This window comes from Xenopus tropicalis, chromosome 8 (assembly GCF_000004195.4).
Source record: "Xenopus tropicalis strain Nigerian chromosome 8, UCB_Xtro_10.0, whole genome shotgun sequence".
Classification (NCBI taxonomy): domain Eukaryota; kingdom Metazoa; phylum Chordata; class Amphibia; order Anura; family Pipidae; genus Xenopus; species Xenopus tropicalis.
Genome location: NC_030684.2, coordinates 133,977,325 through 134,101,578, shown reverse-complemented (window position 1 = coordinate 134,101,578; position 124,254 = coordinate 133,977,325). Strand labels below are relative to the sequence as shown.

The window sequence follows — 124,254 nt, the reverse complement described above, 5'->3', positions numbered from 1 at the left end:
GGGAATTTTTGCGGGCGTTTCGGGCAAAAAATATCCACCAATGGCAAAATGCAGAATTTTGCCGCCATCCATGCCTAACGAAAAATTTTGCTGATTATTATTTTATAGATACTGTAATAATACACTTGCTCAGCTGATAGCACCAAGCAACTCACAGGCATAGTTCTTGTGCACAAACTGCCATTTATCAGGCAGGAATTAGGGCTAAGCAGAAGAGGCAACTGCCTATGGTGCTTTCTTGCCGTTGTCATTGAGTGGCAATCCCCCCATGATATTACTTTTAAAGTTTTAAACTTTACCCAACTGTGCATAGGTGAGCCTGTCTGGTGTGCTATACCTGGGAGAGGTAAGTATGATGGTGGTGGGACACTGCGCTGGCCCAACTAATTGGCACCCCCAGTGAATTTGGCTTTCCTTGTTCTTAAATTTCTTAGGTTTCTTAGTTTTCACAGTGTGATGTTATTAATGCCCTAATAGGCATCATATTGCGGCATGTAAGTGAGCAATAATTTCTAAATATTTTATGTAACATCTATAATGACATCATCAGGTATGTAAGGGCTCAGGAGACTTTATAGGCGACTTCAACAAAATCCATGGGGCAGAAACAGTTGAAGGAGAAGAAAAGGCATTTTGGCATTTTGCTGGCAATAGATTTGCCACATTAATACAAGCTAGAACAAGATATTTATTATACAGAAAGCTTTACCATACCTGAGTAAAGAGCCCTAGAAGCTCTCTCTGTTTGTTTAAGATAGCAGCTGCCATTTTAGCTTGGTCTGAGTAGCCTTCCCTGCTGCAGCTCTGGCTGCTGGTAGCTCAGATTACACAGCACAGTTGGGAGGGGGAGCAAGAGATGATGGGAGGGGGAGCAGGAGAGGGAGAGAGGAGCAAACTGAGCAGACTCATGCCCCAAACCTGAAGGATGTTTCTGAGTGGAAGTCTGATACAGAAGAACATGTGTACACAAAAGAAGAAAAGAAATCCTGTGTTTCTTCAGCGTTTCTTTGAGTGCTTATGGCAGTATTTACCAGTAGTGATGGGCAAAAAGTTTCGACAGGCATGGATTCGCGGCGAATTTCTGCGTTTCGCCATTGGCGGATTGTTTCGCAAAACGGATGAAAAATTTCGCAGCAGAAAAATTCGCTGCACGTCCAAAAATTGTCACCGGCATCATAAAAGAATAGTCGGGGGCGACAAAATAATAGCCGCGTGACGAAATAATAGCCGCGTGTGACGAAACAATAGCCGCGGGAGACGAAACAATAGCCGTGTGACAAAACAATAGCCGCGGGCGACGAAACAATAGCCGTGCGACGAAACAATAGCCGCGTGCGACGAAACAATAGCCGTGTGACAAAACAATAGCTGCGGGCGACGAAACAATAGCCGTGCGACAAAATAATAGCCGCGTGCGACGAAACAATAGCCGTGCGCGACAATTTTTTTTTTTGTCGCACGACATTTTCTCCGTTTCGCGGATCTTTTGAAAGATTCGCAAATTTTTCGGCGAAACGAAACGGAACAGATTTGCTCATCACTATTTACCAGACTTAACAGCCCATTTTCTAGTTTTATACAGTACCCTAAGGGGCAGATTTATGATAGCTTGAGCCTTTTTGCAGGTTTTAGGTGCCAACCTTTTTTTCTTTTTTAAAAAGCTCACTGAGGGGAAATATCCCCACTTGGCAACAAGTGTACGGAAACCACTCAAGTTCAGGAACTCATGCAATCATAAATCTGCCCCTATGTGTGCTTTAAAGGGATTTTTTTCAAAGAAATGTCATAACATATATTGTTTTGTAGGTTGTTACCCATAGAAACACCCAAATAACTATTTTGTCACACTGTGCCTTCAAAGAGAAGACGAAGTGAAACCTTTTTAATCGCATTATGATACAAAATGAACGTGATATTGTTTATTACCAGTACTTATTGTTTCAGTTCTATCCACGACAAAAAGCACGGATCTTGTGAACCATAGGAACTGAAGTGAGCCCTTGTGCCGGGGTTAATTTGAGGTCCTGTCCAGGAGATGATTGGAATGTGAAGTTCTGCAGAAGTTTTGTGAAGAACAAGAAGAGTTCCATCTTAGCCAAATTCTCTCCGACACAACTTCTTTTACCCAAAAATCACAAGGCAACCATCAAGGATGATCCTCTATTCATCAATTCAAAAATCATTGACAGATTTGCTCATTACTATACAAAGGCTGAAACTGTCATTGGAACAGGAGACAATGTACCTGCTGAGAAGGGAAGGAAGGCCTCATTCTTTACAAAGTTTCCCTCGGAGTCAAGGAAATGTTGAGCGTAAAACTCATCTGGTTTTTCAAAGTAAGGCTTATCCCAAAGTTTGCAATGGGATCACTTGGGTGCCCTAAAAGATATATAATAATAAAATAAGTTTGATTAAAGTGTTTTGTAGGGAACAGATGACAAAAAATACATTTCATCTCAAGGCTTATCCACGTTAATGACCAACAAATTCTCCTACACACAATTCAATGGTATAAACCTAAATAACCTGTAACATATTATTGCGGCTGCTCCCAGGCAGACACCATTACATTGCCACCCTCTTTCTCAGCTGGGCCCTGGGCAGCGGTTTAAAGGCATTAGGGAGCTGACCTGTAACTCTACTTTAGTATGTTTTAAAATCACTGCAGTTAACAGTGGTAGCAGTTATTTTTAACTAAATAAAAGATTTATCAAATGGTGCAGAAGTACTTCCTAAACAAAGCAATGGATATGAGTGGTGTAGCAAAGGTCAAGTAGTTCACAGTGGCCCAGACACCCATATACCCCATGTTGCCCACACAGAACTTGTAAAGGATTAGTCTCACCGCTCAAAAAGATCTCTGTGTAACAATCCCCTCCAGGGACAACACTAGCCTGAATTCATTTCCAATTGGTAGTTCCTTTAGAGAGCTAATTCCACACTACTCTCCTTGGTGGAGCCCAATACTGCATTTTCTAAGCAGGCCTGTCTAACTCACAACTCCTATCATTTAACCTGCTATTTATACTTTACTTCTGTTATGGGTTTGCTGTGCTTTGACTTCTGTAAGGATGCAGATTTCCTTAGGGTCCCAAGTACAATACTGGGACCTTATGCTCCAGGTTCCCTGTACATCCACCCCTGGTACAAGGCGGAGACTAAAGAAGAAGAGCCATGTGTTCTCATACATTATATAAACTGTGGACAGGAATTAATCACAACATTCCTGGGCAATTAGGAAACCTCCCTTCCACAGGGCATAGGTAATAGAACCAGAACTTACTGACCGAAAGTGGAAGTTAACCCCCTGGGTCCCCTACAACTGCATATAATATTTTTTCAAGAATTTTGTAAATAATTGTTTTTTCTTTTTGTTTTTTTTTAAATAAGCCTATTTTATGAACTAAAGAGGGGAGGTTTAAGAAAAAGAATAAAGTGCAAAATATGGGATCTCTAAATGAGTGCAGGGATTTTGGAAGAACAACTAAAACAGAACCACAAAGCAATATTTAGTAATTGTAGAGGGAGCTTCCATGGTGATTACTCTGCCAAGGTAAAGAACCCTTCAGATCTCAGTTCTGCATCTTTATTTCTTATTCTTTCTTTATATTCTGCATTCTTTATTATATCAAATAAACCCAATAGGGCTGTTCTGCCCCAATAAGGGGTAATTATATCTTAGTTGGGATCAAGTACAGGTACTGTTTTATTATTACAGAGAAAGGGGAATCATTTAACCATTAAATAAACCCAATAGGGCTGTTCTGCCCCCAATAAGGGGTAATTATATCTTAGTTGGGATCAAGTACAGGTACTGTTTTATTATTACAGAGAAAGGGGAATCATTTAACCATTAAATAAACCCAATAGGGCTGTTCTGCCCCCAATAAGGGGTAATTATATCTTAGTTGGGATCAAGTACAGGTACTGTTTTATTATTACAGAGAAAAGGGAATCATTTAACCATTAAATAAACCCAATAGGGCTGTTCTTTGCTCTCTACCTTTTATAGAAGGTAAAATCCAGGTGTAGAGCATGGTGGGTGACATCAGGAACGGGGTTGGGGACATCAGGGGCAGATGACAGTTTGCGGGCATATGATGTCAGGGGCAGAGCTATGACAGTACAGTCAGCAATGCGCTAAGCAGTACACCAATCACTTTACATTCCTGTCTTGATTTCCTAATTTCGAAATCCAGAAAGGACAGACAGTTTTCACCCAGACAGGCCTTTCATGCCAGTGTATAAGGGGACAGAGTAAGTAAAAAAACATGCTGCTTGTACACCACCCCCCTTCCAAATTAACCCTTGTAAACTATTAATGAATCACATAAAATGCAAGCGCAAATATTTGCATTTTTAGACGGCTTTTTGCTCAAATAAAAGTCAGCAACTGTAGGGTTAACTAATACAGGAAGTGCATAGACAGCAGATCTGTCAACTCCCCCTATTTTCAGGCCCGGATTTGTGGAGAGGCCACAAAGGCCCGGGCCTAGGGCGGCAGAAGTTTAGGGGCGGCATGCCGCCCCGCCGCAAAAAAAAATTTAAATTTGGCTCCCATACGGAGCAGTCGGGACCTCTCCCCACTGCTCCGTATGGGCATTTTAAGGAACGCATGCGCACTGATGGGATCGCTTTCGCGCATGCGCACTGGGGGCGCTTTAGCGCATGCGCATGGGTGGGGAGGGGGTGACCGACAGGGGCGGCCTCGGGGTGCCCAAAACAGAAATCCGGCCCTGCCTATTTTCCCAGGGGTTATGCGATTTTTGACCCCCTCCCCTGGTCTCCCAGCACTTTACATCATTCCCATGGGTTTTAAGGATTACTGACATGGGAAAACATGTTTTTTTTTCAAAACCCATCAGTGAATAGAGCTTCTCCAGCAGAATCCTGCATGGTAATCTGTTTTTCCCATGGGGCTAGCCATATTCTTCATTTCCCAGGGTGCCACAGCCATGTGACCTGTGCTCTGATAAACTTCACTCACACTTTACTGCTGCGCTGCAAGTTGGAGTGATATCCCCCCCCTCACCCCCAGCAGCCGATCAGCAGAACAATGGGAAGGGAGCAAGATAGCAGCTCCCAGTAGGTATCAGAATAGCACTCAATAGTAAGAAATCCAAGTCCGGCTTGGGACTCCTCCAGTTACATGGGAGCAGGAGAAACAATAGGTTAGCTGAAAGCAGTTCTACTGTGTAGCGCCGGCTCCTTCTGAAAGCTCAGACTCAGGCACACTTTACTGCTGCGCTGCAAGTTGGAGTGATATCCCCCCCCTCCCCCCCAGCAGCCAATCAGCAGAACAATGGGAAGGGAGCAAGATAGCAGCTCCCAGTAGGTATCAGAATAACACTGAATAGTAAGAAATCCAAGTCCAGCTTGGGACTCCTCCAGTTACATAGGAGTAGGAGAAACAATAGGTTAACTGAAAGCAGTTCTAATGTGTAGCGCTGGCTGAAAGCTCAGACTCAGGCACAAGGCACTGAGATGGCGCCTACACACCAATATTACAGCTACAAATACATTTGTTGGTTCAAGCTTAGGGACCCACTCACTATATACTGTATATATATATAGAGTATACATGTCACACTATACTTTATATATACAATATAAATGTCACACTATACTGTATATATAGAATATAAATGTCACCCTATAATGTATATATAGAATATAAATGTCACCCTATAATGTATATATAGAATATAAATGGCACACTATACTGTATATATAGAATATAAATGTCACACTATACTGTATATATAGAATATAAATGTCACACTATACTGTATATATAGAATATAAATGTCACACTATACTGTATATATAGAATATAAATGTCACACTATACTGTATATATAGAATATAAATGTCACACTATACTGTATATATACACTATAAATGTCACACTATACTGTATATATACAATATAAATGTCACACTATACTGTATATATAGAATATAAATGTCACACTATACTGTATATATAGAATATAAATGTCACACTATACTGTATATATACAATATAAATGTCACGCTATACTGTATATATACAATATAACTGTCACACTATACTGTATATATAGAATATAAATGTCACTAGAGATGTAGCAAACTTTTCGCCGGTGAACTAATTTGCACGAACATCGGGTGTTCGCGTTCGCGCAAATTCGCTGACTTTTGCTAATGTTCGCCACTTTGGGTTCGCCGCCGGTTTTTTTTGGCGCCGCATTTTTTCGCCTTGTTTTTTACGCCGCGTTTTTTCACTTCATTTTATTGCCTATGCATATACATAGGAATAGCTTGCGTTTTTTTTTTTTTATTGCGTTATTTTTTTGCGGTTTTTTTACAAGTATTTTTCAGAGAAGTTTTTGCCCTTGATCCCCCTCCGGCATGCCACTGTCCAGGTCGTGGCACCCTTTAAACAACTTTAAAATCAGTTTTCTGGCCAGAAATGGCTTTTCTAGGTTTTAAAGTTCGCCTTCCCATTGAAGTCTATGGGGTTCGCAAAGTTTGCGAATATTCTCGAGTTTTGGCGAAAGTCCGCGAACGGGTTCACGAACATTTTCGGCGATGTTCGCTACATCACTAAATGTCACACTATACTGTATATATACAATATAAATGTCACACTATACTGTATATATAGAATATAAATGTCACACTATACTGTATATATACAATATAAATGTCACACTATACTGTATATATAGAATATAAATGTCACACTATACTGTATATATAGAATATAAATGTCACACTATCATGTATATATACAATATAAATGTCACACTATACTGTATATATAGAATATAAATGTCACACTATACTGTATATATACAATATAAATGTCACACTATACTGTATATATACAATATAAATGTCACACTATACTGTAGATATACAATATAAATGTCACACTATACTGTATATATAGAATATAAATGTCACACTATACTGTATATATACAATATAAATGTCACACTATACTGTATATATACAATATAAATGTCACACTATACTGTATATATAGAATATAAATGTCACACTATACTGTATATATACAATATAAATGTCACACTATACTGTATATATAGAATATAAATGTCACACTATACTGTATATATACAATATAAATGTCACACTATACTGTATATATACAATATAAATGTCACACTATACTGTATATATACAATATAAATGTCACACTATACTGTATATATACAATATAAATGTCACACTATACTGTATATATAGAATATAAATGTCACACTATACTGTATATATACAATATAAATGTCACACTATACTGTATATATACAATATAAATGTCACACTATACTGTATATATAGAATATAAATGTCACACTATACTATATATACAATATAACCGTCACACTATACTGTATATATAGAATATAAATGTCACACTATACTGTATATATACAATATAAATGGCACACTATACTGTATATATAGAATATAAATGTCACACTATACTGTATATATAGAATATAAATGTCACACTATACTGTATATATACAATATAAATGTCACACTATACTGTATATATAGAATATAAATGTCACACTATACTGTATATATACAATATAAATGTCACACTATACTGTATATATACAATATAAATGTCACACTATACTGTAGATATACAATATAAATGTCACACTATACTGTATATATAGAATATAAATGTCACACTATACTGTATATATACAATATAAATGTCACACTATACTGTAGATATACAATATAAATGTCACACTATACTGTATATATAGAATATAAATGTCACACTATACTGTAGATATACAATATAAATGTCACACTATACTGTATATATACAATATAAATGTCACACTATACTGTATATATAGAATATAAATGTCACACTATACTATATATACAATATAACCGTCACACTATACTGTATATATAGAATATAAATGTCACACTATACTGTATATATACAATATAAATGTCACACTATACTGTATATATAGAATATAAATGTCACACTATACTGTATATATACAATATAAATGTCACACTATACTGTATATATAGAATATAAATGTCACACTATACTGTATATATACAATATAAATGTCACACTATACTGTAGATATACAATATAAATGTCACACTATACTGTATATATAGAATATAAATGTCACACTATACTGTATATATACAATATAAATGTCACACTATACTGTAGATATACAATATAAATGTCACACTATACTGTATATATAGAATATAAATGTCACACTATACTGTATATATAGAATATAAATGTCACACTATACTGTATATATAGAATATAAATGTCACACTATACTGTATATATACAATATAAATGTCACACTATACTGTAGATATACAATATAAATGTCACACTATACTGTATATATAGAATATAAATGTCACACTATCCTGTATATATACAATATGGTTTATATAAAGAATGCAGCTGTGTAGCCATGGGGGCAGCCATTCAAAGGAGAAAAGGTACAGGCACATAGCAGATAACAGATAAAACACTATTGTATTCTACAGAGCTTATCTGTTATCTGCTATGTAACCTGTGCCTTTTCTCCTTTTTTCCAGCTTGAATGGCTGCCCCCAGGGCTACACAGCAGCTTATTTATATAAACTATAGTAGTGTTACTGTAGCAAACACACAATTTAACCAATGCAGGGCAACTGTACATTATATTTCTTTTACTTTAAAACTCTTTAATTTTTTGGTGTTACTGTTCCTTTAAAGCGATACTGACAGCCAATGAAAATTTCTTTTTACACCTCCTGTTGTGTTTTAATTTATCTCAGCTTTAAATTCCTTATAAACTAAATCTGCAAAGTTTTTTTCACTTCACAATTATGGTAGCACGAATTACAGACCCACGGAGCAGCCATGTACATTCCCCTCTTCCGGGTTTTAGAACCCGGAAGAGGCGAGGAGCAAGGAAGGGGGTGGAGGAGCTCCTTGAAGCAAACGGCAAGCTAAAACCTCCCAGTTTATGACTTAGTCCTTTTGACAGATTGAGAAGCTACAGTTGGGCTGCCAGACAGTCGGGTTCAGGATCTTGAGTAGGATTTATGTAGATTTATGTAGAGAAACAGGGCTTTTAGGGCCTATAGGTAGGTTTGGAAGTACTGTAGGTTCATATTTTCATATGAAATTTTTTGGTGTCAGTATCACTTTAAAGAGTTTAATGACAGTCACAGGCTCTTAAGTGACAGTCACAGGTTCTTAGCATCATGCACAGTGTATAAACAGAGCAGCAGTAACGGCTCAACCCACCTCCTGTTTTAGTCTCACTTTCTGTCCGATAACAAACTGCTCTCTCTCTCTATCTCCTTTTTACTGGAAGTGAATTATTTTCTTATCCCTGTCAAATCAGTGCAAAATAACTGATTTCTTTGCACGTGAAACTGACACCAAGGATAATTTGAGAATGACGTGGGTTGTGCTTCTGCTATTCAGCCTTGGTATCCCAGCGGCGTATAGTCGTAAGTATTATCCTGCGCTCTTTATCTTCTTACCCACAGCTCTCTCTTATGTCTCTAACTACTACATGTATGGGACCTGTTATCCAGAATGCTCAGGACCTATATCTTAATTGGGATCAAGTACAGGTACTGTTTTATTATTACAGAGAAAAGGGAATCATTTAACCATGAAATAAACCCAATAGGGCTGTTCTGCCCCCAATAAGGGGTAATTATATCTTAGTTGGGATCAAGTACAGGTACTGTTTTATTATTACAGAGAAAAGGGAATCATTTAACCATTAAATAAACCCAATAGGGCTGTTCTGCCCCCAATAAGGGGTAATTATATCTTAGTTGGGATCAAGTACAGGTACTGTTTTATTATTACAGAGAAAAGGGAATCATTTAACCATTAAATAAACCAAATAGGGCTGTTCTGCCCCCAATAAGGGGTAATTATATCTTAGTTGGGATCAAGGACAGGTACTGTTTTATTATTACAGAGAAAAGGGAATCATTTAACCATTAAATAAACCCAATAGGGCTGTTCTGCCCCCAATAAGGGGTAATTATATCTTAGTTGGGATCAAGGGAAATTGTTCCCTTTTCTCTGTAATAATAAAACAGTACCTGTACTTGATCCCAACTAAGATATAATTACCCCTTATTGGGGCAGAACAGCCCTATTGGGTTTATTTAATGGTTAAATGATTCCCTTTTCTCTGTAATAATAAAACAGTACCTGTACTTGATCCCAACTAAGATATAATTACCCCTTATTGGGGCAGAACAGCCCTATTGGGTTTATTTAATGGTTAAATGATTCCCTTTTCTTTGTAATAATAAAACAGTACCTGTACTTTATCCCAACTAAGATATAATTACCCCTTATTGGGGCAGAACAGCCCTGTTGGGTTTATTTCATGGTTAAATGATTCCCTTTTCTCTGTAATAATAAAACAGTACCTGTACTTGATCCCAACTAAGATATAATTACCCCTTATTGGGGGCAGAACAGCCCTATTGGGTTTATTTCATGGTTAAATGATTCCCTTTTCTCTGTAATAATAAAACAGTACCTGTACTTGATCCCAACTAAGATATAATTACCCCTTATTGGGGCAGAACAGCCCTGTTGGGTTTATTTCATGGTTAAATGATTCCCTTTTCTCTGTAATAATAAAACAGTACCTGTACTTGATCCCAACTAAGATATAATTACCCCTTATTGGGGCAGAACAGCCCTATTGGGTTTATTTAATGGTTAAATGATTCCCTTTTCTCTGTAATAATAAAACAGTACCTGTACTTGATCCTAACTAAGATATAATTACCCCTTATTGGGGCAGAACAGCCCTATTGGGTTTATTTAATGGTTAAATGATTCCCTTTTCTCTGTAATAATAAAACAGTACCTGTACTTGATCCCAACTAAGATATAATTACCCCTTATTGGGGCAGAACAGCCCTATTGGGTTTATTTAATGGTTAAATGATTCCCTTTTCTCTGTAATAATAAAACAGTACCTGTACTTGATCCCAACTAAGATATAATTACCCCTTATTGGGGCAGAACAGCCCTATTGGGTTTATTTAATGGTTAAATGATTCCCTTTTCTCTGTAATAATAAAACAGTACCTGTACTTGATCCCAACTAAGATATAATTACCCCTTATTGGGGCAGAACAGCCCTATTGGGTTTATTTAATGGTTAAATGATTCCCTTTTCTCTGTAATAATAAAACAGTATCTGTACTTGATCCTAACTAAGATATAATTACCCCTTATTGGGGGCAGAACAGCCCTATTGGGTTTATTTAATGGTTAAATGATTCCCTTTTCTCTGTAATAATAAAACAGTACCTGTACTTGATCCCAACTAAGATATAATTACCCCTTATTGGGGGCAGAACAGCCCTATTGGGTTTATTTCATGGTTAAATGATCCCCTTTTCTCTGTAATAATAAAACAGTACCTGTACTTGATCCCAACTAAGATATAATTACCCCTTATTGGGGCAGAACAGCCCTATTGGGTTTAATTAATGTTTTATTGATTTCTTAGTAGACAAGTTATGAAGATCAAAATTACAGAAAGACCCCTTATCCAGAATACCTTTGGTTCCAAGCATTCTGGATAATGGGTCCTATACCTGTAGTTTAACAGATTAACTCTGGAAAAGAATGCCATGCCTTCAGTAGCAGAATAGATGACAATACATCAAAATGTGGTGGCCAGGGATTGTCACTGAGGGAAGCACTATAGCCCCCAGCCTTTCTGTAATTGCCGGTACTTCTTTCCCCAAGCTGCTACATTAAATAGGCCAAGTTTTTGCACTAGATTTTTGTGCTTGTTAGATGAGCTGTATTACTTCTGCCCCAGGAAAAAGTAAATAAGCCCTTGAGCATGTAGCCTTCAATCTGGCCCTGGGGAGGTTAAGGCATCTTAAAAGCTAAATAATCAATGTAAACAGTACCTCCGGCCTATAAGATCATTGAATTAGTGAAGGTAACCGTGCTGTACAGGGTTTAAAAGCTCCAGCTCTCAATCACAGTGTACACCCCCACCGTAGGTGTTAAATACTGAGCCATACAAAGCCACTGAGAGAGAGCACCACAATGCAGTACCTGCTGCTGAAATGTTCTTTATTGACACAACATGCTTCCAGCGCTAAGGCTCTTGACAGTGCAGCGTCAATTACGCAGGCTCCCTTACCTTAAGCTCTTTTTCCTCACCCTCAGTACCTCAGAGACAATAATGACATCCAGGATGTGATATATAACAGACCACAGCTTTATTAACAGAAAATATGTAAATATAGAAATACAAAATAATTTATAAAATGATCAACATTTAACAATAACCCATGGGAATGCTTGCCCACTCCACACCACCAACTATGGCTGCCTGCCATGCCGATCACCTTCCGCAGCAGCTTCAGGTGGGCAAGTGAGAGCCGGCAACCAGAATCCACTGCTCTCCTGGGACCCTTGTCCGAGGAGGTTACCCTCTACCTTTTGACCCCATGTGCCAAAACTGGGGCTTAGCCCCCACCTTCCAGCAAGCATTCCTACCGCAAGCTGTGACAGCATAAACAAACCCCTACCCAACCCAGTCTACCTTGCTTGTATTCAAGGGCGGATGGGTGGGACAATCAGGGCTGACTCTGCCCTATTTAAGCGCAGCCCTCCTCACACACATTGCCTTAAAGGAACAGTAACACAAAAAAATGAAAGTGTATAAAAGTAATTACAATATAATGTACTGTTGCCCTGCATTGCTACAACTAGTGTGTTTGCCTCAGAAAGGCTTCTATAGTTTATATAAATAATCTGCTGTATAACCCCGGGGGCAGCCATTCAAAGGAGAAAAGGCACAGGTTACTCAGCAGATAACATATAAACCGCCCATTATATGGGGCTTAACTACTAGTTATCTGCTATGTAACCTGTGCTTTTTCTCCTTTTTTCCAGCTTGAATGGCTGCCCCCATGGCTACACAGCAGCTTATTTATATAGTAGCTTTTCTGTAGCAAAAACACCAGTTTTTTGCAGAGCAACAGCACATTATATTTTAATTACTTTTAAACACTTTAATTTTTTGATGTTACTGTTCCTTTAACATTGGTTAACATTACACACTGTGGCTTGTGCGTAGTTTGTGTTTCCTGTTTTGGCTCCTTGTCTTGCTCCTCTGCTCCTTAGCCTTGCTTCCTTTGCTCCTCTGTCTTGTTCCTGTTCTTGTTCCTTGCTCCTCACTCCTGATCTTTGCCTTTGGTCCTCACTTATCCCTTTCCATCCTATCTAGTCCATGCCAGTTCTGTCCCGTCCTATCCTGTCCCATCCTGTCCTGTCTGGTCTATGCCCACTCTGTCCTGTCTGGTCCTGTCTGGTCTATGCCTGCTCCGTCCTGTCCCATCTGATCTACGCCCGCTCCATCCTGTCCTGTCTGGTCTACACCTGCTCCGTCCTGTCCCATCTGGTCTACGCCCGCTCCGTCCTGTCCTGTCTGGTCTACGCCCGCTCCATCCTGTCCTGTCTGGTCTACACCTGCTCCGTCCTGTCCCATCTGGTCTACACCCGCTCCGTCCTGTCCCATCTGGTCTACGCCCGCTCCATCCTGTCCTGTCTGGTCTACACCTGCTCCGTCCTGTCCCATCTGGTCTACGCCCGCTCCGTCCTGTCCTGTCTGGTCCCGTCTGGTCTATGCCTGCTCCATCCAGGCTGTTCTGTCTGGTCTATGCCCTGTCCTATCCTGTCTGTTCTACGCCCACTCTGTCCTGTCCTGTTTGGTCTATGCCCCCTACGTCCTGTCTACACCCACTCCATCTTGTAACAGCCCCTGCCTGAAGGACTCACCTTCCCTTCTCCCACTTGTAACAACTGCTAAGTGTTAAAGAGACAAGAGTAAGGAGGTTCCTGTCTCATAGAGCTTATAATCTAAGATCTTTGTGTAGGGGATCACAGAACCCTGTCCCCTGTTTCTTAGTCTGTGATTTCATCCAGCCTAGCTACAGACTGGGGAGGAACATGATTGGCTGGATGCCCCAGTGCACGTCTGGGAGAGGTGTGCTTAAGCTTTGGAGCCAAAAATCTAGGGGCGGACCCAGCAGTTTATAAAGGGAGCCCCTGCTGTTGTTTGCCAGTGTTGAACGAGAGAGCCAGAGTGAGCAGCCAGTACAAAGTGTTGTGTGTTCAGATTGAAAGAATAAAAGTCCTCTGTGGAATCTCTGTGTGTGTCCCCTGGTGTGAACAGGTATTGCTCGTTTGCCTGCTACGTGGGAGCAGCCACCCCTTCAAAGGGGAAGGTACTCTGGGGCAGGTAGCACTACCTGGGGGGACTAAAGAGCTCTTGGGGAAGGGACTGAACTGATTTTAGGGGTGAAAAAAGGGAAAGTTGTGCTCAACCACTAAATTTTAAACCATTAGGCGGGGGTGCAATGAGGTTGTGACCACAAAATACATAGAAACAACAACAAGAGATCCTCTGCACTTACCCATTATCAATATATACAGTATAGGACATTAAGACATTCTGTGCATTAAGCTACTAAGAAATGCCCTTCCCTTTAAGCAAAACAGGGATTGTTTGTCCATATATTGCAATATACTTCAAGCTGGCCAACTGCATCAAAGTCATCCCTTCTGGCCTGTCCTACACTGACTTATGCGATTCATTAAGAATTCTACTGCTTCAATATGCGTTTAGCCAAGGGACTAAGTTTTACCTGCAACTTTCTTGCTTTCAAGGTTAAAACCCCCATATGGTTGCCCTTTTATTGGCTCCATTGGGATCACCTGACTCCAGCTGGGAAGGGTGGGAGCTACAACATGGAGCTGGCCCCTGCTCCTGTATAAACTATAGCAAAAAGGGGGAAAGTTGTGCTCAACCACTAAATTTTAAACCATTAGGCGGGGGTGCAATGAGGTGCAATGATTTTAGGGGTTGGGGGTCTATCCGGATCCAAGTTGGGACTGGGCACCTACAGAGACTGTGCCAGCTGTGGATAGCCCACACAAGTTCCTCAGGAAAGGATTATCAGTTATCCATAAAGCTGTTTTATATTCTATTTCAACAGTTATATAAAGATATTGCTGCAAAACTGTGTGTGATTATTCCTAGTGGAAATCCCCTTGAGATGTGCTCCTCAGTGTCCACTAGGTGGCGGCACTGCGCTAAAATCCCAGTTCCCTTAAAATCAGTATCTTAAAATCCTAAGAGGGCCAAATCTCATGGCGAGATTCTGCCGGGCTTCTGCTGAATATCCTTATAGATAGACCGCGAGAGGGTTCCCCATGATATTGATGCGGGAGATGAAGGGCCATGGAGGGTTGTTCTGCCAGATCTGTCTGATGACGCAGATGATTTAACTACCCATGGTGACACTTTTGTTCCCCAGTTTGCAGTTACAGCACCGGGAGGTGTGCTGCCCAATAAGAGACTGTTTGATTCACCAGTCAAGTAAAGCAAAGTCCAGAGCGTGGTCTCCAAGGGGAGTTGGCCTAGCTCGGGAGGCCAGCTGGATACCCCTGATATTGTGAGTGCGCTGGGACTACTGACTGACCAACTGACTCAGCTGGCCTGGAATGGTAATTTTAAAAGACTTAAAGTGTTTTCAGGCTCAGATCCTGTACCCTCGGGTGAGGAGTCCTTTGAGAGTTGGAGAGACTCCACTGTGGTGTCCGTCAGAGATTGGGCCGGCCCTGAGGCGACCATGAGGAGGAAGATCCTTGAGAGTCTTCGCTGCCCTGCTGTGGATGTGGTGAATTCCTACCTAGTTAGTCACCCTGATGCTACTTCAGGCGACCTGATTGAAGTCCTAGAGGTGACGTTTGGCCCTGTAGCGACTACTACAGAGATGCTCCATCACTTCCACTCTACCTTCCAGAAAGAGAAGGAAGCCCTGTCTGCCTATCTGGTGCGGTTGGAGCAAGGCCTGGGACTGCTGGTGAGTCGTGGGGTAATCCAAAGCTCTGAAATGGATTCCCTGAGAATTCGCCAAATGAGGAGAGGGACTTTGAATAGTGACCTTGTTGCCATGACAATTAGAGCTCCCTACCAGGATACACTAACCCCTGGCTATGTTGCTCTGATGGAGAGAGTTCAGCGGGAGGAGGCTGATGCCTATGTGAGGGTGAAGAGGAGTTACACCCAAGGGCATGCAGAGAAGTCCCCTGCTGATGCAAAACTGCTGGAGGAAATATGAAACTTTGCAAAGAGTTGGAAGAGTTTAAAGCTCAAATGTCTGAGAGAGCCAAAACCCCAACTGAGATGAGGAAACCCCCAAAGTGCTACCGGTGTGGGAGAATAGGCCACATACAGCCAAACTGCCCTGTTCCTGATGAGGGTGAGGTCCAGTCTGCGCCATGTAAAGTACGCCGCGGCGTAAGAAATTCCAAGGGAAATGTTACAAGTGCCATGTGATGGGTCATCAGGCCCAGAACTGTAAGACTTAGAAAGGCCCAACAGTACAGAAGTCCTACTATGAGCCTTCCATATCCAAGAGTGAATCCACCGAAGGAGATGAGGGGTTGAGTCAAAGGGAGACTGCTGTGGAGAACCCTGTAAAGTGTTGTACTGTTTCTGAGTGTAAGGAGGTACGGCAAGCGAGGTCATTGCCGGTTTGTCCAAGGGGAGAATGTTACAATTGATTGATTTGTTTTTCTTTTTTTTCAACCCTGCCTGGGCTAAGTAGAAAATGTATCATTAACAGAAAGCTCCCAAATACCCCAGGGTCTGGCAAGAAATATATTTGGATCCTGCTCACAGTTGGGGCCCTCACAGATGTAGTTAGTGGAGGGTGTAATGGGCTATGTGGTGCACACTTACTAAATCATCTGTAACACAGATACTTGGTCGGATAGTGGCTAGTGATGAGCGAATCTGTTCCGTTTTGCTTCGCCGAAAAATTAGCGAATCTTTCAAAAGATCCGCGAAATGGCGAAAAATTCGCGAAACGGCGAAAATGTTGTGCGACAAAAAAAAATGTCGCCCGCGGCTATTATTATTTTGTCGCGCGGCTATTGTTTCGTCGCCCGCGGCTATTATTTTGTCGCGCGGCTATTGTTTCGTCGCCCGCGGCTATTGTTTTGTTGCACGGCTATTGTTTCGTCGCCCGCGGCTATTTTTTTGTCGCGCAGCTATTGTTTCGTCGCCTGCGGATATTGTTTTGTCGCACGGCTATTGTTTCGTCGTACGCGGCTATTATTTCATCGCCCACGGCTATTATTTTGTCGCGCGGCTATTGTTTTGTCACGCGGCTATTATTTTGTCGCACGCGACTATTCTTTTTTGAAGCCGGCGACAATTTTTGGACATGCGGTGAATTTTTCTGCGGCGAAATTTTTCATCCGTTTCGCGAAACAATCCGCCAATGGCGAAATGCGGAAATTCGCCGCGAATCCATGCCTGGCGAAACTTTGCGCCCATCACTAATAGTGGCCCTTACCTACAGTATTTATTCACTAAGGTCTTGAGTTTGAATCTGACCTAGGCACTATCTGCAAGGAGTCTGTATGTGCTCCCCGTGTCTGCGTGGGTTTCTTGCAGGTACTCTGGTTTTGAAAAACATATTGGTAAGTGACCCTAAGAGAATCTAAGGATAACAAACAAGAACTGTAAAGCCCTGTGTAACATGTCTGTGCGATATAAAGGGGGAATAATAATGATATAAAACTAATAATATAAAACTGTACTGTAAAACTGTACTGCACTATACTGGTACTGTACCTACACCATGACAGGCTTTGGACACAAACACAGCCACCATCATGCCTAAGGAGTTTAGGAACCTAGACTTTCTACACTTTATTTCAGAAATTAAACCTATACATTTATATACAGTGGAGGAAATAATTATTTGACCCCTCACTGATTTTGTAAGTTTGTCCAATGACAAAGAAATGAAAAGTCTCAGAACAGTATCATTTCAATGGTAGGTTTATTTTAACAGTGGCAGATAGCACATCAAAAGGAAAATCGAAAAAATAACTTTAAATAAAAGATAGCAACTGATTTGCATTTCATTGAGTGAAATAAGTTTTTGAACCCCTACCAACCATTAAGAGTTCTGGCTCCCACAGAGTGGTTAGACACTTCTACTCAATTAGTCAACCTCATTAAGGACACCTGTCTTAACTAGTCACCTGTATAAAAGACACCTGTCCACAGAATCAATCAATCAAGCAGACTCCAAACTCTCCAACATGGAAAAGACCAAAGAGCTGTCCAAGGATGTCAGAGACAAAATTGTAGACCTGCACAAGGCTGGAATGGGCTACAAAACCATTAGCAAGAAGCTGGGAGAGAAGGTGACAACTGTTGGTGCGATTGTTCGAAAATAGAAGGAGCACAAAATGACCATCAATCGACCTCGCTCTGGGGCTCCACGCAAGATCTCACCTCGTGGGGTGTCAATGATTCTGAGAAAGGTGAAAAAGCATCCTAGAACTACACGGGAGGAGTTAGTTAATGACCTCAAATTAGCAGGGACCACAGTCACCAAGAAAACCATTGGAAACACATTACACCGCAATGGATTAAAATCCTGCAGGGCTCGCAAGGTCCCCCTGCTCAAGAAGGCACATGTGCAGGCCCGTCTGAAGTTTGCCAATGAACACCTGAATGATTCTGTGAGTGACTGGGAGAAGGTGCTGTGGTCTGATGAGACCAAAATAGAGCTCTTTGGCATTAACTCAACTGGCTGTGTTTGGAGGAAGAAAAATGCTGCCTATGACCCCCAAAACACCGTCCCCACCATCAAGTATGGGGGTGGAAACATTTTGCTTTGGGGGTGTTTTTCTGCTAAGGGCACAGGACAACTTATTCGCATTAACGGGAAAATGGACGGAGCCATGTATCGTGAAATCCTGAACGACAACCTCCTTCCCTCTGCCAGGAAACTGAAAATGGGTCGTGGATGGGTGTTCCAGCACGACAATGACCCAAAACATACAGCAAAGGCAACAAAGGAGTGGCTCAAGAAGAAGCACATTAAGGTCATGGAGTGGCCTAGTCAGTCTCCGGACCTTAATCCAATAGAAAACCTATGGAGGGAGCTCAAGCTCAGAGTTGCACAGAGACAGCCTCGAAACCTTAGGGATTTAGAGATGATCTGCAAAGAGGAGTGGACCAACATTCCTCCTAAAATGTGCGCAAACTTGGTCATCAATTACAAGAAACGTTTGACCTCTGTGCTTGCAAACAAGGGTTTTTCCACTAAGTATTAAGTCTTTTTTTGTTAGAGGGTTCAAAAACTTATTTCACTCAATGAAATGCAAATCAGTTGCTATCTTTTATTTAAAGTTATTTTTTCGATTTTCCTTTTGATGTGCTATCTGCCACTGTTAAAATAAACCTACCATTGAAATGATACTGTTCTGAGACTTTTAATTTCTTTGTCATTGGACAAACTTACAAAATCAGTGAGGGGTCAAATAATTATTTCCTCCACTGTATATATATATATATATATTTCCTTAACCCATAGAAAGAGAAACCATGCAGCTCTCCTAAGAACTGCAAAAGTTTATCTTGATGTGGCACAATGTGAAACTGCAGGTTTTGTTTTGGATATATACAGTGAGGAACATAAGTATTTGAACACCCTGCGATTTTGCAAGTTCTCCCACTTAGAAATCATGGAGGGGTCTGAAATTCACACTGTAGGTGCATTCCCACTGTGAGAGACAGCATTTAAATGCTGTGAGAGACAGCATTTTTAAATGCTGTCTCTCACAGTGGGAATGCACCTACAGTGTGAATTTCAGACCCCTCCATGATTTCTAAGTGGGAGAACTTGCAAAATCAAATACTTATGTTCCTCACTGTATCTGCATTAGCCCCTTCCCCTTTTTCTTATTTCAGTACCATCCCCCCATTTAATAACGGCATTAATAAAGATTTAAAAAAAAAAACTCAGACACGTACAAGGTTTTTCATTGGCTGCACAGGGCCAACCATTTAAAGCACCCAACCAACATGGATATTTTCCAAATTTCACTGCCCTAAAACCATTAATACAAGATGTAATCTTTTACCCTATTGCATTAGTGATTTTTTTTGGCAGGCATGGGTTGATGGATCCATTGGCGGATTGTTTCACAAAATAAGCACAACTTTGTTGCAGAAAAATTCACTGCGCGGCAAAGTCGAGCAGCAAAGAAAATGACGCTCATTAAAAAATGACGCTCCATGTCTTCTTCACCCTAAATCATTTCTTACTATTCATCCATAGTCTTATAATTATATTGACTGTCTTATCTTTTTTTTTTTCTTTACCAAAATGTACATAAATTGGGGTGATTATAGGGTATACTTGAGTAATATTGAGAATTAACCTTTTATATTGTTTTATACTGTTTCCCCTGCAGGGAGCCACACGCTGAAGGTTTACACAACTAAGCTCACAGCTCCGTACCCCGGGCTCCCGGACTATATGCACATGGCGTATGTGGACGATCTGCGCTACGCCCGCTACAATAATGAGTTCAATCGCTGTGAGTACTGGATCCCAGCGCTGAGCACCCTGTATGAACGCATGACCATGCAGAAGAATTACACACACAATTTTAAGATTTCCCATAATCAGAAAACCAAATTATTAACTCATCTTTATAACAAGACGTCCGGTGAGTGTGAGCTACAGTGTGTGCCAGCGACGTATCATCTTGTTCCTTTTTCATTATTTTCTTATCAATAATAACAGAAAGAATAGACATCAGACTGCATAAATATATTTCAAAGATAAGATATATAGGGGCATATTTATTACAGTGTGTAAGCCAACATCACCAATGATGTTGCCCATAGCAACCAATCAGATCTTTTGTTTTGTTTTCTAACTAAAGATGGCCTTATGCAGTAAGATTTGCTCGTTTGGTGAGGTTGCAAAATGATCGCATTGGAATAGGAATAGGAATGAGCTGGTGCGGTCCCCAATCCGATGAAAAATCAAACCTGTCCGATCAACATCTGGCCAATTTTTGTAATAAAAAGAGCAAAGTTTACTACTGGTCTTTTATCTTATAACAGCCAATTTATAAGGCAGCTTTAACTGGTCGACTGAAAGAAAAGATATGATTGGCTGCTATGATTTACTAGAGCTGTACAAACCATCTGCCTTTTATTACTTTATCTGTTTCTGGTACACAATATTACAATGGAACTAGAAAGAGAAGTTTGAGAACAAACTTCATGTTGGGTTGAAACTGAATGAAATCTGATCTGTTATTTAGAAGCCTATATCTTGTTACAGAATTGGAATTACACCTTGGGCCACAGTTATATAGTAAAAACCACTGTGCAAATTTTGGGGACCCTGGTGTTAATACTGTGAGAATGGCATCAGGTTGGATTTCCCCACTGAAAGTAAACAAGTGACATCTGATTGGCGGTAGGTGGCTCCACCCACTTTTTCTAACCTGGAACTGCAGTTACCCAGTGACTAACTCTGCAAAGTTTAGGGACCCTGGGATTAATAGTTAAAGAATGGCAGCAGTTTAAATTTAAACCAATAAAAGTCAATAGGTAAATTGTGATTGGTGGTTGGTGGTCATGCCCACTATTTTGGCCTTGAGTCAGAGACACCCAGTGACAAACAGTGGCACTCTGGCATAAATAGTGTGAGAATGACAGCATTTTAAATTTAAACCAATAAAATTCAATGGATGAAATCTGATTGGCTGTTAGTGGCCCAACCCACTTTCCAATTTTTGAACTGCAGTCCCCCAGTGACCAACTTTGCAAATGTGTTTGACTGTTGGTGGCTCCGCCCACTTTTTTCTAACTTTGAACTGCAAATACCCAGTGGCTAACTCTGGAAACTTTAACAACCCTGGAATTAATACTTAAATAAAGGCATCAGTTTAAATATAAACCAATGAAATTTAATGGGTGGAAATGAATTGGCTGTTGGCTCCATCCACTTGTTCTAACCCTGAATATGTAGTCAGCCAGTGACTGTGCAAAGTTTGGGGACCCTGACATAAATAGTGTGAGAAAGGCAGCATTTTAAATTTAAACCAAAAAAATGTAATAGGTGAAGTCTGATTGGCTGTTGTTGATCCTGCCCGTTTTTCTAAACTTGTCACCCAATGACAAATTGTGCAAAGTTTGGGGACCCTGACATTAAATATGTGAGAATGGCAGCAGTTAAAAATTTCCCCACTGAAAACAATGAAAGAAATGTGATTGGCTTTTGGTGGCTGTTTCTAACCTTGAGTACGTAGTCACCCAGTGACTGACTGTGCAAAGTTTGGGAACCCTGGCATCAAACCAATAAAATTCAGTAGGTGAAATCTGATTGGCTGTTGGTGTCTTCGCCCACTTTTTCATAACTGCAGTCCCCTAGTGACCAACTGCGAAAAGTTTGGAGACCCCGGTGTTATTACTGTGAGACTGGCAGCAGGTTGGATTTCCCTATTGAAAGTCAAAAGGTAAAATCTGATTGGCTGTTGTGGCTCCACCCACTTTTTCTAACCTTAAATTGCAGTTACCTGGTGCCTAACTCTGCAAAGCTTGGGGACCCCGGTGTTATTACTGTGAGACTGGCAGCAGGTTGGATTGATTGACTGATTGGCTGTTCACAGCTCCACCCACTTCTGAGCATCCAACAATTATCCTATTTTCATTCAGGCTGACCCCCAAGTTTGGGGGCTGTAGCCTCAAAGCTGTAAGTGCGGCAGCAGTTTGAATATCCTCCCTGTCAAAGTCAATGGGAAAATTGGGGGGTTCAGAGCGGCGCCACAAACAGACGGGGGGCGGGATCGCTTAAAAAAGCACAAGCAACCTGCTCCGCTATAGGGCGAAGAAGTGTGGGGAGTTTGGGTGTTGTACCCCTAAAACTGTAGGAGGAGTAGCGTTTAGAAAATGGGGGGCGCTAAGAATAAGAAGAAGCGGAAGAATCAGCCAAAGTCAAAGAACAGTCTGTGGGGTTTTCAACTGAACATACAGTAATTATTACATTGAGTATTTATGAGTCAGTACATCTGTGTTGCAGGTAAGGATGCCATTCATGTTTACCAGACTAAATCTGCCTGTGAGATGCATGAAGATGGAACCATTAGTGCATATCAGGAGGTGGCATTTGATGGGAAGGAGCTGATAGCCTATGATTATCAGATGGAAACTTTTATCCCTACAACACCAGAGGCTCAAGTGGTCGCCCAGATTTGGAATGAAGATTATGCCAAGAGGGAAAAGATTTACCTGAAAAACCTCTGCACTTATCGTTTTTCGAAGTATCTCAATGCGTTAGCAAGTGACCTGGAGAAATTAGGTGAGAAAACAGACTAATGTTAAGGCTATTCAAGGGGAAATGGCATAAAGGTGTATTTGCCTGAGACATATTGGGGGTCCATGACCACAGTTGCTCTGTGTAAAGTGCAAATGTAGTTGGAAGTTGCCATATTTCTTTTACCCCCCCATCATTCCAGTGTTATTGAGTGGACAATGTGGCTGACTCTCTCTCTATCTCTTTTCTGTGCGGGAATATCAAAACAGATTCTGTATCCAATGATTTAGAAAATCACACTAAAAATCATCTAAAAGAAAAAATAATTTTTTAGAGAAAAAATCAGTTTTAAACAAGAAAGAAAGAAAAGTGGCTGGATAACTTATTATAACTCTGAATTCGAATTTTCAGAGGGAGAAGATAATCCTTAACTACCTATTCAGGTACTAAAGCCACTCTAGTCTAAAAAATAAAGCCTAGAGGTAAGGACGTCTCTTGTTTAGGGGAGACACAGGTCTGGGGGAACCCCAGGCACCCACAGAGAAACATTTGTGATGTTATGAATTGTAAAGGTAAGCAGAACATTTTTATATTTAGAATTTTAAATCGTGGCAACAATCTTCACTTTCATTGATGTTTTTAGTGACTTTTTTAAATTATTTACATTTCACAACTTTTTTTTCTTGCTTTTTATCCCAGTTCCCCCCAAAGTGAAGGTTTCCATCTCAGAGTCAGAGAGTGGCGCAGAGCTGCACTGCCGGGTGTATGGGTTCTACCCCCGAGATGTGGAAGTGAAGTGGATAAAGAATGGGAGAGATGAGATTCACTCAGAGGAGGCAGCACAGATCCTGCCAAACCCTGATGGCACCTATCAGATCAGAGTCAGTGTGGGGGTAACACCAGAGGGGGGCGCCACTTACTCCTGCCATGTAGATCACAGCAGCTTGGAGAAGGCACTGGTTGTTCCCTTTGGTGAGTGTCTTTATGGCCATTTGACATAATAAGAATCTAGCAGAGGAAGTGTCCCTTGTGCTTGATATAATATAGCTATGGTGTTGCTTAAAACTGGCTATTAGAGGGGTACATTACACTAAACTGTTAGTATATGGTGTACCTAGTGGGCATGATCCCTAAATATAGGTTACAGATTGAGAATAAGCCTAGTTGCTATCCATGTTGCGGTCATGTTGCTCCTATTGAATATCCTTGTCACTGCCAAATACATCCATTCCATCTCTTTGGTATTGTGAAGGTTCCTAAAGGGCCATTGCCAACAAGATATATAGATTTTTAATAAAGGGTAAATAACTACACCCACAAACCACATAATGGAGGTACCATGTGAGACCCTAGGGGGTTAAAACACTGGTATGAGCAAGGAGATCAGATGGGGCTTATCTGAACATTCATACACAACTAAGGGATTGATTGATTGGGTTTATTCAATTTTGAAATGATTGTTTAGTAGACGAAGTAAATTACAAAAATTACAGAAAGACCTTATCCAGAAAACCCCAGGTCCCGAGCATTCTGTATAATGGGTCCCATATCTGTACTGTTTTATTATTACAGAGAAAAGGGAATCATTTAACAATTAAATAAACCCAATAGGGTTGTTCTGCCCCAATAAGGGGTAATTATATGTTAGTTGGGATCAAGTACAGGTACTGTTTTATTATTACAGAGAAAAGGGAATCATTTAACCATGAAATAAACCCAATAGGGCTGTTCTGCCCCCAATAAGGGGTAATTATATCTTAGTTGGGATCAAGTACAGGTACTGTTTTATTATTACAGAGAAAAGGGAATCATTTAACCATGAAATAAACCCAATAGGGCTGTTCTGCCCCAATAAGGGGTAATTATATCTTAGTTGGGATCAAGTACAGGTACAGTTTTATTATTACAGAGAAAAGGGAATCATTTAACCATTAAATAAACCCAATAGGACTGTTCTGCCCCCAATAAGGGGTAATTATATCTTAGTTGGGATCAAGTACAGGTACTGTTTTATTATTACAGAGAAAGGGGAATCATTTAACCATGAAATAAACCCAATAGGGCTGTTCTGCCCCAATAAGGGGTAATTATATCTTAGTTGGGATCAAGTACAGGTACAGTTTTATTATTACAGAGAAAAGGGAATCATTTAACCATTAAATAAACCCAATAGGGCTGTTCTGCCCCCAATAAGGGGTAATTATATGTTAGTTGGGATCAAGTACAGGTACTGTTTTATTATTACAGAGAAAAGGGAATCATTTAACCATTAAATAAACCCAATAGGGCTGTTCTGCCCCCAATAAGGGGTAATTATATCTTAGTTGGGATCAAGTACAGGTACTGTTTTATTATTACAGAGAAAAGGGAATCATTTAACCATGAAATAAACCCAATAGGGCTGTTCTGCCCCAATAAGGGGTAATTATATCTTAGTTGGGATCAAGTACAGGTACTGTTTTATTATTACAGAGAAAAGGGAATCATTTAACCATGAAATAAACCCAATAGGGCTGTTCTGCCCCAATAAGGGGTAATTATATCTTAGTTGGGATCAAGTACAGGTACTGTTTTATTATTACAGAGAAAAGAGAAATCACTTTTTAAAACTTGAATTATTTGAAGGTTTCTGGATAACAGGTTTCCAGATAAGGGATCCCATGCCTATATTCCTAATATCAATACCTTCTGCCCTATTAATTGGAAAAAAATGAACAAAGGGGCAGTTTACTAAAGGTCGTATTTTTTTTATTTTTAACAAATCATATTTCTAAGTGTTAAAAATCGTGGATTTTACTATTTTATGCAGTTTATTAAACAAAAAAAGGGGAAAAAACTGAACTGACAAATTGTATCATTTTTTGTTTGTTTTTTTCTGCTAGTAATCACATGAAAATGCAGATTTCTGGTTTTCGAGGATCCTTTCATGGGCTTTTTCATTTGTGCTTTTTAGAAAAGGTTGTTTTAATAAATTACTTGGCGTAAACCTTTAAAAGCACTAAAATGATAATGTTGATAAAAGGGCCTCCCCGGAAATCACCACACAAAAAAATCACCCACTTTTTATTCATTCCTATAGGATTTTTAGAAACTAATTTATCAAATGGAGAACTCTAACTTTCACCCATTAATAAATACACTTCTAAAGATCCCATAGGAATGAATAGAAAGTGGGTGACTTTAATCTCACATTTTAATAAATCTGCCCTTAAGTACATTATAAAGAGATTATCTTTGTATAAAACTTTTTTTTACACCATTCACTCTTTTTCATTCCCAATACACAGAATACAACAATAGGAGCATTTTGTACATCATCATCCCCATCTGTGGGGCACTGCTCCTAATGATTGGCCTGGGGCTATTTCTATTCAAAAAGGGAAAAAAAGGTATGTTTTTCATCTTAAAATATTTATATATTGAATATAAAACTCAATTTTCGCCAGAAAGTCACTCTAATGGTGCAGCATATAGTTACACTTGGGTAGGTCAGAGACACGTCGGAGACAGGTCACAGGAAGAGACAGATCAGAGACATTGGCAGGTCAGCAACAGGTCAGAGACATAGGCAGGTCAGCAACAGGTCACGGGCATAGGCAGGTCAGCAACAGGTCAGAGACATAGGCAGGTCAGCAACAGGTCACGGGCATAGGCAGGTCAGCAACAGGTCAGAGACATAGGCAGGTCAGTGACAGGTCAGAGACAGGTCAGCGGCATAGGCAGGTCAGAGATAGGTCAGAGACATAGGCAGGTCAGAGGCATAGGCAGGTTAGAGGCATAGGCAGGTCAGAGACATAGGCAGGTCAGAGACATAGGCAGGTCAGAGACATAGGCAGGTCAGAGACATAGGCAGGTCAGAGGCATAGGCAGGTCAGAGACATAGGCAGGTCAGAGACATAGGCAGGTCAGAGGCATAGGCAGGTCAGAGGCATAGGCAGGTCAGAGACATAGGCAGTTTAGTGACAGGTCAGAGACATAGGCAGGTCAGAGGCATAGGCAGGTCAGAGACATAGGCAGGTCAGAGACATAGGCAGGTCAGAGGCATAGGCAGGTCAGAGGCATAGGCAAGTCAGAGACATAGGCAGGTCAGAGACATAGGCAGGTCAGAGGCATAGGCAGGTCAGAGGCATAGGCAGGTCAGAGGCATAGGCAGGTCAGAGACATAGGCAGTTTAGTGACAGGTCAGAGACATAGGCAGGTCAGAGGCATAGGCAGGTCAGAGACATAGGCAGGTCAGAGACATAGGCAGGTCAGAGGCATAGGCAGGTCAGAGACATAGGCAAGTCAGAGACATAGGCAGGTCAGAGGCATAGGCAGGTCAGAGACATAGGCAGGTCAGAGACATAGGCAGGTCAGAGGCATAGGCAGGTCAGAGGCATAGGCAGGTCAGAGACATAGGCAGTTTAGTGACAGGTCAGAGACATAGGCAGGTCAGAGACATAGGCAGGTCAGAGGCATAGGCAGGTCAGAGACATAGGCAGGTCAGAGGCATAGGCAGGTCAGAGGCATAGGCAGGTCAGAGGCATAGGCAGGTCAGAGGCATAGGCAGGTCAGAGGCATAGGCAGGTCAGAGGCATAGGCAGGTCAGAGACATAGGCAGGTCAGAGACATAGGCAGGTCAGAGGCATAGGCAGGTCAGAGACATATGCAGGTCAGAGGCATAGGCAGGTCAGGGACATAGGCAGGTCAGAGACATAGGCAGGTCAGAGGCATAGGCAGTTTAGTGACGGGTCAGAGGCATAGGTAGGTCACAGGCATAGGCAGGTCAGACATAGGTCAGAGACATAGGAAGGTCAGAGACAGGTTAGAGACATAGGCAGGTCAGAGACATAGGCAGGTCAGAGACATAGGCAGGTCAGAGACATAGGCAGTTTAGTGACAGGTCAGAGACATAGGTAGGTCACAGGCATAGGCAGGTCAGAGACATAGGCAGGTCAGAGACTTAGCCAGGTCAGAGGCATAGGCAGGTCAGATGCATAGGCAGGTCAGAGGCATAGGCAGGTCAGAGGTATAGGCAGGTCAGAGGCATAGGCAGGTCAGAGGTATAGGCAGATCAGAGGCATAGGCAGGTCAGAGGTATAGGCAGGTCAGAGGCATAGGCAGGTCAGAGACATAGGCAGGTCAGAGACTTAGCCAGGTCAGAGGCATAGGCAGGTCAGAGGCATAGGCAGATCAGAGGTATAGGCAGGTCAGAGACATAGGCAGGTCAGAGGCATAGGCAGGTCAGAGACATAGGCAGGTCAGAGGCATAGGCAGGTCAGAGGTATAGGCAGGTCAGAGGTATTGGCAGGTCAGAGACATAGGCAGGTCAGAGACATAGGCAGGTCAGAGACATAGGCAGGTCAGAGGCATAGGCAGGTCAGAGGCATAGGCAGGTCAGAGACATAGGCAGGTCAGAGACATAGGCAGGTCAGAGGCATAGGCAGGTCAGAGACATAGGCAGGTCAGAGGCATAGGCAGGTCAGAGACATAGGCAGGTCAGAGGCATAGGCAGGTCAGAGACATAGGCAGGTCAGAGACATAGGCAGGTCAGAGGCATAGGCAGGTCAGTGGCATAGGCAGGTCAGAGACATAGGCAGGTCAGAGGCATAGGCAGGTCAGAGACATAGGCAGGTCAGAGACATAGGCAGGTCAGAGGCATAGGCAGGTCAGAGGCATAGGCAGGTCAGAGGCATAGGCAGGTCAGAGACATAGGCAGGTCACACAGTCTCATAAGCAACTTGGGCACCAGGGGATCTTAAACTCAGTGTCTATTTAACTCTATTTATAGTTAATAAAAGCAAACATTATTGTTTTCAGTTCTTATCTCAGGGCCACAGCCAGGGGTGGGCAGAAAAGGCACATGCCTAGGGTGCCACTGTGGGAGAGGGGGAGCTAGGTACATACCTCTTCTGCCTGCCTACCTACCCCTAGTCAGTACTGCAGTCAGAACTTATTCAGTGGAAGTACATCACCAAGCGGGGTTATATTTTGGGAAGATGATGCAGTTTATGAGTGAAAGTTGCCAGTGGCATGTGGAAGGGGGTGGGCGCTCTGGTACGAAATATCGCCTTGGGCAATCTATTGGCCCATGTTATAACTAGATAAACATATTTCATAGCGTGCAAACAACACTTCCATGTAATAACGCAGCCGCAAAATCCATCCTCACCTTTTTGTATTAAGCCAGTTTAAGGCTAATGTTACACAGAGTGAGTAATGATAAAGGAGTCACCAGTTGAAAGGCCTATGCAACAGTTTGGCTTTCCGCAGGTGACTAACTCGCTCCATGTAACATTAGCCTAACTATAATTAAATGGCTGCTGCTTTATGGGAAGCCATGATTATTGGAGATAGTGACGACACAATTATGGAGCTGCTAAAACCTGCAAAGAGTAGTTTGCACTTACTGTTGGGTGTTTCTTGTTCCAAAGATCATTATCATGAAGAATAAATAGACATTCTTTCTATTTCAGACCCCAATGGCAGCTATCAGAGTGGGAGCACGGAGCCACACATTGAAAATTGAACTATAAAGAGACAGTGATATCACTATGGGGTTGTTTGTAACCAATATCTGTGTGAGCTTTTCTTCTTAAATTATTACACACAGACTTGGTTGTGAGGGGAGATTGTTCGAAGTTGTAATCCCACATGGGCACATAATAATGGGCTAATTAACCAGTTCTTGACCAAACAAGCCAACGTCTTCCCACATGCAGATGGTCTGTATTTTGACCAGAACACATTTTACAGTAAGGGAGATGTTTAATAAGCTATGTCTTATTGTACAGCACTGTGGAATATGTTGGGGCTATAAATACATGTTATTATTAATAATAACAATAATAATAGATTGAAGCTGGTACTGAGAGTCACATGATCCTGTGGGGGTTATGGGTTAGTGGGTTTATAAGGCCATACACTCAGCTGTAAACTGCACCAGAGGAAGGGCCCATGTGGTCCGAAACATGTAGTGCTATGCATCTCTAATAAAGTTCACACTTGTTTGCACAGACGTGAGCTCTCCGGTGGATTCCTTTTACATTTTGATCCATTATTTTGGAGGTGGCGACCCCATACCTCTGTGTGGAGAGCTATTATATAACACTTGATTGCAGTGTTCCCTGTGGATAATTTTGGACTGCTATATTAATACATGTTGTTATTAATAATAATTAGTGATGGGCGAAATGTTTAGCCAGGCATGGATTCGCGGCGAATTTCCGCATTTTGCCATTGGCGGATTGTTTCGCGAAACGGATGAAAAAATTCGGCATGTAAAAATTCACCGCACGTCCAAAAATTGACGCTGGCGTCAAAAAAGAATAGTCGCCGCGTCAAAAGAATAGCCCCGCGATGAAATAATAGCTGCAGGAAACAAAATAATAGCCGTGGGCGACAAAAGAATAGTTGCGACCCACAACTTCGCCGTTTCGCAAATTTTTCACCATTTCCCGGATCTTTTGAAAGATTCGCTAATTTTGCGGCGAAGCGAAACGGAACAGATTCGCTCATCACTAATAATAATAATAATAATATCAGTGTCAGTATATTTTTCCAGGGAATGGCAAAGATCATTAAGATTGGTGATTGCAGTGCTGCTGTTTTAACCAATCATAGTGTTCACTAAGCTAAAAATTAAGGCCAATATGGCCACATAATATTATCACCATATAGATTGTAAGCTCTACGGGGCAGGGACCTCCATCCTCTTGTGTCTTTGACTCTTAACTTATTGCAACTGTATTTATCTTGTATTTATCTGTATTTATTGTTATACTTTGTATTTATCTATTATTATCTTACTAACCCCCTGTTTGTATTAATGTATTCAACTGTACAGCGCTGCGTACATAAGTAGCACTTTATAAATAAAGATATATATACATACATTCATTATCAATAGGCTATAAACAGTATAAGTGTTGAGGATTTGGGAAACTGCGAAACTCTTTTGACACAACCGCCAATTTTCTGGCGCAACCGCAATGTATTTGAAGCAAGCGCAACTTGTTTGCAACTTTTTTGATGCAACTGTGACTTTTTCCTCACTTGCGAAATGTTTTTCACTGGGAATTTTTGTGGGCGTTTCGGGCAAAAAAATCCACCAATGGCGAAATGCAGAATCCATTCGCTGCAATCCATGCCTGGCGAAAAATGTTGCTCATTATTATTTTATAGATAATAATACACTCACTCAGCTGATAGCACCAAGCAACTCACACTCTACAACTATGAAAAGTATTCACTGAAACAGTTTCCCTCAATCCTTCCAAGCAGGGTATGTCTATTATCTCTAATACACTATAGAGGTTTATATGTTAGTTCCCAGCAGCAAAAGCGCCTATACACCAACCAACAGAAAGAGTTGGGTCAGTAGGAAATAACACAAGGAAGGGACTGAATGTACTGACATAGCAATAAAGCTCTCTGATGGGGGAGGCACCAGTGCATTATAATATTACAGTATATCTCTAAAATTAAATTCCCATAGAAGGCTCAGCAGGGCTCATTTATAGTCTCACAAAATTGAACGCTGTTGTTGTATGCAATTATGCCATAAAAAAGAGTAACTGGTATGGGATCCATTATCCGGAAACCTGTTATCCAGAAAGCTCCAAATTACAGAAAGGCCATCTCCCATAGACTCCATTATAAGCAAATAATTCTAATTTTTAAAAATTATTTCCTTTTCCTCTGTAATAATAAAACAGTACCTGTACTTGATCCCAACTAAGATATAATTACCCCTTATTGGGACAGAACAGCCCTATTGGGTTTATTTCATGGTTAAATGATTCCCTTTTCTCTGTAATAATAAAACAGTACCTGTACTTGATCCCAACTAAGATATAATTACCCCTTATTGGGGGCAGAACAGCCCTATTGGGTTTATTTAATGGTTAAATGATTCCCTTTTCTCTGTAATAATAAAACAGTACCTGTACTTGATCCCAACTAAGATATAATTACCCCTTATTGGGGCAGAACAGTCCTATTGGGTTTATTTAATGGTTAAATGATTCCCTTTTCTCTGTAATAATAAAACAGTACCTGTACTTGATCCCAACTAAGATATAATTACCCCTTATTGGGGGCAGAACAGCCCTATTGGGTTTATTTCATGGTTAAATGATTCCCTTTTCTCTGTAATAATAAAACAGTACCTGTACTTGATCCCAACTAAGATATAATTACCCCTTATTGGGGGCAGAACAACCCTATTGGGTTTATTTCATGGTTAAATGATTCCCTTTTCTCTGTAATAATAAAACAGTACCTGTACTTGATCCCAACTAAGATATAATTACCCCTTATTGGGGGCAGAACAGCCCTATTGGGTTTATTTCATGGTTAAATGATTCCCTTTTCTCTGTAATAATAAAACAGTACCTGTACTTGATCCCAACTAAGATATAATTACCCCTTATTGGGGGTAGAACTGCCCTATTGGGTTTATTTCATGGTTAAATGATTCCCTTTTCTCTGTAATAATAAAACAGTACCTGTACTTGATCCCAACTAAGATATATGTAACACCTATTTGGCCTATTTAAGGACAAATCCAGGCTAGTAGTATAAAGGAGAGCATGGGTTACATGCGACACTTAATACAAAGGAGTGAGCCTCCGCTATATGGGAGAATTAGAGGGAGCGAGGGTGTAGTTGAACTACAACTAGCTGAGGTGTGTAGTGCAAATAGAGAATAATGGACGCCAGAGGATTCTTTATAGTTAACTATATTACAAGTTTATTTGGACAAAGGCACAGTGTAGTAGTGCAGCAGGGATTATACTCACAGACACAGCAGTGGATGGTCACAGAGAATAACAGCAGATGTGACCCCTTTAGGAACAGTACAACCCACTTGATAGGATATGCAGAGTATTAGCTGTATGCCAGGAATGGATGCCCTTTACTGGAACGGATCCCCTCCAGCCAACTATGATTCAGGGTAAGGAACTGCCTGAATCCTGCGTCTTAACTGTGGTCCCTACAGCAAGGCATACAAAGCCTGGGTTAGACTAAACCCTTACAGTCTCCTTTGATGGGGCTAGTGCTGCCCTTACTAAATAAGCTATCTATGCTCACCACTCCTAGAGGGTGCTATAAATAAACTGACTGTGCTGGCTTTACCTCGTTCACGGGGCCCTGTCCCCGACTTAGCACTAGGGTAGGTGGTCCCCTAGGGTACAAATGGCTTCTGGGCCTATGTTCTGGTCCAGGCTCAGTTGGGATCTGTCCAGAACACAGCATGCAGCCAAAAGAGGGAGACACTTCCTTGTGCCAGACACTATATAGTCTGCCAAGGGGAGTGGTCAACCCGGGCTAAACCTATAGGGGGTAGCCTAATAACTGTAATCTGAGTGCAGAGGGCTCTGCCCTATAACAACACAGATTTAGATAAAGATAGGGGATAACACCATAGGGAGCTTAACCCTATGGGTCCCTACATTCACCCGGGGGAAGAATCCATTCCGACCCGGCAATGGTAAATAACATTAAGTACACTTTTCAAGCAATAACAGTAGTGCATTGATTTAGTGCAAAAATACAGTACCCATACATCCACTTCTGATATCCTCTCCTGAGGAGTATCCGGTACATTGGATAGCTGAAAATGAAAATTTTAAGGCACAGAAAATATTAACTGTTTCGTTACTAGTTACGTTTCTGTAAACCATTTACAATACATGAGTGTCACTATGGATCACTCAGGCACTTACTTATAAAGATCCTTGAGATACCTTCTGGCTCTGCAACAGAGGTATAACATGCACAATACTTGGAGAACCTTGAGTCACCTCCCTGACCACTAAACAGGGGTGCTCAGGCACACACTTAGGTATCCTGGATATACCACCTGTAACCTGCAACAGGGATATAACAGGTACACTTACACATGGGGACGATCCTGCCTTCATTCAGGGGTCCCCAGGCACATGCTTGGCTGTAAAGAAATTGTTATTGGGCACAATTTAAACTGTAATACATCCCCACCCATCAACTTTATTAAGTCCAGGCCTTCCACCCTAACCCAGTGTTCATGAATCTCCCGACATGCACTCCGTAGGTGTGGATTAGGCAATGGGTTCCTACTCTCGGTGAGGTAGATGAAAATAGAAGTTGTAGTGGGATGGGGCGCAGCAGTCTTTTTGGTTGTTCACCCAACTTATAACTTTACAGTCCTCAGGGTTGAGGCTTCCAAAACATAACAAACCCACTCTGGGGTAACTGAAGAAGAAAAAGGGTCACATACTTAGTCTCAAACTTCGGGAGTCCAACGGGTATGTGCCCAAATATGGTGGGTGTTGCCCTTTTCTTTTAAGGTAACCAAACCCACCTCCCACCCGGGGGAAAATCCCATCAGTGAAGGGTACCCAAACCGGCATGGGGTTTTAGTGCATGTTCCTGTCGAACTTTGCTTTCGTCACCTCGTAGGAGACATAATATGCAGGATGGGGCTTATCTATCTTGCCTCCACTGGGGAGGTCCGAGAGTAGTGCAAAGTTCTTATCCTTCTCATACTTTCCACAGGATCTCACTCTGTGTTTTAGTATTGTGCGACCAAACCACCACTCCCGGGCGATGTTAGCCAGATAGTCAACATCCTGATGTAGTTTCTCTGGGGTTTTAGCAAGCAGCCCCCCAAATCCAAGCTTCTAGCGTCTGGATATCTCGCCATACAGCCACTCATCTAAGTGCTTCTCCACCTCATCATAAACCCACTCTGGGGCGTAAGGCATGTAGAACTGCCAAAGTTCATACACCTTGTTGTTAATCAGTCTCTGGACACGTGACACAACCCTATACTTCTCAGGATCTGCACGGCCTGGAGCCACCCAGCATGTTTCTTCTTTGCTGAAGGTGTAGTGAGGTGGTGGAGTATTTGGCAAAACAATGGCACCTTCTGGTCTACTCTGAGGTGGCCTTAGAGGTGCAGGTCTCTCCTCTCTCTGTGGGACAGTCTCAGCAGTGCCCCCAAATACCATATTGGGCCAATCTGGCTTGGCACGGCGGCGTTGTCCAGGGTAGTCTACTGGTATCCTGGACCCTGAGGATGAGGCAGCACTAGCCCGCTCTGGGGTTAAAGATCTTGCCCTCCCTCTGCCGGTGCAAAAACTTAGGGGCTCCATTTTCTGTGATAGCTCAGTGTCCCTTGTGGCCCTATTGCAGTGCTGTCCAACTGGCGGCCCGCGACCCCCCTCTGTGTGGCCCCCCACCTGTCTGGCTGCTTTGATGGCTTACCTTTGTGTAAGCTTTAAATGGTATCAGTACTGAGATTAACTGCCCCCCTGCATGGTTCACACCTCAGATTCAGGCTGTAATCAGGCTGTATTGTTTAAATATGTAATCCCCTGTGTTGTTCACACCTTTTAATACCTGCATTGTTCAACCCCTGCAGTGTTCACACCTCAGGCTCAGGCACTAATCACCCCCATTGTTTACCTGTTCACACCTCAGACATAGGTACTGTAGGTACTTATGCAGGTATTGCCTGGACTATGCTACCTGTGTGTGTATGGCACACACAGGGAGCATAGGGTAGGCAGAGTATGGCACACACAGGGAGCATGGGGTAGGCAGAGTATGGCGCACATAGGCAGTATAGGGCAGGGAGAGTATGGTACACACAGGCAGGGTAGGGCAGGCAGAGTATGGCACACACAGGCAGGGTAGGGCAGGCAGAGTATGGCACACACAGGCAGGGTAGGACAGGCAGAGCATGGCACACACAGACAGCATAGGACAGGCAGAGCGCTGCCTGTGTGTGCCATACTCTGCTTGCCCTATGCTGCTTGTGGGAGGTGATCCTGGCAGGGGTTTGTTGTGGGAGTTTGTTAGCAGTTGGAAATAGCCATTAAATGGTCCCTAAGGTGTGTAATTATGTGCTGGGTTGCTGTGCTATCCACAGGGGAGGAGGAGGCATATGGAATTTAAGGGTATATCTTAATATGACATAATTCTTTCACAAATGAATGACGGTTGATATCCCCACAGTAAGGACCAAGCATTTGGGATTTTGCTGTGCTACCACCATTGTGATAAAATAGGTGTGGTTTGGAGTGGGTGTGGTTTCAAAAAGAGGAGTGGTCAAAACTGGCTTCCATTAGCGGCCCTCCACCATGTATGCTAGAGAAATTCCGGCCCTCGGCACCGCAGAAGTTGGACAGCACTGCCCTATTGTAAGGCCAAATGGCTTCTGATTTGGCCACTGAAGGAGGTGCCCCTTGCTCATTGTCACTGCTGGTAGGTGACAGTAGGGCATCCCCAGAAGATTCCGCTATTGGTGGGGTGGCAGGTCTGACCGGGCCTGCACTGGGGGTTGGCGTGGCAGGTGGTGGTGGTGGGCTGGCAACTGGTGAGGCGCCCTCTTTGCATAATGATGGGGACTCTACTCTCACTGTAGGCCCAACCCAACAGGTGTTGTTGCAGCCAGGGCATCTGGCTTGCACATCTCCCAGGGCCTGCTTAAATTCCTCATTACAGCAGCCGCTGTAAGGTACTAGCCAGGTCTCCCCTTCTTCCCCACTCTTTTGGCCGAAAGTGCCCAGCCACACATACCGGTGCTGGGAACTAGGACATTGCATGGAGATTGCGCTGTCTGTGGCCTCCTGTTTTATTTTCACGTTGTCAGTGATTTCAGCCATATTAGTAATATACTGGCCACTGTTCGGCATAAAACTCCTTCTGCAGCCGCAGTATATAGGAGTAGTGATTCCCGCAATGAGATCCGGCCCAGAACGCAGCCGCGTATACTGGGTTACACCAGGGGGAACTATAGGTAACTGCCGGTTATCCGGTGGTTCCAACAATCGGTCGGGAAATCTGTATAAGGTAGTGGTCCCACAGCCGTGGGGTACTCACAGTCCTATGCCCTTCTCGGGGCCCCAGGTCGCAGCCGCGGATCCTGGTTCCGGAAGGTATAAAGCCTCGGTCCTGGTTTGTATTCTCTGCAGCCGCAGAGATAAGCAGGGTAACCGAGATGCGGTATCGATGTTAGAGCTTTTAAGCGTAAGCAGCCGTTTTACACTCTATCAAGCCGGAGCTCTTACACCATGCGTCCTTCCTATTCAAGTGAGAGTCACAAGATGGCCGCCGTGAGGTCACGATCTCGTGAAATGGCCGCCAAAGTCTCACAAACAACCCGCCTCTCACAGGGTTTTCGTAGGAAAGAGCACCAAAATTTAGGGGCGGTGATTGACAACTCCGCCGACCAATGGGATTACGCGGGGGGAATCCTCAAGCCCGAACCCATGGCCAATTAGTACTGTGCTTTTACGATCAGGTATGCAGGCGCCTTTTGTCTATCGCGTCCGGCAGTGCCTGTCAGCAAAATTTAAAGCCCCTTATTGGGGGCAGAACAGCCCTATTGGGTTTATTTAATGGTTAAATGATTCCCTTTTCTCTGTAATAATAAAACAGTACCTATACTTGATCCCAACTAAGATATAATTACCCCTTATTGGGGGCAGAACAGCCCTATTGGGTTTATTTCATGGTTAAATGATTCCCTTTTCTCTGTAATAATAAAACAGTACCTATACTTGATCCCAACTAAGATATAATTACCCCTTATTGGGGGCAGAACAGCCCTATTGGGTTTATTTAATGGTTAAATGATTCCCTTTTCTCTGTAATAATAAAACAGTACCTGTACTTGATCCCAACTAAGATATAATTACCCCTTATTGGGGCAGAACAGCCCTATTGGGTTTATTTCATGGTTAAATGATTCCCTTTTCTCTGTAATAATAAAACAGTACCTGTACTTGATCCCAACTAAGATATAATTACCCCTTATTGGGGGCAGAACAGCCCTATTGGGTTTATTTCATGGTTAAATGATTCCCTTTTCTCTGTAATAATAAAACAGTACCTGTACTTGATAAATGTCACACTATAATGTATATATACAATATAAATGTCACACAGTACTGTATTTATACAATATAAATGTCACACTATACTGTATATATACACTATAAATGTCACACTATACTGTATATATACAATATAAATGTCACACTATACTGTATATATACAATATAAATGTCACACAGTACTGTATATATACACTATAAATGTCACACTATACTGTATATATACAATATAAATGTCACACTATACTGTATATATACACTATAAATGTCACACTATACTGTATATATACAATATAAATGTCACACAGTACTGTATTTATACAATATAAATGTCACACTATACTGTATATATACAATATAAATGTCACACTGTACTGTATATATACAATATAAATGTCACACAGTACTGTATATATACAATATAAATATCACACTGTACTGTATATATACAATATAAATGTCACACTATACTGTATATATACAATATAAATGGCACACTATACTGTATATATACAATATAAATGGCACACTATACTGTATATATACAATATAAATGTCACACTATACTGTATATATACAATATAAATGTCACAATATAAGGCTGATTAGTAATTACTACAACAAATTACTACCTGGCAGTTAAGAAACCAGTGCAATTAGCATCAGAATTTAATAATCAGCCCTGTAGCTGATTAACCTAATTTTCTGCTTGAGGTTTTGCAATGACCCCTAAGCTCAGCGTCTCAACAGCTGCACTAACAAAATCCAATATGGGGAGCTCCTGTGACAACTTTAAAGATCATTGCTGAAAATATGGCATTTTTAGCTATATTCGTTTTTTAGGGTTTAGTTCTCCTTTATAAACTGGTGCCATGAGAGTGATAGGCAGCCTGCTTTGTTTGGGTTCCTCCATTAACAGATGTACATGTGAACAGGGTCGGACTGGGGGCTGCAGGGCCCACAGGGCTGCTGCCCCAGGGGCCCCACACCCCCCAAGGTGCCCCTGCCACGAACCCTAACTCCCCGCAGGGGCCCCCACCACCCGCCCGACAACCTACCCTAAATGCGCATAGGTTAAACACATCAGGGGAGGACACCGGTGGCCAGGGGAGCGGTAACAGGAGTTGGGTCTGGGCCTCCGGGGCCCAGCAGGTTTTTTGCCAGTACCCTGGTGGCCCAGTCTGACCCTGGAGGCCTAATTATAACAAGCCAGCTGTTTGCCACATTCATATCTGTTGATATAAATGTTAGCGACTCCCAGCAACTGTGTTGCTATAGTGACTGTAACCACTGGTTCAGCCTTATTTGCTGCTTCCCTCTATTTGCCCTCTCTTGGGCACCAGATTATATATGGTGTTAAGGTGGCCATACACGCACCGATAATATCGTACGAAACCTCGTTTCGTACGATATTCGGTACGTGTATGGTATGTTGGCGAGTCGACCGATATCGCAGGAAGCTGCTGATATCGGCCGTCTCGCCGATCGGACCAGTTTGAAAATTTTGATCGGGCGCCATAGAAGGCGCCTGACCAAAATTTCCCTTCAGCGCTGAATCGGCAGAAGGAGGTAGAAATCCTATTGTTTCTACCTCCTTACCTGCCGATTCAGCCCTGAATGGTGTGTGGTGGATCTGACGATGTTTCGTGCGACCGATGGTCACACGAAACATCGTCAGATCGCCACGTGTATGGCCAGCTTTAGGCTGAGCAGCTCACCAGATCAAAATCTAAATAAGCATCCCCCAAAGCAAACTACCGTTGGTGGGAGGTGCGGGTTCCACTTACAGTATGTATATGTTGCCCATAGCAACCAAGCAACAAAAGCAAAGATCTGATTGGTTGCTTTGAGCAGTATCACCAGAGATGTTGGCTTACACACTATAGTAAATATGCCCTTAAAGTGATACTGACAGCCAAAGAAAACTTTTTTTTTTTACACCTGCTGTTGTGTTTTTTTTTTGTATTAGCTTTAAATTCCTTATAAACTAAATCTGCAAAGTTTTTTCACGATTATGGTAGCACAAATTACAGACCTATGGAGCAGCCATGTCCTTGAGGAGCAAGGAAGGGAGGGAGGGGGAGCTCCTTGAAGCAAACGGCAAGCTAAAACCTCCCAGTTTATGACGTAGTCCTTTTGACAGATTGAGAAGCTACAGTCGGCTGCCAGACAGTCGGGTTCAGGATCTTCAGTAGGATTTATGTAGATTTATGTAGAGAAACAGGACTTTTAGGGAAAAACAGTCAGCATGACCTATAGGTAGGTTTGGAAGTACTGTTGGTTCATATTTTCATAAGAAATTTTTTGGTGTCAGTATCACTTTAAAGAGTTGAGTGACAGTCACAGGTTCTTAGCATCACGCACAGTATATAAACAGAGCAGCAGTAACGGCTCTACCCACTTCCTGTTTTGGTCTCACTTTCTGTCCGATAACAAACTGCTCTCTCTCTGTCTCTCTATTTCCTTTTTATTGGAAGTGAATTATTTTCTTATCCCTGTCAAATCAGTGCAAAATAACTGATTTCTTTAGACGTGAAACTGACACCAAGGATAATTTGAGAATGACGTGGGTTGTGCTTCTGCTATTCAGCCTTGGTATCCCAGCGGCATATAGTCGTAAGTATTATCCTGCGCTCTTTATATTCTGAATATTTATATAGTGTAACTGAAGTTTATTTTTCTTGACAAACACAATAGAAAATAATTAGGACTTAATTCTTAAGGTGACAGGTCCCCTTTAAACACTACAGAATAAAATCAAAACAGTACAGCTATAGAATCTATTATCCAGAATTAGTGATGAGCGAATCTGTTCCGTGTCGCCCGCGGCTATTATTTTGTCGCGCGGCTATTGTTTTGTCGCCCGCGGCTATTGTTTTGTCGCGTGGCTATTGTTTCGTCGCCCGCGGCTATTGTTTTGTCACGCGGCTATTGTTTCGTCGCCCGCGGCTATTGTTTTGACGTGCGGCTATTGTTTCGTCGCCCGCGGCTATTGTTTTGTTGCGCGGCTATTGTTTCGTCGCCCGCGGCTATTGTTTTGTCGCGCGGCTATTGTTTCGTCGCCTGCAGCTATTATTTTGACGCCCGCGACTATTCTTTTTTGTCGTCCGCGACAATTTTTTGACGTGCGGCGAATTGTTCCGCGGCAAATTTTTTCATGCGTTTCGCGAAACAATCCGCCAATGGCGAAACGCGGAAATTCGCCACGAATCCATGCCTGGCAAAATATTTCGCCCATCACTATCCAGAATGCTTGGGACCTGGTTTAATAGAATAGGCCATTCTATAACATACTAAAAGTTAACTTTTTAAAGGTGAACAACCCATTAAGGAGTGGGCAAAGAACAATTTGGAAAAATCTATGTAATCTGCATTGTTTTTTCTACACAGTGCAATTTACATTGCTCATAATTCATTGTCATTGTGTCATTGGCAAACTTCCCCTGCTGAGTGATTCAGTTGGTGTCAGAAAACAAATAGGTGCAGGTGCTGGGTGCAAAGGGAATCCTTATTAATGCCTGGTAGGGGTTCAGAGAAGAGTTCCATGTCCCAATAACATTGTGCCTAGTGCCTAAATCAGTGGCATAGGTTTAGTAACAGCAAATGGGGGAGTGGCAAGGGAGCCAAAGGGGTTTTAATAATAAAACAGTACCTGTACTTGATCCCAACTAAGATATAATTACCCCTTATTGGGGGCAGAACAGTCCTATTGGGTTTATTTCATGGTTAAATGATTCCCTTTTCTCTGTAATAATAAAACAGTACCTGTACTTGATCCCAACTAAGATATAATTACCCCTTATTGGGGGCAGAACAGCCCTATTGGGTTTATTTAATGGTTAAATGATTCCCTTTTCTCTGTAATAATAAAACAGTACCTGTACTTGATCCCAACTAAGATATAATTACCCCTTATTGGGGGCAGAACAGCCCTATTGGGTTTATTTAATGGTTAAATGATTCCCCTTTTCTCTGTAATAATAAAACAGTACCTGTACTTGATCCCAACTAAGATATAATTACCCCTTATTGGGGCAGAACAGCCCTATTGGGTTTATTTCATGTTTAAATGATTCCCTTTTCTCTGTAATAATAAAACAGTACCTGTACTTGATCCCAACTAAGATATAATTACCCCTTATTGGGGCAGAACAGCCCTATTGGGTTTATTTCATGTTTAAATGATTCCCTTTTCTCTGTAATAATAAAACAGTACCTGTACTTGATCCCAACTAAGATATAATTACCCCTTATTGGGGCAGAACAGCCCTATTGGGTTTATTTCATGTTTAAATGATTCCCTTTTCTCTGTAATAATAAAACAGTACCTGTACTTGATCCCAACTAAGATATAATTACCCCTTATTGGGACAGAACAGCCCTATTGGGTTTATTTCATGTTTAAATGATTCCCTTTTCTCTGTAATAATAAAACAGTAACTTGGTCCTAACTAAGATACTATACACACCCCTTTCTTTCTCCCATATATATTGTAATTGTAAAAGTTAAACATGTCTCATATTTCTGGTCTCCTAGGAAGCCACACCTTGCAGTATGATGTGACTCTGGTATCAGCTCCGACCCCTGGGGTCCCTCAATTTTCTATTATCGTGTATGTAGATGGTGTGCCGTATGGAAGGTACAACAGTGACATCGGCCGCGCCGAGGCTTTCATTTCAATATCATCACTGCCATTTTCATCACTTTTGACAGTTTCGGAACACATGCAACAGCAGACCAAACTTGCTCAGGAATATGAAATAGCGCACAGGCAGAGGCTGGACTTTCTAATGGGGATTTTCAATATGACAAACGGTGAGTGTCCCTAAAAAGTGACACTAAAAAATTGTTTTTGTGTGTTATATCTGTAGGGTCTGCCTCCTGGATATAGAACATACAGTGCAAACAGTGGTAACTGTGTGCTTTTTTCTTGGCTTCAACTGGCAACAATAGGAAAACACAATTAAACTCTAAAACCAGGAATGGCAATCGATTTAATAAAACAATCTTTTAAAAAAGAAAATGAAAAAAAATGCATAAAAAATCTCTAAAATTTTTTATGAGGTTTTGAACGAATGGAGTGTCAGAAAAAAACTAAAAACCTCTAATACCACAAAGCAAAGAAAGATCTTCCGATATAATTACCCCTTATTTGGGGCAGAACAGCTCTATTGGGTTTATTTAATGGTTAAATGATTCCCTTTTCTCTGTAATAATAAAACAGTACCTGTACTTGATCCCAACTAAGATATAATTACCCCTTATTGGGGCAGAACAGCCCTATTGGGTTTATTAAATGGTTAAATGATTCCCTTTTCTCTGTAATAATAAAACAGTACCTGTACTTGATCCCAACTAAGATATAATTACCCCTTATTGGGGGCAGAACAGCCCTATTGGGTTTATTTCATGGTTAAATGATTCCCTTTTCTCTGTAATAATAAAACAGTACCTGTACTTGATCCCAACTAAGATATAATTACCCCTTATTGGGGCAGAACAGCCCTATTGGGTTTATTTAATGGTTAAATGATTCCCTTTTCTCTGTAATAATAAAACAGGAGCTGTACTTGATCCCAACTAAGATATAATTACCCCTTATTGGGGGCAGAACAGCCCTATTGGGTTTATGTCATGGTTAAAATGATTCCCTTTTCTCTGTAATAATAAAACAGTACCTGTACTTGATCCCAACTAAGATATAATTACCCCTTATTGGGGGCAGAACAGCCCTATTGGGTTTATTTCATGGTTAAATGATTCCCTTTTCTCTGTAATAATAAAACAGTACTTGTACTTGATCCCAACTAAGATATAATTACCCCTTATTGGGGGCAGAACAGCCCTATTGGGTTTATTTCATGGTTAAATGATTCCCTTTTCTCTGTAATAATAAAACAGTACCTGTACTTGATCCCAACTAAGATATAATTACCCCTTATTGGGGCAGAACAGTCCTATTGGGTTTATTTAATGGTTAAATGATTCCCTTTTCTCTGTAATAATAAAACAGTACCTGTACTTGATCCCAACTAAGATATAATTACCCCTTATTGGGGCAGAACAGTCCTATTGGGTTTATTTAATGGTTAAATGATTCCCTTTTCTCTGTAATAATAAAACAGTACCTGTACTTGATCCCAACTAAGATATAATTACCCCTTATTGGGGGCAGAACAGCCCTATTGGGTTTATTTCATGGTTAAATGATTCCCTTTTCTCTGTAATAATAAAACAGTACCTGTACTTGATCCCAACTAAGATATAATTACCCCTTATTGGGGCAGAACAGCCCTATTGGGTTTATTTAATGGTTAAATGATTCCCTTTTCTCTGTAATAATAAAACAGGAGCTGTACTTGATCCCAACTAAGATATAATTACCCCTTATTGGGGCAGAACAGTCCTATTGGGTTTATTTAATGGTTAAATGATTCCCTTTTCTCTGTAATAATAAAACAGTACCTGTACTTGATCCCAACTAAGATATAATTACCCCTTATTGGGGGCAGAACAGCCCTATTGGGTTTATTTCATGGTTAAATGATTCCCTTTTCTCTGTAATAATAAAACAGTACCTGTACTTGATCCCAACTAAGATATAATTACCCCTTATTGGGGCAGAACAGCCCTATTGGGTTTATTTAATGGTTAAATGATTCCCTTTTCTCTGTAATAATAAAACAGGAGCTGTACTTGATCCCAACTAAGATATAATTACCCCTTATTGGGGGCAGAACAGCCCTATTGGGTTTATGTCATGGTTAAAATGATTCCCTTTTCTCTGTAATAATAAAACAGTACCTGTACTTGATCCCAACTAAGATATAATTACCCCTTATTGGGGGCAGAACAGCCCTATTGGGTTTATTTCATGGTTAAATGATTCCCTTTTCTCTGTAATAATAAAACAGTACTTGTACTTGATCCCAACTAAGATATAATTACCCCTTATTGGGGCAGAACAGCCCTATTGGGTTTATTTCATGGTTAAATGATTCCCTTTTCTCTGTAATAATAAAACAGTACTTGTACTTGATCCCAACTAAGATATAATTACCCCTTATTGGGGGCAGAACAGCCCTATTGGGTTTATTTCATGGTTAAATGATTCCCTTTTCTCTGTAATAATAAAACAGTACTTGTACTTGATCCCAACTAAGATATAATTACCCCTTATTGGGGGCAGAACAGCCCTATTGGGTTTATTTCATGGTTAAATGATTCCCTTTTCTCTGTAATAATAAAACAGTACCTGTACTTGATCCCAACTAAGATATAATTACCCCTTATTGGGGGCAGAACAGCCCTATTGGGTTTATTTAATGGTTAAATGATTCCCTTTTCTGTGTAATAATAAAACAGTACCTGTACTTGATCCCAACTAAGATATAATTACCCCTTATTGGGGGCAGAACAGCCTTATTGGGTTTATTTAATGGTTAAATGATTCCCTTTTCTCTGTAATAATAAAACAGTACCTGTACTTGATCCCAACTAAGATATAATTACCCCTTATTGGGGGCAGAACAGCCCTATTGGGTTTATTTCATGGTTAAATGATTCCCTTTTCTCTGTAATAATAAAACAGTACCTGTACTTGATCCCAACTAAGATATAATTACCCCTTATTGGGGCAGAACAGCCCTATTGGGTTTATTTAATGGTTAAATGATTCCCTTTTCTCTGTAATAATAAAACAGGAGCTGTACTTGATCCCAACTAAGATATAATTACCCCTTATTGGGGGCAGAACAGCCCTATTGGGTTTATTTAATGGTTAAATGATTCCCTTTTCTCTGTAATAATAAAACAGGAGCTGTACTTGATCCCAACTAAGATATAATTACCCCTTATTGGGGGCAGAACAGCCCTATTGGGTTTATGTCATGGTTAAAATGATTCCCTTTTCTCTGTAATAATAAAACAGTACCTGTACTTGATCCCAACTAAGATATAATTACCCCTTATTGGGGGCAGAACAGCCCTATTGGGTTTATTTAATGGTTAAATGATTCCCTTTTCTCTGTAATAATAAAACAGGAGCTGTACTTGATCCCAACTAAGATATAATTACCCCTTATTGGGGGCAGAACAGCCCTATTGGGTTTATTTAATGGTTAAATGATTCCCTTTTCTCTGTAATAATAAAACAGGAGCTGTACTTGATCCCAACTAAGATATAATTACCCCTTATTGGGGGCAGAACAGCCCTATTGGGTTTATGTCATGGTTAAAATGATTCCCTTTTCTCTGTAATAATAAAACAGTACCTGTACTTGATCCCAACTAAGATATAATTACCCCTTATTGGGGGCAGAACAGCCCTATTGGGTTTATTTCATGGTTAAATGATTCCCTTTTCTCTGTAATAATAAAACAGTACTTGTACTTGATCCCAACTAAGATATAATTACCCCTTATTGGGGGCAGAACAGCCCTATTGGGTTTATTTCATGGTTAAATGATTCCCTTTTCTCTGTAATAATAAAACAGTACCTGTACTTGATCCCAACTAAGATATAATTACCCCTTATTGGGGGCAGAACAGCCCTATTGGGTTTATTTAATGGTTAAATGATTCCCTTTTCTGTGTAATAATAAAACAGTACCTGTACTTGATCCCAACTAAGATATAATTACCCCTTATTGGGGGCAGAACAGCCTTATTGGGTTTATTTAATGGTTAAATGATTCCCTTTTCTCTGTAATAATAAAACAGTACCTGTACTTGATCCCAACTAAGATATAATTACCCCTTATTGGGAGCAGAACAGCCCTATTGGGTTTATTTAATGGTTAAATGATTCCCTTTTCTCTGTAATAATAAAACAGTATCTGTACTTGATCCCAACTAAGATATAATTACCCCTTATTGGGGGCAGAACAGCCCTATTGGGTTTATTTAATGGTTAAATGATTCCCTTTTCTCTGTAATAATAAAGCAGTATCTGTACTTGATCCCAACTAAGATATAATTACCCCTTATTGGGGGCAGAACAGCCCTATTGGGTTTATTTAATGGTTAAATGATTCCCTTTTCTCTGTAATAATAAAACAGGAGCTGTACTTGATCCCAACTAAGATATAATTACCCCTTATTGGGGGCAGAACAGCCCTATTGGGTTTATTTAATGGTTAAATGATTCCCTTTTCTCTGTAATAATAAAACAGGAGCTGTACTTGATCCCAACTAAGATATAATTACCCCTTATTGGGGGCAGAACAGCCCTATTGGGTTTATGTCATGGTTAAAATGATTCCCTTTTCTCTGTAATAATAAAACAGTACCTGTACTTGATCCCAACTAAGATATAATTACCCCTTATTGGGGGCAGAACAGCCCTATTGGGTTTATTTCATGGTTAAATGATTCCCTTTTCTCTGTAATAATAAAACAGTACTTGTACTTGATCCCAACTAAGATATAATTACCCCTTATTGGGGGCAGAACAGCCCTACTGGGTTTATTTAATGGTTAAATGATTCCCTTTTCTCTGTAATAATAAAACAGTACTTGTACTTGATCCCAACTAAGATATAATTATCCCTTATTGGGGGCAGAACAGCCCTATTGGGTTTATTTCATGGTTAAATGATTCCCTTTTCTCTGTAATAATAAAACAGTACCTGTACTTGATCCCAACTAAGATATAATTACCCCTTATTGGGGGCAGAACAGCCCTATTGGGTTTATTTAATGGTTAAATGATTCCCTTTTCTGTGTAATAATAAAACAGTACCTGTACTTGATCCCAACTAAGATATAATTACCCCTTATTGGGGGCAGAACAGCCTTATTGGGTTTATTTAATGGTTAAATGATTCCCTTTTCTCTGTAATAATAAAACAGTACCTGTACTTGATCCCAACTAAGATATAATTACCCCTTATTGGGAGCAGAACAGCCCTATTGGGTTTATTTAATGGTTAAATGATTCCCTTTTCTCTGTAATAATAAAACAGTATCTGTACTTGATCCCAACTAAGATATAATTACCCCTTATTGGGGGCAGAACAGCCCTATTGGGTTTATTTAATGGTTAAATGATTCCCTTTTCTCTGTAATAATAAAGCAGTATCTGTACTTGATCCCAACTAAGATATAATTACCCCTTATTGGGGGCAGAACAGCCCTATTGGGTTTATTTCATGGTTAAATGATTCCCTTTTCTCTGTAATAATAAAACAGTACCTGTACTTGATCCCAACTAAGATATAATTACCCCTTATTGGGGCAGAACAGCCCTATTGGGTTTATTTCATGGTTAAATGATTCCCTTTTCTCTGTAATAATAAAACAGTACCTGTACTTGATCCCAACTAAGATATAATTAATTCTTATTGGGGGCAGAACAGCCCTATTGGGTTTATTTAATGGTTAAATGATTCCCTTCTCTCTGTAATAATAAAACAGTACCTGTACTTGATCCCAACTAAGATATAATTACCCTTATTGGGGGCAGAACAGCCCTATTGGGTTTATTTAATGGTTAAATGATTCCCTTTTCTCTGTAATAATAAAACAGTAACTGTACCCTAAACTCTAAAATCACGAATGGCAAGCGATTTATTAAAAAAGTCTTTTAAAAAAACAAACAAAAAGAAAAATCTCCAAAAAAATTTCTGAGGTTTTGAACAAATGGCGTGTCAGAAAAAAAACTAAAAACCTCTAATACCACAAAGCAAAGAAAGATCTTCCAATTGAAACATGGACAGCTTCCACTAACTTGTACATGGACTGCTTTTAGGTAGCAATGTTTTCTATTGGAGTTTGTTGTGGTTTTTTTCATTTAATAAGTTTCACATTTTTTGTGGTTTTGGTGAAAATTGTAGAAACCACATTATTTTGCACCAGAACCATGATTCTTCGGAAAAAAATGCAACCTCTAGTAAATGGGCCCCTTCCTGTACATGCTTAAATATGAAGCCCACTCTGACCAAAAACAAATAAGGAGTCCCAATTATCTTAACTTAAAACTTTCCACCCAGTGCAGATCCCCCATCATCTCCTTTCAAACACTGTCCTACAAGAGAGCAGGGCAAATAATACAGAGATGGAGAGCAGGCACTCCAAGCACACAAAAAACAGAAATTAGCACATTCAAGGTGTTGATTAGACAATGTATTCTGTTTGTACAGTTCATATGCATTACAGTCCTGCCCTCTACACTGCCTGTAGAGCAGAAGCTTGCACTTTGTGGGTAAGCTCTTTCCATCTGGGATACATATATATCATCACATGGCAGCCAATTAAAACTACAGGAACATATCTACCAGTGTTGCACAAATATATTGTATATAAACCCGGGTTCATTTCCTTGTTGTTTCCAGAATACAATTTCAATTGATTTATGTTTGATCCAGTGTCGGACTGGCCCACCAGGATACCAGGAAAACTCCTCCGGTGGGCCCAGGTGTCAGTGGGCCCTCCTGCTCCTGACCATTTGGCCTGTTTCATGGTCATTCCCTATTTCTGAATGGGAAGAAAGAGGAAAAATAAATTGAAGAATAGATGCTAACATGTAAATAAAAGAGACTTGGAGAATAAAGAAGTTGGGAGAGGAAAGGAGGAAAAATAGTTTGGAAAGCGGGCCTAGGGTCTAAGGTTCTCTGTTGGGCCCGTGGGGTCCCAGTCCCAGACTGGTTTGATCCTATATTTGAGTTATTAATCTTTAAAAGTAAAATAAAAAATAAAAGAATAACCATTGTAATTATTTATTCTAAACAAAAAATTGCCTCAAGTCCAACTGAAGGTTTTATACCACCCTAAAACCAAGGTCCCACACCACTGTAAAACCAAGGACCCTTTGGGTTTCACTAGAGCATAACTCATGCTTTCAGTCAGGTCAGATACTCTGGCTTGGGCCCAGACCTCTGAGGAGCAGCATTACTAGATTTAATTTGACAAAGTGCTGTTATGTGACCAAACCACAATAATGGGTTAATAGACTTCGCCTTTCACACTCATAATAACAGTAGAAGGTAACCAACATTTTTTTCTGTTTTATTTAATCTTTCTGAATGTGTAGACTAAGAAGAATCCGACTGATATCTGATTGATAGATGTTGTATGACCCAGAGGCTTGAATAGTCCTGTGGCCCTAGTACAGTTAAAGTTTATTTTATATGGATAAGAGGACATTTTTACTTGCATTATATCTAATATGATGCCCATTCACATTTTCCAAGATATGCAAGTGCAATAGGCACAAATCTTTTCATTTCCAGAATGGAGCAGAAAGGTTTGCATTTCATTCAGCTATTGTCCAAAGGTGCTAAATTGCACATTTCTGTTGCAGATAATGGGGATACCCATATCTACCAGACGAAGAATGCCTGTGAGCTCCATGATGATGGCACCATTGGTGGATACCAGGAGATTGCCATTGATGGGAAGGAAATTTTAGTGTATGATAAGGAGAGAGTGGTGTTTAAACCTGTAACACATGAAGCTGTGATGATGTCTCACCTATGGAATGAGCGTTATGATTCAACTTACACTGAGATATTCATGGAAATTGACTGCATTGAGCACATGAAGATGTATCTCCCGTATATATCCACTGACTTGGAAAAGAAAGGTGACACCTTAGAGCACTGCTTCATTTTAAAAACTTGTTTTAATTCATAAGTGCTTCAAGTTTTGTTGCTAGTCAGGCAAAATAATCTTTTCTTACCCTATTCATTATTTAAACGCTGTTTCTTTTTTTCTTTTGGAATCCATAGTCACAAACACTAGGAAAGGGGGATGGCAGATAGGGTAATGCAGGCATCTATCCATGGGGTTCAGGCAATTCCTATACCGAGTAGGATCATTTTGTTGCCTGCCAGTCAAACTGGGTGACAAAACACCCAGAAATGCCCCATCTTCCATTACCCCTAAACCAGCGGTTCTCAACCTGTGGGTCGGGACCCCTTTGGGGGTCGAACAACCCTTTCACAGGGGTCACATAAGATGGAAAACACATATTTCCGCTGGTCTTAGGAATAATTTTATGGTTGGGGGTCACCACAACATGAGGAACTGTATTAAAGGGTCACGGCATTAGGAAGGTTTAGAACCAATGCCCTAAACAAACACAACAACAATAACATAAAAACATATGGCCTCATTTATAAATCAAGAGACACAAGCTATGGAGTCCTTAGGGTCCATCCTTAGAGCACTTGTGTCTGAGAAATGTGTGGATTCTATTTAATTAGTGCTAGGTTAAAAATGATCATGGTTAGTGGTACATGCACAATAGGATAGGATGGACATTGGATCCCATAAAACTTGTACTGGGGGAAACCAAGATGGTGGAAGGGACAGGTGATAAATATGTACAATTTTAGTTGAAAATAACTGGCTGTAGGTATACATTTGGATTAAAAAATAGTCATTGGAAATTATGGGGGCAGCTAATATGTGGGCAATATTTACAGATGGGGTTATTTGACCTTAAATTTAAATTAGTTGAAAGGCTATTAAGCTTTTTTCTGTCCTCCTTCTAGTTTCCCCAAATGTGCAGATTTCCAGCTCAGAGTCAGAGAGTGGCACCAATCTGCACTGCTCTGGGTATGGGTTCTACCCCCGAGATGTGGAAGTGAAGTGGATAAAGAATGGGAGAGATGAGATTCACTCAGAGGAGGCAGCACAGATCCTGCCAAACCCTGATGGCACCTATCAGATCAGAGTCAGTGTGGGGGTAACACCAGAGGAGGGCGCCACTTACTCCTGCCATATAGATCACAGCAGCTTGGAGAATCCACTGGTTGTTCCCTTTGGTGAGTAACTTTAGGCTGATGGATGTATATGAGGAATATTACACTAAGCCCAACAGGCATGGTTATTTTAGTTCAAGTCTAAGTTTCCCCAGTTCTATAAGATACTTGAAAACATAAAAAAATAGATAATATAAATCATATGTGTATTTATGATAGATAGCAGACAAACCCATACAGTGGGCTAAATAGATACATGAACAAAGATAAGTAGATAGATAGATAGATAGATAGATAGATAGATAGATATAATACAGAGATAGATAGATAGATAGATAGATAGATAGATAGATAGATAGATAGATAGATAGATGATAGATAGATATAATACAGAGATAGATAGATAGATAGATAGATAGATAGATAGATAGATAGATGATAGATAGATAGATAGATAGATGATGGATAGATGATAGATAGATATAATACAGAGATAGATAGATAGATAGATAGATAGATAGATGATAGATAGATAGATAGATAGATAGATAGATGATAGATAGATAGATAGATGATAGGTATTCAGACGCATTACTCTTTGTAATGAATAAGAAGCAGTGTCTATGAGAAATGGATGACAAATTCCCATAAGGAAGACCCATATTCGGATTATATGTAGAAACGACATTATACACCCAAGCATGTTACATCAGTCCCTAGTTCCATAATGTATAAAAGTGGAAGGAACATGTGATCACATTCTCTTTCTGGACTCTGAACACACAGCTTTTATTAGCAAATTAGTTTGTAAAAACATCACAGGGATACAGGGACACAGGCCCAAACCATTACCTTATGGGTCCCCTTGGGTCTTTTAGGTCATTTTGCCAGTGCCTAGTGCTACACCTACTGCCTGTTACCCCAGCCACTTATTCCATCTGAACTGGTGAGAGAAAGGGAGTGAGGGAAGGATTCTGGGAGCTAACGGGGACCTGTCACCCACACATGAAAACTGTATAATAAAAGTCCTTTAAAAAATAAGCATGGAACCCAAATTCTTTTTTTTAATTAAATCATCCATACCTGCTATAAATGTATTTAAAAATCAGAGCTGTCAATCATATATTGCCTGCCCCGCCTCTATGCGCTGCCAAGTGCCTTTTAACACATACTGTATAAAGCATAGGTTACAGATGTCTCTTTTTTGGTTCATTTTACCATTTGTTTCAGTCAGTTTGTTTTCCACTCCACAGTAAAGGACAAGTTAAAATGGAATATTATTTTTTGCCTGATAAAAGAAAACAAAATTCTAAGCCACTTTGCAATAATACATTCATTACAAATTTGAAATGGTTTTTGACTTATCTGTATATATACAGTAATTGCTATTAGAAGCAGTGTTTGCCTGTCCCTCTCTATTCCCTGCCCTGGGGGCTCCGGCATATGAAACAGTGTAACACAAGGCAGCAGCCTGACAGACCTGACTCGCTGGGGGAGACCGACCTTTGCAACATTGTTTAAACAGTAACAACCAGGAATCAAGTAAAAGCTGCTTTCTATAGCAAAGAAATTTACAAATAACCTTTAAACCTTCATATTGGAAAGTTTTGGGGTTGGCATGCCCTTTAAGGCTGCCTGTAGACTGTGTGATTGCTGCATGTGAGATTCTTAATCTGAAGATCATTGCTCTATTCCATCATATGTTGCATTCACGTCAAAAGATGCCTCCATCATTACTGGTGGCACTGGGCTGCCCTGTGATTGGACAGATCAGGGAAGGCCAACTTTTAATCACCTACTCTGTCCAGTCACTGTGCAACCCCTGCATTCCTCAAGAGAGAGGCCATGAACCTGGACTGGGGGCTTTAACCCTTTCACTGCCAGCCGATTTGTCCCAAAAGTGAACATCTACTGCCAAGCCGTTTTTAGACAATTTGCACTCATTACATTTGCTTTGGTTTCTTGACAAGAAAACCTACATGAAATTAAGCATGTTATATATCGTTTTTTCCGGAACGAATTGGGCTTGAACATTGTAATAAAAGTTTGTACTTTTTCTGGAGATTTAACACATTTTTTGAGTGAAATATGTTAAAAAAAAGTGAAATAAAGAAAAAAGTATTTTTATTTTGTGTTTTTTTTCCAAGAACGATTACATTAACTTACAAAAATTTTACTGTTTGTAAAAGCCCTGCTTCTGCTGAATCCAACAATACCAAATATGTGTTGGTAAGCCACTTTTCTTGTCCAGAAGACACCCCAATAATAAAACAGCGTTTTGTGCAATTTTCATAAGTCACACATTTTTAGAAACTGCACACCTCTATATTTTTAGTTGTGGTGTAGTTTTTGCTCTAAATGTAGCTCCTGTCATACAGATAGCGTAAAAACATATACCATATTTTAATTTTTTTTTTTTTTTCTGAAACACTATCACCGTCACAAAGTCCAAAGTAAATTTGAGAATAAAACACCAATGAAAATTTTCAAATGAAGGCAGGTTATGAAAGAACAAGTTATCCCGAGTAAAACGATACCCCACATGCATGGGTGCACCTAAAGACACGGCCTCCAAACAGCCCAAAACAGGGGCAATACACAAGAGCAATTTCAGCTGGAAAGTTTGGAGCTGCGCTCTAAGTGCACTCCATGCAGTTTGTCAGTCTGAACACCCCCTTACCTGTGAAATACCCCCACAAACTATATGTTTTCTGAAAGTGCACATCTGTAGCTATTCAGCAGCGCCATTCTTGCTTTCCTACATGCAGAATTGTGGACGCAGTTCTCCGTAGAAGTTTGCGGTTTGGCCTGAAATAAAGAAAAAAAAAGATCCAAAGTTAGATTTCTCCCCAAAATTGCCATAGCAACGAAAAAAAAACACTAGAATATCAATCTACAACTTGTCCTGAACAAAACGATACCCCACATGCATGGGTGCACCTAAAGACACGGCCTCCAAACAGCCCAAAACAGGGGCAATACACAAGAGCAATTTCAGCTCGAAAGTTTGGAGCTGCGCTCTAAGTGCACTCCATGCAGTTTGTCAGTCTGAACACCCCCTTACCTGTGAAATACCCCCACAAACTATATGTTTTCTGAAAGTGCACACCTGTAGCTATTCAGCAGCGCCATTCTTGCTTTCCTCCATGCAGAATTGTGGACGCAGTTCTCCGTAGAAGTTTGCGGTTTGGCCTGAAATAAAGAAAAAAAAAGATCCAAAGTTAGATTTCTCCCCAAAATTGCCATAGCAATGAAAAAAAACACTAGAATATCAATCTACAACTTGTCCTGAACAAAACGATACCCCACATGCATGGGTGCACCTAAAGACACGGCCTCCAAACAGCCCAAAACAGGGGCAATACACAAGAGCAATTTCAGCTTGAAAGTTTGGAGCTGTGCTCTAAGTGCACTCCATGCAGTTTGTCAGTCTGAACACCCCCTTACCTGTGAAATACCCCCACAAACTATATGTTTTCTGAAAGTGCACACCTGTAGCTATTCAGCAGCGCCATTCTTGCTTTCCTCCATGCAGAATTGTGGACGCAGTTCTCCGTAGAAGTTTGCGGTTTGGCCTGAAATAAAGAAAAAAAAAGATCCAAAGTTAGATTTCTCCCCAAAATTGCCATAGCAACGAAAAAAAACACTAGAATATCAATCTACAACTTGTCCTGAACAAAACGATACCCCACATGCATGGGTGCACCTAAAGACACGGCCTCCAAACAGCCCAAAACAGGGGCAATACACAAGAGCAATTTCAGCTCGAAAGTTTGGAGCTGCGCTCTAAGTGCACTCCATGCAGTTTGTCAGTCTGAACACCCCCTTACCTGTGAAATACCCCCACAAACTATATGTTTTCTGAAAGTGCACACCTGTAGCTATTCAGCAGCGCCATTCTTGCTTTCCTCCATGCAGAATTGTGGACGCAGTTCTCCGTAGAAGTTTGCGGTTTGGCCTGAAATAAAGAAAAAAAAAGATCCAAAGTTAGATTTCTCCCCAAAATTGCCATAGCAACGAAAAAAAAACACTAGAATATCAATCTACAACTTGTCCTGAACAAAACGATACCCCACATGCATGGGTGCACCTAAAGACACGGCCTCCAAACAGCCCAAAACAGGGGCAATACACAAGAGCAATTTCAGCTCGAAAGTTTGGAGCTGCGCTCTAAATGCACTCCATGCAGTTTGTCAGTCTGAACACCCCCTTACCTGTGAAATACCCCCACAAACTATATGTTTTCTGAAAGTGCACACCTGTAGCTATTCAGCAGCGCCATTCTTGCTTTCCTACACGCAGAATTGTGGACTCAGTTCTCCGTAGAAGTTTGCGGTTTGGCCTGAAATAAAGAAAAAAAAGTACCAAAGTTAGATTTCTCCCCAAAATTGCCATAGCAACGGAAAAAAAACACTAGAATATCAATCTACAACTTGTCCTGAACAAAACGATACCCCACATGCATGGGTGCACCTAAAGACACGGCCTCCAAACAGCCCAAAACAGGGGCAATACACGAAAGTTTGGAGCTGTGCTCTAAGTGCACTCCATGCAGTTTGTCAGTCTGAACACCCCCTTACCTGTGAAATACCCCCACAAACTATATATTTTCAGAAAGTGCACACCTGTAGCTATTCAGCAGCGCCATTCTTGCTTTCCTACATGCAGAATTGTGGACTCAGTTCTCCGTAGAAGTTTGCGGTTTGGCCTGAAATAAAGAAAAAAAAAGGTCCAAAGTTAGATTTCTCCCCAAAATTTCCATAGCAACGAAAAAAAAACACTAGAATATCAATCTACAACTTGTCCTGAACAAAACGATACCCCACATGCATGGGTGCACCTAAAGACACGGCCTCCAAACAGCCCAAAACAGGGGCAATTCACGAAAGTTTGGAGCTGCGCTCTAAGTGCACTCCATGCAGTTTGTCAGTCTGAACACCCCCTTACCTGTGAAATACCCCCACAAACTATATATTTTCAGAAAGTGCACACCTGTAGCTATTCAGCAGCGCCATTCTTGCTTTCCTACACGCAGAATTGTGGACTCAGTTCTCCGTAGAAGTTTGCGGTTTAGCCTGAAATAAAGAAAAAAGATCCAAAGTTAGATTTCTCCCCGAAATTGCAATAACAACTAAAAAAACCTGCCCAATTTAGCCCCAAAATATATTCTATTTACCTTTATCTGTTTAGTTGAACATCTTTTGACTGTATAGCTTCATCTGTATTCCTGCGAATCTTCGGGTGATGCGAGGAGGTGGTGAAAGGGAGTCATTGCCCCCACCGAGTAATGACAACCAGCGGGGGCAAGTGGCTAGGGTTAGGAAGGAGAGGCTTCTGCCTGGCACCCCCCAATTGTTGCACCCTAGGCAGGAGCCTCTAGGGCACCAGTTTTGCCCCCCCATACACAATACACCCATAGAAAGTGCACCCAAAGACAGCACCCCCCATACACATTGCCCCCATAGACAATACCCCCATACACAGTGCCCCCAATTGCCCCCATACACAGTGCCCCCATAGACAATACCCCCAATTGCCCCCATACACAGTGCCCCCAATTTTCCCCATACACAGTGCCCCCCATACACAGTGCCCCCCATACACAGTGCCCCCCATACACAGTGCCCGCCATACACAGTACCCCCCATACACAGTACCCCCCCATACACAGTGCCCCCCCATACACAGTGCCCCCCATACACAGTGCCCCCCCATACACAGTGCCCCCCCATACACAGTGCGGTAATCTATTACAGAAATGCGGGACATTATTGCATAAGTTGCATAGCACCACAATTCTGAAAAAAGCTGAATGCCTGCACCAAGAACAAAATATATATTGCCCAAAATAAAGGCCTCAATATCTGCATTGAAAGCTGAGCTAATGAGTTTTGAATTTGCCAGTTTCTCTCCAACCAAAAGAGCTATGCCATCAGAACAATACTATTACTCATAATAAGGAGAAAGACTACAATTAGCATAAGTGTTGAAATGTAAACTCCCATCTACCAACAAACTATAACTTTCTTTTCACTACTGCAAACAAAGACCCTAACTGTGCAAAAATAATAAAAAAAATATTCCATGGAGAGCTAATACTGTACACTAGTAAAACCTAAAATGTCACCCAGAAATACATATAGCCGTAGCAACTGCCCTGAAAGGGTAGCTTATGAGGTGTCCGTAAAAAAAAAAAACCTTGTGGCATCAGCAGGGGAGATGAAATCATCCGCAGGCAAGATGAAACATCATGATCATCACGCACCACAAATTTTTAGGGGCCCAGTCCGTCACGCAACACCTCAGTTGGCTATACATAACCTAACGTAACATTTTAGGTAAGGAAACAACCAAATTAACCATGACATAAAATTCTGACCTGAATACATAAACCATAAGGCTACTATATTAATTTTGCACAAAGCGGGATGCCAATAATTATTATAAATTCCATCAGTGCACAACAATTTATTACCCTTTCAATAGTGCAGACGAGTATGGTATATTTCAAAACATGGTTTGAAACATAACCCGGGGTTGCGAGGGCACTTAGGGCAGTAGTACCGTGTATCTCGTCTTATACCCCTTTTGCGGCACACTCTGCAAGCTTTCTGGGCAAACACTTTTCCAGGTGTGGGTGGAAGCGTATCAATAAAGTGCTTCCCAATCAATCGGGCCACATTGTCACTAGGGGGCATCTCAGGCACAGTCTCCTCTACACCACTAAACAACAGGGCAGGGATTATCTGCAGCTGGTATTTATAATAGGATAATTTGCGGCCTGGTACTGCTGCCTTATATACAACGTATGAATTTCGAAGGGCCATTTGAATCAAGTATATACCAACTTTTTTGTACCAGGCCTTAGTTTTTCGAGTGGCGTTGTAGTAATGTTGGAGTTGATCAGTTCTGTCAACGCCACCCATGTACCTGCTGTATTCCCTGCAACAGAGAGGTTTTGTTTTAGGGGGCCTACCAACTCTCTGTACCACAGTTACTGACTCATCGTGGATTGTCGTCAGCATGAATACATTTTTTGTGTCATAATAATTTATGGCAAGGAGCTCATCATTTCTTAGGGCATAAACTTCTCCACGATTAAGTTTTTTGCTGACCAGATCCCTGGGCAAGCCCTTTCGGGTACGATTTATAGTGCCACAGGCTGGGGTATCTAAGCAATATAGGGCAGTGAACAGGGGGATACTAGTGTAAAAGTTATCCACATATAAGTGGTAACCTTGGCCCAAAAGTGGAGAGATGAGCTCCCATACAATTTTGCCACTGACAGTCAAATCAAGGGGACAACCAGGGGGGTCTAATTTGGAGTCCTTGCCTTCATAAATCATGAAATAGCTGGTGTACCCCGAAATGCTTTCGCACAGTTTGTAAAATTTGATCCCATAGCGGGCACGCTTGCTTGGGATGTACTGCCGAAATGCGATGCGCCCTTTGAAGAGGAGAAGTGACTCATCTATACACTTCTCCACACCGCTCAGACAGGCTATTTATAAGGGGCCTCAATTTATGCAGCCTGTCATGGCCGGGCACATCAGGGGGTACAGCCGTTGCATTATTATTGAAATGCAGAAACCGGAGCAGTAGCTGATACCGGTTTCTCGGCATGGTGGCAGAAAAAACAGGGATAGACAACACAGTAGTGGTATCCCAGTAGGACTCCAAAGAATTTGCTTTTATGAGACCCATAGCTAAAGTGAGTCCCAAGAACTTTTTCATTTCGGCAATGTCAGTGGGATGCCATGCCTGCGCTCGAGCATACCTAGGTAGGGGATTATGGGTAAGGTATTGCTCGGCGTATAAATTTGTATAGAGGACCATATCCTGTAGGATGGCCTCAGTGATGTACAATTGAAAAAAATCAATAGGCTCAAAATTCCTGGTGTCCACCTTAACACCAGTGACTGCAGTAAAAGGGGGGATCTCAGGGGGAAAATTACAAGGAGGCCTCCACGCAGGCTCTCCTCCAGCTGCAGCATCAGCCCTATCACCCTCTCCCTCATTTTGCACACTCTCCTCTACCTCCATGGGCTCCTCAAGAGCACTAACCGTGCTACTACTACACCATGACTCCTCAGTAGAGGAGTCACTCTCTGAACCAGGGGGCACATACTCGGAATCAGAGTCACTGAACTCCTCCGAGCTAGAGGCCATGCACAGTGCAGCAGCCTCTTCAACCGAGTACAACTTTCTGGCCATGTTGCCAACAAAATATTTTTTTATAACACCCTAGTCCAAAATCACAAAAAATCAAGTAAATCAGAATATGATCAGAAGCCAGAAAAATCTAACAGCTACGCAAAGATAAACTACTGCAACACAGGCAAGGCAGACACTAGAAAAAAAAAACAGGTAAGATCTGGCTAAGAAAAAAAGCAGCTTTGGTTTCAAACCCCCCCCCCCCTCTAAACCCCCTTGAACTCCTGAACTCCCTAAAAAAAATACAACCAAGAACAATCAGGAACAATCAGGAACAATCCAGAACAAGCAAAAAAAAAGCAAAAGCCAGTAGATGCAACACACAAATAAAAAAGCCAAGATCAATAAGCAAGAACAGTAAATGAACAGCAACACAAATCTAAAATGCAACGAAACCACTGAAAAATGCAAAATCAAGTTAACACAAGCAATATAACTAATCAAAGTATAACACAAAACTGAAAACTCACAAAACCACTGAACTATGCAAGAAAAATGTGATTATGCCGTGTGACTTGTGTTCAGGATACCTGATCACTTGTCACACTGCAAAATCAAGGTAACACAAGCAATATAACTAATCAAAGAATAACACAAAACTGAAAACTCACAAAACCACCGAAAAACACAAGAAAAATGTGATTATGCCGTGTGACTTGCGTTCAGGCTACCTGATCACTTGTCACACTGCAAAATCAAGGTAACACAAGCAATATAACTAATCAAAGTATAACACAAAACTGAAAACTCACAAAACCACTGAACTATGCAAGAAAAATGTGATTATGCCGTGTGACTTGCGTTCAGGCTACCTGATCACTTGTCACACTGCAAAATCAAGGTAACACAAGCAATATAACTAATCAAAGTATAACACAAAACTGAAAACTCTCAAAACCACCGAAAAACACAAGAAAAATGTGATTATGCCGTGTGACTTGCGTTCAGGCTACCTGATCACTTGTCACACTGCAAAATCAAGGTAACAGTAATAACAGTATATATATATAATATAACAGAAATAAAAGTATAACACAGAACTTAGAAATCAGAGTAATAGAGTAAAACAAGTAATAAAACAGAAATAAAGCACAATGCAGAACTGAAAAAGCAATGAAAATCAATAATATACAATAAAACTGATGAAACAGTGATTAGTGTGTAAAGGCTAAAAATGGAAAATAAAATAAAGGCAAAGTAAAAAATATGTATGTGTGTACACTTGTGAGTGTGTGTAAGTGTATGCCTGTGCAAAAAAAAAAAAGTGGAAACTGCAAAAAAAAAATCAGAAAAAAAAATTACAATTAGTGTGATGTGTAAATGGTGCAAAATTGGTACCTGGGGCAGGCAAGGCAGATCTCAAAGGCAGGCAGGCAGATCTCTGGTGCTGGAAGACCGCAGGGGGATGCAGGCAGGCTCCAAGAGGCTCCACGATGCTCCACGAGTGAAGGGGGCGGCGCCAGGGGCAGGATTAAATACCCCAAGCAGCAGGCACGTCCTGATGACGTCGCTGCGACTTGGGGTCACACAGAGGCGATCGGAGGGGGCCCAGGAGGGAGCAGCGCCGGTAAGCTCGTTGCCTAGGGGGTTTTGGGCCTGGCAGCGCGTCTCTGCACTCGGATCGATCGGCGAGTGCAGAGAACGCGCTGTCCTTATGGGAAACGTAGCTTCTACGTGCTTGGCATACAACGATTTTTTATGCCAGCACGTAGAAGCTACGTGCTTGGCAGGGAAAGGGTTAACTAGAATAAATATTTGGTAAGCCTGTAAAGCACATTTGGAAAAAATAAAATACATTTGACATCTGCACTACAATTTTAAAGGGTTTATGTAATAAAACGCAATAAGTTTGCCCAGGAGCAGTAACCCATAGCAACCAATAAGATGCTTGCTTTTAAACATGTGACCAGTAAATGCTACTGTACCTGCTGATTGGTTGTTATGGGTTACTGCTCCTGAGCAATCTTACTGCCTTTTATTACATAACCCTAAAAGTCACTGGTGGTCATTTATCAACAATGGGCAAATTTGCCTGTAAGCAGTAACTCATGGCAACCAATTAAATTGTAGCATTCATTGTTCTACCAGCAACTGGCTATGGGTTACTGCCTATGGGCAAATTTGCCCAGTATTGATAAATAAGCCCCAATGTGTTTAATTAATTCCATTTTATTTAGGAATGTTTGGATTGTGTTTATCCATTTTACACTGAAAGACTGAGACTTTACAGTAAATAGTGGAAGAGTTTAGATGTTCATTGTGTCTATGTCCTGTTCTTTCGGTTATTATTGATAGATTTCTTTCAGTATTTCTTCCTTTAGTAACACTTGGTTGTTTTAACAATCCCCTTTTTCTACTCCCAATAAACAGAACCCAACAAGAGAAGCATTTGGTATATCATCATCCCTGTCAGTGCGGCTCTGCTCCTCCTCCTCCTGATTATCCTGGGAGTATTTATATACAGAAAGAGAATGACAAAAGGTATTTATTTCCATTTTAAAGTATTTGTATATTGGATATAAGAAATTCAGTGTAAGGGTACATCATGTTGTTACACTTGGCTCCGGATATCGGGGCCTCTTCAAAGCGAGAGACATACAGTACAGTATGCAGGCCACATACTCCCATAAGAAACTTGAGAACCAAGGATACACATAGCCAGTGTTAATAGGGATGCACCGAATCCCGGATTCAGTTCAGGATTCGGGCCGAATCTAGCCTTTTTTTGATGGATTTGGGTTCGGACGAATCCACGGTCCCGGCCGAACCGAAACCGAATCCTAATTAGCATTTGGAAAGGGTTAAAATTTAGGGGGGGGGGATTTTTAGCAACTTTTAACCCTTCACGCATATGCTAATTAGGATTTTGTACGGGATTCGGCAGATCCTGGGTGGGTTCGGGGGTTCGGCAGATCCTGGGTGGGTTCGGGGGTTCGGCAGAACCCAAAATAGTGGGTTCGGTGCATCCCTAGTTAATAAAAGTGAATATTCTCTGCAGTTCCTAACTAGTAAAGTATATTTGATAGCAGAAGAAACTAAATGTAACTTTCCATAGTGCAGCAGGGAATTCCTTCCTCACTTCCCTCAATACGCCAATTCAACTGTCTTAGTGGGAAACCTAGTCTAGTCCTGACTCCCTTACCTAGGACTCCCTTGGAGTTCTACTTTCCAACATTTGAATGAAAGAAGAGGGACAATGAATCCTCTGCCCCCCACTTCCAGTCATTCTGATAAGACCCATATCTTTAAGGGTCCATGATTCAGGAGTACCCTAAACAAATCTAGACCACTCAGGTATAAAAAAGTGTTCATATCAAAAAGTGCTGTGCAAAGAAGCTGTTATCCCATCAATCAAGACATTTAATTTAAAGGAAAACTATACCCCCAAACAATGTAGGTCTCTATAAAAAAAACATTTTGCATAAACAGCTCATATGTAAATCCCTGATTCATCTTAATATACAATTTTCAGAAAAATATGTTTTTTTAGTAGTATGTGTCATTGGGTAATCCTAAATAGGAAACTGCCATTTTAAGTACTAAGGGCCGCCCCCTGGGATCATAGGAGTCACAGTGCACACAAACAAGCCAAGGCACACATACATGCTAGGCCCCATCAGCCAATGAATGGGCAGAGTTCTGCCTTTTGCTCCCACACTACTTCCTGTTACAGTTAGAGCTGCATCACTTCCTGTCAGCTGATCTCTGAGGGAGCACACAGCCCATCACTAAATGGCGGCTCAAGGGAAATGATGTAAAAGGGCAATATTTACTGATATATATATATTCCAGTTTGGGGAGATTCTTTAATAGGTCACTTAACATAATATAAACTGTTGGTTAAGTATTAATTCTGGGGGTATAGTTTCCCTTTAACTGAATACTGTCATGGCAAAATAATCCCTCTTTTACGAACTTTGATTTTTGTTGTAGCGCTAATCATTCCCATTATCCGTCAGTAAAGTAAAGCAGGCTTTAGACTCGAGAGTTCCTACATAAATTAAAAAAGGCTCAGAATCCATCATTTTTGGACAAATACTAAAACCTCCACTAAAGATTTGTCTGAATTGAGTCTGAACCCCAATTTGCATATTCAGATTACAGAAAAGTAAAAAGATTGCATCAACTGTCAGCAAAAGATTATTGCAGTCAGTTGTTCAGGGTGGTAGAGTCACGTGACTTAAATGGTTTGGGTTTGGTTTGGCTGAACACCTAGGATTTGGAGGTTAAGTACATTGATGCAATTCAATGGAAGAATAGAAAGTATGGGCCAACCAGACTGACCCTCCCATGCTCCCCGCGCCATTCCTAGCACCTTTTATTACATATGGAGGTTAGAATGTTTTCATATCCTACAAATGTATTGAAATGATGAAGCTGTTTATTCTTTTGCTCATATTTTGACAATAAATTAGTTTTATACAAAAAAATGAGGGGGGGGGGTTATATTATGGATCAGAACCCCATTTATGCATGTTGTGCTTTTATAATTATGTTTTAATCATTCAGCTTAAAGTTAAGACCTTGCCCAGCCTTATATATAACTCCTTATAAGCCCTTAATCACAATAAATAATGATTTTTGCTTTCTTGTAGATCCCAAGGGCAGCCATCAGCGTGTGGGCACAGGATAAAGGCTGAAAATCCAACATACGCTCCCGTCCTTTGGTTTGAGGTGTAATTGATAGACATATTACTCACTTTCATCTGCCATCTTGGATAAACATAGCAGCCTGCCAAGCTTAAAATATCTAATTTTTGCATCATAAATTTTAAAGGGAACTTAACCCCCCCATAAAACTGTCCCTCTGTACCCCCCGAGTTTTCTAAAGAAACAGATGCAAAAGAACTCACCAACCAGAATGCTGCTTACCAGAACTTTGTCATCCATCTTGCTGTTATCTTACTTACAACGACAATGTTGGCTTCTTCCATTGGGTACACTGCCACTGGGATAATATTGGTTACAGATGTGTGGCCCCTGTGTGAGAACACGTCTGAGGTGTCTGATGATGTGGGAGAATCTGCCTATTTGGCAAGTTAGGGGGGGTTGGGGTGGGCCTAGCAAGAGCCCCCTGTGGGGGATGCAACAGGGGCACCTTGGGGGGGTCCCTGTGGGGGATGTGATGGGGCACCCCCAGGCTGACCCTGATCCCAATACCTTTTTCAAGATAAGAAAAAGAAAATACTATTAACAGTGACAAGACCATCTTCCTGGAAAAAGGCCAAAACTTAGATCTAGATCATGGATGCAAGATACCAGATGTGCCATTACTTTGTAAAACGCGCTGCCAAATATTACAGTATCAGGGTGTCTCTAAAACTGCCAAATTTTTACCACAGTTGAGGGTACTAGCTTTTAAAGCACAAAATGTATTAGGTAGACTTCTACCATTTAGTAGACTCCCATTGGTTGAATCACTTTAAATGACTATGTTAGTTAGTCAGCTTGTACGGTTTTGAAAGTTAGTTAGTTGCTGAGCAATGAGCCCCATTGCATTCTGCATTATTAGATGTCCGTTGCTGTGTTATTGTATTTTATTTCTTTGTGGGTTTGCCCACTGGGTGAAGGAACTGCACTCTGGAACTGGAGGGTTCCTGGGTTAGTGTGTATGTTGTGTGTGTATTAGTGTGTATGCTGAAGTGTGAACAGTATGCCAGAAAAGAGTTACAATCGTGCTACAAATAGACCTTTGATATTGGTTCTCTGCAGGGCAGGGACCTCATATCTCCTGGGGCACTTTTGTAATTGCATATATACAGTATATTTATTGTTTGCATTATTCCTAGTTTTCTGTACTATGAAATAAAACATGTGTTTTCATAGAATATTACTTTTGTACACGTGACTTTAATCTAGGGGTGAGCAGACACCCTAGACTTTGCCTTTAGAGGGGCGTTGAGCCTCCATCTGACTTTCTTTTTTGTTGGTTCCACTCTGTGTGTGTGTGTGAGAGAGGGAGAGAGAGAAAGAGACATCTCTGTGCCCAGGGCCGCAGCTACCTATAAGCAGAGTACTCAGTCTGCATAGGGCACCAACTCCCAGGGGGGCACCATCCCAGCTGCTCCAAAAAAACAAACATTTTTCTATATTATAACATACCCCCCAACACTGTCCCGCCAGTTTTTATAGCGCATCCCGCTGTCCCGGATAGTTAAATCAATCTATGGGGGCTATTGTGGACACTTACTATGGGGGCATTGTCTATGGGGGCAATTGGGGGCACTGTGTGTGGGGCCCCTATAGTAGGTTTTTTTTTTTTTTTTTACTTCCGTAATATTTGGGGGAGGGGGCACAAAAGTAAATTTCATCTTAGGGCACCCATTTGGCCAGCAGCGGCCCTGTCTGTGCCATGTACTTTTCTATATTCATTCTTATCAGAGGGCAGGATTAATGGCACAAGCAAGGCACTGCACTGAGGGAGGATGTTTGAAGTAAAAACTAGAGATGCACCAAATCCACTATTTTAGGATTAGGCTAAACCCTGAATCCTTTGCGAAAGATTCGGCTGATTAGCGAATCAAATCCGATCCCGAAAAGGAAGGGTCAAAGAGAACCGTGAGCACAGAGCGCAGTTAAAATCTGTTTATGTGATAAAAAGTGATTTTAGAAATTCGGATTTGGTTCGGCCAGAGGCATGGATTCAGCTGATGGGTTCATGGGTTAAACTCCCCGAAGAAGTCAATGGTAGAGATGAGCGAATCTGTCACGTTTCAAATCGCCAAAACATTAGTGAATCTCAAAAGATCTGCGAAATGGTGAAAATGTTGCGCGGCAAAAAACATTTTTTGACATGGGTGCCGATGTCTTGTCGCACTGCAAATTTTGTTGCCAATTTTGAGAAAAAATCTTCCAGCAGCGAAATGCGGAAATTCACAGCGAATACATGCCTGGAGATAAATTTCAGCCATCAATAGTCAATGGCAGAGGTCCCTTTCCTTAACAATCCTTCTTGTGTCACAAAACTCCAGAGGCTTCCAATTTTTGATGCTGGTTTTTGTCTAATAAAGCCCCATTTTTCTCAGCAACAATTTGAAACAGGAAGATCCAAATTACGGAAAGATCCCTTATCCAGGTCCCAAGCATTCTAAATAACAGGTCCCATACCTATCTCATTGCTCAGTAGGGCACATTTACTATAGAAGCAAACATAATTGTGCCTATCATGAAGACCACCCTAAACAGAATGGGGTCCCTGTTTTTGGTCAGTTACACAAGGGTTAAGTTGAAGGTTAATACAGGGCAGCACATCCCCCCTGCATTCTGTAACACACAACATACGCACAGAACAGCAGGCTTCATCCACTTCCTGTATGTTTCCCTTTCTGCCTGGTAACAATGAGCAAGCTGCTCTTTCTTTTCTTGTTATTGGACAGAATTTTTATCTCCGTCCAATCAGTGCACAATAATTGATTTCTATAGACATGAAAGTGAAACCATGGATATTCTAGTGAGAATGGCGTGTATTGTGTTTCTGCTATTTGGCCTTGGAATTGCAGCAGTATCTTGTCGTAAGTATTATCCCGTGCTCTTTATTGTCTCACTCACTTCTCCTTTACAGTAGGATACAAACAATTAGCAATCTAATAAACAGCATTTCCCAATAGTCATACTGGTGAGTACTAATACTTGAAGTCCCTAAACCTGACTGTTTTGCCAATCTGACTGTCCCTTCTCTGACTGACAGTTATAGCGTTTGAGGTAAATAGGTAAGATTTATTAGACAAAGCCAAGAGTCAGAACTACAGAACAAAGACAGCACTGGGTTTTTATAGACGTTGTGATAGTAGTGTAACCCCTATTTGGTTGTAAAACAGTCAAACCAGGGCTAGTATAAGATAGAACCAGGGGTGTAGTTTAACTACAACTCACTGTAGCTGTGTGCAGTGCAGATTAGCAAAGATGGACGCCAGATGGTTCTTGCAGTTTAACAATAGAACTGGTTTTATTGCCAGAGACAATCAATGCGCAGGGTTAAAGTGGACCTGTCACCCTGACATAAAAAAGCTGTATAATAAAAGCCCCTTTCAAATTAAATATAAAACCAAAAGCCATTTTTTTATTAACACATCCATACCCATTATATAAGCATTTAAAAATCACATCTGTCAATCATATTTTGCTTACCCCAGACAGTTACTTTCATTTCAATTCAGAACTTATTAGATGTTGCTGCACCCCTCACATTCCCCATCCCTTCTCACTATCTAATTCCGTAAATCCAGTGCATGGACATGGGTATCAGGCCCCCCCCCATACTGGCACAGAAACAGGATTTTGGCAGGATGCAAAGCTTGCCTTAATAACAGTGTCCACAAAATGGAGCCTGCTTGCTTGCTGCAATTGTGAATGTCAGGGCTGAAGCAAATAAGATTAAAAAAATTTCTACAGTGTAGGTGAAGTTTATTTTGCCTGACAAACACAATAGAAAACAATTTGGAAATATTTCTTAGGGTGACAGGTCCTATTTAAGCAATATACTCACATACAGATGTTAAATGATAGTAGTACTCTGAGGACAGCAAAGAGAGGATGCACACCAGTTTATCCCACCTCCTTTAGAGTCTGGGCAGGGTAAATGCACCTGGTCAGCTTGGCACCCCTATGGAAGCAGTCAGGATAGATACCTCAGTCCTCAGGTTGATAACCTTTAGCTTTAAGAGTCCTACAGCCGACTGTGGATCAGGGTTTAGATACTGCCTGTCTCCTATGTCTCCTATGTCTTAACCATGGTCCTATGCTGAGGCAACAGTGCCTGTATGGAAGGGTACTTCCAGCTACTTTCCTTGGTGGAGCCTAAACTGCCCTTGCTTCCTACTCTCACTACTTCACTCTCCTAGAAAGTGCTCTACAAGAGTAACTATCTAACTGGTCCTTGTTCACAGGGTCACTGTACCCGACTTCACTAGAGTAGGTGATGACCATAGTGTAATAATGGCATTACTGGGGCCCTGGGATCCCAGGCTTAGTGGACCCTCACCTGAGACACAGAGGCAGCCAAAGAGGAAGCCACACCCTCCTGCTAAACACTATATGAGAGTGCAAGAGGTGTGGTCAACCCAAATAACCAATACGGCAAACTCGAAACTGAGTCTTTGCCCAGTAACAGCATAGACCAGTGCTGTCCAACTTCTGCGGTGCCGAGGGCCGGAATTTCTCTTGCATACATGGTGGAGGGCCGCTTATGGAAGCCAGTTTTGGCCACTCCCCCATTTTAAACCACACCCACTTCAAACCACACCCATTTTATCTCAATGGTCGCTACAGTTATATCAACCATTATTCATATGTTAAAGAATTATATTATGTCATATTAAGACACACCCTTAAATCCATATGCCTCCTCCTCCCCTGTGGATAGCACAACAACCCCCAGCATATAATTACACACCTTAGGGACCATTTAATGGCTATTTATAACTGCTAACAAACTCTCAGAACAAACCCCTGCCAGGTTCACCTCCCACAGGCAGCATAGAGTAGGCAGAGTATGGCACACACAGGCAGCACTCTGCCTGTCCTATGCTGCCTGTGAGTGCCATACCCTCCCTGCCCTATGCTGCCTATGTGCCATACTCTGCCTACCCTATGCTGCCTATACACAGGTAGCATAGGCCAGGCAGTACATACAATGTCTGAGGTGTGAAGAGGTGAACAATGTGGGTGATTACAGCCTGAGCCCGAGGTGTGAACACTGCAGGGGGTGAACAATGCAGAGATTAAAAGGTGTGAACAACACAGGGAATTACATTTTTAAACAATACAGAGGGATTACAGCCTGAATCTGAGGTGAGAACCATGCAGGGGGCCAGTTAATCTCAGTACTGATACCATTTAAAGCTTACACAAAGTTAAGCCATCAAAGCAGCCAGACAGGTGGGGGGCCACACAGAGGGGGGTCGAGGGCCGCATGTGGCCCGCGGGCCGCCAGTTGGACAGCACTGGCATAGACTAAGGAAGTTGTAGGGTGTAAAGCCATAGGGGCATGTTAACCCTATGGGTCCCTACAGTAGCATACATTATAAGAAACGTATTAGTATAGGCATTACCGGTGTACACACATAGAAATATCTGTTCTTAGCACACAAAGCAAGGAGCCTCTCTTTCACAAATAGGTTCTGTCTTCAATAGTGATGAGCAAATCTGTCCCAAAAAAATTTGCAAAGCTCTGGAAACATTTGCGAAACGCGGGTACCGCACAACTTCGCTTATCACTAGTCTTCAAGGCCATAGTTGGTGTAACCAAGGCTAGCCTGAGAACAGAACCCATCCGAGTCAGGGGGGCCTGTGGGTAAATCTGTGCACACAGAATTTATTCTTTATCACTTCTAATACTAACAGACTCCCGCTGCACAAATATGGCAGCCCCCTTATAGAGTAACATGGGGGAGCAGATACTGTAGAGAATGTTAAAGCATTGGGCAAACACTATTAAAGTAAAATTATAAATAGCATGCAAAGGCAATGTTATGATATATATTATAAAAGGTTTAATTTCTGGTGTCAGTCTCTTTTTAATAAACCCAATAGGATTGTTCTGCCCCCAATAAGGGGTAATTATATCTTAGTTGGGATCAAGTACAGGCACTGTTTTATTATTACAGAGAAAAGGGAATCATTTAACCATGAAATAAACCCAATAGGGCTGTTCTGCCCCCAATAAGGGGTAATTATATCTTAGTTGGGATCAAGTACAGGCACTGTTTTATTATTACAGAGAAAAGGGAATCATTTAACCATTAAATAAACCCAATAGGGCTGTTCTGCCCCCAATAAGGGGTAATTATATCTTAGTTGGGATCAAGTACAGGTACTGTTTTATTATTACAGAGAAAAGGGAATCATTTAACCATTAAATAAACCCAATAGGGCTGTTCTGCCCCAATAAGGGGTAATTATATCTTAGTTGGGATCAAGTACAGGTACTGTTTTATTATTACATAGAAAAGGAAATAATGTTTTAATATTAGAATTATTTGCTTATAAGGGACTGTATTGGAAATGGCCTTCCCATAATTCAGAGGATTCTGCATAACAAAACAGTTTCCGGATAACTGAAAGTAACAGGTGATTGGTTGTTATTGGAAATGGTGTGCAGTTTAGCACCTGTGCTAGTGAGCCCTAATATCTGTATATAGTACAATAAAAAAATGCAAAGCCTGAATCTGTAAATGAAGTAAAGCTTCCAGTTGGCATTATAACCTAAAAATCTCTCATATTTCTGGTCTCCTAGGAAGTCACACTCTGCTGTATCATATCACTGTGGTATCAGCTCCAACCCCTGGGGTGCCTCAGTATTCTATTATTATGTATGTGGATGGTGCACAGTACGGAAGGTACAACAGTGACATACGTCAGGCTCAATTCTTCTCTCCATCGCTGAGCCCACTTTCCGAGCACTTGGAGATGCAGACCAGATACGCTCAGGCATTTGAGGTTTGGCAAAGGCACAGGCTTAACTTTCTAATGGGAGTTTTCAATAAGACAAAAGGTGGTGAGTATAAAATATACTGCAGATATCATATGAAAGACTACAGAGCAAACAATGCCTCTTACATAGCTTCAACTAACAAGGATAGGAAAATAGATTGTGCATTCTGCAGCCCACACTGTCTCCATTTTGACCTCTCCCTCCCCTTCTATATCTCACTTCTTTTCACTTTCTCTTCTCCCCAAATATCCTTCTCTTCCACCTTCTGCATCTTGCTTTTTATAAATTATTTTCTCTTCCTTCTTCTGTTTATCCCATGGTGGGCTCTTGTATGTACTGCTCATTGGTCATAAACCTACAGTCACACAACCATGTGTTATGCAGTCCCACTGCTGTTTACAAGGGCACATCAAAGAAGATACAATCTCCTGTTATATTTAGTGATATCCAGAGGACTTTCATAGTTCCTACACGTTAATGATTTCTTACCCCCCCTTTTGCAGGTGATCGAGATACCCATATCTACCAGAGGAAGGCTGCCTGTGAGCTGCGCGATGATGGCACCAGTGGTGGATACCAGGAGATTGCCTTTGATGGGAAGGAGTTCTTAGCGTATGATAAGGAGAAAGTAGTGTACATACCGTCAACACAAGAGGCTGTGATGGTGTCTCACTTATGGAATAAGCACTACAGTTCAACTAATAGTAAGATGTTCATGGAGATTGACTGCATACAGCACATGAAGATGTATCTCCCATATATATCCACTGACTTGGAGAAGAAAGGTGAGATTCTAAGGCAGTACTTCTTTTTAGAAATCTGTTTTAAAGCATGAACACACCTGCAATGTAGTATCTCCCCAAATGTAGTATATTTAGCGTGTAAGCAGCATGGATCAAATTGAACAATCTTGTTTTTTTTTTATTCTGTTTGCCTCAAAATTAAGGGCTTACCTAACCATGAGTGAAAACCTATTGGAGGACCTGCTGATACAGAGTTTGTCAGCAAAAAGCCTAGAGGAGTCAGGGCAGCACTTGTTTCAAGCAATACTATACATACACTATCATTTCCTCACTCCTTGGCAGCCAGAAAACTTAATGTTATAAAATGTGTACAGACAAGACTGGGAATGGCAACGGCCAATAGAAATAATGCTTTGTAAAAGTGTGATAAACAGACATGTGTATCAGCCTAGACCAGTGCCATTTAGGTGACATGCAATGTGTTTGTGGCCATATTCTTTTAAAATGAGGGTGTTGTACTCATGAGTGTAGGAAACCTGGGTGGTGTCACCTGGCAAATGAGCTTCCACTTGGATAGTCCTGGATTAACGCTATGCACTAGAGTGAAGTGGACACAGATCTAAGGAACCTGACCATTGTATGCAGCAGTTATTTTTCAAGGCAAAATCCCCTGATTTATAAGTGCACCCATCCATGTGGTCCAGGCAGTTCTCAAAAAGAGTGGCCAATAGAGATTGTTTGGTTGCATAGTAAGTTAGGTTGAAAAAAAACACACATCTGACAAGTTCAACCTTAATGCCTATCTATAAACTACCTAACTGCTAGATGATCAAGAGGAAGGCAAAAAAAAACCCATCTAAAGCCTCTAATTTGCCTCACAGGTATAAAAATTCCTTCCTGACTCCAAGATGGCAATCGGACCAGTCCCTGGATTAACTTGTACTGAGAGCTATCTCCCATACCCCTGTATTCCCTCACTTGTACTGAGAGCTATCTCCCCTACCCCTGTATTCCCTCACTTGTACTGAGAGCTATCCCCCCTACCCCTGTATTCCCTCACTTGTACTGAGAGCTATCCCCCCTACCCCTGTATTCCCTCACTTGTACTGAGAGCTATCCCCCATACCCCTGTATTCCCTCACTTGTACTGAGAGCTATCTTCCCTACCCCTGTATTCCCTCACTTGTACTGAGAGCTATCCCCCCTACCCCTGTATTCCCTCACTTGTACTGAGAGCTATCTCCCCTACCCCTGTATTCCCTCACTTGTACTGAGAGCTATCCCCCCTACCCCTGTATTCCCTCACTTGTACTGAGAGCTATCCCCCCTACCCCTGTATTCCCTCACTTGTACTGAGAGCTATCTCCCCTACCCCTGTATTCCCTCACTTGTACTGAGAGCTATCCCCCCTACCCCTGTATTCCCTCACTTGTACTGAGAGCTATCTCCCCTACCCCTGTATTCCCTCACTTGTACTGAGAGCTATCTCCCCTACCCCTGTATTCCCTCACTTGTACTGAGAGCTATCTCCCCTACCCCTGTATTCCCTCACTTGTACTGAGAGCTATCTCCCCTACCCCTGTATTCCCTCACTTGTACTGAGAGCTATCTCCCCTACCCCTGTATTCCCTCACTTGTACTGAGAGCTATCTCCCCTACCCCTGTATTCCCTCACTTGTACTGAGAGCTATCCCCCCTACCCCTGTATTCCCTCACTTGTACTGAGAGCTATCCCCCCTACCCCTGTATTCCCTCACTTGTACTGAGAGCTATCTCCCCTACCCCTGTATTCCCTCACTTGTACTGAGAGCTATCTCCCATAACCCTGTATTCCCTCACTTGTACTGAGAGCTATCCCCCATACCCCTGTATTCCCTCACTTGTACTGAGAGCTATCTCCCCTACCCCTGTATTCCCTCACTTGTACTGAGAGCTATCCCCCCTACCCCTGTATTCCCTCACTTGTACTGAGAGCTATCTCCCCTACCCCTGTATTCCCTCACTTGTACTGAGAGCTATCTCCCCTACCCCTGTATTCCCTCACTTGTACTGAGAGCTATCTCCCCTACCCCTGTATTCCCTCACTTGTACTGAGAGCTATCTCCCCTACCCCTGTATTCCCTCACTTGTACTGAGAGCTATCTCCCCTACCCCTGTATTCCCTCACTTGTACTGAGAGCTATCCCCCCTACCCCTGTATTCCCTCACTTGTACTGAGAGCTATCCCCCTACCCCTGTATTCCCTCACTTGTACTGAGAGCTATCTCCCCTACCCCTGTATTCCCTCACTTGTACTGAGAGCTATCCCCCCTACCCCTGTATTCCCTCACTTGTACTGAGAGCTATCTCCCCTACCCCTGTATTCCCTCACTTGTACTGAGAGCTATCTCCCCTACCCCTGTATTCCCTCACTTGTACTGAGAGCTATCTCCCCTACCCCTGTATTCCCTCACTTGTACTGAGAGCTATCCCCCATACCCCTGTATTCCCTCACTTGTACTGAGAGCTATCTCCCCTACCCCTGTATTCCCTCACTTGTACTGAGAGCTATCTCCCCTACCCCTGTATTCCCTCACTTGTACTGAGAGCTATCTCCCCTACCCCTGTATTCCCTCACTTGTACTGAGAGCTATCTCCCATACCCCTGTATTCCCTCACTTGTACTGAGAGCTATCTCCCCTACCCCTGTATTCCCTCACTTGTACTGAGAGCTATCTCCCCTACCCCTGTATTCCCTCACTTGTACTGAGAGCTATCTCCCCTACCCCTGTATTCCCTCACTTGTACTGAGAGCTATCTCCCATACCCCTGTATTCCCTCACTTGTACTGAGTGCTATCCCCCCTACCCCTGTATTCCCTCACTTGTACTGAGAGCTATCTTCCATACCCCTGTATTCCCTCACTTGTACTGAGAGCTATCTCCCCTACCCCTGTATTCCCTCACTTGTACTGAGAGCTATCTCCCCTACCCCTGTATTCCCTCACTTGTACTGAGAGCTATCTCCCCTACCCCTGTATTCCCTCACTTGTACTGAGAGCTATCCCCCTACCCCTGTATTCCCTCACTTGTACTGAGAGCTATCTCCCCTACCCCTGTATTCCCTCACTTGTACTGAGAGCTATCTCCCCTACCCCTGTATTCCCTCACTTGTACTGAGAGCTATCTCCCCTACCCCTGTATTCCCTCACTTGTACTGAGAGCTATCTCCCCTACCCCTGTATTCCCTCACTTGTACTGAGAGCTATCTCCCCTACCCCTGTATTCCCTCACTTGTACTGAGAGCTATCCCCCCTACCCCTGTATTCCCTCACTTGTACTGAGAGCTATCTCCCCTACCCCTGTATTCCCTCACTTGTACTGAGAGCTATCTCCCCTACCCCTGTATTCCCTCACTTGTACTGAGAGCTATCTCCCCTACCCCTGTATTCCCTCACTTGTACTGAGAGCTATCTCCCCTACCCCTGTATTCCCTCACTTGTACTGAGAGCTATCTCCCCTACCCCTGTATTCCCTCACTTGTACTGAGAGCTATCTCCCCTACCCCTGTATTCCCTTACTTGTACTGAGAGCTATCCCCCCTACCCCTGTATTCCCTCACTTGTACTGAGAGCTATCTCCCCTACCCCTGTATTCCCTCACTTGTACTGAGAGCTATCCCCCCTACCCCTGTATTCCCTCACTTGTACTGAGAGCTATCTCCCCTACCCCTGTATTCCCTCACTTGTACTGAGAGCTATCCCCCTACCCCTGTATTCCCTCACTTGTACTGAGAGCTATCCCCCCTACCCCTGTATTCCCTCACTTGTACTGAGAGCTATCTCCCCTACCCCTGTATTCCCTCACTTGTACTGAGAGCTATCTCCCCTACCCCTGTATTCCCTCACTTGTACTGAGAGCTATCTCCCCTACCCCTGTATTCCCTCACTTGTACTGAGAGCTATCCCCCCTACCCCTGTATTCCCTTACTTGTACTGAGAGCTATCCCCCCTACCCCTGTATTCCCTCACTTGTACTGAGAGCTATCTCCCCTACCCCTGTATTCCCTCACTTGTACTGAGAGCTATCCCCCCTACCCCTGTATTCCCTCACTTGTACTGAGAGCTATCTCCCCTACCCCTGTATTCCCTCACTTGTACTGAGAGCTATCTCCCATACCCCTGTATTCCCTCACTTGTACTGAGAGCTATCCCCCCTACCCCTGTATTCCCTCACTTGTACTGAGAGCTATCTCCCCTACCCCTGTATTCCCTCACTTGTACTGAGAGCTATCTCCCCTACCCCTGTATTCCCTCACTTGTACTGAGAGCTATCCCCCCTACCCCTGTATTCCCTCACTTGTACTGAGAGCTATCTCCCCTACCCCTGTATTCCCTCACTTGTACTGAGAGCTATCTCCCCTACCCCTGTATTCCCTCACTTGTACTGAGAGCTATCTCCCCTACCCCTGTATTCCCTCACTTGTACTGAGAGCTATCTCCCCTACCCCTGTATTCCCTCACTTGTACTGAGAGCTATCTCCCATACCCCTGTATTCCCTCACTTGTACTGAGAGCTATCCCCCCTACCCCTGTATTCCCTTACTTGTACTGAGAGCTATCCCCCCTACCCCTGTATTCCCTCACTTGTACTGAGAGCTATCTCCCCTACCCCTGTATTCCCTCACTTGTACTGAGAGCTATCCCCCCTACCCCTGTATTCCCTCACTTGTACTGAGAGCTATCTCCCCTACCCCTGTATTCCCTCACTTGTACTGAGAGCTATCTCCCATACCCCTGTATTCCCTCACTTGTACTGAGAGCTATCCCCCCTACCCCTGTATTCCCTCACTTGTACTGAGAGCTATCTCCCCTACCCCTGTATTCCCTCACTTGTACTGAGAGCTATCTCCCCTACCCCTGTATTCCCTCACTTGTACTGAGAGCTATCTCCCTACCCCTGTATTCCCTCACTTGTACTGAGAGCTATCTCCCCTACCCCTGTATTCCCTCACTTGTACTGAGAGCTATCCCCCATACCCCTGTATTCCCTCACTTATACTGAGAGCTATCCCCCCTACCCCTGTATTCCCTCACTTGTACTGAGAGCTATCCCCCCTACCCCTATATTCCCTCACTTGTACTGAGAGCTATCTCCCCTACCCCTGTATTCCCTCACTTGTACTGAGAGTTATCTCCCATACCCCTGTATTCCCTCACTTGTACTGAGAGCTATCTCCCATAACTCTGTATTCCCTCACTTGCTAAATACCCACCTAACCCCTTCTTATACCTATATAATGTATCAGCCAGTACGACTGATTCACGGAGGTGAATCCTACAACCACACTGCTCTCACAGTAACAAACCCTTTCCAAATATTTAGATGGAACCTCCTTTCTTCTACTCAGAATGGGTGCCCTTGTGTCAGTCGGCTGTACATTGTTACATCCCAGGTGCATGACCTTACATTTATCCACATTAAATCCCATCTGCCACTTAGCCACCCAGATTGCCAGTTTGCCCAGATCCTGCTGAAAGGTGCCACATCCTGGATAGAACTGACTGGGCTGCAGAGTTTTGTGTCATCTGCAAACACTGATACATTACTCATAATACCCTCCCCTAAGTCATTTATGAACAAGTTAAACAAAAGTGGACCCAGTACAGAACCCTGAGGGACCCCACTGAGAACCTTATTCGAAGTAGAGAATGTACCATTAACAACCACCCTCCGTACCTGATCCTGTAGCCAGTTTCCTATCCATGCGCAAACAACTTCACTAAGACCAATAGACCTCTCAAAGTCAAGTCATTGGTGGTTTTGGTTCAAGCTGTACAATTTGTGCAAGGTTAAAAAATGAAGGTGAATGTTTACTGCATGCACAACAGGATGCACAACAGGATGGGGTTGATGTTAGATCAAATAAATATTTTAGCTAAAAATTACTGGCTAAAGGTATAGTTGCGTACTTGGGGACTTAGTTCCCTTTTTAAAATAATTGTCTTAACCACAAATAAATATTGGTTTTACAGGGTTTTGAACTGTTTTCTGTCTTACTTTTAGTTCCCCCCAAAGTGAAGGTTTCCAGCTCAGAGTCAGAGAGCGGCACCAAACTGCACTGCCGGGTGTATGGGTTCTACCCCCGAGATGTGGAAGTGAAGTGGATAAAGAATGGGAGAGATGAGATTCACTCAGAGGAGGCAGCACAGATCCTGCCAAACCCTGATGGCACCTATCAGATCAGAGTCAGTGTGGGGGTAACACCAGAGGGGGGCGCCACTTACTCCTGCCATATAGATCACAGCAGCTTGGAGAAGGCAATAACTGTCCCCTTTGGTGAGTGACTTTAGGGTTATAGGTACAAGAGGGAAAAATTGAACAAAGACCACAATATGTGAGATATCTTGTGGGCTTGGTTATTTCAGTTCACCTCTCAAGATTGCTTCCTTAGCTTCATAAGATACTTGAAATGAAAGATAATATAAATGATATTATACATTAAATGATGTATATGATAGGTGTATTGATAGATACATGATAGATAGATAGATAGATAGATAGATAGATAGATGAGAGATGTGTACAGTATAAAAATAGGCAAATACATACCTTACCAATTGTACAGAAGAGAATGGAGTGAGGGAAAAAGTGACCCAAAGGGGCAAAACCTGAGCCATCTTACACAAGGTATTGAGATGCATTACACTTGGTAATAATAAACAAACAGGAAGCAGCATCTATGAGAAATAGAAGATCAACATAACTCATGAAGTACAATTTTATTCTGTAGCAGTTCTAGTTCTAGAGCAGTGGTTCTAATACTAATACAGTTCCTCATGTTGTGGGGACCCCCAACCATAAAATTATTCCTAAGAGCATCGGAAATATGTGTTTTCCAATGGTCTTAGGCGACCCCTGTGAAAGGGTTGTTCGCCCCCCAAAGGGGTCCCGACCCCCTGTTTGAGAACCGCTGCCTTAAAATAACATGACTTTTGGTCGGACAAACAAGGAAATTGCACATTTCGTGACCCTTCCTTACTGTGCATATGCGCATTATGCTTCAGATTCAGTTTGGGATTTGCCCGAATGCTTTATGAAAGATTCAGGAATACCAAAATAATGGATTAAGTGCATCCCTAATTTTTATATTTCTTCCCTCTTAATAACATTCCACGGGGGGATAGTCCATCCTGCCATAATCCTAAGCCAATAAGTGTACCTGTTATGGGTACTAGGTTTGCCATTACCTTGTGCTACTCTCACACAGGGTCGGACTGGGCTGCTGGGACACCGGGAAAAATCCCGGTGGGCCCCGGCGGCACAGACCCGACCCTGCGGAGGGGGTAGGGGACACGGCCTGCGGGGGGCCCCTGGGGCGGGAGCCCCGGTGGGCCCTACACCCCCCAGTCTGACCCTGCTCCCACACCTTGCTGCTTTGGGCAGACACAGTAGGCCAGAGTTACATATTTTTTTCAATTTATAAAAAGGCACAGGAGTGTGTGGGAAGGTGGGCGTGGCTTCCTGTGTGAGGGGAGTTACTGTTTCTGTCTGTTGTGAGGTGATTTTGAACGGAGCACAAACAGAAAGCAAAAGAAGCACAGAGAAAAGACCACCTAATAAACACAGTCAGGATAGAGTGAGGGGAAGATACTGTGAGGGATTGGGAAAATATATACCACAAATGGCACTGAAAAAGTGACTCATAGCTGCTCATATACAAGTGTAAAGCAGGATTCTCTGAGGGAAATTGTTGTACTAGTCATACACAAGCTAGTGACTGTTTATATAGTGAATAAAGTACCCCCTGTTGTAAAATATAGGGATATTATAAGTCACAGAGGGGTTCCATGGCCATATAAAGGTTATTTGTGGCTCTTGTATATTATATAGTGAATAAAGTACCCCCTATTGTAACATATAGGGATATTATAAGTCACAGAGGGGTTCCATGGCCATATAAAGGTTATTTGTGGCTCTTGTATATTATATAGTGAATAAAGTACCCCCTATTGTAACTTATAGGGATATTATAAGTCACAGAGGGGTTCCATGGCCATATAAAGGTTATTTGTGGCTCTTGTATATTATACAGTGAATAAAGTACCCCCTATTGTAACATATAGGGATATTATAAGTCACAGAGGGGTTCCATGGCCATATAAAGGTTATTTGTGGCTCCTGTATATTATACAGTGAATAAAGTACCCCCTATTGTAAAATATAGGGATATTATAAGTCACAGAGGGGTTCCATGGCCATATAAAGGGTATTTGTGGCTCTTGTATATTATATAGTGAATAAAGTACCCCCCATTGTAACATATAGGGATATTATAAGTCACAGAGGGGTTCCATGGCCATATAAAGGTTATTTGTGGCTCTTGTATATTATATAGTGAATAAAGTACCCCCTATTGTAACATATATTGATATTATAAGTCACCGAGCCATGACCATATAAAATCACGAGGCACAATGTCATTTCTGTGACAGAAATGACATTATTAAGCTCTGATTATGACTCTGATCTGATCACTAAGCTCCAGATTGTTAATCACCGTTTATAAGGATATCATTTACGGTTTGTTCTCATAGGGGAATGACCAAACTGTAGATTATAAATGCATTACTACAGTCAATAAACCATATTGTAGAAGCTGTTCCCTATATGGAAAATGTGTTGTTCATTTATGGCAAGAACATCCTATTGGGGTGTCAGACCTATAATCAGTAATCATGGGGCCCCATACTACTAAGCACTCCCCTCCCCCAAGCAATCCCATTTATCAGTCCAGTGGTCTCTGCTCTCCTGGGTTGTGGACCATATCAACAATAGGATGGGAACCCAAGCACCATTGGCTTACCCTGACATTCTCCATTATACCAAAACCCAATGATCTGACTGAACACAATCTTTCCCACAAAACCCATCAGAGTGTTTGCTTTCTATGCCCTATGTGTATGTGTGACCTTATCTGTTTTACCCAAAACCGTAAGGGTAATTGCTTTATTCATTTTCTTTTTCTTTTCTACTCCAATAAACAGAACCCAACAAGAGAAGCATTTTGTATATCATCCCTGTCATTTTGGCATCGCTTGTTCTCCTGATTGCCCTGATTGCCCTGGGAGTCTTTATATGCAGAAAGAAAAAAGGTATTTATTTACATTTTGAAATGTTTATATATTGTAAATATAACACAGTTTTGCTCAGGAAATTCAGTGTAAGGGTACAGCATGTAGTTACACCTGGGCCCAGACAGTGGGGCTTCTGCAAAATCACTTAATAAAAGTGACTTTTTTGTAGTTTGTAACCAGTGTTGTATGTTTAATAGCATGTATATTTAAGGCAGCAGTGAAATCCTTGCTCACTTTCATTTTTATGTACATTGATAGTTTGAAGAGTAGTTTTTTTGGTAGTTTTTTTTTTTAAGAGGTGACTTAAAACCTCAAAAAGGGGAATATGCCATCTAGGATATATACCCTCTGACTACAACATATATATAATTTAAAGCCCTTATATCATAATAAGTAATGATTGTTGTTTTCTTTCAGACCCCAGTGGCAGCCATCAGCGTGTAAGCGCAGAGGATAAAGAGTGAAGTTCTAAATACACTCCCCTTGGATCTGATGTATAATTGATGGCTTTGGGTGCATTTTAGGATGCTCCTTGTAGCAGGCACTTTCAGCCATTTCGCCAGTCTTGGATAAACGTGCCAATGAGAATATTACTTACCAGTAGTCTTGCTGTTAGGTTACATTCAGAGACAATTGGCTTCTACCATTGGGAGAATATTGGTTGTGGCCCTGTGTGTGTGGCCCTGGGCAAGAACTGAGAGTTAATGTACATTTGTGAGTGCAGTTGCGATCCCTGCAATTTCCCCTGCAGTCAGTTGCATGTAACACCACTTCCATTAGTTCCATAGTTGTGCTTGGCTCTGCTCAGGCCTTCCTGCCTTCCGTTCCTAATTCAGCACTGCTGTACCTATTGATGCAGGGGAACACTGGAGCCACCACCAATCTGTAGCTCCAGGGTTCCACCAGCGCCCTGCATGAATCGTCACAGTTTAGCTGCGCCTAAAGATGGCCGTACACCTTACAATTTCCTGCGACCATTGCTCCACAATGACGCAGGAATTTTGGGGAAAAATTATTGAATTGTGGAGAAAAAAGAACACGGTGACTGCACTCAAAATATCCACTTTGCACTTAAAGGTGTACATGCACCCTTAGATCTTAGAGCAAGGGTCCCCAACCTTTTTTACCCATAAGCAACATATAAATATAAGTTGGGGAGGAACACAAGCATGACAAAAATTCCTAGGGGGTAACAAATAAGGGCTGTGATTGGTTATTTGGTAGCCCAGTGTGGATTGGCAGCCTACAGGAGGCTCTGTCTGGCAGTGCCCATGGTCTTTATGCCTCCCAGCCAGAAATTCAAAAATAAGCACCTACTTTGAGACCACTGGGAGCAACATCCAAGGGGTCAGTGAACAACATGTTGCCCCCGAGCCACTGGTTGGTGATTTCTGTCTTAAAGAGTGCTGCTCTACACACCAATGTGTCAAGTACTTGAACGGAGCCTTTAAATATCCCACTTGAAATGAATTTTGGGACTGTCACTTTAGTTTTCACTATTTTGCTGCTTACTTTGCTTAGTTACCCCCTTTTTCAGGTGGGTTCTACTTTATTAGATGTCTGTAACATTTCACTTTTTTCTATATAATATGTATTACTGTTGATATTGCTGTGAATTTTATTTGCTTGTGGGCCCCTGGGGTGTATCCCATAGCACCCCCTGGGTGAAGGAACTGCATCTTAAGACCCAGGCTTCCCAGTCTCTCCCACCCGTACTATGGGAGGTTTCTGGGTGAGACCATGTGTTTGCTGGAGTGTGAAGGGTGTGCCAGAAGAGGGTTAAAACTGTGTTACAAATACACCCTTGATATTGGTAAATTAAATCTCCCAACCTCATATCTTCTGGGTCTTTGGCATATGGTAAATTGTAATTGTATATATATATTTTGCACATTCATAACTGTCTGTACTATGAAATAGAGCATATATATTTATTTAAATAAAGATTCAAAGTAAAGATTTACTTTACCAACAAATCCTGTGAGTGCTGACATTTTTTTTCTTTATATTTATTGCAATTTAACTTGAGCACCCCTGTTATGGCTGTGTAAATGGTGTGCACCTGTTTGGCTGTATGTACTATAAATAGTGATATTTATATTAAAAAACATACACTTTTCCAAAACTGAGTGCTATTCTGATACCTACTGGGAGCTGCTATCTTGCTCCCTTCCCATTGTTCTGCTGATCGGCTGCTGGGGGAGGGGGGGGATATCACTCCAACTTGCAGCGCAGCAGTAAAGTGTGCCTGAGTCTGAGCTTTCAGCCAGCGCTACACATTAGAACTGCTTTCAGCTAACCTATTGTTTCTCCTACTCCCATGTAACTGGAGGAGTCCCAAGCCGGACTTGGATTTCTTACTATTGAGTGCTATTCTGATACCTACTGGGAGCTGCTATCTTGCTTCCTTCCCATTGTTCTGCTGATCGGCTGCTGGGGGGGAGGGGGGTATCATCCAACTTGCAGCACAGCAGTAAAGTGTGACTGATGTTTATCAGAGGACAGATCACATGGATGTGGCACCCTGGGAAATGAGGAATATGGCAAGCCCTGTGTGAATTTTAAATATAAAAAAATCTGTTTGTGTTTGTGAAAAACAGATTACAATGCAGGATTCTGCCGGAGAAGCTCTATTAACTGATGGGTTTTGAAAAAAACATGTTTTCCCATGACAGTTTTCCTTTAAGTTTATTGCTTTAATGTATAGGTAAAGTGCAATGTGCATGCCATAATTGGAGTGACCTGGCACGTACTATAATGTGCATCAAGTTGGTGGTGCCAAGTCTTCTCTTGCTCCCATGTAGTGAGAATGTGCTACAGCGGGCCAGGGGGGTAAAGTCCCTGAGGTATAGTAACTCATAGCAACCATTCAAACCATGCCCCCAACACTTCTCCCTCTTACACCAGTGAGGAGTTCTCCATGCTGCTCGGTGGTGGGGATTGCTGGCAACCTATCAAGGACATGCCATATTTGTTCAGTAGCTAGCCAACTAGCCAAACACAAATTAAAAAAGGACAGGAAGCCTTTGACATTTATAGGCAGCACTGGAAAAAGCCTGAGACGGAGGAATCTAGAAAGAACCCTAAAGTGACAGGATGGCTGGCAAAGGAATCAAGAAATCCATCCAAATAAGAAGGCCCCTTGGCCCAATTAGGAGCATTAGCAGAGGTGCAAGATGGGATGTTGAAGCCTATAGCTCTTTAGAAAATCAGATCAGATTTTTCAAAAGTCACTATGATTTGCCCCAAAAGCAAAAGTCACCCAAAGTGCCCAGCCACACAATGCCAATATTTAGAACCCTCATCCTAAACTAAGACACACTAGAATCAAGCAGATTAAATTAAACAGTACATGCAATGTCCTTAATGCAAGATACAAGAGGAAGGAAGTCCTTGCCCTGTAGATCTTTCAGTCTAAGTGGTTGGGGAAGTTAATAATCCTGCAGTTTATTGTGGCACGGCTTCATAAGTGCCAAGACTGATTTAGATGTTATGGTGGTGATCTTTTAGTTAAATTTTAGTCGAAATTATACTGTTACACAGCAAATAATTCACTCTAACATTGAAAATTGTATTCTTGAACCAACAAATGTATTTGTAGCTGTAATATTGGTGTGTAGGCGCCATCTCAGTGCATTGTGCCTGAGTCTGAGCTTTCAGAAGGAGCCAGCGCTACACATTAGAACTGCTTTCAGCTAACCTATTGTTTCTCCTACTCCCATGTAACTGAAGGAGTCCCAAGACGGACTTGGATTTCTTACTATTGAGTGCTATTCTGATACCTACTGGGAGCTGCTATCTTGCTCCCTTCCCATTGTTCTGCTGATCGGCTGCTGGGACGGGGGGGGGGGGGGATATCACACCAACTTGCAGCGCAGCAGTAAAGTGAGACTGAAGATTATCAGAGCACAGGTCACATGACTGGGGCACCCTGGGAAATGAAGAATATGGCTAGCCCCATGGGAAAAACAGATTACAATGCAGGATTCTGCTGGAGAAGCTCTATTAACTGATGGGTTTTCCCATAACAGTATTCCTTTAAATAAGAGAAATAATTAATGGAGATGAACCTGGTGGTATATATACATACAAAGCACACAACAGGATTATTTTCTAAATGCAAGAGCTGAATCCTGAACTGGACACAAAATGGAGAATGCATTCACGCTACATGCAAAGCAACCTGCCCCATTCCTACTGACAAATACAAATTTGAATCCATTTTAGTACAGATTCTGTGTATGTTCCGGCAGCTGTAAATACAATCAGATGCTTCTTATTAGCTTGTTAATTTCTGTAGTGCAAGTCAGTGACCAGCCTGTAAGAATGAGAAGAGCACAGGATAATATATATATAAATATACTGCTGTAAGGCTGAATAACAGAAAGACAAAGCACAGCAACATGTTTACTATTCGATGGCTCTGAAAGGTTTTTTAGTTTTATTTTAAGAGGAAGCAAACATGTGCACTGGTTGGAAAGAGAGGAACATTCTGACCACTTAAACTTTGTTACAAGGAGGAGACAGAGACACAGAGCAAGTAGTCTGAGCACAAACCGTATCTGAATGCTAAATTGACTCTTCTACCAGCTGACAATGCTTCCTCTTATACTGACAAATTATCAACATGGGCAACATATGTGTCTGGTTTAACTATAAACCTTTTGGCCAATCAAGAATGCTGTAGAAATGCTGTCCTTTGCACTTCTGCTCTTCAGCCTCAGTATCCCAGCAGTATATTGTGGTAAGTTTTACCCTGTGATCTTCTTACCCACCTCTCTCTTATGTCTCTAACTACTAGTAAGCTAAGCTATAGCAGGTTAAGGAATGAGTAATAGTAGTGCTTAGTCACTAACCCAAAGGCAAAACTGCATCAATTATAAAACTGACAGCAATTATCTGTGAAAGTTTGATAATTACAGTTAGCAGATGATTAGTTGTTATGGGTAATGGCAACTGTACATATTTAACTCCTATGTTAACAGTGTGTATTATTGGAAAAATCATGGGTCCTATTGGGGGATTCAGGGACCAATGACTAATACTAACAGTGCTCGTATGCTTGATTTGTATGGTGAAATGCATTTTTTAATGACTATTTATACCTTTATAATCTGTGTCTGGGAGCAACCGTATAGTAATAAATTAAATGTGTGTCAGTTATACAGCTGCAATAGGATTGCATGGGCCCAGCTACACCAAAACCCCAACCCCATCTAAATTAACTTTTAGTGTGAAGTAGAGAATGATATTCTGGTAGATGAGTTATCTAGCTTTTTATTCAGCAGCTCTCCAGTTTGGTATTTCAGCAGCTATCTGGTTGCTAAGGTGCAAAATACCCTAGCATCCATCATTGTTTTATATTTTGCCCAGTTTCAAGGTGAAGTTCATGCCATCATTGTTTTTTATTTCACACACTTTCAAGGGGAAGTTAATCCTATCACTGTTTCCTAGCACCTTCCCCCAAGGCCAATTTACAAGTAATTCAGATTAATTACATTCTGCCATGCAAAAGTTGGCCTAACAGGATCCTAACAAGATGGGGAGCTTCTGGGGACAAGTCTGATGGCCCAGACTGCTATAGAGCAGCTGAACCTTTGGGCTGGTACAGTAAGTTCAATATATAAATAGTGATTGACAAAAACTTTTCAGCAGGTTTTACAGCGAAAAAACTCCCCTAGATGGACATGGCTCAGTTATATTATGCTGGTGATTTTTGAGTTAAAGGGATACTGTCTTGATTTTTATGGAATACTTTTTATTCTAAATAACACTGTTTATATATCACTCCAACTTGCAGCACAGCAGTAAAGTGTGAGTGAAGTTTATCAGAGCACAGGTCACATGGCTGTGGCACCCTGGGAAATGAAGAATATGGCTAGCCCCATGGGAAAAACAGATTACAATGCAGGATTCTGCTGGAGAAGCTCTATTAACTGATGGGCTTTGAAAAAAAAAACATGTTTTCCCATGACAGTATTGCTTTAAAAAAGTAAACTCATTAATGGTATTTATGCATAAGAAACACACAACAGGATTATTTTCCAAATGCAAGAGCTGAATCCTGAAATAGACATGTAGGGACCCCAAAGGATTGGGCCCCTTCAGGATGAGTTCCCCTTTAGACAGGCACCACGAGGGTGGCCTTTTTGGTTAAGGACACCTAAAGGTGGTCCTAGATGTTTATGTGCTAAAAGGGAGTTTCCCGGTTGTTCAGCAGCAACCACTAGGTGGCAGTGTGCTTCAATATAAAAAGGGATGACACCCATTCTGTAAAGGTCTTTCTGCCTGGGACCCCCTCTGTAAGGAGGTAAACAACAGGCTAGTGTTCTAATACAGGAGGTACTGTAATAGGTCACTCTAGGAGTGACAGGCAGGCTAGAGAGGACGGGTGGAGAAAGCCCCAACAGGAGAGAGAGGGGTTAAGACCCCCCAGCACCCATGGCTGGAGCTCAGGGCCTGTAGTGTGTAGTAAGAGGAGCCAAGTCAGCACCTGGGAGTGTTCCCAGTGAAGGGGCCCTACGTGTGGACCGGGGTGAGTTCCTAGGTGCAATAATCCAGCAGGAGTTCCTGGGGTAGCCCAAAGAGAGAGTGTGACTTGAGCCGTCTGTGTGACATCCTCTGAAAGTTCTTCCTGCATCAATCAATAAAGCAAGTTCATCTGGTTCATCATCATAACCGGTGTCTTGGCTGTTTGTATATTGAGGATCCTCAACTGCCTGGTAAGCAGCTACCCCAAGGGAGGGGCAAGGTACTGGGAGTCCGGGTCCAAGGAGGACATCCCAGGGAGGAGACATGCCATTCATTTATATCATACCTGTCCCCCATAATAAGCGGGGGCTCAGGGCTCCTGTAGCGCCACACACAGGTGATTGCGTGTTAAAAGTACAACAGTAGCCAAAATAGGGTTACAGACACAAAATGGAGAATGCATTAATGCTACATTCAAACCTACCTGCCCCATTCCTACTGACAAATGCAAATTTGCATCCATTTTAGTACAGATTCTGTGCATGTTCCGGCAGCTGTAAATACAATCAGATGCTTCTTATTAGCTTGTTGATTGCTGTAGTGCAAGTCAGTGGCCAGTCTGTAAGAATGAGAAGAGCACAGAATAATACATATATAAATATACTGCTGTAAGGGCTGAATAACAGAATGACACAGCACAGCAACATGTTTACTATTCGATGGCTCTGAAAGGTTTTTTAGTTTCATTTTTGAGGAACCTTTGCACTGGTTGGGCGGAAACATCCTGACCACTAAAACTTTGTTATAAGGAGAAAACAGAGACACAGAGGAAGTAGACTGAGCACAAACCGCATCTGAACGCTAAAGGTTTTGACTTTTCTACCAGCTGACAATGCTGCCTCTTATACTGACAAAATATCAACATACAGTATGGGTCTGGTTTAACTATAAACCTTTTGGCCAAGCAAGAATGCTGTAGAAATGCTGTCCGTTGCGCTTCTGCTCTTCAGCCTCAGTATCCCAGCAGTATATTGTGGTAAGTCTTACCCTGTGAGCTTCTTACTCACTTCTCTCTTATGTCTCTAACTACTAATAAGCTAAGCTATAGCAGGTTAAAGGAGACATTTTATATAAAGTCCATATTCAGTTATAATATTCACCATCCCTCAAAATGGGAAATGATGCAGAAAGAAAGATGTTTTGAAAGCAGTTTACCTCCTAAAACTGTCATTATATGAGAGCTGCATACACACCCTCCTCTCTAATCAGATGCCAGAGTGAAATAAACATGGGCGTGTCCTTCAGTCTCCCACAGGGAGTGGTCACAGCACTGACTGACAGGCTTTACTCAACAGTAGCAGGGAAACCCCTCCCTCCTTCTCTGTCTCTGCTCCCTGGCTGCATAGTTTTGCTTGTGCTGCTGCCAGATCAATAAACTGGTTATTCATCAATAAGCTTAGTTGTAAAATTTTAAAACATTTTCCTTTGTTTATAGTGCAATGGTATATATATCAAAGCCAATGTGCATGATTCACAGATGAACGTGGACATAACAATCTATATAGTCCATAAAACATTGTTACACACTATGCAACTTCCTGCATCTATTATTAAATTATAAGATCTACAAACAGTGCACATTAGTATGTACTGCTGTCCAGTTATAGAATAACAGCTGTCTTTGTTTTCTCTGCAACTCCCTGCACTGGATCATGTACTTTTTCTGCACATTGATACATGATCAGGTGCAGGGAGTTGCAGGGAATACAAAGCTGCTGCTGTTCTGGAACAGTATATGATCAGGTGCAGGGAGTTGCAGGGAATACAAAGCTGCAGCTGTTCTGGAACAGTATATGATCAGGTGCAGGGAGTTGCAGGGAATACAATGCTGCAGCTGTTGTTCTGGAACAGTATATGATCAGGTGCAGGGAGTTGCAGGGAATACAATGCTGCAGCTGTTGTTCTGGAACAGTATATGATCAGGTGCAGGGAGTTGCAGGGAATACAAAGCTGCAGCTGTTGTTCTGGAACCGTATATGATCAGGGGCAGGGAGTTGCAGGGAATACAAAGCTGCAGCTGTTGTTCTGGAACAGTATATGATCAGGTGCAGGGAGTTGCAGGGAATACAAAGCTGCAGCTGTTGTTCTGGAATAGTATGTGATCAGGTGCAGGGAGTTGCAGGGAATACAAAGCTGCAGCTGTTGTTCTGGAATAGTATGTGATCAGGTGCAGGGTGTTGCAGGGAATACAAAGCTGCAGCTGTTGTTCTGGAATAGTATGTGATCAGGTGCAGGGAGTTGCAGGGAATACAAAGCTGCAGCTGCTGTTCTGGAATAGTATGTGACTAGGTGCAGGGAATACAATGCTGCAGCTGTTGTTCTGGAACAGTATATGATCAAGTGCAGGGAGTTGCAGGGAATACAAAGCTGCAGCTGTTGTTCTGGAACAGTATATGATCAGGGGCAGGGAGTTGCAGGGAATACAAAGCTGCAGCTGTTGTTCTGGAACAGTATATGATCAGGTGCAGGGAGTTGCAGGGAATACAATGCTGCAGCTGTTGTTCTGGAATAGTATGTGATCAGGGGCAGGGAGTTGCAGGCAATACAAAGCTGCAGCTGCTGTTCTGGAATAGTATGTGACTAGGTGCAGGGAGTTGCAGGGAATACAAAGCTGCAGCTGTTGTTCTGGAATAGTATGTGATCAGGTGCAGGGAGTTGCAGGGAATACAAAGCTGCAGCTGTTGTTCTGGAATAGTATGTGACTAGGTGCAGGGAGTTGCAGGGAATACAATGCTGCAGCTGCTGTTCTGGAATAGTATGTGACTAGGTGCAGGGAGTTGCAGGGAATACAAAGCTGCAGCTGTTGTTCTGGAATAGTATGTGATCAGGTGCAGGGAGTTGCAGGGAATACAAAGCTGCAGCTGCTGTTCTGGAATAGTATATGATCAGGGGCAGGGAGTTGCAGGCAATACAAAGCTGCTGCTGCTGTTCTGGAATAGTATGTGACTAGGTGCAGGGAGTTGCAGGGAATACAAAGCTGCAGCTGTTGTTCTGGAATAGTATGTGATCAGGGGCAGGGAGTTGCAGGGAATACAAAGCTGCAGCTGCTGTTCTGGAATAGTATGTGACTAGGTGCAGGGAGTTGCAGGGAATACAAAGCTGCAGCTGTTGTTCTGGAATAGTATATGATCAGGGGCAGGGAGTTGCAGGGAATACAAAGCTGCAGCTGTTGTTCTGGAATAGTATGTGACTAGGTGCAGGGAGTTGCAGGGAATACAAAGCTGCAGCTGCTGTTCTGGAATAGTATGTGACTAGGTGCAGGGAATACAATGCTGCAGCTGCTGTTCTGGAATAGTATGTGACTAGGTGCAGGGAATACAATGCTGCAGCTGCTGTTCTGGAATAGTATGTGACTAGGTGCAGGGAGTTGCAGGGAATACAAAGCTGCAGCTGTTGTTCTGGAATAGTATATGATCAGGGGCAGGGAGTTGCAGGGAATACAAAGCTGCTGTTCTGGAATAGTATATGACTAGGTGCAGGGAGTTGCAGGGAATACAAAGCTGCAGCTGTTGTTCTGGAATAGTATATTACTAGGTGCAGGGAGTTGCAGGGAATACAAAGCTGCAGCTGTTGTTCTGGAATAGTATATTACTAGGTGCAGGGAGTTGTAGAGAAAAATGTCACAGCTGTGAAAATAAATGTTTTTTAGTAGAAGATTGCTTTTTTCAATCATAGTTGTTTGTTTTGACCTTTTTCCGTTAATAGGGCACAGGGGGTGTGGCAACCATCAGAGCACAGACAGAGAGATGGGGGGGGGGTTCAAGCAGAGCACAGAGAGAAAGAGGAACGAAGGAACTGTAACCTTTTCTTGGCTACTTTGGTGCTTCTAACATGCCTGTGGCGCTACAGGAGACCTGAGCCCCTGCTTATTATGGGGGACAGGTGATATATTGATAAGTGGCGTGCCTCCACCCAGGGTGGGTATAGTTGGAACTATATTGTTCCCCCCTGGGAAATTCCAATATACGTCCTCTTGGGACCCGAACTCCCTGCAACTCCTGGTACCCTACCACTCATGTGGGGTAGCTGCTTACCAGGCATTTTGCGGATCTTTTGAAAGATTCGCGAATTTTTCAGCGAAACGGAACAGATTCGCTCATCACTACTGCCCACTCTGTGCATGTTCACTGCACTTTAAAGGAGACATATTGGATAAATGGGAAAACCCTAACCCTGTAGGCAATTATGAATAATATATGGGGCTGGTTTCACTTTGAGCTAAAAATTAATCCTCTCTGTAAAAATGGCCCCTTTTATTGGAGCTCCCTATAGATCTGATCACTTCTCTGTCCGAGTTTGAAATGAAGAGTGGGCGTGTCCTAATGGTCCCTGCCAGAAGTACAGTAGGAGGGGGAGAGCCAATCACAGCCCTGCACTCACACAAGCACAGACAGGCTTCAGTTCCCTATCACAGTGCTGTCCAACTGGCGGCCCGTGGGCCTCTGTGTGGCCCCCCACCTGTATGGCTTACTCTTGTGTAAGCTTTAAATGGTATCAGTACTGTGATTAACTGCCCCCCCTGCATGGTTCTCACCTCAGATTCAGGCTGTAATCCCCCTGTATTGTTTAAACATGTAATCCCCTGTGTTGTTCACACCTTTTAATCCCTGCATTGTTCACCCCCTGCAGTGTTCACACCTCAGGCTCAGGCTGTAATCACCCACATTGTTCCCCTGTTCACACCTCAGGCTGTAGGAGCAGTAGAAACCCACAAATAATCCCTGCATACTACAAAAAGAACATATACTAAGATGGTACTGCAATTAAAAAGTTTTTTAATATATAGTTATTGTGCAGACTGTAGGAGCAGTGCCAGCATTGTGTCACTATATGCTGCCTTTGTGTGCATACAGCATAGGGCAGGCAGACTATGGAACACACAGGCAGGGTAGAGCTGGCAGAGTATGACACACACAGGCAGGGTAGGGCAAGCAGAGTATGGCACACACAGGCAGGATAGGGCAGGGAGGGTATGGCACACACAGGCAGGGTAGGGGAGGCAGAGTATGGCACACACAGGTCAAGTATCGCACAAACCAGCCAAGAATGGCACACACAGGCAGGGTAGGGCAGGCAGAGTATGGCACACACAGGCCAAGTATCGCACAAACCAGCCAAGTATGGTACACGCAGGCAGGGTAGGGCAGGCAGAGTATGGCACATGCAGGCAGGGTAGGGAAGGCAGAGTATGGCACACACAGGCAGGGTAGGGCAGGCAGAGTATGGCACACACAGGCAGGGTAGGGCAGGCAGAGTATGGCATACACAGGCAGGGTAGGGCAGGCAGAGTATGGCACACACAGGCAGGGTAGGGCAGGCAGAGTATGGCACACACAGGCCAAGTATCGCACAAACCAGCCAAGTATGGCACACGCAGGCAGGGTAGGGCAGGCAGAGTATGGCACATGCAGGCAGGGTAGGGAAGGCAGAGTATGGCACACACAGGCAGGGTAGGGAAGGCAGAGTATGGCACACACAGGCAGGGTAGGGAAGGCAGAGTATGGCAGGTTTTTGCTGTACTACAACCATTAATATGGGTATGGTCATGTGATAACATGGGTGTGGTTTCAAGTGGGTGCAGTTTCAAAAAGGGGAGTGGTCAAAACTGGCTTCCATTATCGGCCCTCCACCACGTAGGTCAGAAAAATTCCGGCCCTCGGTACCACAGAAGTTGGACAGCACTGCCCTATCGGGTCAGCCTAGCTGCTGATTGGTTCCTATCCTACAGGGCAGCGTACGGAGGGCCGTCAGCTCCCCAGCTCATCCAGAGAATTCAGCCAGCAGGAAGTGGAACAGATGGGCGGGACTAGTGGGGTTTTGGAGAATTTCTCAATAAATCAGTCTGAAATACATCTTTTTTAAGCACAATCCTTCTATATTATATTATAATTTTTATAGGATATGTCCCCTTTAAGTAAATAGAAGGAAAAGGAATGAGTAATAGTAGTGCTAACCCGCTCACTAACCCAGAGGCAAAACTGCATCAAATATAAATTGACAGCAATTATTCAGCAATTATCTGTGAAGGTTTGATAATTACAGTTAGTAGATGATTAGTTGTTATGGGTAATGGCAACTGCATATTTAACTCCTATGTTAACAGATAGGAGTGTGTATTATGGAAAAAATCATTTTCAACCAGGGCTGCACAGGGGTCCTGTTGGGGGATTCAGGGACCAGTGACTAATACTAACAGTGCTCGTATGCTTGATTTGTATGGTGAAATGCAGTTTCTTAATGACTATTTATACCTTTATAATCTGTGTCTAGGAGCAAGCATATAGTAATAAATTAAATGTCAGCAGTTTTACAGCTGCAATAGGATTGCATGGGCCCAGCTACACTGAAACCCCTTGCTAATACCCCTGTTTTGCCTGCTAGACAGCACTGAAATACATCAGGAAAGCGCTGAGGGACTGTGGAGTTAGCCAGGGCTTATTTCCCTCCAGCGCATGAGGAGTTAACCTGCGCAGCTCCTGGGCAGGAAAGGAAGATTCAATGCTCCCCCCTCCCCTTTGCCTGCCAGCTCTCTCACAGCAGCATCTCATCTTGCAGCACGGAGCAGCATCTCCCTCCCCCCACTCCCTGTTTAAGCGCTTTTAGCTAGGGAACTATAGGCTGTAATTTCGCTTAGCTTACATGTTTACCGTATATACTCGAGTATAAGCCGATCCGAATATAAGCCGAGGTACCTAATTTTACCTAAGAAAACTGGAAAAACTTATTGACTCGAGTATAAGCCTAGGGTGGGAAAGGTATGTCCTTTTTCATTATGTCATTTACAAATAAATGTCTTACTAAACTGCACTGCTGGGAGAGAACATAAATATTCTTTACATTATATTTGCAGTTCAAACTTTTCAAATGGCTACACAGCAGCTTATCCATGCAAACTATAGGCATTTCTGAAGCAAACACATTATACCAGTGCGGCCCAACATGACATTACTGGTCCTTTAAAACACTGTAGAAGCTGCTAGTATTGTAGAAAAGAGAGCTATAGCAACAGAACCAGGGTGGAGAAAGAATAGTGTGTCAAACCACAAGGTGATTTATGAGACAATGCACACCAGCTATTTTAACCCCTTTCCCTCTCATCAGTTACAGGCATTCACACTACCATTCTCTATTCTGGGGCTGCAGTAGGATGGGATGTGGGGGCTGAAGTTCAGCTAGAAAGATAACAGTTCACTGGTTTAAGGAAAAATTAAACATCATTATATACACAGCATTTACCTTATGCCTGCCTAATTGTACTAGCACACCATACTCCCATTGTAGCACTAAAGGCTGACTGTGCATGCTGGGAAATTGTTGTTGCTAGTCCTGCTGCTCTACAAGTCATGTTCATATCATATAAAAACACAGCAATGAAAGACAATAAAACTAAAAGCAATGAAGTGCACACACGAGACATGCATGTGACTAAAGGAGATTGCAGAATAATCAGACTGTGCCTTGCAGCTCCATTCCCACCAAACAGCAGCACATACACAGAGGATCTTACAGGTCATGGAAACACAGAAGATATGGGAGTGCACTAACTCTGACATCCGCGGGGGTGCACGCTCCAGTAAAGCTTGTTGAAGTGTGGCCATCGGCGTGTGATCTCCAGCAGGCATGACCTCTCTTCCCATCAGGCAGATAAATCACTACGCAGTGTCAGAATGTCAGCAGTCAGCAGCGCCGAATATTATTAGCTGAACTTCACCCCCCACATCCCGTCCTACTGCAGCCCCAGTATAGAGCCGGCATGACCTCGCTTCCCATCAAGCAGCTCTGACACTGCGCGCGAATGTCAGCAGTGTCAGAGCTGCTTGATGGGAAGCGAGGTCATGCCGGAGTGTCAGAGTGCGCCGAATATTATTGATTTATTTGCTTCATGGGAAGCGAGGTCATGCCGGCTGGAGATCCCACCTATCATCACACGCGGACGGCCACACTACAACTTTACCGGCGCTTGCACCCCCCATCCCGTGCACGAATGTCACCAGTGTCAGAGCACACCGAATGTGCGTTCCCCTGTCCGTGAATTGACCCGGTCCCCCGCTCACACCTGCCAGCAGACAGAGAAGACGCAGCAGGAAGCAGTACTGGGAGCAGTATGGGGAGCGGTACGGTCAGCCGTATATACTCGAGTATAAGCCGAGGCTGAGTTTTTGAGCACATTTTTTGTGCTGAAAAACTCGGCTTATACTCGAGTATATACGGTATGTTTCCTTTCAGGTTTTGATTCTTCAAAAAAAAAATTTTTTATCAAAACATTTGATATATGTTGTATATTTATATATATATATATATATATATATATATATATATATTGTGGTCTGTCACAGCAAAGGGCAGGTGTTAGTCCTTGGCCATTTAATTTCAGGTGTTGTTTGGTGGTTTCCACATGCCCACTGCGTTCGCAGTGGCTGGCATTTGTTATAATAACAGCGAAAAAGTTTGTTGTGAAGTTTGGGAAAGTTTGAAATACATGGCAAGAACTATTTCTGATGGATTCTTTAATAAAGCTGTGGCCGAACCCCACCCACAAAAAAAAAATGGTGTGTTTCTCTTGCGCCATGTGTTTATATTGGGGGGAGAAGGTTGGAAGGGAGGGAATAAGTCTCCGCAGTCTATAATTGACGAATCCATTTTTATCTATTACTTATATAGCGCTGAAGTATTTAGAGATCTGATACATAGAGAGATGATATGAGAGTTATGATACATCATTTATACCATAAAAGGGGTTGTTTGCATTTAAATTAACTTTTAGTGTGAAGTAGAGAATGATATTCTGGTAGATGAGTTATTTAGCTTTTTATTCAGCAGCTTAATCCCATCATCGTTTTCTATTTCACCTAGTTTCAAGTGAAATTTAAACACATTTTTGTTTTGCAAGGATGAGCCCCAATGCTCCAAAAATGCTCCTTAAATGGCTGCTGGAGCACTTCCTGTTTGGGAAAAATAAAGAGGATTAATGGAAACAAATGACCGTTTAAACACAAATTTTTCGAATTTTAACAATACTTTGGTTTAAAAAATTTCTGCACTAATAGGGTTTAGGTGCCCCCTCTGCACATTGTCTTCCAGATGTTACCTGTTCCCTCTCATTCTGTCTCAGAGACAGGTGTATAGATGTATGTGTATATTTGTGCACTGGGGGTTGAATTTGACGGACTATTAAATTAACTATGTAACTGCTCAAATTCTGTTGTTTGTCCCATGTTAGTTAAATACTTGTTCTCCTCACTGCCATTATAAACTGTAAATACATGTAAATAAAATGTATATTTTTGCTCCCCTAGGAAGTCACTCCCTGCAGTATCGTATAGCCCTGGTATCAGTTCCAGGCTACGATGTTCCTCAGTATTCAGTTGTTATGTACATAGACGGCTTGCAGTATGGAAGGTACAACAGTGACACACAGTGCGCCCAGGCTTTGGCTCCATCACTGAATGCACTTTCTGAGCACATAGAAAATCAGACCAAATACGCTCAGGAATATGAAGTCTGGCAAAGGCACAGGCTGAACTTTCTAATGGGATTTTTTAATAAATCAAAAGGTGAGTGTAAAATATACTGCAAATATCATAAGAAATGAATTATGTTTTTACCGCTGCTTAGGATCTTTAGTTGAGTAGTATGATAACAGACTGCAGATGGTGTGAGCGATATTTTGCCTAACTGAGCAATTCTCCCAATATGGGGGCCACTGCAGTGATGTGCATTGTGCCTGATGCTTTGTAGTCACTGCCTAACAGAAGTAGGACCAAGACAAAAGTGGTTCATAAGCAGAACCTCTTGTGCCCCCCTGATGTTGCTCCATATGCTAAGTCATCATCTTTTTCCCTGCTCTTGTTAACCAAGTGACCTTCCCCTGATACTACTGATGCCTAACTCATCAAGCAGGTCTGGAACATTTAATAAATGAAATAGGATTGGTTTGCCACCAACAGAGATTGATGGAGCTTAGTTCCAATCAGGTACAAGGTACTGTTTTATACTAATTGATACACTGGAAATCACTTAAAAAATGTAATTATTTTTAAAATGGTCTCTATGGCCTAACAGTATTTTCGTATTTGGAAGCATTGTGGAAGCATTGTGGAAGCATTGTGGATAATATATATATATCCAAAAGTTCACATAAAGCCAACTGGGTGCACATAGGTGTAGCTTATATTAAACATAATTGCCATCAAATAGCACAGGAATTACTTAGTGAATTGGGTATGGAATTGTGTTTTTTCAGAGCATTCTTTCTAAAGGGCTCCTGGATGACTGATTAAGGATCATGTCAGGGACCTTTCTAGGTAATCCAGCCATTCCGGCTATACTGATTGTATTTGTTTATAATACAATGTGTGTGCAGTACACTGACTCATGTTTATTAACCTTGATAACCTTGTGATGAATCCAATAGTTATAATAAATGTATTATTTTTTAAGTTTTTAAAGTGTCAGGCCTGCATTAGATTGCTATCAATGAGTGCTAAGTCACAGGGTTACTCAGGAGCAGTAACCCATAGCAACTAATCAGCAGGCAGCATTTACTAGTCACCTGTCTAAAAATCTTATTGGTTGCTATGAGGTACTGCTCCTGGGTAAACCTGGTGCCTTTTATGGGGCATAGAATCTTACATATTTAGTATATTTCTTTTGCAGGGGATACCCATATCTACCAGAGGAAGTGTGCCTGTGAGCTGCATGAAGATGGCACCATTGGTGGATATGAGGAGATTGCCTTTGATGGGAAGGAGTTTTTTATTTTTGATAAGGAGAGAGTGGTGTATGTGCCTGTAACACAAGAGGCGGTGATGGTATCTCACCTATGGAATATACGTTATGATCCAACTGATAGTAAGGTGTATGTAGAAAATGACTGCATCGAGAACCTGAAGCTGTATCTCCCTATCATATCAACTGACTTGGAGAAGAAAGGTGAGATCATAAGATAATGTTCATATGATTTTCAATGAAGCTGCTCCAATACTGCCCCTCCCATTAAAGTGATACTGACATGAAAAAAACTACTTTTCAAAATATCAATATACATAAAAAGCTACCTATAGGTTGTGTTAATGGTTTTTCACTGACTGGTTTGCTTTTGTAAGTAATTGTTACTTGAAGTTTTTAAACCTGACTGTCCCTTCTCAGCCTGTCAGTTACAGCTTCCAATGCTGACGGACAAATATGGCCGCCCCCTCATAGAGGAACATGGGGGATCAGACAGGTAATGTAAAAGCATCAGGCAAATACTTTTATGGCAAAATGATAAAGTTCTTGCAAAGACAGTGTTATGATAGATGTAAAAAAGGTTTAATTTGTGGTGTCAGTATCTCTTTAAAGTATGTGGTGCACACATATCATGTAGAGATTGTCCATTATTCAAGTAGAGCTTTTACCCTAAAGGCCCTACCACAATGGAGATTGATGCCAACCACTCTTTGTTTTTGTTTTTTTATTGTAAATGCTAATGCTATACATTTCACATCCTGGTATTTTTTTTGTTTATTTCTACAGTATCTAAACCTGTTTGTGTCTGTTCTCTATGAGGAGCAGTTTGCAAACTCTATAGATCCAATGACTGGGCCCGGTGTGTCATGAAATGCTGGTCCACTGTGTCACAATTTGAAGGCCACTGGGTCATGAAATACTGAATCCAGTGTATATTGAACTGTTGGGTCACTTCAAGGTGTTATACAAATTCTGGGCTGCCGTTTAATGCTTGGGCACAGTGTCATTAAATTCTGAATCTACTGTGTCATGAAATGCTGCAACCATGGTCTGGTTGATCTTAAGGGCGCTTGAAGCTCTTGCTGGTGGCCTTTAACCCTTTCACTGCCAGCCGATTTGTCCCAAAAGTGAACATCTACTGCCAAGCCGTTTTTAGGCATTTTGCACTCATTACATTTGCTTCGGTTTCTTGACAAGAAAACCTACATGAAATAAAGCATGTGTAGGGGTTTACCAAAACTGGGCCCTTAGGCCAGAAACCCCTAGGACAGACCACAGGGTGGTGATAGTTAACAGGGACACTAGGATGCCTGGGTTCTAAATAGTTAATAGGGTGTATACCTGTAGTTCGGGTTTTGGCCACAGGGTGGTGCATAGGCCCATATAAGGGGATGCAGCCATGTGAGCAGGCAGACATTTTGGGGATAGCTCCAGGTAGGAGTACCCCAGGTACAGCTTAGTGATAGAAGTTCTGTAATAGGTCGCTCTAGGAGTGACATGTAGGACACCAAGGAGTTTAGAATGGGCGGACATTGCCCCTCCAGGAGTGGTAGTGAGGTTAAGACCTCCCAGCATTACATCTGCTGGAGTGCAGGGCATAAAGTGGCTAGGTAGGTGGACAAGGTCACCGCTAGTCCAGGAGGCCGGATCTGAGGGGGCTTAGGCGAGAGTACCGGAGTGGGCTGCCTGTGGTGAGGCTGCCTAGCGTGAGTACCGGGAAGGGCCCCAAGAGGAGGTGCCTTCTGGCGCAAGTTCTCAATGAGTAGTGAGGAGATACAGCCCTGCACACTGTGATTGAATTGTATATGCCACTCCTGGAGAGGTCCTGCCCTAATAAACCGTTGCATCTATTTCACTATCAGTACTGTGTCTGCTGTGACTATCTGCAAGCCCAGAGGACCACTACCAAGCTGGTAAGGAATAACCCCGGTGGTGGGGTACATCTGCCAAGAGTACGTGGGTCCCAAGAGGGGTAAAGCATTCTGATTCGTTTCCCAGGGTGTGGGTTATAGTTCCACAACACCATCCCTGGGTGGAGGCACGCCATTTGGGAGAAATCCTAGTTAACCCCCATAGTAAGCGGGGGCTCAGGACTCCTGTAGCGCCAAGTATAGTGCTCCAGTGGGTAGTGCCACAGAGATCAGCAAAAGTGGGCTACACATGTTATATATGATTTTTTTCCGGAACGAACTGGGCTTGAACATTATAATAAAATGTTGTACTTTTTCTGGAGATTAAACACATTTTTTGAGTGAAATATGTTAAAAAAAGTGAAATAAAGAAAAAAAGTATTTTTATTTTGTGTTTTTTTTTCCAAGAATGATTACATTAACTTACAAACATTTTACTGTTTGTAAAAGCCCTGATTCTGCTGAATCCAACAATACCAAATATGTATTGGTAACCCACTTTTCTTGTCCAGAAGACACCCCAATAATAAAACAGCATTTTGTGCAATTTTACATAAAAAAAAAGTGAAAAGGCCATCTCTATTTTAACATGGCATATCTTATGACAGAAATGGAATACCCCCAAAAGTCACACATTTTTAGAAACTGCACACCTCTATATCTTTAGTTGTGGTGTAGTTTTGCTCTAAATATTTGAATTTTTTTTTTTTCTGAAACACTATCACAGTCACAAAGTCCAAAGTAAATTTGAGAATAAAACACCAATGAAAATTTTCAAATGAAGGCAGGTTATGAAAGAACAAGTTATCCCGAGTAAAACGATACCCCACATGCATGGGTGCACCTAAAGACACGGCCTCCAAACAGCCCAAAACGGGCAATACATAAGAGCAATTTCAGCTGGAAAGTTTGGAGCTGCGCTCTAAGTGCATTCCATGCAGTTTGTCAGTCTAAACACCCCCTTACCTGTGAAATGCCCCCACAAACTATATGTTTTGTGAAAGTGCACACCTGTAGCTATTCAGCAGCGCCATTCTTGCTTTCCTACATGCACAATTGTGGACGCAGTTCTCTGTAGAAGTTTGCAGTTTGGCCTGAAATAAAGAAAAAAACGATCCAAAGTTAGATTTCTTCACAAAATTGCCATAACAATGGAAAAAACTCACTAGAATATCAATCTACAACTTGTCCTGAACAAAACGATACCCCACATGCATGGGTGCACCTAAAGACACGGCCTCCAAACAGCCCAAAACAGGGGCAATACATAAGAGCAATTTCAGCTCGAAAGTTTGGAGCTGCGCTCTAAATGCACTCCATGCAGTTTGTCAGTCTAAAAACCCCCTTACATGTGAGATACCCCCACAAACTATATGTTTTCTGAAAGTGCACACGTGTAGCTATTCAGCAGCGCCATTCTTGCTTTCCTACATGCAAAATTGTGGACGCAGTTCTCTGTAGAAATTTGTGGTCGGACAGATTTGGTGCGCGCAGCGCGGCAATTTTTTGTGCATGCCCACTTTTGTGGCCCCAATTACCACACCCCACTTTTAAAAAAAAATAAATACTCCTTATACATAGTTGAAATGGCGGGATCAGACCCAAATGTGCTATACCCTCAGGCAGTCAGTTATAAGTGAGTTAAAACTATGTACCAGTTTTGCCCCCCCATACACAATACACCCATAGAAAGTGCTCCCAAAGACAGTACCCCCCCATACACATTGCCCCCAATTGCCCCCAAAGACAGTACCCCCCATACACAGTGCCCCCCATACACAGTGCCGTAATCTATTACGGAAATGCGGGACATTCATTGAACTATCTGGAACAGCAGGATGCGCTATAAAAAGCGGGACAGTTGGGGGGTATGGCTAAAGAGGTGACGTGAAATAATGAATTATTGCATAAGTTGCATAGCAACACAATTCTGAAAAAAGCTGAATGCCTGCACCAAGAACAAAATATAACTTGCCCAAAATAAAGGCCTCAATATCTGCATTGAAAGCTGAGCTAATGAGTTGTGAATTCACCAGTTTCTCTCCAACCAAAAGAGCTATGCCATCAGAACAATACTATTACTCATAATAAGGAGAAAGACTACAATTAGCATAAGTGTTGAAATGTTAACTCCCATCTACCAACAAACTAGAACTTTCTTTTCACTTCTGCAAACAAAGACCCTAACTGCAAAAATAATAAAAAAAAAAAAATATTCCATGGAGACCTAATACTGTTCACTAGTAAAACCTAAAATGTCACCCAGAAATACATATAGCTTTAGCAACTGCCCTGAAACACTAGTACTGCCCTGTACACTAGTAAAACCTAAAATGTTACCCAGAAATACATATAGCCGTAGCAACTGCCCTGAAAGGGTCGCTTATGAGGTGTCCGTAAAAAAAAAACCTGGTGGCATCAGCAGGGGAGATGAAATCATCCGCAGGCAAGATGAAACATCATGATCATCATGCACCACAAATTTTTAGGGGCCCAGTCCGTCACGCAACACCTTAGTTGGCTATACATAACCTAACATAACATTTTAGGTAAGGAAACACCCAAACTAACCACGACATAAAATTCTGACCTGAATACATAAACCATAAGGCTATTATATTAATTTTGCACAAAGCGGGATGCCAATAATTATTATAAATTCCATCAGTGCACAACAATTTATTACCCTTTCAATAGTGCAGTCGAGTATGGTATATTTCAAAACATGGTTTGAAACATAACCCGGGGTTGCGAGGGCACTTAGGGCAGTAGTACCATGTATCTCGTCTTATACCCCCTTTGCGGCACACTCTGCAAGCTTTATGGGAAAACACTTTTCCAGGTGTGGGTGGAAGCGTATCAATAAAGTGCTTCCCAATCAATCGGGCCACATTGTCACTAGGGAGCATCTCAGGCACTGTCTCCTCTACACCACTAAACAACAGGGCAGGGATTATCTGCAGCTGGTATTTATAGTAGGATAATTTGGGGCCTGGTACTGCTGCCTTATATACAACGTATGAATTTCAAAGGGCCATTTGAATCAAGTATATACCAACTTTTTTGTACCAGGCCTTAGTTTTAGAGTTGATCAGTTCTGTCAACGCCACCCATGTACCTGCTGTATTCCCTGCAACAGAGAGGTTTTGTTTTAGGGGGCCTACCAACTCTCTGTACCACAGTTACTGACTCATTGTGGATTGTCGTCAGCATGAATACATTTTTTGTGTCATAATAATTTATGGCAAGGAGCTCATCATTTCCTAGGGCATAAACTTCTCCACGATTAAGTTTTTTGCAGACCAGATCCCTGGGCAGTCCCTTTCGGGTACGATTTATAGTGCCACAGGCTGGAGTATCTAAACAATATAGGGTAGTGAACAAGGGGATACTAGAGTAAAAGTTATCCACATACAAGTGGTAACCTTGGCCCAAAAGTGGAGAGATGAGCTCCCATACAATTTTGCCACTGACAGTCAAATCAACGGGACAACCATGGGGGTCTAATTGGGAGTCCTTGCCTTCATATATCATGAAATAGCTGGTGTCCCCCGAAATGCTTTCGCACAGTTTGTAAAATTTTATCCCATAGCGGGCACGCTTGCTTGGGATGTACTGCCGAAATGTGATGCACCCTTTGAAGAGGAGAAGGGACTCATCTATACAAATGTTTTGGGAGGGTATACACTTCTCCACACTACTCAGACAGGCTATCTATAAGGGGCCTCAATTTATGAAGCCTGTCATGGCCGGGCTCATCAGGGGGTACAGCCGTTGCATTGTTATTGAAATGCAGAAACCGGAGCAGTAGCTGATACCGGTTTCTCGGCATGGTGGCAGAAAAAACAGGGATAGACAACACAGTAGTGGTATCCCAGTAGGACTCCAAAGAATTTGCTTTTATGAGACCCATAGCTAAAGTGAGTCCCAAGAACTTTTTCATTTCGGCAATGTCAGTGGGATGCCATGCCTGCGCTCGAGCATACCTAGGTAGGGGATTATGGGTAAGGTATTGCTCGGCGTATAAATTTGTATAGAGGACCATATCCTGTAGGATGGCCTCAGTGATATACAATTGAAAAAAGTCAATAGGCTCAAAATTCCTGGTGTCCACCTTAACACCAGCGACTGCAGTAAAAGGGGGGATCTCAGGGGGAAAATTACAAGGAGGCCTCCACGCAGGCTCTCCTCCAGCTGCAGCATCAGCCCTATCACCCTCTCCCTCATTTTGCACACTCTACCTCCATGGACTCCTCAAGAGCACTAACCGTGCTACTACTACACCATGACACCTTAGTAGAGGAGTCACTCTCTGAACCAGGGGGCACATACTCGGAATCAGAGTCACTGAACTCCTCCGAGCTAGAGGCCATGCACAGTGCAGCAGCCTCTTCAACTGAGAACAACTTTCTGGCCATGTTGCCAACAAAATATTTTCAAACTAATATAACACCCTAGTCTAAAATGCTCCCAATCAGTCACACAAAAAATCAAGTAAATCAGAATTTGATCAGAAGCCAGAAAAATCTAACAGCTATGCAAAGATAAACTACTGCAACACAGGCAAGGCAGAGAGTAGAAAAAAAACAGGTAAGATCTGGCTAAGAAAAAAAGCAGCTTTGGTTTCAACCCCCCCCCTAAACTCCCTTGAACTTCTGAACTCCCTAAAAAAATACAACCAAGAACAATCAGGAACAATCCAGAACACGCCAAAAAAAAGCAAAAGCCAGTAGATGCAACACACAAATAAAAAAAGCAACACACAAATAAAAATGCAATAAAATCACTGAATATACAAAAAAGTGATTATGACCTAATTACTATTGAAATAAAACACACGCAAAGTTCTGTAAATACAACCAAGATCAATAAGCAAGATCAGTAAATGAACAGCAACACAATCTAAAATGCAATGAAACCACTGAAAAATGCAAAATCAAGGTAACACAAGCAATAAAACTAATCAATGTACAACGCAGAACTGAAAACTCACAAAATCACTGAACAATGCAAGAAAAATGTGATTATGCCGTGTGACTTGCGTTCAGGCTACCTGATCACTTGTCACACTGCAAAATCAAGGTAACAGTAATAACAGTGTATATATATAATATAACAGAAATAAAAGTATAACACAGAACTTAGAAATCAGAGTAATAGAGTAAAACAAGTAATAAAACAGAAATAAAGCACAATGCAGAACTGAAAAAGCAATGAAACAAAATCAATAATATAAAATAAAACTAATGAAACAGTGATTAGTGTGTAAAGGCTAAAAATGGAAAATAAAGGCAAAGTAAAAAATATGTATGTGTGCACACTTGCAAAAGGAGTGTGTGTATGCGTGTGAGTTTGTGAATAGGTGTGTATATGTGTGTGTAAGTGTATGCCTGTGCAACAAAAAAAAAAGTGGAAACTGCAAAAAAAAATAAAATCAGCAAATAAATTACAATTAGTGGGATGTGTAAATGGTGCAAAATTGGTACCTGGGGCAGGCAAGGCAGATCTCAAAGGCAGGCAGGCAGATCGCTGGTGCTGGAAGACCGCAGGGGGATGCAGGCAGGCTCCAAGAGGCTCTATGACGCTGCACGAGTGAAGGGGGCAGCGCCAGGGGCAGGATTAAATACCCCAAGCAGCAGGAATGTCCTGATGACGTCGCTGCGACTTGGGGTCACACAGAGGTGATCGGAGGGGCCCAGGAGGGAGCAGCGCCGGTAAGCTCGTTGCCTAGGGGGTTGTGGGCCTGGCAGCACGTCTCTGCATTTGGATTGATCGGCGAGTGCAGAGAACACGCTGTCTTTATGGGAAACGTAGCTTCTACGTGCTTGGCATACAACTAATTTTTATGCCAGCACGTAGAAGCTACATGCTTGGCAGGGAAAGGGTTAACCATGTATGTATTTAAAATCAAGGAAACAACTGGAACAAAGACTCATATTATAAACATCTTGCTAAACGTTGCAAAAAAAGAACATCGTATTGGGCTACATCTGTTGTCATTGTTAGAAAGAAATTAGTAAGAAAAGAAACATACATTTTCATGAAAAATTAACATAGTAATACGAATGCAGCCAAACCAAATGCTTTTCTGGTAGGGGGCAGGTGTAGATTTTGCCAAACATTTGATACCCTTCCCCACAAATGACTGCTTTCTAAACTAAAGTCTATTGGTCTTAGTGAAGTCGTTTGCACATGGATAGAAAACTGGCTACAGGATCGGGTACAGAGGGGGGTTGTTAATGGCACATTCTCTACTTGGAATAAGGTTCTCAGTGGGGTCCCTCAGGGTTCTGTACTGGGTCCACTTTTGTTTAACTTTTTCATAAATGCTTTATTTACCAGTAGGTCCTTCAAGCTGACACAAGGGCACCCACTCCGTTTAGAAGAAGGGAGGTTCCGTTTAAATATTGGGAAAGGGTTTGTGACAGTGAGAGCTGTGAGGTTGTGGGATTCCCTCCCCGAATCAGTTGTACTGGCTGATACATTATATAGCTTTAAGAAGGGGCTGGGTGGATTCTTAGCAAGTGAGGGAATACAGGGGTAGGGGGGATAGCTCTCCGTACAAGTGAGGGAATACAGGGGTATGGGGAGATAGCTCTCAGTACAAGTGAGGGAATACAGGGGTAGGGGGGATATCTCTCAGTACAAGTGAGGGAATACAGGGGTAGGGGAGATAGCTCTCAGTACAAGTGAGGGAATACAGGGGTAGGGGAGATAGCTCTCAGTACAAGTGAGGGAATACAGGGGTAGGGGGGATAGCTCTCCGTACAAGTGAGGGAATACAGGGGTATGGGGAGATAGCTCTCAGTACAAGTGAGGGAATACAGGGGTAGGGGGGATATCTCTCAGTACAAGTGAGGGAATACAGGGGTAGGGGAGATAGCTCTCAGTACAAGTGAGGGAATACAGGGGTAGGGGGGATAGCTCTCAGTACAAGTGAGGGAATACAGGGGTAGGGGGGATAGCTCTCAGTACAAGTGAGGGAATACAGGGGTAGGGGGGATAGCTCTCAGTACAAGTGAGGGAATACAGGGGTAGGGGGGATAGCTCTCAGTACAAGTGAGGGAATACAGGGGTATGGGAGATAGCTCTCAGTACAAATGAGGGAATACAGGGGTATGGGGGATAGCTCTCAGTACAAGTGAGGGAATACAGGGGTAGGGGGGATAGCTCTCAGTACAAGTGAGGGAATACAGGGGTAGGGGGGATAGCTCTCAGTACAAGTGAGGGAATACAGGGGTAGGGGGGATAGCTCTCAGTACAAGTGAGGGAATACAGGGGTAGGGGAGATAGCTCTCAGTACAAGTGAGGGAATACAGGGGTAGGGGGGATAGCTCTCAGTACAAGTGAGGGAATACAGGGGTAGGGGGGATAGCTCTCAGTACAAGTGAGGGAATACAGGGGTAGGGGAGATAGCTCTCAGTACAAGTGAGGGAATACAGGGGTAGGGGAGATAGCTCTCAGTACAAGTGAGGGAATACAGGGGTAGGGGGGATAGCTCTCAGTACAAGTGAGGGAATACAGGGGTAGGGGGATAGCTCTCAGTACAAGTGAGGGAATACAGGGGTAGGGGAGATAGCTCTCAGTACAAGTGAGGGAATACAGGGGTAGGGGAGATAGCTCTCAGTACAAGTGAGGGAATACAGGGGTAGGGGGATAGCTCTCAGTACAAGTGAGGGAATACAGGGGTAGGGGAGATAGCTCTCAGTACAAGTGAGGGAATACAGGGGTAGGGGGATAGCTCTCAGTACAAGTGAGGGAATACAGGGGTAGGGGAGATAGCTCTTAGTACCAGTTGATCCAGGGACTGGTCCGATTGCCATCTTGGAGTCAGGAAGGAATTTTTTCCCCTCTGGGGCAAATTAGAGAGGCTTCAGATGTGGTTTTTGCCTTCCTCTGGATCAACTAGCAGTTAGGCAGGTTATATATATGCATTATGGTTGAACATGATGGACGTGCCTCTTTTTCAACCTAACTTACTATGTTACTATGTATTGTATTTGCTTACAATAACCAATGGCTTTTCTCACTTTTCCTGCCAGTTCCCCCCAAAGTGAAGGTTTCCAGCTCAGAGTCAGAGAGTGGCACCAAACTGCACTGCCGGGTGTATGGGTTCTACCCCCGAGATGTGGAAGTGAAGTGGATAAAGAATGGGAGAGATGAGATTCACTCAGAGGAGGCAGCACAGATCCTGCCAAACCCTGATGGCACCTATCAGATCAGAGTCAGTGTGGGGGTAACACCAGAGGAGGGCGCCACTTACTCCTGCCATATAGATCACAGCAGCTTGGAGACTCCCCTGGTTGTTCCCTTTGGTGAGTGACTTCAGGCTGATGGGTGTGCAAATTTTCGAATGGTCTTCATTATTTATTTCTTATAGTTTTTAAATAATTTGCTTTCTTCTGACTCTTTCCAACATTTAAATGAGGGTTACTGACCCTGGAAGCCTTCTCTTTGAGGCTACAATTTTATAGTTATTGTTTCTTTTTATTACTTATTTTTGTATTCAGGTCTCTCCTATTCATATTCCAATCTCTCACTCATACCACTGCTTGGCTGCTAAGGTAATTTGGACCCTAGCAACCAGATAGCTGCTGAAATTCCAATCTGGAAAGCTGTTGAACAAAAAGCTAAATAATTCAGAAACCAAAAAAAGTGGATTCAGTGCATCCCTAATTGTAATTTTAAGGGAAGTTTTACTTCATTTTATTCTATTTGACCGTTTTTGTATTGCAGGAAATATATGTCTATGTTATTGTTTTATTTTTTTATGATGCATTTGTTTAAACAGTCTCACTAAATTACTATCTAGGGGTAGATTTTTCTTTTTTTATCACCTTGTTACAGCCATTTGGCAGTTTTTATCAACCCCCCTTATTTTTCACTCCCAATAAACAGAACCCAGCAAGAGAAGCATTTTGTATATCATCATCCCTGTCAGTGCGGCTCTGCTCCTCCTCCTCCTCCTCTTCCTGCGGGCCCAGCAGTTCAAAAAGGGAGATCCTTTTGTTTTGCTGGCTTTTGAAAGAGAGACACAGAGTGAGCAGCCAGTGCCAATTGTGTGAGTTCAGAATGCAAAGAGAAAAGCCTGCGGGGCTGCTGGTGATTACTGAGGCCTCTGTGGAATCTCCGTGTGTGTCCCCTGGTGGTGAGGACAGGTATTGCTTGCTTGCCTGCTACGTGGGAGCAGCCACCTTTCCAAAGGGGAAGGTACTCTGAGGTAGGTAGCGCTACCTGGGGGGGACTTAAGAGCTCTTGGGGAAGGGACTGAAATGAATAAAAATTGTATCGGTTATTGATTGCTTTATATGTTACTCTGTATGTCCAATGTATGTAACCCACTTATTGTACAGCGCTGTGGGATATGTTGGCGCTTTATAAATAAATGTTAATAATAATAATAATGTAGAGTGTAAGCTCTTTTGGGCAGGGCTCTCTTCCCCTCCTGTATCGGTTATTGATTGCTTTATATGTTACTCTGTATGTCCAATATATGAAACCCACTTATTGTACAGCGCTGCGGGATATGTTGGCGCTTTATAAATAAATGTTAATAATAATAATGTAGATTGTAAGCTCTTTTGGGCAGGGCTCTCTTCCCCTCCTGTATCGGTTACTGATTGCTTTATATGTTACTCTGTATGCCCAATGTATGAAACCCACTTATTGTACAGCGCTGCGGGATATGTTGGCGCTTTATAAATAAATGTTAATAATAATAAGGTAGATTGTAAGCTCTTTTGGGCAGGGCTTCCTTCCCCTCCTGTATCGGTTACTGATTGCTTTATATGTTACTCTGTATGTCCAATGTATGAAACCCACTTATTGTACAGCGCTGTGGGGTATGTTGGCGCTTTATAAATAAATGTTAATGTAAATGTAATGTAATGTAAATAAAAAGGGTTGTGGTCTATCCGGATCCAAGTTGGGACTGGGCACCTACAGAGACTGTGCCAGGAGTGGATAGACTGCACGGGTTCCTCAGGGCAGGATAATCAGTTATCCATAAACTTGTTTTATTCTATTCCAACGGTTATATAAAGTTATCCTTGCTGCAACTGTGTGTAATTATTTCTAGTGGAAATCCCCTTGAGATGTGCTCCTCAATGTCCACTAGGTGGCAGCACTGTGCTAAAATCCCAGTTCCCAGTATCTTTCACTATTGCAAAGGGAACTAAAAAATCTCCTGTTAATCGAGTATACAGCCCAAAGAAGTGAGTGTGCCAAGAAAGGGTTACATAAGTAAAAAGATATAAGTATATTTGAATGCTGATGCGCTCAATGTGCCAGATGCGCCTGTCTGCAACTCCAGTGTAAAATATACTGCATATGGTATAAGATACTGATGTTGTATATGTTATATGTGGAGTCGCCTTCCTGGATACAGAGGGATGTCCTTACAGTGCAACCAGTTCTACACAAAGTCTATTACTTGGCTTCTACCTACAAAGACCTTCAAACTCCGAGCCAACTGAGTTCCAGCAAAACAAATACAGAGCCCCTTTTATCCCTGCAGTAGATTGTCATTTAATTGGCCTACTTACTCTCTCTACCATTATATATTTGTTAATCTCACTACTTTCTGTTTTAAATTCCCCTTTAACCTCTACATTGCACCCTCTTCCCTTTATCTTCATCTCCCCTCATTGTATACCTCACTTTTCCCCCTTCTCTTACATGGGACTTGGAGCTTTCTGGACCTGCCAAGCTCACTATATTGGATTTTACTCCTTCAGACCCCCGGGAGCAACGAATTCCTATGGATATAATTAGTTCTGATTTTCCATCGTCCCCTTCCAGAAATCCAAAGGCATAGACTCTTCCTAGGACTAAGACTTAGTTTTGTCCAATTGTCAAGTTTTTCAACGGGACATTTGGCCAGTGGACTGGGGTGGCGGGGGGAGATTTAGGGTGTAAGTTGAAATTGGCCGGCATGTAAGTCTGAGTTATGTAAATCTTTTCTTGTAAAGTTTTAATAAAAAAAATATTAAAACCCTAAATGCCCTTCTGTGCTACTTTTGTCATTTTACATTTATATCATTTCAATAGTGTCATTTTCCCATGGTGGCCTCTGTGCCTAGCTTCTCTCCAGTTTCCCCCAATATGGATTCTTTAGCCTTAGCTTTAGTCTTTGAAAATATTCAGTGCAAATACACCTGATTTGTAACTAGGCACACATGCAGTTGTGTTGATTTTGACTAACTGGATATAACAGCAGTAGTTACAGTGCAATTGCATAAAGAGTATCCCTCACAATTGCATTTCCAGTCATAAATAAGCCTTCATGTCTATAGTGGTATGTATAGCAGCACACTATTTGAAGGGCTCATCATCAGGCCAGTCCCTTGTCTCTCCTCACCATTCCTGTGTAATGACTGCCACTAACCCTTCCAGTCAGTGGAAATGGTTTGGTGGCACAATAGGGAGTGGTGGTAGTGATTAAGGAGCAATTAGCTACCCTTGGCTTGGGTGCCAAAGTTCTTGACTTTGCCTTACTTAGTCTTAATACCACTACTGGGTTACCCACAATCTTGGTCCCACCGCCATTATGTTTGAATTGGTGATTTAATAGCCATTTATTTAGGAAAAGGGATTTCATATCGCAATGATTACCATTTTCTCCTATGGCCCTAATAGTGTTAAAGTGTTTTAGGCATCGAGAAGAGAACTGTTTTGCCTGTGTCAGAGTTTCCATTATGGCCATTGGTATATGATAAGGAGAGAGCTGTATATGTGCCTGTAACACAAGAGACATTGGCTGAGCTATGGAATGAACATTATGATTCAACTAATAATAAGACACACAGATTGGCTGCATTGAGCAACTGAAGATCTATCCCCCTTATATATCAGCTTACCTTAGACATTTCATATCACCTTCATATTCAGTTATATGATTCATCTTTCTTCAATCTATGTAATCTTGCAGAAAAAAAACGATTTGAATGCATTTTACCTGCTAAAATCGTTTTTATATCAGAGCTGCAGAGAGATCTTCACTCCTCTGAAGCTAAACTGAAATGAGAGATGGGAGTGTCTCTTCATTCTCCCACAGGAAATGGTCACAGCACTGACTGACAGGCTGAACTCTGCTGTAGCAGGGAAACCCCTCCCACCTCCCTGCCTGTGTATCTGTTACCAGTCTGCACATAGCTGTCCTGTGCTGCTGCCTGATCTTTACAAGTTGCAGGGAGTTGTTGCAGGAGAAAATACCAAAAAACAGCGAGTTTAGGTGTCAAAGTACAAGTTGCAGGGAGTTGTTGCAGGAGAAAATACAAAAAAAAGCCAGTTTAGGTATCAAAGTACAAGTTGCAGGGAGTTGTTGCAGGAGAAAATACCAAAAAACAGCCAGTTTAGGTGTCAAAGTACAAGTTGCAGGGAGTTGTTGCAGGGGAAAATACCAAAAAACAGCCAGTTTAGGTATCAAAGTACAAGTTGCAGGGAGTTGTTGCAGGGGAAAATACCAAAAAACGGCCAGTTTAGGTATCAAAGTACAAGTTGCAGGGAGTTGTTGCAGGAGAAAATACCAAAAAACGGCCAGTTTAGGTGTCAAAGTACAAGTTGCAGGGAGTTGTTGCAGGAGAAAATACAAAAAAACGGCCAGTTTAGGTATCAAAGTACAAGTTGCAGGGAGTTGTTGCAGGAGAAAATACAAAAAAAAGCCAGTTTAGGTATCAAAGTACAAGTTGCAGGGAGTTGTTGCAGGAGAAAATACCAAAAAACAGCCAGTTTAGGTGTCAAAGTACAAGTTGCAGGGAGTTGTTGCAGGAGAAAATACCAAAAAACGGCCAGTTTAGGTGTCAAAGTACAAGTTGCAGGGAGTTGTTGCAGGAGAAAATACCAAAAAACAGCGAGTTTAGGTATCAAAGTACAAGTTGCAGGGAGTTGTTGCAGGAGAAAATACAAAAAAAAGCCAGTTTAGGTATCAAAGTACAAGTTGCAGGGAGTTGTTGCAGGAGAAAATACCAAAAAACAGCCAGTTTAGGTGTCAAAGTACAAGTTGCAGGGAGTTGTTGCAGGGGAAAATACCAAAAAACAGCCAGTTTAGGTATCAAAGTACAAGTTGCAGGGAGTTGTTGCAGGGGAAAATACCAAAAACCGGCCAGTTTAGGTATCAAAGTACAAGTTGCAGGGAGTTGTTTCAGGAGAAAATACCAAAAAACGGCCAGTTTAGGTGTCAAAGTACAAGTTGCAGGGAGTTGTTGCAGGAGAAAATACAAAAAAACGGCCAGTTTAGGTATCAAAGTACAAGTTGCAGGGAGTTGTTGCAGGAGAAAATACAAAAAAACAGCCAGTTTAGGTATCAAAGTACAAGTTGCAGGGAGTTGTTGCAGGGGAAAATACCAAAAAACGGCCAGTTTAGGTATCAAAGTACAAGTTGCAGGGAGTTGTTGCAGGAGAAAATACCAAAAAACGGCCAGTTTAGGTGTCAAAGTACAAGTTGCAGGGAGTTGTTGCAGGAGAAAATACCAAAAAACGGCCAGTTTAGGTGTCAAAGTACAAGTTGCAGGGAGTTGTTGCAGGAGAAAATACAAAAAAAAACCCAGTTTAGGTGTCAAAGTACAAGTTGCAGGGAGTTGTTACAGGAGAAAATACAAAAAAAAACCCCCAGTTTAGGTGTCAAAGTACAAGTTGCAGGGAGTTGTTGCAGGAGAAAATACCAAAAAAAACCCAGTTTAGGTATCAAAGTACAAGTTGCAGGGAGTTGTTGCAGGAGAAAATACCAAAAAAAAACCAGTTTAGGTATCAAAGTACAAGTTGCAGGGAGTTGTTGCAGGAGAAAATACAAAAAAAAACCCAGTTTAGGTGTCAAAGTACAAGTTGCAGGGAGTTGTTGCAGGAGAAAATACAAAAAAACCCAGTTTAGGTGTCAAAGTACAAGTTGCAGGGAGTTGTTACAGGAGAAAATACAAAAAAACCCAGTTTAGGTATCAAAGTACAAGTTGCAGGGAGTTGTTGCAGGAGAAAATACAAAAAAACCCAGTTTAGGTGTCAAAGTACAAGTTGCAGGGAGTTGTTGCAGGAGAAAATACAAAAAAACCCAGTTTAGGTGTCAAAGTACAAGTTGCAGGGAGTTGTTGCAGGAGAAAATACAAAAAAAACCCAGTTTAGGTGTCAAAGTACAAGTTACAGGGAGTTGTTGCAGGAGAAAATAAAAAAAAAAAACAGTTTAGGTGTCAAAGTACAAGTTGCAGGGAGTTGTTGCAGGGGAAAATACCAAAAAAACCCAGTTTAGGTGTCAAAGTACAAGTTGCAGGGAGTTGTTGCAGGAGAAAATACAAAAAAAAGCCAGTTTAGGTATCAAAGTACAAGTTGCAGGGAGTTGTTGCAGGAGAAAATACCAAAAAACAGCCAGTTTAGGTGTCAAAGTACAAGTTGCAGGGAGTTGTTGCAGGGGAAAATACCAAAAAAACCCAGTTTAGGTATCAAAGTACAAGTTACAGGGAGTTGTTGCAGGAGAAAATACAAAAAAAAACAGTTTAGGTGTCAAAGTACAAGTTGCAGGGAGTTGTTGCAGGGGAAAATACCAAAAAAACCCAGTTTAGGTGTCAAAGTACAAGTTGCAGGGAGTTGTTGCAGGAGAAAATACAAAAAAACCCAGTTTAGGTATCAAAGTACAAGTTGCAGGGAGTTGTTGCAGGAGAAAATACAAAAAAAGCCAGTTTAGGTGTCAAAGTACAAGTTGCAGGGAGTTGTTGCAGGAGAAAATACCAAAAAACAGCCAGTTTAGGTGTCAAAGTACAAGTTGCAGGGAGTTGTTGCAGGAGAAAATACCAAAAAACGGCCAGTTTAGGTGTCAAAGTACAAGTTGCAGGGAGTTGTTGCAGGAGAAAATACCAAAAAACAGCGAGTTTAGGTATCAAAGTACAAGTTGCAGGGAGTTGTTGCAGGAGAAAATACAAAAAAAAGCCAGTTTAGGTATCAAAGTACAAGTTGCAGGGAGTTGTTGCAGGAGAAAATACCAAAAAACAGCCAGTTTAGGTGTCAAAGTACAAGTTGCAGGGAGTTGTTGCAGGGGAAAATACCAAAAAACAGCCAGTTTAGGTATCAAAGTACAAGTTGCAGGGAGTTGTTGCAGGGGAAAATACCAAAAAACGGCCAGTTTAGGTATCAAAGTACAAGTTGCAGGGAGTTGTTGCAGGAGAAAATACCAAAAAACGGCCAGTTTAGGTGTCAAAGTACAAGTTGCAGGGAGTTGTTGCAGGAGAAAATACAAAAAAACGGCCAGTTTAGGTATCAAAGTACAAGTTGCAGGGAGTTGTTGCAGGAGAAAATACAAAAAAAAGCCAGTTTAGGTATCAAAGTACAAGTTGCAGGGAGTTGTTGCAGGAGAAAATACCAAAAAACAGCCAGTTTAGGTGTCAAAGTACAAGTTGCAGGGAGTTGTTGCAGGAGAAAATACCAAAAAACGGCCAGTTTAGGTGTCAAAGTACAAGTTGCAGGGAGTTGTTGCAGGAGAAAATACCAAAAAACAGCGAGTTTAGGTATCAAAGTACAAGTTGCAGGGAGTTGTTGCAGGAGAAAATACAAAAAAAAGCCAGTTTAGGTATCAAAGTACAAGTTGCAGGGAGTTGTTGCAGGAGAAAATACCAAAAAACAGCCAGTTTAGGTGTCAAAGTACAAGTTGCAGGGAGTTGTTGCAGGGGAAAATACCAAAAAACAGCCAGTTTAGGTATCAAAGTACAAGTTGCAGGGAGTTGTTGCAGGGGAAAATACCAAAAACCGGCCAGTTTAGGTATCAAAGTACAAGTTGCAGGGAGTTGTTTCAGGAGAAAATACCAAAAACGGCCAGTTTAGGTGTCAAAGTACAAGTTGCAGGGAGTTGTTGCAGGAGAAAATACAAAAAAACGGCCAGTTTAGGTATCAAAGTACAAGTTGCAGGGAGTTGTTGCAGGAGAAAATACAAAAAAACAGCCAGTTTAGGTATCAAAGTACAAGTTGCAGGGAGTTGTTGCAGGGGAAAATACCAAAAAACGGCCAGTTTAGGTATCAAAGTACAAGTTGCAGGGAGTTGTTGCAGGAGAAAATACCAAAAAACGGCCAGTTTAGGTGTCAAAGTACAAGTTGCAGGGAGTTGTTGCAGGAGAAAATACCAAAAAACGGCCAGTTTAGGTGTCAAAGTACAAGTTGCAGGGAGTTGTTGCAGGAGAAAATACAAAAAAAAACCCAGTTTAGGTGTCAAAGTACAAGTTGCAGGGAGTTGTTACAGGAGAAAATACAAAAAAAAACCCCCAGTTTAGGTGTCAAAGTACAAGTTGCAGGGAGTTGTTGCAGGAGAAAATACCAAAAAAAACCCAGTTTAGGTATCAAAGTACAAGTTGCAGGGAGTTGTTGCAGGAGAAAATACCAAAAAAAAACCAGTTTAGGTATCAAAGTACAAGTTGCAGGGAGTTGTTGCAGGAGAAAATACAAAAAAAAACCCAGTTTAGGTGTCAAAGTACAAGTTGCAGGGAGTTGTTGCAGGAGAAAATACAAAAAAACCCAGTTTAGGTGTCAAAGTACAAGTTGCAGGGAGTTGTTACAGGAGAAAATACAAAAAAAACCCAGTTTAGGTATCAAAGTACAAGTTGCAGGGAGTTGTTGCAGGAGAAAATACAAAAAAACCCAGTTTAGGTGTCAAAGTACAAGTTGCAGGGAGTTGTTGCAGGAGAAAATACAAAAAAACCCAGTTTAGGTGTCAAAGTACAAGTTGCAGGGAGTTGTTGCAGGAGAAAATACAAAAAAAACCCAGTTTAGGTGTCAAAGTACAAGTTACAGGGAGTTGTTGCAGGAGAAAATAAAAAAAAAAAACAGTTTAGGTGTCAAAGTACAAGTTGCAGGGAGTTGTTGCAGGGGAAAATACCAAAAAAACCCAGTTTAGGTGTCAAAGTACAAGTTGCAGGGAGTTGTTGCAGGAGAAAATACAAAAAAAAGCCAGTTTAGGTATCAAAGTACAAGTTGCAGGGAGTTGTTGCAGGAGAAAATACCAAAAAACAGCCAGTTTAGGTGTCAAAGTACAAGTTGCAGGGAGTTGTTGCAGGGGAAAATACCAAAAAAACCCAGTTTAGGTATCAAAGTACAAGTTACAGGGAGTTGTTGCAGGAGAAAATACAAAAAAAAACAGTTTAGGTGTCAAAGTACAAGTTGCAGGGAGTTGTTGCAGGGGAAAATACCAAAAAAACCCAGTTTAGGTGTCAAAGTACAAGTTGCAGGGAGTTGTTGCAGGAGAAAATACAAAAAAACCCAGTTTAGGTATCAAAGTACAAGTTGCAGGGAGTTGTTGCAGGAGAAAATACAAAAAAAGCCAGTTTAGGTGTCAAAGTACAAGTTGCAGGGAGTTGTTGCAGGAGAAAATACAAAAAAACCCAGTTTAGGTGTCAAAGTACAAGTTGCAGGGAGTTGTTGCAGGAGAAAATACAAAAAAAACCCAGTTTAGGTGTCAAAGTACAAGTTGCAGGGAGTTGTTGCAGGAGAAAATACAAAAAAAAACAGTTTAGGTGTCAAAGTACAAGTTGCAGGGAGTTGTTGCAGGGGAAAATACCAAAAAACCCCAGTTTAGGTGTCAAAGTACAAGTTGCAGGGAGTTGTTGCAGGAGAAAATACAAAAAAAACCCAGTTTAGGTATCAAAGTACAAGTTGCAGGGAGTTGTTGCAGGAGAAAATACCAAAAAACAGCCAGTTTAGGTGTCAAAGTACAAGTTGCAGGGAGTTGTTGCAGGAGAAAATACCAAAAAAACCCAGTTTAGGTATCAAAGTACAAGTTACAGGGAGTTGTTGCAGGAGAAAATACAAAAAAAAACAGTTTAGGTGTCAAAGTACAAGTTGCAGGGAGTTGTTGCAGGGGAAAATACCAAAAAAACCCAGTTTAGGTGTCAAAGTACAAGTTGCAGGGAGTTGTTGCAGGAGAAAATACAAAAAAAACCCAGTTTAGGTATCAAAGTACAAGTTGCAGGGAGTTGTTGCAGGAGAAAATACAAAAAAACCCAGTTTAGGTATCAAAGTACAAGTTGCAGGGAGTTGTTGCAGGAGAAAATACAAAAAAAACCAGTTTAGGTGTCAAAGTACAAGTTGCAGGGAGTTGTTGCAGGAGAAAATACAAAAAAAAAAAACAGTTTAGGTGTCAAAGTACAAGTTGCAGGGAGTTGTTGCAGGGGAAAATACCAAAAAAACCCAGTTTAGGTGTCAAAGTACAAGTTGCAGGGAGTTGTTGCAGGAGAAAATACAAAAAAAACCCCAGTTTAGGTATCAAAGTACAAGTTGCAGGGAGTTGTTGCAGGAGAAAATACAAAAAAACCCAGTTTAGGTATCAAAGTACAAGTTGCAGGGAGTTGTTGCAGGAGAAAATACAAAAAAACCCAGTTTAGGTATCAAAGTACAAGTTGCAGGGAGTTGTTGCAGGAGAAAATACAAAAAAAACCAGTTTAGGTATCAAAGTACAAGTTGCAGGGAGTTGTTGCAGGAGAAAATACAAAAAAAAAAACAGTTTAGGTGTCAAAGTACAAGTTGCAGGGAGTTGTTGCAGGAGAAAATACAAAAAAAAACAGTTTAGGTGTCAAAGTACAAGTTGCAGGGAGTTGTTGCAGGAGAAAATACAAAAAAAAACAGTTTAGGTGTCAAAGTACAAGTTGCAGGGAGTTGCATGTAAAAACAAACACATTTCTTTTCATTAGGTACAGTCTATAGAATAGACTCCTTTAGTATGAAAAACGTTTTTTTTGGCAAAATATTATTTTTCAATAAAGAGATTTAAGAGGCTTACTTACAAGGATCGAGTCACAGACGCTGCCAGCCAAGTGAACAGCTTTTCAGGAAGGCTGGGCGGGGCTGGGAGCAGAACAAGAGAGAAGGACCCCAGCGTGACTGACGTGGGCGGGGAAATGACATCACCAAAGTCCCCGCCCACATCTCACGCCCACTCCTCTCTCATTGGCTGCAGCGTGTCTATGGGAAAGAAGCTAGGGCCGGCGGCCCGAGCTGAAGACAGAGACTTGCTTCTGGCCGGAAGCCCTGTGGATGGGAGGGGCTGCAGTGTTTCAGCAGGGATTTAACAGCCTTCTTGAAGAGTAGGTAGAAAATAAACTTTATTGTATTCAATTTTTCTGTGTTAGCTGCTTTTTAAGATAAAGTGAAAATTTATTGTATATGTCTCCTTTAAAGGCAGTTGAAAGGTTGTTGTTCCAGTGTGGTTTTATGGGGTTACATTAACTTTTTTTTTTTTGTACTAAAGGTTTTGTCTACCCTACTAGTAATACTCTCTATAACCATGTGAATCAAAGTGACCACAAATGTGTGCCTGAGCTTGGGTTGCTTTGCCCATCTGGCACCCATATCTTTAAGAGAGATAGGAAAGCCCTGGAGATATAAGCGCAGGGGCTGCATGACAAGGGATCCGAATAACCAGCAGCCAGATTACACTGGGTTATGTTTAGAGATTGGCAGAACCAGGTGCAACTGTGATTAGGTGAGAAGGAAAGTGTTAAGGCAGGAGAAGGCTGGCCTGGGGAGGGGCGGAGAAAGAGAGGGATGTGATGTCAGAAAAGCACTCACTTCCTTATCTTCTGAGCAGGTAGAAACATGAGGCAGAGCTCTCTCTGTAATATATTGTTATTAGCTGCAGTATATACACTAACTCCTCACTATACTGCTGGCTTTGGGGGTAGAACTATTTGGGCAGCTGCTTGTAGTCCTTTGCTGTATATTAACTGTTTTAGAGCAATTAATCTCACTGTAGCCACTCAGGCAGCATGGTAATCAGCCTGGGCCCAAAAAGTATCCTTTGTATTGTATAGAAATCCAGGCTGTGACACTGAGCTGCTGCTACTGCAACTCATTACAGTATATAGAGAGCTGTAACTATAGTATACAGAGAGAGTTGTAGTTGAAGTATACAAAGAGCTGTAACTAGAGTATACAGAGAGAGTTGTAGTTGAAGTATACAGAGAGAGTTATAGTTGGAGTATACAGAGAGAGTTATAGTTGGAGTGTACAGAGAAAGTTATAGTTGGAGTATACAGAGAGAGTTATAGTTGGAGTATACAGAGAGAGTTATAGTTGGAGTATACAGAGAGAGTTATAGTTGGAGTATACAGAGAGAGTTATAGTTGGAGTATACAGAGAGAGCTGTGAGACTCAGTCAGGAATAGGTGCAAAGCCTAAATACAGTAACTGGCCTGGCCTTTGCTTTATTATGCCTACCTATGATATAGTATATCCATAGATATAGTTGATCAAGCAGCCCGATTCTGACCTCAAATTTTACTGGGTTTATTAAGTCCCTAAATTAATCTCTGTATAGATGATTTGTCCGTGAGAGCTTCTACGCTAGCTATATATGTATTGGGGCATCATTCCTGCTGCCCCTGTTATATCCTATAGAGACTATAGACTCCTTTTCATTTGTTCGGTGTGCCTAGGGCAGAAGTAGCTTTACTGTGTTTACATATAGGTATATAGAGGGATTACAGTACAGTTGCCCCTGTGAGTGTATCATGGGGAGTCTGCACACAGTAGCTTCAACTTTAACAGCAGTTTGCTTGGCTCATATGCTATTCGGGGAAAATGTAGCTTTTCCTTGATTTTTCCAGGTGTTCAGGGGGCAGTGTTGCCACTGTAGATGGAACCTACATACAGTAAAATTCTGTTAGAATGCCTAGTAGGTTTGGATGTACCAATAGGAAATGATGCAATACAGAGCCTGCTTATTGTAGCTTGGAACAGATGTAACGTAGTTTACGGTATTTATGTATGAATATATATATATATATATACAGTGGTGTGAAAAACTATTTGCCCCCTTCCTGATTTCTTATTCTTTTGCATGTTTGTCACACTTAAATGTTTCTGCTCATCAAAAACCGTTAACTATTAGTCAAAGATAACATAATTGAACACAAAATGCAGTTTTTAAATGAAGGTTTACGTTATTAAGGGAGAAAAAAAACTCCAAATCTACATGGCCCTGTGTGAAAAAGTGATTGCCCCCCTTGTTAAAAAATAACTTAACTGTGGTTTATCAATTTCAATTTTCAATTTCAATATCAATTTCTGTAGTCACCCCCAGGCCTGATTACTGCCACACCTGTTTCAATCAAGAAAGCACTTAAATAGGAGCTACCTGACACAGAGAAGTAGACCAAAAGCACCTCAAAAGCTAGACATCATGCCAAGATCCAAAGAAATTCAGGAACAAATGAGAACAAAAGTAATTGAGATCTATCAGTCTGGTAAAGGTTATAAAGCCATTTCTAAAGCTTTGGGACTCCAGCGAACCACAGTGAGAGCCATTATCCACAAATGGCAAAAACATGGAACAGTGGTGAACCTTCCCAGGAGTGGCCGGCCGACCAAAATTACCCCAAGAGCGCAGAGACAACTCATCCGAGAGGCCACAAAAGACCCCAGGACAACATCTAAAGAACTGCAGGCCTCACTTGCCTCAATTAAGGTCAGTGTTCACGACTCCACCATAAGAAAGAGACTGGGCAAAAACGGCCTGCATGGCAGATTTCCAAGGCGCAAACCACTTTTAAGCAAAAAGAACATTATGGCTTGTCTCAATTTTGCTAAAAAACATCTCAATGATTGCCAAGACTTTTGAGAAAATACCTTGTGGACCGACGAGACAAAAGTTGAACTTTTTGGAAGGTGCGTGTCCCGTTACATCTGGCGTAAAAGTAACACAGCATTTCAGAAAAAGAACATCATACCAACAGTAAAATATGGTGGTGGTAGTGTGATGGTCTGGGGTTGTTTTGCTGCTTCAGGACCTGGAAGGCTTGCTGTGATAGATGGAACCATGAATTCTACTGTCTACCAAAAAATCCTGAAGGAGAATGTCCGGCCATCTGTTCGTCAACTCAAGCTGAAGCGATCTTGGGTGCTGCAGCAGGACAATGACCCAAAACAAACCAGCAAATCCACCTCTGAATGGCTGAAGAAAAACAAAATGAAGACTTTGGAGTGGCCTAGTCAAAGTCCTGACCTGAATCCTATTGAGATGTTGTGGCATGACCTTAAAAAGGCGGTTCATGCTAGAAAACCCTCAAATAAAGCTGAATTACAACAATTCTGCAAAGATGAGTGGGCCAAAATTCCTCCAGAGCGCTGTAAAAGACTCGTTGCAAGTTATCGCAAACGCTTGATTGCAGTTATTGCTGGTAAGGGTGGCCCAACCAGTTATTAGGTTCAGGGGGCAATTACTTTTTCACACAGGGCCATGTAGGTTTGGATTTTTTTTCTCCCTAAATAATAAAAACCCTCATTTAAAAACTGCATTTTGTGTTTACTTGTGTTATCTTTGACTAATAGTTAAATGTGTTTGATGATCAGAAACATTTTGTGTGAAAAACATGCAAAAGAATAAGAAATCAGGAAGGGGGCAAATAGTTTTTCACACCACTGTATATATATATATATACATGTGTGTGTGTGTATAATATATCACATAGCAACAGCATCCGGTAGGTCCCACAGAGCCTAATTTATATATATCCGGGGCAGATAGAGTTTTGCCATATTTGCAGATATGAATGTAATTTATCAACCCCCTTTTTTAATCATACAAGGCCGGTTCACTATGCTTTACTTCCTTGGTGCCCCTGGGGCAGATACAGTTCTACAGTATGTATATATACTTGGGTTGCAATCAGCAGCACCAGTAAAAATATCATTAAGCCCCTGCAAAATGTTGCTTTCAGTTTCACAGCACTCAGTTTGTAAACAACTTGGGGTAAAATGCAGTTTCACCATATTTGTGCATATATAATGAATTTTGGCAGCCCCAGAGATTATATAATACAAGACCTGCTCACTACAGCTTTCCTTTGTGTGCCAGGGGGTAGAGGTACTATATTTATATACATTTAGGTTATTATTTAGCACTCCCTGGCCTATATCATATAGTGCCTGTGCAATGTTAGCCTTCACTTCTATAGAGCTCCGTTTTTGGTTGTATAGGCAAAAAAGCAGTTTATAACATTTTGTAAACGTGTAGCAGCCCCCATTTGATTACACCTTTCGTACCTTCTTAGTGCTATAATGTAAGTCTGTTATACTGCTAATTTAATTATGAAGCTTGAAATTGTTTAACGCATTTAAGATGTATGCAGTTTTTTTTTTTTTTTTGCTACGTACTGTTTGGCAATATTGGCAATGTTACCCTTAATAGAATAAGGTAACATAGTATGGCGGCTAACACATCCAGAGACTGCATCAAAAGTAAAGCTAATGCATAGCTTATAACTTGTTAAAGTTATCACAAAATTCGCATGAATGCTTTTAGACTTAAGGTTAGTGCTTGTCTGGGTATTGAATGCCTAGATAGATTTTTAGTTCTTAGAAAGCTTGGATTACATGGGGGGGGGCGAACAAGGTCTATAGGTGCAAGCAATCGAGAAACGAACAGCCCCCATCCCAGTCATGGCAAGGCTATCAGTTACAATAATTATTTCTGTGGCTACTTGTCACTACAATGGCCATAATATCAAAGTCCAACACTAATGATTTTAGCAGGAGCATGTTTAATCTCACGAAAAGTGTTGTATGTTGCTCTGACCCCGAAGTGGGTGTCTGCAGTGTGGTGGTCTAACCCCAAGGTGGGTGGCCGCAGTGTGGTGGTCTAACCCCAAGGTGGGTGGCCGCAGTGTGGTGGTCTAACCCCAAGGTGGGTGGCCGCAGTGCGGTGGTCTAACCCCAAGGTGGGTGGCCGCAGTGTGGTGGTCTAACCCCAAGGTGGGTGGCCGCAGTGTGGTGGTCTAACCCCAAAGTGGGTGGCCG

General features: G+C 41.9%; 3 protein-coding genes across 5 annotated transcripts; all 3 read left to right on the top strand.

Moving 5' to 3' along the window:
* The first annotated feature begins 9,326 nt into the window (after positions 1-9,326).
* Positions 9,327-83,307, top strand: LOC113455423 (major histocompatibility complex class I-related gene protein-like). 3 transcript variants are annotated; one of them, XM_002940060.4, is made up of 6 exons: positions 9,327-9,537; positions 20,393-20,650; positions 23,020-23,298; positions 23,953-24,225; positions 26,541-26,642; positions 29,709-30,250. In XM_002940060.4, exons 1-6 carry the CDS (start codon positions 9,483-9,485, stop codon positions 29,759-29,761), a joined length of 1,020 nt encoding a protein of 339 aa, XP_002940106.1. In that variant the 5' UTR covers positions 9,327-9,482; the 3' UTR covers positions 29,762-30,250. The 3 variants fall into 3 exon arrangements, with proteins under 3 accessions (XP_002940106.1, XP_031746138.1, NP_001353601.1); XM_031890278.1 differs by lacking the exons at positions 26,541-26,642; positions 29,709-30,250 and adding exons at positions 81,242-81,349; positions 81,749-83,307 and having other exon boundaries at positions 9,328-9,537; NM_001366672.1 differs by lacking the exons at positions 9,327-9,537; positions 20,393-20,650; positions 23,020-23,298; ... (1 more) ...; positions 26,541-26,642; positions 29,709-30,250 and adding exons at positions 67,450-67,553; positions 71,276-71,536; positions 71,977-72,258; ... (1 more) ...; positions 81,242-81,349; positions 81,749-83,298.
* LOC108644486 (class I histocompatibility antigen, F10 alpha chain) lies at positions 40,394-65,872 on the top strand. Its single transcript, XM_031890830.1, has 6 exons — positions 40,394-40,736; positions 42,658-42,936; positions 50,424-50,705; positions 51,619-51,891; positions 62,413-62,523; positions 64,638-65,872. Exons 1-6 carry the CDS (start codon positions 40,682-40,684, stop codon positions 64,673-64,675), a joined length of 1,038 nt encoding a protein of 345 aa, XP_031746690.1. The 5' UTR covers positions 40,394-40,681; the 3' UTR covers positions 64,676-65,872.
* A 5,332-nt stretch (positions 83,308-88,639) lies between the features above and the next one.
* LOC100494618 (major histocompatibility complex class I-related gene protein) lies at positions 88,640-109,669 on the top strand. The gene is made up of 5 exons (XM_031890831.1): positions 88,640-88,838; positions 97,159-97,416; positions 98,519-98,794; positions 108,543-108,815; positions 109,399-109,669. The coding sequence occupies exons 1-5, from the start codon at positions 88,784-88,786 to the stop codon at positions 109,563-109,565; spliced, it is 1,029 nt and encodes a 342-aa protein (XP_031746691.1). The 5' UTR covers positions 88,640-88,783; the 3' UTR covers positions 109,566-109,669.
* Positions 109,670-124,254: the final 14,585 nt, after the last annotated feature.

Coding starts and splice junctions, on each gene's coding strand:
- LOC113455423 (NM_001366672.1), top strand. CDS start 67,481: ATGGATATTCTAGTGAGAATGGCGTGTATTGTGTTTCTGCTATTTGGC. Junction 72,259..78,260: donor CACTGACTTGGAGAAGAAAG/GTGAGATTCTAA, acceptor TCTTACTTTTAG/TTCCCCCCAAAGTGAAGGTT. Junction 81,350..81,748: donor TATATGCAGAAAGAAAAAAG/GTATTTATTTAC, acceptor GTTTTCTTTCAG/ACCCCAGTGGCAGCCATCAG.
- LOC108644486 (XM_031890830.1), top strand. CDS start 40,682: ATGACGTGGGTTGTGCTTCTGCTATTCAGCCTTGGTATCCCAGCGGCA. Junction 40,737..42,657: donor TATCCCAGCGGCATATAGTC/GTAAGTATTATC, acceptor CTGGTCTCCTAG/GAAGCCACACCTTGCAGTAT. Junction 62,524..64,637: donor CAGAAAGAGAATGACAAAAG/GTATTTATTTCC, acceptor GCTTTCTTGTAG/ATCCCAAGGGCAGCCATCAG.
- LOC100494618 (XM_031890831.1), top strand. CDS start 88,784: ATGCTGTCCGTTGCGCTTCTGCTCTTCAGCCTCAGTATCCCAGCAGTA. Junction 97,417..98,518: donor ATTTTTTAATAAATCAAAAG/GTGAGTGTAAAA, acceptor TTTCTTTTGCAG/GGGATACCCATATCTACCAG. Junction 108,816..109,398: donor TCCCCTGGTTGTTCCCTTTG/GTGAGTGACTTC, acceptor CCCAATAAACAG/AACCCAGCAAGAGAAGCATT.